This window comes from Juglans microcarpa x Juglans regia, chromosome 6D (genome assembly GCF_004785595.1).
Source record: "Juglans microcarpa x Juglans regia isolate MS1-56 chromosome 6D, Jm3101_v1.0, whole genome shotgun sequence".
Lineage (NCBI taxonomy): Eukaryota > Viridiplantae > Streptophyta > Magnoliopsida > Fagales > Juglandaceae > Juglans > Juglans microcarpa x Juglans regia.
Window position 1 is genome coordinate 21,933,378 of NC_054604.1, and position 109,867 is coordinate 22,043,244.

General features: G+C 36.2%; 2 protein-coding genes across 5 annotated transcripts; one reads left to right on the forward strand and one right to left on the reverse strand.

Moving 5' to 3' along the window:
- The first annotated feature begins 23,924 nt into the window (after nucleotides 1-23,924).
- On the forward strand, nucleotides 23,925-26,631 carry LOC121235790 (light-harvesting complex-like protein 3 isotype 2, chloroplastic). Its single transcript, XM_041132208.1, has 3 exons — nucleotides 23,925-24,390; nucleotides 25,905-26,042; nucleotides 26,146-26,631. The coding sequence occupies exons 1-3, from the start codon at nucleotides 23,976-23,978 to the stop codon at nucleotides 26,391-26,393; spliced, it is 801 nt and encodes a 266-aa protein (XP_040988142.1). The 5' UTR covers nucleotides 23,925-23,975; the 3' UTR covers nucleotides 26,394-26,631.
- Nucleotides 26,632-40,424: 13,793 nt separating this feature from the next.
- LOC121234635 lies at nucleotides 40,425-94,464 on the reverse strand. 4 transcript variants are annotated; one of them, XM_041130647.1, is made up of 35 exons: nucleotides 94,171-94,461; nucleotides 93,637-93,730; nucleotides 93,205-93,299; nucleotides 92,589-93,097; nucleotides 92,265-92,475; nucleotides 91,839-92,147; nucleotides 90,072-90,222; nucleotides 89,770-89,907; nucleotides 88,399-88,480; nucleotides 86,194-86,468; nucleotides 85,964-86,077; nucleotides 78,980-79,242; nucleotides 71,705-71,953; nucleotides 71,449-71,604; nucleotides 70,854-70,991; nucleotides 70,504-70,743; nucleotides 69,331-69,458; nucleotides 68,801-68,924; nucleotides 67,043-67,204; nucleotides 66,807-66,954; nucleotides 66,630-66,730; nucleotides 62,243-62,404; nucleotides 58,234-58,281; nucleotides 57,870-57,977; nucleotides 55,360-55,434; nucleotides 54,927-54,977; nucleotides 52,098-52,241; nucleotides 51,889-52,019; nucleotides 47,680-47,767; nucleotides 44,859-44,918; nucleotides 44,546-44,789; nucleotides 42,353-42,504; nucleotides 42,199-42,269; nucleotides 41,379-41,535; nucleotides 40,425-40,887 (listed from the first exon to the last, which is right to left on the reverse strand). In XM_041130647.1, exons 1-35 carry the CDS (start codon nucleotides 94,387-94,389, stop codon nucleotides 40,723-40,725), a joined length of 5,562 nt encoding a protein of 1,853 aa, XP_040986581.1. In that variant the 5' UTR covers nucleotides 94,390-94,461; the 3' UTR covers nucleotides 40,425-40,722. The 4 variants fall into 4 exon arrangements, 3 of the variants coding, with proteins under 3 accessions (XP_040986581.1, XP_040986582.1, XP_040986583.1); XM_041130648.1 differs by lacking the exon at nucleotides 93,637-93,730 and having other exon boundaries at nucleotides 94,171-94,307; XM_041130649.1 differs by lacking the exon at nucleotides 94,171-94,461 and having other exon boundaries at nucleotides 92,589-92,766; nucleotides 93,637-93,683.
- Nucleotides 94,465-109,867: the final 15,403 nt, after the last annotated feature.

The window sequence follows — 109,867 nt, forward strand, 5'->3', positions numbered from 1 at the left end:
GTATAAGATATTACAAAAGAAATAGGGAATTATATGTCCGAACCTTGGTTGGAAGATGAACCAGGAGCTGACGCCTTGGATGCTAACTGGTAGGTCATGTGCGGTGGCTTGTTGGCAATGGAAGTCACCGAGGTAAGTAGGGGCCCTTCTTGTGCGAACTGATCTGCGTAGAGGATGAGGTGCAGGGTCACAATGTGAAGGTGTAGGTATCTCTGCGCGGTCAGCATGAGTAGGATCAAGAGGTGAGGGAGTGGTGTCTATGAAGGGTGATTGAGTGTACTGAGAAGTTGGTGAGGGAAAAAGTGTTAGGGTCACAATGTGCAGGTGTAGGTATCTCTGTGTGGTCAGCATGAGTAGGATCAAGCGGTGAGGGAGTGGTGTCTATGAAGGGAGATTGAGTGTAGTGAGAAGGTGGTGAGGGAAAAGTGTTGGTGTCTATGAATGTTTGAGGTGATGGAGACGATGGTCTGGTGAGGTTTGTGGTTTGTTTGATTGGAAAATTTTATTCATGAAATGTAACATCTCGTGAGAGGAAGATTTGGATGGTGGTAAGGTCAAGCACTTTGTGTCCCTTGACACCATATGGGTATCCAAGGAACAAGCACTTACGTGCTCTGGGTTCAAATTTAGTGCGGGCATGGGAGAGGATAGAGGCAAAATATAAGCAGTCGAATACCCTTAAATGTGAATAGGAAGGCTTGATTTTGTATAGAAGTTCAAAAGGAGTTTTATGGTTGAGGATTGGGGTGGGTGTTCTTGTGATACCCCATAAGATATGGATAAGGATAGGTGGTATACAGGATCCCACATTGCTTGGAAAGGAGAAGTTCTTGCTCATTATAAGGTTCCAATGAGGCTCCAATTGCATCATTGACTAGTCCTTTTGGAGTATATGCCATGTGGTTTGGGTCTTCCATTAGGGCGTTACAAATGGTATCAGAGATAGGTTCTATGCAAGCATAATTAATCTCAACTCAACTAAAATAGAAAACTAAGGAGAGAGAAAAAAAAAAAAAGGAAGAAGAGTGGGGTCCTTGTGATCGCATTGTTATCGTCCTCAGCATCTTCAGCTGTCAATGCAAACACTCAAGCCGGTCTCATTCTACATTGATTGTTTCCTTGTGTCATCTGCTGGGGACCTAGAGGTGTGTTGGACTTATTCTTGTCGTCTGACAGTAATAGGCATTCTCTGATGAAATGGGCAGTCTTTCCACATCGAAAACATGCCCGTTTTCCTTTCTACACTCCCCAGTGTGTACATGGTTACAAAACTTGCAGGGGTTATACGATTGATATCCCTGCATCTGTCTCTGACCTGAGTTGCTACCTTCATTTCTCTTCTTCCATGGCCCTTGATCCATACTAGAGGATCCATAGGGAGTAGCTCTCTTTCTCTGTTCCTGCAACTCAATGCTTCTCTTAAGATTTTGCTCCACTAGCATCGCTTTATGTACCAAGTCTGAAAAGTTTTGAATTTGTAGAACCATAAACCGTTCATAAATCCTGTGATTTAAACCCTTTTCAAACCTCTGGGTTTTCTTCTCCTCAACGGGAATCAAATATGAGGCAAAGCATGATAACTCTGCAAATTTCGCAGCATACTGGTGTACCGTCATGGTCCCTTGCACCAAGTTAGTAAACTCTCGGGCTCTAGCTCTAGATTACCGGTCTGCTTTAGGAAAGAAGCGGTAGAAGAAGTTTGGCTTAAAGTGAGGCCAACTCACTTCTCCAGTTCAACCAGCTTCTCTGATGGCTTTCTCAGAGTTCCAGCATCTCTTTGCTTCTCCGATCAATTTAAAAGCTGCAAATCGAACTTTTTGTTGATCGGTGCACTCCAAAACATTGAATATCTCTTCGATGTCTTGATTCCAATCCTCAGCTGCATTAGAATCGCCTTTTCCAACAAAGGTGGGCGGATGAGTGCTATTAAATTGTTTGAACGTGTAGCCCCTCTCATTGTTGCTTTCGTTCAAATCTTCAAGATTCCGTACTCGACGACGAGCAGCATCCTGAGATCTTAAACTCGGTTAAACGTCCTGGACTTCTTAGTTTTTGAAAATTTCCTCAACAATGTCGAACAAATATTATACGCCACCAAAAGCTATGTGCAGTGGTGGCTTGGATGGAAGTCTACGGCGGCACAGCTGGAGGCGGTGGCAGATCACGATGGTGGGGCACGTGGGCTTGAGGTGTCGTGTAGCAGACCAAAGGGCTAGGCTGAGGTCGACAGTGGTGAGCTCGATGGTTGGGTAGTGATGTTACTTGAGGCAGAGGCAACCGGCGTGGAGGAGTTGCTGTATGTGGATTGCTCTGTTTTTAGTTGTGAAAAACAGCGGCTCACCGTGTGACTGCAGATGACTTGGTGGCTTCCTTACACAGTGGTTACAAGGTTGGGTATGGTGGCTAGCCAGAGGTTGTGGGTTGGTTGTGAAGGAGCTTTGGCAGTGGGGGTCGTTCACGGTGGTCTGGCTTACGGTTTCTCCAAGGGTGCACCTTCCACGAGTGGGAGTTACGTTGGTTTGGGCTTCCGTGATAGTGTTGGAAAGCAAATTGGGGTGCAAGATTGACTCTGTGTGTGGCTGTGCTAGCAGGTATTGGGAGGCAGCGGCACTGACTACATGGAGGTTGTGGAGGGCTTCAGCACAAGAGAGGGATGGGGAAGGAGATGACAGCGCTATTCCTTGCTTGGACTAGGTGTTACATCCTTCAACCCTAAAAAAAAAATTCCGTCCTCTAAATTTGCTGCACTTAAACAAAGTGTTTCCACGCCTAATTTAATCCTCAACAATTATGTCGAACCTACCATATAAAAAAAAATACTAACTTTCCCATGTTTTGTGCTTGGTGCCTTAAATGCCTCGTAATCCTCTTGCCATCCATATTCACACACCTAATGTCAAACGTCGTACACCTCAAGGTCTGGTTTGAGTCAAAAAAATATGAACTTCTACAATGAAATTAAAGCCTAATAATAATCCCACTTTTTTTTTTTTTAGCTAAACCTCACAAAATAAACTAAAAGAGAACTTCCAAAATAATATTTAAACCCCCAAATAATAGTACAATCAAAAGTTCCAAACTTAAGTCCTGAAAAACTTCAATTCACAAATTCCCAAAATCCTCACGACATCTACTTCCAACCATAAATTTTCCTAAACTTCTCACTTCCGAAACACATACTAACTCATCAAACACCTAAAGCTAGAGCCTTGTAGATATAAAATATTGTGTCTAAACCCTAATTTGAAAAACCTGTTCAACCAACTATAATGCCTCATTCCCACAGATTCGGAGAGTTAGCTCTTGTAGCCTAAATCCAACTTCCATAATATATTTAAAATACTCCAATATTCCCAAAAAGTACAAATCCATTTATTCAAACCAAAATATATGTTCCCCTACCAGGACACCAAAAAAATACCCCAATGAGATAATTTAAAAAAAAAAAAAACCTCATAAATATTTAGAAATATCTAGGACTCCAAATATCAAATAACATAAAATCATAAACTTATTAAACAAGACTATCCAATAAACTTGTACCCTCTTGTACTTATTTCTCTATGATCATCAAACCTTACTCTTGACTTTCAGCTTATGCATCAAAATTATCTAAAAAATATTGTGAAAATAAGGGGTGAGTTATCAACAACTCAGTAAGTAGAGAATATATACTAGTGTGTAAACATGAGCATTTACAAAGATTGAGATGTAGAAAAAAATATTTCCATTTTCTTCTCAAAATATCAGAGCGAAAATTCAAAAATAATTTCATTCATAAATATCATTTAGCATAGCATAAATGATCATCATCATCATCAGAATATCATATCAAAACAGAGGCCATATATAACCCCCGTGGTAGGGTTGTGCATCTGCAGATAGCTAAGCAGAACATAAATCACTTTGTCACCAATGTGTGCACTCAAAACAGAGACCACTACTATAACCCGTGGTAGGGCCGTATCCACTATTATAACCCGTGGTTGGGCCATATCCATTATTATTACCAGTGGTTGGGTCGTATACACTATTATAACCCGTGGTTGGGCTTTATCCACTAATATACCCGTGGTTGGGTCGTATGCCACTATTATCACCCGTGATAGGGCCGTAACTGAACAGAGCGGAAACAGAATCAAATTCAAAATCATATAGTCATGCCAAAGGTTTTCAGAAATCATATCTTATCCAAACAAAGTATTGAACAAAATCATATCATCTTCATAATCAAAGCAGATCCATAGCATATTTACATAATTATGCACAAGTTTTCAAATTCTCTCTTTTTGCATAGGTCAGAAATAGAATGTCAAAAATAAGTTCATGTCTACACCAGTCATGACAAAAATTCTCTCTTTCATCAGAGTTCAATGAGTAATGATGAACAAATAACTGAGATTATTTTCACATTTCTTTACAAAACACATAATGCACATTTTCATAAATCAACCTCAGTTTATTTTTATTTTATGCAAAGTCTAGTATAGGAACCCTCGCTTACCTGGACTTCTTAGCTTTCGAAAATTTCCTCAACAATACCGAACAAATATTATTCGCCACCTATAACATAATAACATGATTTTCATAAATTTCCAATCGAACACATATTTCAATATTTAAGCCTAAGATGCTAAAATAACCTATTTTAATTCCTCAAAAACCTAAATTCACGTATTCCTCAAATATCATCACATTTCTCAATTCATCACTGTCCAATTAATTAGTCCGACTAAAACACAAAATCTAACTTATTTACTAATGAAATCAAATTATAAAATTTAATACTAGCTAGTATTTTTATACCAAAATATTTTAAAATTAAACAACTACAACTTAGATTCATTTTGAAAATTAACTTAATCATATTTAAAACTCATATTTAGTAATTTAACTTCTATCCGTAAATATAAATTCTTATACTACAAATAAAATCCCATGCGTAGTAGATGATAAAAACATGATCAATATATACTCATTCAAGGGCATTTTGGGAAAGAAAAAATTCATAACCTGCATGGCTCTTTGAGAAAATAAACTAGGATCTAATATTACGTGACAGGGGTCATGCATACCGAAAGATATGCGTAGCGGTGGCTCTGGAATGGAAGTCTACGGCGGCACAGCTAGGGTCACTGGCAGATCACGGCGGTGGGGCACTGAGAGAGAGGTAGATGAGTGAGAGAAAAACCTCACATAGAAAAAGAAAGAGAGACGGAGAGAGAGCTCGGCACGAGAGAGAATGAAGCTCACCGTGAGTCTAAGGTGGCGCGAGGCAAACCAAAGGGCTAGGTGGAGGTCGACAGTGGTGAGCTCGATGGCTGGGAAGTGATGTTACTTGAGGTTGAGGCAACCGGCGTGGAGGAATTGTTGTATGTGGATTGCTCTGTTTTTAGTTGTGAAAAGCAGAGGCTCGCCGTGTGACTACAGGTGACTTGGTGGCTTCCCTATACGGTGGTTACAAGGCTGGGTACGGTGGTTGGCCAAAGGTTGTGGGTTGGTTGTGAAGGAGCTTTGGCAGTGGGGATGGTTCATGGTGGTCTGGCTTACGGTTTCCGCAAGGGTGCACCCTCCATGGCTGGGAGTTAAGTCGGTTTGGGCTTCCGTGATGGTGTTGGACAGCAAACTGGGGTGCAAGGTTGACTCCGTGTATGGCTGTGCTAGCAGGTATTGGGAGGCAACAACAGTGACTGCATGGACGTTATGGAGGGCTTCAGCGCATGAGAGGGATGGAGAAGGAGACAGCAACACTATTCATGGCTTTTCTTCAGGCACAAAGGATTACATATAGGGCAACAAAAAACAACAACAAACCCTAGAAGGATGAGAGGTGGATAAGGGTAGGTGGTGTATGGGATCCCACATTGCTTGGGAATGAGAAGTTCTTGCTCTTTATAAGGTTCCAATATGGCTCCAACTGCATCATTGACTAGTCCTTTTAGAGTATAGGCCATGTAGTTTGGGCCTTCCATTGGAACGTTACAGTTCTATTGATCAAGTAAACTGCCATAGTGACAAAATCAGTCCAATATTTTATGGGCAATCTGGATTGAAATTTTAAGGCCCTTGCCACATTGAGAATTTGTTGGTGCTAGCGCTCGGCAAGGGCATTTTGCTATGGTGTTACGACACAAGTTAATTCGTGTAAGACTCCTTTGGAGTCATAGAAAAAAAGGCATTTTAAATTCTGCACCATTGTCGAAGCGAATTATTTTAGTGTTGAATTGGTTTTCAACTATTGAAAAGAAATTTTGAAGTGAGGTTCTAGCTTTGGATTTGGCCTTTAGTAAATAAATCCAAGTACATCTTCTAAATTGATCCACAAGGGTAAGAAATCATTTAGCACCATTGTGTCCTTGAGTCGAATTGGGACCCCAATGTCGACGGAAATAATGTCGAATGGGTGATCAACTTTGTTTTATAACTGAGTGAAAGGGAGTTTGTGTTGTTTGGCAAAATGATAAATATCTTAAGAAATTTTGGAAGTAGCCGAGAGTTTGAAACTTGCATTGCATGCAATATATGTTGATTCATTGAACTATGGCCAAGTCTATAATGACATAACGTAAATGGATCAAACTTGGTGATTGTAATATTGTTAACAGAAATTGATGGAAACAAAAGTATGAAAGAAAGATTGTAAAGTATTTGGGTTGGGTCTTGCAAGCTAAAGATGATACAAGCCATCACGCACCCTCCCCACTCCAGTCGTCATCCGAAATGAAAGGTCCTGGATATAACATGAATGTGAAAGGAAAATTAGACAGCAATTGGAGTTATTTGTCAAAGATTTTGCGGAAATGAGATTGAAAGAAAATTCAAGGACACATAATACATTTTGAAGAATCAATAGGTCAGAGAGATGAACATCACCAATGTATATGGCTTCGATGGTGGTTCCATTAGGGAGTTTGATTATTCTGGAAACTGAAGTGACATTGTGTGTGAAAAAATTTGGGCTACAGATCATGTGATCGATAGCACCAGTGTCGATAATCCATGAGGTTTTAAGGCATGGCCGTGTGTGTGTGTGGAGTTAGAGGATTAAATACCAGATAAAGGGCAAGAGCTAGCATGCACATTATTGGCAGCAGAAGTGACGGCGTCATTGTGAGATGAATTGAGCAAGGCAAGGAGTTGATTGTACTGCTCTTGAGTGATAGGTGAACCATGATTGACTTCTTCCTGCACAAGAGATGACTGGTTAGCAGATGATTTAATTTTAGTATTCTGTTTGTGACCGGACTAAGATCCACTGAGTTTATATTATTTTTCTTTGGTGTGGCCAGGTATGCGACAGTGGGAGCACACGGGTGGGTGACGATTGGCTTTGAAGCAGCGCTCCAAAGAGTGACCAGGTATGTTGCAATGGGAGCAAAACAACCGATCTTTGCGAGCATTCATCTGGTGGCGATTATTGGGTCCCCCTGTGACCATCGCAAGAGGTGGAGACACAAAGTGGAGTTGCCGACGCCATTCCTTTTATTGAACCTAGGAGATAACTCTATTAAGAGCTAGAAGTGGATCATGTAGGAGAATTTGGGCACGAGCAGAGTTATACGAATAGTCGAGCCCCATAAGAAACTGCATTACTTTGCTGCGATGGGTGTATTCCAGCAATATTTTGACAAAGCCACAAGTACATACCGACATGGGCTCATAAAATTCGAGCTCATCGCAGAAGCATTTGAGTTTATTATAGAATTGGCTTACTGAATATGTGTCTTGAGTGAGGGAGGAAATGGATTTTGTAAGTTGAAAAATGTGAGGAGCATTTTGAATAGAAAATCTTTCGCGAAGGTCATACCAAACACTGGCAGCTATGTCAGCATGTGCGATGCTCGATCTATGTTTCGAGCTAATGGAGATTTAGATCCATGCTATGATCATGTCGTTGCAGCGCTCCCATGGAGCAAAAAGTGGATCAGAAGTGTTGGTTGGTTTGAGGATTTTACCATCAATAAATCCAAGCTTGTTTTTTATATTGAGGGCTCAACGCATTGTTCATGCCCAAGTTACATAATTCTCTATGGCTAATAGATCTGGAACTAGTGGAGAGGATGCCCCTTCACTAGGTTGAATGAAGAATGGTCTAACCGGATGATGGGGGTTGGTCGCAGTATTGGACTGCATATTTGATTCTGCATTTTGGGTCATTTCTCTGATACCATATTAAGAGTGGTATAGATGCAGAGCCAAATGGGATGAAGCAGCGGAGCAATGTGGGTGCAGGGTGGAAGACGATGTAACTGAATGTTGTTATTGGAAATAAATTATTATTGTCTAATTCTTACATGCTCACGTACGAGTACGTACTACTATTTATATATACCAAGGAATGAGTAAAAACAATAAAACAATTGTATTTACAACTCACTATAACGGATTTATATTCCCTTGTTTGTGCATGGCACGTTCATCTGGTGGATCCTTCATCCTACAACTGTTTTCTTCCTATAATCTCAACACAGTAAGCCCCGTCGCAACTCACTCTCTACTCTCCGCCCCTTCTCCTAGCTACTGCCACCACCTCTCTCTCAGTGCCCTTCTTTCGCACCCACTTCCATCGTAGCCTCGATCCAGTCACCACCACCCTAGATCCTGCATATCTCCTCTCAGTAAGTCAAACTAATTCTTTTCTCTTCATTTTCCCAAGTTGTCTCAACCTAACCATCTGACCTTGCTACCAGGAGCCTTGCCGCCGCTGATCTCAATCTACCTACCCAGATCCTCCATCATACGTCGTCCACCTCTATCACGGTGAGCTGAGACCTCTCTGCCACATAGCCTATGTTCTTAAATAAGTGTATCTGTTGTCGCCCAAAATTGCACTTGCTTTCCTTTCTAATATACACGAGCCTACAACCTGCATAATGTGCGGATTGTTGTGTTCGATGGAGAAAGATTTAGAGAGAGATCAGGTTTTATAGTGGAGAAATTCGAAAAGGTGTATTTGACGAAACAATATAAATGTTAAAATAGTGCATTTGGGTGGAGACTTAAATCTATTTATATCTTTATATGTAAGAAAAGAAATGAAACTTAAAAGTTACAACAATTCATAATGAAACATTGTTTTTAAGAGGATTATCATTCCATAAACATAATACTTCAAGTTTAATGGGTAGACTGTCTACTTTTATGGGTAGAATGCCACATCGGAGTCATATAACTCCGCTTAAAATATAAAACAATATAAATGTTGAATTAGTATTTTTGGGTGGAATCTTGAATCGGTTTATATCTTTATATGTAAGAAAAGAAATTAAACTTAAAAGTTACAATGATTCATAATGAAACATTGCTTTTAAAAGGTTTACCGATTTATAGACATAATATTTTAAATTTAATAGGTAGAATGCTTATTTTTATGGATAGAATATTACGTCAAAATTATATGACTCCGCTTTTACACACATATAGTAATAGATGTCATTCATTGTAACTACGAAAATGCCATTCGTATGGACTTTTGTTTTAGTGGCAATTTCAGCTAGAGTTTCGGTGGGTTTAAATTAATTATTACAAAAACTATTTTAAGTGGGTTATTTAATGTTAATCTAAAAATTTCTTTTTATAGAAATTTGTTTACACAGAAAATATTAGAGGTTTAATTATATTACTAAGTATTAATTTTTACAACTAATTTCAATCGTAAATAATAAGAGGTTAAATTTATTTTGAATACTTTAAATTGTTGCAGTCTATTTTATGAAATGATTTTCCCTTGTTTGTTTTTATAGATCTTAATATAAATTCTTACTAAATTATAATTTGAAAATGTAGATACGATATTAAAATTTAAGTAATGTTACTAATTATTAATTTGATACATAACAGAATAATTATTAAATTATTTTCAAAGTATTTATTTAATTAAATTAAATAATATGGCACGTTTCTTTAGAAAAGTAGTGACATATGGTATTTTGTATAGGTAACAAACTATGAGGCGAGATTTTGGAATTAACAATACGAGTTTAGTAGGTTGATCATGAATTAGGATTAACATATAGTAGTTGGTTAAGATAGATTATTATGATAGTAAGTTCTTTAATAGCTACTTTTTTATTTACCACTCATGTCATGATTTATACAAGCTTGTCATTCATCATAATACACGATCGTGTTAATTCTGCATCATGTTTAATTTAGCATGTTATAATTATGTACGTATTATGCATGTCATGCATCTCATGTTGCATAAGACACGTAAGCTTTTAAGATCCAGTATAAGATAAGATCATATCAGTTTAATAAAATGTTCATTTAGATGCATGGTACCAATGCGATTTATAGTAAATGTGCAAGCCATGAACCTAACCTAAGCGTGTTGTAACGCCCCGGTCCTAGATGAATCGGAGAGTTACTCCTTGTCACTCAAAATCATTTTTCAACTATATAGTTATAGACTCTAAAGTTTTCAATGACACGTACAACTCACTGTTTCAGATCAACTACTCCAATAAGATTAATCTAACCATCACTCAAATTTAACATCAACCTTCCAAGATACCAAATCAACAGAGCAAAACAGAACTATGGAATAAAATCTCCAATAACCAAAATACCATCTTTGTACTTAATCCACTATGCTCATGCAAGCTCATACATGATTTCTAGTCTTGATCCCCAGATGTATCATCAAAAATATCTAAAAAATATTATAGAGATAAGGAGTGAGTTTTCAACAACTCAGTAAGCAGAAAACATATACTAGTATGTAAACATGAGCATTTTTAGAAATTTCAGTATGCAGAAAGAAAACATTTCATTTTCATACGCAAATCTCATAAACGTATTATCAGAAAATCAGAGTGACTTTTCAATCTTTTCATACCAAAAAAAAACAATTGTTCATATTCAAAGATTTTTTTCATATTCAAAGACTCTTTTCATATTCAAAAACGTTTTGGCATAACATAACTAAACATTTTCATCTTATCATATCATACCGTATTATATCATATACCATATTTAACCCTCGTGGTAGGATTGTCTCATCCCTGGTAGCCAAACCAAGCAATATCATATTGTGAAACTTTTCTTTATTCATTCTCGGAGTCTCGAGTGTGCACATAGGAAAGAACACCAGAAAAATCACTTTGTTTCCAAAGTAGGTGCAGTCATATTATATAAGAAGTATTGGTACCAACCATATAACAAAATCAGAAGTATCATATCAAAACCGGAATCAAAATTAGAACATAATCATTAAGTAATGCCAAAGGGTTTTCAGATGCATATAATACTAAACAGTGTTGAACATATTCATCTCATTTTCATATGATCAAAAACAGATCTAAAATATTTACGTATAGTATATACCAAAATTTTCAGATTTCATATTCGCTCTTTTGCACATTTCAAAAACATGTCAAATATTGCTCATGTCTACACTAGTCATGTCAAAAAGTACTTTCTCTTCAATACCAATTTCATGAGTAATATTGAACAAATAACTGAGGTTGTTTTCACTTTTTCTTTTTAAAACATAACAAGCACATTTTACAAACTAACTTCAGTTTATTTTCTTTTTTAGGCAAATCTAGCATAGAAATCCCACTTTCCTGAACTTTTTAACTTTTCTTAATCTTTTTACAATCATGCCGAATGAATACCAATTGTCACCTGTACGAAAAACTAAATGTTACTAAACTTCTAAAAGGACTACTAAAACTTTCCATCTACTTGATCTATACTACGAAAATAGTTTTATAAATATTCAGTTTAATAGGAAAATCACGAATGCTAATATTTTAAATTATTTAAAGTACTAGTAACATATTTTTATTTTTAAAATATAATTTGGTAGAATACTTAGGCTATATTCATTTTGTTAAAACAAGTCACGAAAACTAAAATTCTTAAAATATGCTTATTTTCTTATAAATAACATTATCATTCAATCTTACAAAAATCTAATAAATACTAATATCATTAAAAGTATATTATTAACTTATTATAGTATAATTTTTATCAAAATGTGGCGAAACAACTTAAATTCATGTTGAAAATTAACTTAACCATATTTAAAACTCATATATTTATAAACTATTATTGAAATTATAATTTAATACTCCTAACATATAACATAGTTGGAAATTGTAAATTTCTTAAAAAATAGTAGTTCATAAAATATATTTAATAAGAATTTAACGTTAAAATAAAATCCCTGTAAACTTATAATATATAGTCTAGTCAAAATTTAACACTTAGTTAAAAAATTAAGACCGAAATTTCTTTTTCTGTAAACCATCACTTATGGGCTATTATAATTGCCCATGTAAAAATATGGATAGATTAAAATATTAAACACAACCTAACTTTAAATAATATAATAGTATTTTAATTAAATTATAAAGAAGCCCAATATAGAAAATTGGTATCTCTTGATCATAACCCACTTTAAATAATACATTAATTTATTAATGCAAAAAAAAAAAAAAAAGGAGAAGAAGAAGATAAAGCCCATTTAAAATTGTTAATACAATATCTATAAAATACAACAAACTTGATTTAAACATCAAACAATTCAACTCATTTAAAACTAAACATCCTAATGTTAGAAGAAATTAAAATAAACCCATTCGAAAGCCCATACTACTAAAATTATAAAGCACTTTAGTAATGTCATGAGACGACATGGGCTTGTGGCCCACAACCCATAGATCTCAGGTGTAGTAGCACTATGTATCTGAGTTGCATGAAAGAGGAACCTACCGCACAGGAGAAGATTGTAATGTGGGTGGCTGAGTTATGCTCGACAGTGGCAAGAGCTACAGTCTGGGTGCGGCAGAAGACCACAAAGAGAGAGACAGAGAGAGACAGAGATCACAGCATAACAGAAATAGAACACTCACCAAGGGAGAGCAGGGAACACGTGAAGGAGCAGGGGCTGAGCTGGCGAGATACAATCACGGTGGCCTCCTCCGTGGTAGGCAGTAGAGTTCAGAGAGAGGGAGAGAGCATGAAGACCATGCTGACAAGGAGTAACCAAGGGGGGTGAAGGTGTTGTGATGGTGGCTCACGACGGCTCCAGGTTGGGTATGGTGGTTCGGGGTGGTGCAAGGTGCGTGTCACGGTGATGCTGCTCGGTGATGCATGGTGGTATGTGAGGAGATGTGCAACAGCTTGCTCTCAAGTTTGGGGTGACGTTACTCAGTTTCAGTGTAGAAAAACAGAGGAGGAGGAGGCTTGTATGCGGCGGTGCGTGCACTGGAAGACTGTTTGTGGGAGGCGTGAGGCGGTGGTCCTCCGCTTGGATGCTGCTGGCAAAGATACAGCTTGGCAGAGGCGTGCGGTTGCGAAAATGGGTTGTTGGTTGTCGTCGTGTGCATGGTTTTCTGTGGATCTTGTTGCTGGCTATGGAAGAGCACACAACAGTTCTTATGTACGGTGGTGCATCTGTTATGGATGTTTGCAACAAGCAGTATATCATGGTGTTACAGGGTGGCTACAATGAGATTCAAAGAGAAGAAAAGAGAGGGAGAGGAAGAACATTGGGTGCGAAGTGGGTGCACGTTTGAAACAGAATGTGAGTAGTGGATAAAGAAAAATAAACTGATGGAGAAGATCAGAGAGAGAGAGAGAGCATTTACAAGATAAGGTTTACGTGAGAACCCGAAATGGCATCGAAGGCACATGGGAAAGGGAAAATAAAAGGATAAGGGAGGGCAGTTGTTGAGAGAAATTAGGACGTGGGTAACAATGAAGGAAAATTGTCAAGGAAATCGTCTAGTAGGGGAGAGAAGAGAGAGAGAAAAATTAAATAAGAAAAATAATAATGAAGAAGATAAAATAATAATAATAAATAAATAAAATAGGAGTGCACACACTACTTATAAATGGAGCGATTTTCCTTAGCAACAGAGCTTCTCTATGGGCTTGGGCTAAGATTGGGCCCGGGTATTACACGTGTTCCACCATAGTATACTAGAATACTATTAGCGGTTCCCCTTATGGCCACAAGATGTGGGGCTAGTGCACAACATTGCACACATAGTTAAGTGTAGAGGTGTAATCGGTCCAGTTTTGGACATTTTGTAGAACCGAACCGGTGTCCATTGGTTTTGAAAATTTAAGAACTGATACTGGACCGATTAACCACCAAAATTGAAACTTTCGATTTTTATGATTTCGGTCCATTCTAGTTTTTCTGATTATACGGATAAACAAAATCATATTCCAACAAAATTATAGCAAGTGATCGACCCGACCCATATGCCCCATTTTATAATTTTTGACTAAAATGTTAAAAAATTAAATTTTATATATTAATATCAAAATTCAAATCTTTTATTAAAAATAAAGATTAATTTATATGTTAATATCAAAATTGTTTTCTGGTGGAGCCACTTTCTCTGACCACCATAGTCCATATGAAATCGACCTTGGGACTCTCCCTTGAAACAGCTAGACACCTTCTACACTTGGGAGGCAGATTAATTGGAGAGACATCTGTCATAAAATTAACTAATCTAAGAAGTCTGGAACTAAATCAAACTACTCCATTTAAGTTGGCATGTCTGCTCGTATTCATCATCTTCACCAAGGTAGTTGAAAAAAATAAAATAAAACTAAATAAGAAACCTATCACACTTAAACATAATAGATATAAGGCTTTAATGAAACAATTCATGCTAGAGAAATTTTAAATCATGACATTTCACACTTATACTTATGACTTGCATAACTTATCTTACTGGCCAACACACTTAACCATGTGTGGAAGGTTGTGCACCACCCCACATCCTGTGGCCAAGGGAACCACTAATAGTATTTTAGCATACTATGATGGACCACGTTTAGGTCCATGGCTTGCACATCCACCCATAAACCACATTTACATTATGCATCTAAACGGTCATCTTATTAAACTGACGTGATCTTATCTAACGCTTGATCTTGAAAGTTTTCATGTCCTATGCAACGTGAGTATCATAACAAACATAATTATAACATGTTTAATTAAACATGATGTGGAATTAACATGATCATGTACTATGATCAATGACATGCTTGCATAAATAATGATATGTATGGTACATAAAAAGTGGCTATCAAAGAACTAACTAGCTTTCATATTAATCTATCTAAACTAACTACTATATGCTAATCCTAATTTATGATCAAGCTACTTACCTCGTATCATTAATTTCAAATTTGTCTAGCAGTTCGTTACCGATACGAAATACCATATGTCACTAATTCTCTTGAAAAAGGTGCCATATTATTATATTTAATTAACTAAATAAATACTAAGAAAATAATTTACTAATTATTTTGTTATATACCAAATTAATAATTAGTAACATCATTTAAATTTTAATAACGCATCTACATTTTCAACTTATAACTTAGTAAGAATTTATATTAAAATCAATCGAAGCAAATAGCGGAAATAATTTCATAAAATAGAATTAAACAATTTAAAGTGATCAAATAAATTTAACCTCTTATTAATTACTATTGAAATTAGTTGTAAAAATTCTAATTAAACCTCTAATTATTTTCTATGTAAATAAGTTTCTGTAAAAAGAAATTTCTGGGCTAACATAAAAAAACTAAGCCCCCACTTAAAATAGTTTATGCAATAAGTGGTCTAAGGAATTAGCAGTAGATACTGCAAAATGCAGCCAGTCCAGCATGTGGGCGAGCAAGCACCTTGCATACACTCGGCTGACACGTCCCAAAGTGAGATGGAGATAAGTGTGCTGTCTTACAAAAGGTGAGCACAAAAATGCGACTTACCGTGAAGGCAAGAACAAGGAGCCGCAGAGGCCAATAACTTTGACAAGACAAAGAGTTACCTGCCAAGGTGAGCAGCAATCTAGGAGAGAATAGGTAAGTGAGGGAACTTTCCAGAATTACATAGAAGCCCTCACATCATCTGAAGTGTCACATCCAAAGTGGTTCTGCATTGAAAGGTGAAGGCTTGACAGGTCATGTCATCTATATGCAGTAGTACAACTCAAGCCACGATCGAGCTCTTTCGAAGAAGGCCAGAGGACCGAGCATGAGGACCATGCTTGACAGTTTGTTTCTATCATCCTGCAGTATGGTAGATAAAGATTAAAGAAAATCATAATCGTAGATCCAAAGTCAGAAATGAAATCAGATAATCACATCCTATTTAAAGGACCTGGATGTGGGACGAGATCTCACTTTTGAGATTTTATTCACCAAAGAGCTAGTGAAGTCAACTGCTTTGCAAAGCAAGGAGCAGAGCGGCGACGAGAGGATTTCTGACGTAGATAAGTAGATTAGCTTCTAAGACAGTGTTGGAAAATGTAGGATGAATGTTGTTAGTAAGATGCATTGCATTATTTCTGTAACTTCTCTCATCCTTTCAAAAAGCATGGATAAATATTTCGATCATTATGTATATGCCTATATTTACAAACTAATTTCCAATGGTTTGAATGTTTGAATGTGTTAATTATTTCAATACATGACTCTGAATCCCTGTGTGGGAACCCAATATCTCTATGACAATGTATATATATGTGTGAGAAGTCGGTAGAGTGAATCTATAATTATAGGATGGCATGGAGAATTTTCGAACCATTTCTATGAAATGTTGCCACGTGCTTCACACGAAAAGGAGAATGCTTCGCAGGGATTGGGATGGAGCAATGTAGTGATTGGCCTCACCCAATAGTCGGGATGTAAGATCCTCCAACATATCACGTGTTGGTGTCCTCGAGTTTGTTGGCTAGGTAGAAGCATCCCTCGTTCAACAAGTATCTCTGTGTGAAATGTCTGTGTGACAAATATCTATGTGATAAGCACTTGTGTGGTGGAAGAATGTTATTTGGGCTAAAATAGGCCAAATACTGGTTTTTATGAGGTTTTATACTTATATTAGAGATGGATTATTCCTTGTCATATTAATGCTAATGTGTTTTTCTATTTTGCACAAAAGAAAGGGCAGCGTTCGTAGAGGGTAATTTCTTTCCATGCTTATATATGTACATGTGTTATCTGAGAGGGTGATTCGCCATGTTTGAGGATGCAAGTAGCTATAAGAGTGTGGGTGATTCATCACCACACATATACGTGTTCGTCCAATCTTTTCATGAAAGTGTTTAAAGCATCTTCGGTAGCAGTATCTCTCATTAACAGTCTTGTCATAGCTACCTAACCTACCTATTTTCATTTTTGGAACCATAGATTTTGAAGCATATCCAGATCTCAATGCGACTCCAGAGGAAGAAGAGTCAAACCCGCCCAAGCCTTGAGTACAGAGTTACCTTGTACCTTCCATTAGAACATACAATGTTAAGTCTGGCGACTACTTATATTCGATCTGCCACTTTAAGGGGACAAACTTTATGTACATTTGGATTATGTAATATATCTCAATTTAATGAAGGCTGAGAATCCCCCTTTTGTTGTGAAGATTAGTATTCTAGTAATTAACAACTAGCGTTGCCACCACAACGTATTCTGCTTAAATTTCCATTGCGATTACATAGATAAATATCTTTCACATGTACTTTACTTCCATCTAGAGAATTATACACCTAATTCAATTCCCTCTTGGGTGTTGACCTTTGGCCAGCACCCTTGGCACCACAAATCCTTGCCTAGACCTTCATGAGGAATGGGGCGCTACACTTGTCGAGAGGAGATACGGCAAATCTAGGGTGGTGGTGACTGGACTGAGGCTACGACAGCAGTGGGTATGACAAAAGGGCACTAAGAGAGAGGTGGTGGCCTTAGCTGGGAGAAGGGGCAGAGACGAGAGAATGAGTTATGACGAGGCTTACTGAGAGGAGGCAAAGGACGACGGAGCAAATCTGAGGCTTGGCTGAGACCAATGGCAGCACGGCTAGAGGTTGCTTCTAAGTATGATGGTGTGGACGTTAGTGGTGAGAGAAGGCCTTTGATGCTAGCAATTTAGAGGCACGATGGAAAAGGAAACAACAGAGAGGTATAGTGTGATGGGTTGGCTGGAAAATAATGGGTTTGTGTGTGTAGTTCTTTGGTGATGTATTTCCTCTATTTGTTGCTTGAGCGTTTGATGATGGAATTTGTGGTTTGGTACGGTGGTTTGCTGCCAAGGATGTGAGGAAGGCTCATGCTGTCGGAGTAGGTTTGCTACGTGAGAGAATAATGCTACTCATCATTCATTTTCTCATCATTATCTCATCATCTCATGATGCAGCATTATATGATTGAAGACTATTTATTATATTTTACTTGTGAACCTATCATTTAATACCACGTCATAAGATGATAAGAGGATGATAAGAAAATAGATGAGTAGAATTTTTCTTCTATCTAAATTCTATCACCGGTTTAGGAGAAGGAATCGGTTCGCCAACCGAGAAGAGAGGAATAATGAGGAAGGGGTCGTGAGTGCTTTTTTAGGGGAACACGTTTGAAAACATAAAGAACTAAAAATCAATAATAATAATAATAATATGAATTAAAATAGAAATAAAACAACAACGACAATAATAATAATAATAATAAATAAAATTTATTTATTGTCCAAATTTTGAATTTGTATGTTAGAGAATCATTTTAGTTATTATTTAATATGAAACTACCATTCTAGTAGAATAACTAGAACTTACAAACGCTCATCGTAATTAATTTTTAATATTGAGATAGTCGTGAACTCGCATCATGTCAAGTTTGCTTGCCTTATTACATTAAGGAGAGATCTTTCTAGATAAGAAAATCCTTGGTGTGTTGTGTGATCACATGTTTTATCAAGATGCAATTCGTGAGCTTCTTGATTTGATTTATAAGAAGAATAAACACCGCTTTAAACTTAATTTAATTAATGGAATTAGATATTCAAGGTCTCTAGCCAGAGCTATTTTGTAAATTGTTTATTAAATCATCATTTGGGTTAAATTAAAGATTGAGAATAATGAAGAGATGAATTTAAAGTAGGGGTAATTTAATTTATGTTCTTAAATTCATCACGCATATTCCTTGAAGTGATTATTTACGTACATATGAGAAGTGAAGAAAATATTTTACAGGCCATGTAAAATGTACAATACTAAACACTCAAATGCAGTGACAATTTATTAGCAGAATAACTTTGGCTAAAACTCAGAGGAAAAATAAAGTTTTCTTTGAAGAATAACAATAATTACACTCTTTTATTTGCTTTTTTTTATGATTTTTACGGTACCATATATTGACGTGATTTCATGTGATATATTAGATCTGTTTTGTAATAATTACTATTACTCCACTAAGCATATGATCTTACCACCACCAACTAAGATAAATTCCAACGGTGTAAAGAGTTTAGCCCAACTCTACACGATCTGTGACATTAGGCTTATCCCCCAAGACAGCTTGACGCTTGTAAAGTAAACCTAAACCATGGGAGAATTTGTTCAGATAGGGAAAAAATATCAAGCCATGCTTGGATCTGTCTGTACACAGCGATGATTCATTATCATTGGAGCATTAGTAGTGAATTGACTAAATTCATATAGATTTTACTATCCAATTAAATGGTTTAGTTCACTAAAGAAAAAAAACAGACGAAAAATCAAAGCTAAAAATCGAAGCCTTGGTTTTCTAGTTTTGAGTCTTTAGTGAAAGGGGCCATGCTTATTGACTATAGTTTTTAAGTACTTGCAGAATGATAGACAAAAAATAAATACATGGCCAGTCCAAAAAAAATAAAGAAAAAAAAAAGGAAAAAGGGAGAACAAAGAAAAAGAACAACGCTAAAATATTTGTAATAAAAAATAAATAGCTAGCTGGATTTGGCCAGTCCAAATAACCAACAATAGCTAGTTGGTTTGATACTTGATGTATTTTGTACTTAGTGGCCAAATTTTAGCTATATTTTAACTTTGGCTAGTTCACTACAAGTACTCTTAATTCATTAAAACCCCTTCCATCTCCTAACAAACTTGGATTACCAAAATTACACCTATCTACACTAAGGCTTTGCTTGCTTTTGTGTAAAGTGAATTTGGTGAATTTTCGGACATGTTTGGAAAAATGGGTTAACGAAAAAAAATAATGTCAGATACAGTCTTAGGTTATGCAAATTTCACGCGTTATATATATTTTTTTTTAAAGTAGAGTCTATTATTTAAAAATTGGTTTCTTCCAATTAAAGACCTGTTAAAATGATTTCAATTGAGAAATTTTATAAACTAATTTCCAATCTTATTCGATTACTCTCGAATCTCAAACAACATTTTTTTGTTGTTTTGTCTCTGGCGTTCCCTTGGTCTTTCTTGCCTTTCCTGTCCTTTTCTTTTTCATTTAATATTTTTCATTTTATATATCTTAATTTATAATATTCATTTGAGATTTTTTAATTTTTTTACTATCTTTTTTTTAAGCTCTTTTATAGGAAAATCTTCACATAGATAATTCATGAAGGTAATCAAGTTTGGGTGAAGTTGTCTTGCGAGTAATATTAATGGTGAGGCAATGGATGGAGTTTTTTGTAGGGAGTGTTATATTAATGGGTACATGACATTAAATATAGTCATCCCCTCATCATGGCTTTAAATTGTTAAATTTTGGTCGTTTAATATGTTAATACTTAATACCAATTATGATAACTTGGAATGCATAATCTAATTTATTTATTTTTTAATTCTTTTCAATTAAATTCAACATTGGGTTCCCAATTGCTATTATTTTTTAGAATAATTTTATTTAGTCATACGAAACTTTTTGTTCAGATGAGCTTCTTGACGTGATATTATCATGTGATGTAACACTCGGGCTCTAAGCCCAGTTTCCATTGAAGCTCAGCTCGATTTCACGAAGCCTGGCCCACGACTGGTGATCACTTGAAGGGAGGCTTGAACGGCGTCGTTTGGTGAGTTCTTTTTCCTCTTTCTGCTGCACTGTTTCTCTTCTCTGTGGGATTTCTCCTTTGCACTGCAGTTCCGCAAATCTCTCCATCCCGTGCACATGCTCCCCACGTCTCCACGGTTCTTTTCGATTCCACGCATGAAGTTCTTCTCCTCACCACTTTTTTGAGCTACTCTAAAATTTTCCTTTCCCTCTTGCACAAAACCTAGATCACCCATTCGAGCACTACGACCCCTTCCTTCCGTGTATTTTCCCGGAGTCTTCTCGCTGTGGGCTAAGCCACTCGAAGGTAAGCTATCGTTCTCTCTTTTGTTCCCTGCTTTCCCTTTGCCTCACAGACGTTTTCATGAGTTTTCCTTTGGGTTTTTGGCACAGTGCAACATATTCGTGGGTCTCGAAATCTTGTGCCGTGGTCGAGTTCCCTCTCTGAAGTTTTTCTTTTCAGTAATCATCCATCCCATTCACTGATCTCACTTCTAAATTTTTACTTCTATCCCCTGCTTTTGCACACACACAGACCCTCTTGTACGTTATTTTCTACGGCTTATTTTTTCTTCTTCGCTCACTCTCTTTGTTTCAGTTCATTGCGCACACACTCAGTTTATTTATTTATTTATTTTTTTCTCGTCTTCACAGAGCTTTTTCCCCATAGAGCAGTGTCCCTTTGTGTTTATCAGTTATTGTCATAGAGTCCAACGCTGGTGAGCTTTGTTACTCTCTCTCCTTTTTTTTTAAAGTTTAGTTATTTAATTATTTATGTTTAAGGTGTGGTGTTTTGGGTTGATGTGTGTAGCGTATAGAAGTGATTAAGGGTTGCCCGGGGTGGTTTATGGATGGTGTGTGCAATGGGTGTTTGAGCCGGTTCTGTTGGGTGTTTTTATGAGTGGCACAGTTACCCAAGTCTTGAATTGTTGAACAACTAAAATATATGATGCTTGCGCTGAAGTTTTATTTTGAAGGTTGGAGTTGACGTATTGTTTGTGTTATGTTTTAATCATTGGAGTTGCTGTTGTTGGTTTTGGAAATATTTATGGTTGGTTTGGTGTTGATAAAAGGTGGCTGTTTTGGGGTTTAAATGCAAATGGTTTATGGAGAGTGTTGTTCGGGTTTAATTTTAGGATAGTTATTGAGTTAAGAAGTGGCTGTTTTGGTTTATTACTCAATAAATAGTAGCTTACTGGATTGGTTTATTAAATGTTGGGTATATATTTTGTTTAGGTGGTGTCACTACTAGAGTTCCGACTCAAGGTGTTGATAATACACGGAAGTCAAATAAGCGGGGTTCATATACTAGTTTTACATAAAAAAATGAAATGAGATTGTCTTTGAAATAAGCATGTTTATTTTTTAAAGAAATCTGAAAACGACCTCAAATATTTATTCTGCATATGCATAAATTCTATATCAGATAAAGTATTTTCTGTCATGACTGGTGTAGACATGAGCTAATTTTGTACATTTTATTTTTGAACTATGCAAAAGTGCGAATATGAAAAATTTAAAAGTTTTTGTTATGAATAAATGAAAATATTTTAATTTTGTTTGTTTCGAACATGTGAAATGATATAAAGCTATTCAGTACTTTGTTTTGATATGATGTGTTATTTGAAAACCTTAGCATAAAGTTCTGATTCTGTATATGAATGTGATCTGATTCGGATGATATTCCGTTCTGTTTCTGTTAAGGCCTAGCCACGGGTATAATGGTGGTTTATAACCCTACCACGGGGGTTAAACATGGTATTAGTCCCGATGTGATGCTATGAGATGATATAAATATAATGTTTCAGCTTGGATATGCCAATGGATTTTCTTTTTGGGGAATAAGTTTGTCTTTCTAGAAATTTCACTATGATATTTTGCACCAAGTTTTGGTTTATGCATTTCGAAAGTAAAATAGGTTGTTTCTATATTCTGAAAGAAAATGTTTTGTTTAGCATATCAACGTTATAAATGCTCATGTTTACATGCTAGTATATGTTATCTACTTGCTGAGTTGTTGATAACTCATCCCTTACTCTTCATAATATTTTCAGATGACATTGATGGTTCAGCTGGGGATCAGTATTAGAGTCTGTGGGCAAGATTAGCTGTGAATAGTTTTGGGTATCTCGCGATATTAGTACTGTTGTTGGAAGTTATTTATTTATTGTTGATTTCAATGGATTTAGACAGTTTATGGGACTTATGTAAATTTTTATTTTATTCTAGTTTGTTATTTGAGACATGAAGAAAAGTTGATATTTTATTTGGGTTGTGATATTGAGAATTTGATATGTAGGTATGTATGGTTTATTAAATTGAAGTATTCACGTTATTTTGAAGATTTGGAAGGATATATTCTTGGTTTTGGAAATATATTAGTATTGTTGGAGTTGATATTCAGGTAATCTGAGTTAACTCTCCAGACCTTCGGAGTCGGGGTGTTACATGTGATGCCATGTAATTTATTAAAAAAAAAAAATTAAAAACACATTTAGAAAAAGATAAAGGAAACCTAAAATTTTAATTTTTCTCTTTTATATTTTCAAACATCTTTTTAATTGAATATATTTTTTAGTAATTTTAATAAATTGCGTATTAAAGAGGATCATCTAAGTTTCAAATGGTCAGTGGCATGAAAAATTCTAATTATTATTTATCTATACACTACATATCATATATAATTTTTTATTTTTTTCTTCTAAATAAATATATGGTGTATAAATAATGAGTAGAAGAATTTAATTAATTTAAAGAAAAAAAATCTAATAACGTGATGGGTGAGATAATGAGTAGAAACGTCGAAGGGCAGTCTATTTTTCATCAAGTTTCATATATAGATCACAAAAAAAAATGGGGATATGTTTGGCAAGTGAGATGAGATACAAAATTCTCATCTCATCTCATCACATCAATATAATTTTTTCAAATTCTCACATAAAATATAATAAACAATTTAATTTTTTTAAATTTCAAAATAATAATAATATTATAAAATATTATTTCAAACTTTCATTTTAAAAAAAAAAAATTATCATATCACTGTCCAAATATATCCTTATTTATTGTCAAAGTAATGGCAAGTACAAATTACAAACCTTCAGCCTTGGCCATTTCTGAGGATGAGGAAAGGATAGATACAGGACACTGCTCTCGTTTCCAGCAAAACCATGTCCATTTCCATGGCCTTGTTTTCTCCTCCAACCCACCCTCCATCTCTCTCTCCCTCTATACCCCTCAAACCCCACCTCACCCTTAAACCTCATCTTTCTCTCGGACCACTCAAGACTTCCGTCTTCCTCCTCTCCACCGCTAGGGCCTCAGCGGACAATGGAACTGGAACTTCGGCCTCGGCTGCCACTGCACTTGAACCAGATGCAGACCAGAAGATCTCTAAATCTCCAAAAGCGGTGGTTCAGGAGGATGAGAGCACTGCTGGAGCCAATGGTTCTTTGGGGGCGACGGAAACAGGGGAAGTTTTGGTGGTGAGTAAGTTTGAGGACACCAGATGGATTGGTGGGACTTGGGACTTGAAGAAGTTTGAGAAAGATGGAAAGCCCGACTGGGATGCAGTTATTGATGCTGGTGAGGTTTTGGGTTTGTGTCAATTTGGGTTCAAAGTAACTTTTTTTCCCCTTTATTTTATGTTATATTATTTCGTTTATTTTGAATCTGATTTCATCACTTTTGCTTTGCTTCCGCGTTAATTTGACTTGGACTGAGGTTTTATTTTTTCTACGTACTGTTGTTATCTGAAACAACATGCAGCTTAAAAGTTGAAAACTTCAGTTATCGAGTGTGAATTATGTTTCTTTTTAAGAAACCCCCATCTGCATTGATCGGTCTGCTTTATAATAAAGAGGAACATAATGGAAATTGACTAAAAAAATATCTACTACAATATGAAAGGAAGTGTAGCGAGAAGAGTAGTAAGAACTTCAAATATTGTTTACAGCACGTCCTAATCAGTATCATCTTTTATCAGTCTCCTCTTTTAAAATTACTTTCTGTATGTGTCTTTTGTGATAATCAATAATACTCTTTGTGTTGTTAGGTATACATTCCAGAAATTTTTATGATCTGTAAGGAAAGCGTTCACAATAAGTTGTAGGAAACTATTTATTATGCACATTTTTGGGGACAGATGCTACGAATGTAGTGACTGTGATTTTTGCACAATAAGAAGACTTTTGGCTTTTCTCAACAAGCCCTATAAACTATTAAATACCCACCACAATAATTCTGTCTATAGCTCCAAAAAATGCTAGTACCGTACTGGAAATGGGACAAAACACTGGGAAAAAAAACCCCGTAATGGATGAGAAAGTTGGAGAGCATGATTACAGTGGACTGGTCATAGGTTTCATTATCATTACGTTTCTTGCTGTGGGCATTGCTGAGCCTTGATGTTTCTGATTAGAGTTAATGGAAGTGATATTAGAGGGGACTTCAGAAGTGAGTGTATGATATTTGGAATTTTGAAGATAGAGCTCTGTTGGCCATCATTTTAACCTTTATCACCTCATAGACATGACTGGAGAATTGAAACATAGGGCAGTGTCTTCACTAATTACAGGTGCAGAAGGAGGCTTCCCTCATTTGCAGCAGAATCTAAGCTCAATACTTCTTCTTCCCATCCCCTTACAAGGAAGGTGATATATTAAAATGAACTTAAAAACATGGCCAACCATCCTACTTGAATCCCAAACTGAAATAAATGTCACTCTACAATCAGGGGTGCTTTACTGTATTGCATTATTGATCTTTCAAAGTGTGTTCAGATTGCTCAACTTCTCGTGGCGTATTAGTAGGAAATTTAGTGCTTTCTTTCCTTGTTTAGTTTCATTATTGTCAAATGCAATTCCTTTGTTGCTTAAGTTTCACCGAGCCAAGAGGTTCATATCTCTCTCATTGATGTTTCCCCTGTCCTTTTGAAAACTTGGATGCTTGCAATATTTTTCTTGTATTTTTATAGGGAGGAGAGGATAGGATGAGGTGAAAATGGAATCAGTTATGATTACTTTATATTTAGTCATTATTCATCCAGATTACTCTTGATTACTTAATTTCTAATGGACGTAATTGGATAATTTTTTTAGAAGCTAGGAGGAGAAAATGGCTTCAGGATAATCCAGAATCATCCAGTAATGATGACCCAATAATTTTTGACACATCCATCATACCTTGGTGGGCATGGATGAAAAGGTTCCATCTACCTGAAGCCGAACTACTTAATGGTTTGTTCAGTTCATAGTTCCCTCTATAATGAATCTTAGCTCACAAAAAAGTGGCTGCTGGCTCATGGTAATTCTTCTATGGTGTTTAATGAGTTTTATGCAGGCCGTGCTGCAATGATAGGCTTCTTCATGACTTATCTGGTTGATAGCTTGACTGGGGTAGGTTTGGTTGACCAAATGAACAACTTCTTCTGTAAAACTCTATTGTTTATATCTGTTGCTGGAATTCTTCTGATCCGGAAGAATGAGGATTTAGAAAACTTAAAGAAGCTGCTGGAAGAGACAACCTTCTATGACAAGCAATGGCAAGCAACCTGGCAGGACGAGACGCCTGGCAGTTCCAGGAATTGAGAAGTGAAATTGCTATTCATGAGTTTGCCTCCTAAAATTTCGTAGGCATCCTCTTTTGCGTTTCTTTTAAGGTAATTAGTCTGTTGTAGTGGAGAATGATGATTTCAACTCCCATCAGTCGTCGAACTTAAGTTTTCTTATTTTGTTAGCTATTGTGCATTTGCAGCTAGAAGTTTATTCGTTTGTGAACACGATCCCTTTTAAAAAGAATTAAGCGGAAAGATTGTTGTGGGACTAACTTCAGATTCCATGAGGACCATTCCTAGCTGCACCTGTCTGCAGGTACAGCTATAGGATGATAAATATTTGGACTCTCATCTATTCAATGTAACTTGGCCTAGCTTGTAAGCAATGGTCTACAAGTTGTTGTGAAAAACGATGACAATTAAGTAAAAGTAAACACGAAAAATAAGCAATCACACGCGACATAGTATTTACGTGGTTCGGCAAATTGCCTATGTCCACAGGAGCTGCAGAGGATTTTTATTTCTTGAGGAATTACAATACAATATGTGTGGGACGGCTACTGTTCACTCTGATGATCACAAGTCAAACCAGAAAACATATATATATATATATGTTGTGCGGCAGAAACCCTAAAGAATTCAGAAATAGTTATGTCCGCTCGAGCGGCGTGTCGAGCCCTCATCGAGCGAACCTGTTTCCCGCAATTGCTCGAGCCATGTGTTGAGCGGCTCTGCGAGCGAACTCTCTGACTTCCTTCCACTCGAGCGGTGTGTCGAGCGAACTCTCTGATTTGCGTTTGCTCGAGCGATCTGTCGAGCTGTCTTCTAACAATGATCGTATAAAGTGATACCTGATCTGAATGTGTTTAGTCTTGGAATGAAGTGTTGAGTTCTTGGCAAGGAATATGACACTCTAACTGTCACTGTAAAGAGTGCCCTTCTGATTCTTTTTACCCAATTCCTCCAAGAAGCCCTGTAACCAAACCATCTCCTTTGCAGTTTCTGAAATTGTGATATACTCAGATTCTGTAGTAGACAAAGAAACTGTCTTCTGTAAATTGGAACCCCATGAAACCGCAGTACCACCCAGAGTGTAAACAAACCATGTAGTACTTTTTCTGCTATCAGTATCTCCAGCTAAATCAGCATCAACATAGCTCTGCACCTCTAAGCCATCTCTTGAGAAATACAAGCACATTTCTGAGGAGCTTTTAAGGTATCTCAAAATCCACTTTACTGCTTCCCAATGTTGTTTTCCAGGGTTACTCATGTATCTACTCACAACTCCCACTGCATGGGCAATATCTGGTCTAGTGCAAACCATAGCATACATAAGTGAACCAATAGCTGAAGCATAAGGAACCTTACTCATATACTCTTGTTCCTCTTCTAACTTTGGTGTCTGATCTTTGCTGAGTCTAAAGTGACTACCCAAGGGTGTGTCAACTGACTTGGCCTTGTCCATATTGCCTTGTCCGTATTGAACCTGTCGAGTACCTTTTTCACATATTCAGCCTGTGAGAGTCTCAATGTGCCTCTGACTCTGTCTCTGACAATTCTCATGCCAAGGATTTGCTTTGCAGCTCCCAAATCCTTCATTGCAAAGTGCTCTGACATCTGCTTCTTCAGATTATTAATCTCATCAATACTAGTCCCTGCAATAAGCATGTCATCCACATATAGCAACAAAATAATGTAAGAATTGTCAAACTGCCTGACATAGCAGCAGTAATCTGCTGATGTACCCTGCACTGCACATGAAGCTGTCAAATTTCTTGTACCACTGTCTAGGAGCTTGCTTCAGGCCATACAAGCTCTTCTTCAGTCTGCAAACTGAACCTTCCTTTTCCTGTACCACAAACCCCTTAGGTTGGTGTATATAGATGTATTCTTCAATATCTCCATGAAGAAAAGCTATCTTCACATCTAACTACTCAAGAAATATATCTTCAGTAGCAACCATAGCTAACACTAACCTGATAGTTATGATCTTTACCATAGGTGAGAAGATCTCAGAATAATCACTGCTCTGTTTCTGCTAAAAGCCTTTTACAACAAGTCTGACCTTGTACCTCTCACTGCCATCGTGCTTAGTTTTCACCTGGTACACCCACTTGTTGTGTAATGTCTTCTTCCCTTATGAAAGTTCTGTCAACTCCCATATCTGATTCCCTAACAAGGAATCCATCTCATCCTTCATGGCCAACTCCTACTTGCTAGAATTTTCATCTTGCAAGATTTTTTGGTAACTCTGTAGTTCTCCACCATCTGTCAACAGAATATAATTCAAAGTAGGTGAGAAACATTGTGGAGGATGAATAGTCCTACTGACCTGCGAACTGCAGCTATAGGAGTAGACGGCTCTAGATCTGACTGCGGAATAATAGGAGTGGGTGTGCTAGACCCACTCTCCCCGTCACTCATTCCTCTACACTACACTATGGCCTCTTGTAGGTCATCCAAACTCACAAATTCAGACTCCTGAGGAGCTGCTTCAGTAATTGTACTAGACTTGTCCTTGTACACAATCTTCTCATTGAAAATCACATTCCTACTTCTTATAATCTTCCGACCCTGATCATCCCAAAAACGATAACCAAATGCCTCGTCTCCATAGCCAATGAAATAACATTTCCTTGACTTAGTCTCAAGTTTACGACGAGCATCAGAATCAATAAGAACATAAGAAAGACAACCAAAAGTTCTAAGATGAGAAAATTTGACCTCTTTCTCGCTCTAAGCCTCCTCAGGCAATCTACAATCCAATGGAATTGATGGCCCTCTATCAAATATACTGCAGTGCTAACTGCATCTGCCCAGAAAGTAGGTGGTAGCCCAGCATGTAGCCTCATGCTTCTAGCACGCTCATTTATGATTCTGTTCATGCTTTCAGCAACTCCATTTTGATGTGGTGTCCCAGGAATGGTCTTCTCTATTCTGATATCCTGAGTTGCACAATACTCCTTGAACCCACCATCAATATACTCACCACCAATATCAAACTTCAAGCATTTCAGCTTCAAGTCTATCTCTATCTCAACTATGACCTTCCAAATTGTGAACACATTAAATACATCAGATTTATGTTTCAAAAAATAGACCCATACCTTCCTGTTATGGTCATCAATAAATGTGACATAATAACAACGAAGAGATGCCACTGGAGAAGGTCCCCACACATCAGTGTGCACAAGATCTAGTCTCCCTGACTTCAGTGTTCTGTCACTCTTCAAGAAATTGACATTCTTCTGTTTCTCCATAATGTAACTCTCACACATACTGAGATCAACTAACTTCAGTTCTGGTAGCTTGCCTCTAGATAGAAGTTCTTTCATGCCCTTCTGACTCATATAGCCAAGCCTGCAATGCCACAAATCTGTTGTGCTCTCTACAATGGTAGTAGCAATAGTGTTATTTAAACCAATAGTCATATAGAGTGTACTGGTTTTCTTATCCCGAGCCAATACCAATGCCCCTTCGGTGACCTTCCAGGTGCGATCTGAGAACACCACTGAATGACCACAATCATCAAGCTGCCTAACAGAAATAAGATTCTTTTTCAACTCAGGAATGTGTCTGACTCTGCAAGGTCTATTTGTTCTTGTTAGGAAGTGCAATGTTAATGTCTGTCATCCCTACTACATTCAAAACCTCTCCATCAGCCAAATACACCTTCCCAAAATCACCTGCAACATAGTTCTACATTATCTCCCGATGGGAAGATGTATGGAAAGAAGCCCCTGAATCAAGTATCCAATCATCAACTGGACTATGAACTACAAGCAATAGTGCATCCTGTACTACTTCAGTTACCACATTAGCACTATCATTCTCAGTCTTTTTTGGATTTCTACAATTCTTCTTTATGTGGCTAACTTTGCCACAATTCCAGCAAGTTGCCTGCTGGCCAGGCCTTGTCTTGCTCTTGCCCATGTTCTTTGATTTTGATCTATCTCTGTTTGAATTCTTGTCTTGTGCTCTCCCCCGAGAGTCAACATTCAGTGCTGAACTCGAACCTAAGGTCTCGCCCGAATCTCTCATGCGCACCTTCTCAGCCAAAATCAAATTATGAATATCATCATATTTCAACTTTGACTTACCGACAGAATTATTGATAGTCGTTCTCATGGTTTCCCAACTATTTGGTAGTGATGTCAATAGTATTAGTGCACGTATCTCATCATCAAATTCAATTTCAACAGACGACAATTGATTTGTGATAGTATTAAAATCATTCAGATGTTGTGTAACAGACGTACCATCTGCCATCTTCAAATTAAATAACTTTTTCATCAGATGTACCTTATTATTCGCAGACAGCTTTTCATACATACCTGACAAAGCCACTATGAGATCCGTAGTCGTCTTCTCCTTTATGACGTTGTGGGCAACGGATCTCGATAGGGTTAACCGAATAACCCCCAGAACCTGTCGATCTAACAGGGTCCAATCAGCAATTGACATGCTGTACGGCTTCTTCCCCAATAATGGAAGATGAAGTCTCTTCCCATAGAGGTAGTCCTCTATCTGCATCCTTCAGTATCCATAATCCGTGCCATCAAACTTCTCGATCCCCGATACCTTCACTTCCTCTCCAGCCATCATTTTTCCTCAGACCCGAACATTAGCTCTTGATACTAATTGTTGTGAAAAACGATGACAATTAAGTAAAAGTAAACACGAAAGATAAGCAATCACACACGACACAGTATTTACGTGGTTCGGCAAATTGCCTACGTCCACGGGAGCTGCAGAGGATTTTTATTTCTTGAGGAATCACAATACAATATGTGTGGGACGGCTACTGTTCACTCTGATGATCACAAGTCAAACCAAAAAACATATATATATGTTATGTGGCGGAAATCCTAAAGAATTTAGAAATAGTCATGTTCGCTCGAGCGGGGTGTCGAACCCACATCGAGCAAACCAGTTTCCCGCAATCGCTTGAGCCATGTGTCGAGCGGCTCTTCAAGCAAAGTCTCTGACTTCCCTCCGCTCAAGTGGTGTCGAGCGAACTCTCTGACTTGCGTTTGCTCGAACGGTCTTGAGCGAACTCTCTAACTTGTCTTCGCTCAAGCGGCTAGAGACTCCGCTCGAGCTAGAGACTCCGCTCGAGCGGTGTGGATCAGACTCCACAATACTCAACACAAGTTTCTAACGAATAACTTGAAATTCTGAGGAGTGGTACTCAGCTTTGTTGGACCATGAATTGTCAAATCTACTTTAAATAAATCAGTATTAAGGAAAGACTATGTTGGGAAATATTATGAAACGCTTTGTAAACTAGAGTATATGTAAAATAATAAGAACAAATTAGAAAGAAAAAATCCGGTATTGAAGCACGTTGTGATGGACACTTTCCTTAGAGTGGATTCCGACACCTCCAAATTTAAACATGCACTAGGCTTTTTGACAGTCTATTCTTAAGATACAACAATCTAGGTTCCCGTTAATCTTCTTGTCAGTGCACACAAAAGGAAATCTTCGAGCCCGATATAAAATAGTCAAAATCCAAAGAAAGAAAGACAAAAAGAAGAAGAAAGTGTTTCTCTAATTTTTGTAGAGAATTTGGAGTCAATGAATTTGTGAGTGGAGTTCCCTATTTATAGAGAATGAAATCACACTTGTGATAAGTCATATCATATAAATGAAATAGTAACATCATATAAATGAAATGATACTTGTGAAAAGTTACAACTTATATAAATGAAATGGTATTTATGAAAAGTCAGAACTTCTCAAATATTAGATAATACATTGAAAATTTTTCTAATTCACCAAAGGACACAACCCATTTGTTTGGTTGGCAAGTGGTTAAGACTCATATCCTCAAGAGGCATACATTGGTTCAAGTTACCATGACACATTTTCATTTAAATCTAGACAACCAAACCGATATATTAAACAATGGTAATAGTTCACATTTTTTTTTTTTTACTTTATATCAAATATTTTAATCATTTCTAAGTTTAAAAAACCAACACACTTTACTCGAGTCTTTTGTGGCATTTGGCATACATCTCTTTCAGAGCAGTCATAGTTTACTCGAATCAATGATTTCTAATTGTGATATCGCTTATCAAATTGTGAACTATCAATCCACCTAAAACTGACTATAGTTAGGAAAGATAAACTTTAAGGCCTGGTTTGGTTTCACAAATCTTTCAAATCATCTCATCACATTTTATCCCACCTCAACATTCAAATACCATTCAAATACAAACATTTTTTAATTTGAATTTTTCAACTTTTTCATCTAATCATTACTTAATAATAACAACTTTCTCAAACTTCCAAATAAAACACAAAAAACGATTTAACTTTTTCAAATTTTAAAACAAAAATTATATTAAAAAATTATGTTCTAACTCTCTTTTAAATTTATAATTTTTTTATTCAATTTATTCTCTCTCTCCTTTCTCAAAACTTCATAAATATCTTAACTCAAATCATTTTATTACTATTCACAAATTATCTTATTACTATTCACAGATTTCTTATCTCATTTGACCTGTGCAACCAAACAAGGCATTAGTCGAAGATAGTGAGCATGAACAAGAATTAGAAGATCACACCAACTCAAATCTATACAAACAATTATGGCAGCTTATCATAGTAGAGAAAGTACTATAGAATACCTTTTCAGCATTTTTCCTTCCACCGGCCAACTCCAATGTAATGAAAGTCCAAATAAATACTTAATTATCAAAAAAAAAAAAAATCCAAAGAAATAGTGATGGCTTAACAAAGAAACAGAAAAACTAGTCGTTGCCCTGGAAGATGTTTGAATGGAGAAGACAAAATACAATCCCTTTGTTTCCTTTCCAGTCCATTCAATGCATTAAACGGCCGATTAGCTGATCATAAAATTTCAATTAGTTTGAAACATCATGAAAGGATTTAATTAGATGTGAAAGAAATGTGGTGAGTCTCCACAAATGTGCGCCCATTAAAGCTAATACAATGCTTGAAAAATATAAAACATACAAAAGAGATTTTGGCCTAATAAATTGATCTTCACACATCCCGGCTATATTGACCAAACCGAGTAGCTACCCATCGTGCTTGATTGTTTTGATAGTCTTGTTGGCAGATTGAGATGCCATTGCTGGAAATCGTGGAGAGATCATGAGATCAGGTACTGCAGTTCATTACTCTTTCTCCTAATTCTCAACATGTGGCAAGTACACAATGGGCTTCTCAAAGGAAGAAGAAAATTGTCTGAAAAAATAGGTGTTGCATGCAAAAGCAAACAATATGTTGAATAGGGAAAAATTACTACAAATGCAAATTTGATTGGAGTATGCAACATGGCTCTGTTTGACAACACAACATATTTCAAGTATTCTCAGATTTTTCATTCTCAAACATTACTCAAACATAAAATACTTTTCAATTTCAAATTTTTAACTTTTTCATCTAATCATTAACTAATAGTTACAACTTTCCTAAATACCTAAACAATACTACTTTTAAGATTTTAAAATAAAAATTATATACAAACATTTTTGTTTAATTTTATAATATTTTTATTCAACTTTTTTTTCTCATTTCTCAAAATCCAATAAAACATCTTAACTCAAATCATTTTATTATTATTATTCACAGATATATTAAGATATTCTAAATATCCAAACAGGCCCTAAGTGTGTTAAAAATGATTGGAAACTAGAGGAAAATTATGACAAGCATGTATATATTTCATTGCTCAGTATACAAATGTATCAAAATTGAAATTATAAATGCCATGTATATGGAGACTCATGGCGGGAATGAAATACATACAACATTATTTTGAAAAAGAAAAATATCTTGAAACAACATTATAATTATTTGTTCCATTTTTTGAAACTAAGCTGATATCTAATTCTCTACTAAAGTTGACTTGTTCTGCCCTAATAAATCTTAGGGATGAACAGAAACAGACGCAACCGGCCACCACCAACGGGAACCGACCGGCCGCATCAGGAATTGGCTGGAAGAGGTGGAGAATCGGCTGGCGTGCAGTGAACATTTGAAGGAACCAACATTCAGCGGTTTGGTCTCGATTTAAAACTGGACCAGACCGTTGAACCGGTCGATAAAACAAAACTATTTTTTTTTAATATACCCTAATCAAGACAATGCTGATCCAGTTAAGTTTAAGTGGAACGACGTCATTTTACATCTATAAGTATACAAAAATGTCAAAACATAATGGAAACAATGCCGTTTGGTATGAAACCAAACGGCATCGTTTTATTCAAAACGTATGAAAAAAAAATATGTATGAAACGACGTCGTTCCACTTAAACTCAAGTGGAACGGCGTCGTTTCGAGATGGGGTCGTCTTCTTCTGCAAGTCTTCTTCCCAATTGAATTTTACTCCTCTGCGACTCTCTCTCTCCTCTGCAACTCCCTCTCTCTCTATTCTCTCAGAAGAAGCTCGCTATAAGGGAACCGAACACCGACCTAGAACTGCCAGAGAACCGCAGGCTAGTTTTCCTCCTCCCAATTAACCGGTTACGGTCGGTTGCTCCTCCCCTTTTTCAGAAGTCGGTCGGTATCGGTTTTGTCCAAAACCCGCGCCGAATGCATTTATCTTCACCTCTAATAAATATTATAAAAGAAACGTATTAAAATAAAGAAAATTTCTATTTATACTTACAGATGTATGACAGCCAACTTTAGTAGACATTTTAGGGATTATGAAATTTGCACTAAAGTGGATTTTCAAAATTTAAAATTTGAATTCAAAAAAATTGATAAAATAGATTTTTACTCAGCACGTATAATGTTGTGCATAAAATCGTAAGTATATGTAATACTACTCCAAAATAAATTGAAATTCACATGTTGTCCATGGTATGTGAGAGAAAGAAGAGGACTTGGCCATTAGAATACACGCAAACCCAATTAAAAAATAATATTTTATATTACAATTTTTAAATATGCATAAAATATTTTAGATTTATTTTGTACCATTCACTATAAAAAATCATATTAATGAAAAAAAGTTGAAAATTCCATCTTTGTGAACCAATTTATTTCTGCAATATCATCAGATAATGAATTTAGTCAGTCATGTTTCTACATTCTTTGTCAAGTACTTCGTTTTTCTCTTTTAACCACATTTTGAAAACTAATCTTAAATTAAACCTTGTAATTCGATTAAATATACTATTTTCCATTTATTAATTTTAGTTCTATAAGATCAAAGTTGTCGGTTTAATTAGATGCATGTATTATTATTTATTTATGTGTTTGACTTAATTCATGCATATATTATTTATTTATTATTTAGTAATAATACAATTGGGGTGATGATGTGGCTTTATAAGAATAATTATCGTTTAATAATAAGAAAATGAGATAGTGGATTATGTGGCTTTATCAGAGCAAGGCAGTCTCGTTTATTTTTACAGATGAGATAGTTGAAATTAAAGTTAAAAGTTGAATAAAATATTGTTAGAATATTTTTTTAATATTATTTTTATTTTAAAATTTAAAAAAGTTGAATTGTTTATGTTATTTTGTATGGAAATTTTAGAAAATTGTAATGATAAAATGAGATGAGATGAGTTGAGAGGAGTTATGAAAACATACGAAGAAAGTTATATTAGCATATAGATTTGTGAAAACAAAAGATGAGATAAGTTTAGAGGAAATTAATTAGTTGAATTGTTTATTTTATTTAGTGCTTAATTTGAAAATTGTATTAGCATATAATAGATTTGCGACATTTGTCCATGCAATCATGTAGTACTAGACATTAACGTATGTGCACTAATAACAATATAATTGGAACTATCTAAGGATGTGGTCAAGGGTTTGGTTTCGATCCAACCAATGACTTCGTGTCAACCATCTCTTGTTGGCTTTGGCGCCATTTCCATTAGCATCTAATATTTCTTGTGCCTGCATGATCCAATGCATTCAGGTACACGTATGCACGTACATACACATAAATATGATATATATAACCTACATAATATATATATATATATATATATATATATATATATATATATGTCTCAACTCTTTAATCCTCCTCACTCCCTCAACATGCCAACTAAAACGGTAAATCAACTCTCTCTCTCTCTCTCTCTCTCTCTCTCTGATCTCTCTCTCTCTCTAATTGTGTATGTTGGCATGGCATTCTAGGGAACATACTCCAAAGAGAAGTCAGTGTTACTGACAGTGTATGTAGAGCATCCGAGGAAGAAGAGGGTCTCACAGAGTCAGCGTCATCACCACCATCACCATCACCATCATCTTCATCAAACAATCAGACGAGAGGTAATCTTATACAACGTTAATGGTGCTTCTAGTAAAGGGTATGATAGGAGAGCTCAGCTTCTACAGTACTCCAGACAGCTTCGACTGTCTGCTCGATCAGCATCAAAGTCACCGTCCGAATCAAGTTCTTCTTCCGGCAACCACAAACCGACAAGCCAAGTACCACCTTGTTACACCTATATATATATAGTGTAGTAAACTTCATTTTGATTTTGTGATATTTTCCTTTCTTTCTAATTTTTTATGAATCGGCTATTGGAATTGATTAGTTAATCCTTTGATCTCAGCTTATTCCCTCAATCCTTTGGTATTATGCTAAGACATCTTTTGGCATCATATGATTTCTACGAACTTATGTGCTTGGATTCATGTATATATATACCTTGATCATATCATTATATTCATTTCCCCTTATTTAGAATCATTTTTCTGATTTATCGATAACACCAAAGGCCAGCTTAATTAGCCATCATTTAGAGGAGAGTTAGTTGATCATTAACCAGCAGATCATTGTTTTGTGATCTCCTACATATTCTCCGATCTGGTTCTATTCCTTTTCGTTCAGGGAAGATTATTCTTTACTAAACTGGATTTTTTAAGAATTTCTTACTTCCAGTTACATGAAATTAAAATATCTGTACCTTTTGGTATTCTTGTTGGTTGCTTATAAGTGAAGAGTTCATATCTTTTTGGTTAATTAATGTTCATTCACGAGAGAGTTACGTACTTGGGATTATCACTCATCGCTCGTTTGGGAATAGAAAAATTCTTCTCATCAACCACTATTCACCATCCCACACCCAACACCCTATGAAAAACATTCACACCCCCTATTAAAAACACCTTCACACCCTATGAAAAAGCTATTGATGTGGAGTGCGGGAGTGAATAGTAGCCGATGCATAACATTTCTAGAATAAAATATATTTTTATACAATGGATGTAAAAGTAAAACCAATAAAAAACCAACCAGAAGTTCGTTTGTTGTCTGTGTTAATATAACTGCCACATGTTCTAACAACTATTCGTGAGAGTGATCTTTATCTTCTCCAGTTACCTTCTTTTGAAAATTGAATGGTTTTTAGCCCTCTTGACACTGTATTTTATCTGATACAGTTGTAATTTCTTGATGTTTTGATTTGTTAGAGTACTGTCGCACTCCCAAGAAAGTCAAAACATCCTGAGACACCAGGTTGCTTTGGCAACTGGAAAATCTTGCTTCCAAGCTTTTTCAGATCTTTGACAGGATCCAAAGGTAAGAAAGAGAGAAAAAAGAAAAAACAGAGTGGATGGAGAAGCAGCAAGATAAAAGCTATCACGAAAAGTTTGCAGGTAATCACCCTATTATATACCTAATTTCATGATCGTAATTTTGCACTTAATCCTAGTTTCACGTTTTATTAATGGAATTAAATTGATCTTCCAGATGCAGAAAAAGAAGCGGGGGTTCATTTCAGGCTGTATTAATTCAACAGTAGGAAAGAGTAGTAGATCATGAAGAGCTTCATTTAGGTGATTTCTACATCCAGATGAATGATTCATGCATTGCAGGAGAATAAAAATAAAAATAAAATAAAAAAGGGAAGAGAAAGATCCATTTTTTCTGATTAGAATTTAGCGTACATTCACATGTACTTCATATGCATGATCTTTAATAAACAAAAACAAATTATGTTCCTCTTCATATTGAAATTCTTTTCAAGTTTGTTTGTTTTTACAGATGAGATCAGTTGAGATTAAAGTTAAAAGTTAAATAAAATATTGTTAGAATATATTTTTTTAATATTATTTTTGTTTTAAGATTTGAAAACGTTAAATTGTGTAAAAATTTGAAAAAGTTGTAATGATTAGATGAAATGAAATGAGATGAATTGAGAGCAGTTGTGAAAACAAACGAGTAGAACAATTAGTTATTTTTCCATCCAGGAGGGCACAAACATCATGAATAAACACCATCATGAATCGTTAGATGCACAGTAGAAAATCAGAAAATAAATCGAGAAATAGTATCAAATAATTGATTTTAGTTCATGCGCACTGAATCTAAACCGTATCGAAAGTAGTAGTTCAAGATCTCAACCTCGGCTAAAATCACTTCGCAATTAATAAAAGAAAGCAACAACCAACTACGTACCAAAAAATTTAGGAGAGTTGGACACCAAAGGAGTGCCTATGAATCGATCAGCTTCTAAGCATCTATACAAAAGAAACAATAAACAGTAAACGAAAATGCAATAATATAAATAAAAAGCCATTGATCAGATGCCTAAGTAGTGGTGAGAGTGCTAGGGTGATGTTGGAGGAGGCGACAATTTGCAGTCATGGCAGTGGCACATGAGCGGGGATGGATGAGGCTTGACGCTGACGTGCATGGAGTGATTACGGCCAGCGAGTGGTAAGTGAGTGAAAACTTGTAAACGATGGGGAAAAAACCTGAAGAAAGTGAGAACATGCTGATTCTATGGGTTGGTGAGTGGGGAGAAAGGGAGGAGCTAAAGCTCTTCCCTCCGCCCAAGAGAAGGCCATGTGACAGGCCGAGCAGCGGTATGGTTTTTGTTATTTTTTTCTTTTTCTTGAGAGAGAGAGAGAGAGAGAGAGAGGGAGGATTCCGGGATCTTTCAGTGATTTTCTTATGAGTGTTCACTTGGCAGCATGAATTTGAGAAGCTTTGATTCCATATATTTCTTACAACATGCTTCCTACTTCCTTCCAATCCTTTACTCAAATGTGTTGCCTTCTTTGCTTCTAACAGAACGTAAGATCCCTTGAAATAAGCAATAATCTCCAAAACTTTTGGCCGGACAGTAACTGTGCCGTGCAAGGGCTCCCTCACAAGCACTGCTAAGCCTCGATTCTCCTTGCATGCAATTGTTACCTGCCGGAACACTTGCTTTGCTCCCCCTATATATGAAACCGTCACACTTGCTGCGTTTAAACCAGAGTACCAAGCATTCCCCTAGCCTACTCAAATTACTTGCGACACTTCCACCATCAACCATGGTACACCAAAAACAAATTCTACATATTGGTTAATATGGGCATTGTTCGAGTCCAGCGGCAATGGCTTGAGAAAGGTTGATGAACCCTATACCAGAATCAGATGGGTTGCAGGAACGTGTTCTTAATTGTGCCAATTTGTTACAATGAAATGCTCAGGACCGCGTAGAGAGTACGGCCTTTGCATAACTAACATAATCTTGTCATTTCCTGAAAAAAAAAAAAGGATGTCCATGCACATCACATCAAAGAATCAACATGGAGCTTAAATTTACCTGGCCCTTTTGGACAGCTATATTTCAGGAGTATGTAGTTTAGAGCTGTGGCAACTCCAGCCTGATTTGGAAATCCCAAATCTATAACAGCAAACCAGTGAAACCATTGAACTTTTAGAAATCAACGGAGAGAACAGATCTACGGACCCCTGCAGCAACACCTTTGTGCTCACACACACACTATTAAGACAGTGACAGAAACAAGAGGAAAAGTATTCCTAGATATCGGCACAAATATGAAGGTATCCATATTCTATAAATAAAAATTCTACTCAGCAGCCCAACACCACACCTACTGAGGGAAAAAAATAAAAACCCACAAGTAAGTGTGTGGTGTAGGACTGCTGAGTAGAAGAACTCTTCTTGAAATTACCAATTTTCCAACTTGGACCTTATTCTTGAGAGTGTCATGACGTAACATGATCCCACAACAAACCCCAAACCAAATAAAACACTTATATTGGCTCAGGCATCTACTTATTAGATGAGTGAACAATAAAAACACAAAATAATGGAATTTAATGACATTTCCCTTCATTCTACCATGTTTAACCCACATCTTATTACTCAACAAAGAGTGTTTAACCCACATCTTATTCCTCAACAAAAAATGTTTAACCCACACCTTATTCATCAACAAAAGAAATGGCTAGATTGTGACAACAGTCTAATTATAGATACTCGCATGTCAAATAATATGACTGCAATACACTGACGACAACATACGCAGCCTGTAAATCATATGCAGCTGAGTTATTTGATGAAGAACATCTCAGGGTATGGTGGACAAAAATGTGTTTAAATGAAGATCTATTGGGATCTTTGCTGCCGAGTATACTCCCAGAGAGCAATGGCACCACTGACATGAACATTGAGAGATCTAACAACCCCCAGTTGTGGAATCTCAATGCAAGCATCCAAAACGTGTATTACATCAACAGGTATACCCTCCTTTTCACGGCCGAGGACGAGGACCTGGAAAAATGATGAAATAGGCAAACAAATAGGTGTACAGGAAACTTTCACAAAGAAAAAAGAATATATAGAAAAATTTAGAAAACTATTCCCAATTTCAAGTAAATGAATTGGACCAGTCCCAGTAATAGACAATCTGAAGCAAAGGACCAAAGCAGGTGGCGGAAAATATTAAAACAAGGAAAAGGGAAGTAATTTTTCCTCTCTTCCTCCTGCAGCAGATCCAGAGCATCTCCCCCCCCCCCCCCCCCCCCCCCCTTCTTTTCTTTTTTCTCTATCTCTCTCTATTCTTTTAATAAGTATAGCTCTCGTTATTTTTTCTGAACCAAGTATTAAAGTAAGAATGTAAGACACTAGGGGAAAAAACAAGAAAAGAAAAGGAAAGGGAATGGAAGAAAACTGTATACATAATATATTCCATGAAGTTCCAACAACTGTACTTCTTTCAATGCTAAATGAACTTGAACGCCTGAAATCAAAGAATAACTTACTGTCTTTGCGGGAAAGGTATACTGGTCAAGAGGTATACTATTTGCTGTTTGCTCTAATCCCAGTATAGAGAAGCCTTCTTGTTTCTTTTTCTCCAAGAAGACCTTCACACTATTCACAGGAACTTCTATGATAGGAACCCACTTCTCTGCTGTCACACTTAAAAACAAAATACCAGTTTCAAATTACGGCTAAAGTATGGTCTTTAATATTTACTTCAGAACTTGTAATTTTCAAGTATATAGAAAAGTTTATGTGACGAGAAAACACCATAATGTGTCGATTATGCAATTGTCTTTGAACACTACATCAGACTAGAATCAAAGTCTTAAACACTACGCATGCGTGTGCAACTCAAACTACCAAGAGAAGCAATCAACTTCTGATTTGTAATGTAAAAAAACAGCCTAAATCACATGAATTTTTAACATTAGGTGCTACCCTGCTTCTGAAACTGCCACCATGCTTCAGATACAACCTATTAGGCTTCATGTGCTTTTGGCAGAGAATATAACTTAAATTATGATTAACCCCATACCAATTGATGTGGATTCATGTTATAAAGACACTCAAACCTCTAATTTCATAATAAATATTAGATAACATGTATAAAAGATTCTCCATGACAGCTTGATCTTTTATCAAGCAGAGGATCTTTTTCCTTGTTTTTGGCAAGTAACACTTACAGTAACCATCAAACTGTTCTATGCACACTAGATAGCAAGCAAGTAGCAGTCCAGTGATTATATTCTGGATCTAAGATTCAGTGAAGCAATGAATGGAAAGAGATTGCAACATAAGGTGGTAAACCAATATCAAAACCTGATAAGCTGGAACTGTTTATCACGTAATATGGATGCATCTGCAATGGCCAATCCTGATGCCTTAAATACCTGATAGGAACAATGATTGGATAAACTGTAAAAATGGAAAGGAAAAATACCAACAACGATCATTATGAGGACCTATAACATACCTCACATGTCCGTGCCAACCCAGCTAGGTTAGGTATACGATCAAGCAGTGATGCTACTAAGATAAAAGGTTGCCGACTAGCTCTTATTCTTTCCATAGCTAGACTTCTAGACTGCAACAACTGATCTAGAAGCAGGTCATCCTTTTCCATTTCTGCTTCGTATAGCGCATACACACAATTTATTAGAAGAGATGGGAAACAACTTTTATTTACAGTTCACTAATGACAATGCTCAAGTTTTTGATGTGAAGCAATTGCTAGTGCATCTTCATCTGCATCATGATTGAAAAAGAAGAAGGGATTGGAGAGAAACCAGTTGCTGATATGTTGGATGCCATCAAGGTGAAAGACATAATCAAATTTAACAAAGGAATGGGGAAAAGGAGGCAACTATCGGATCTAAAATATATTAGAGTGGTTAACAGATTTTATTTTACACCGATGAGGTGGAGCTCATTAACAGCTTCACAGCCTACCACCCTAATTTCACAAATAAGTAAAATATGATTCCTCTTCTTCCCTTGAGTTTCAAATGTTTCCCCCAACTTTATTTTTTGATCACGAGGCACTCCGGAGACTCTGCAAACACAGCATATCTTTTATTTGGTTAAACCCATGACCCATGTAACACGCCCACATTACACTGATAAGGTAAATCATTGACTTATCAGTGATGGGATGTGGCCCCGAGAAATTATTTTCACCCAAGGATTCAAACCTTGGACCTGGAGGGAGCACACCCTCAAGACTAAGGGCCTGTTTGGAGTTGCATTATAGGTCGTACAAAGTGCTTGAATAGCCTCGAAAACTCTTTAATAATAACATTAGGTTGCTTGGCCGTTACATATTAAAATACTTTTTAATCTCAAAAAGGCTAAAAAGTACGTTTCAAGAAAAAGAATCATTTTGATGTTTTTTTCTCAAACGTGCTTTTCCGGATGATTCGGAACGTAGTTCCAATTTTAAAAAAGACTGTCAAAGGGCAAAATACTCATGCAACTTTTAGATAATTACAGCTTTGTCCTGTGATCTTATCACATGCACGACACTACCTCAAATGACCTTTTATGTCATTTCTACCTCAAAAAACACATTTTTTTATATTGTTTCCAAACAAATGTAACATGTTTGAAAATACTTTAGGCATAAGGTTACCAAACAGTAAATAGTTTTTTAATACTAGAGCTTATTACTTAAGCTCTACAACTTAAAATCATAAACCTAAAAACTATATTACCCACCGCAATTCTAAACATACACTTAAGGCCTGTACCACTTTAGCCAACCCCAAGGAGACCAAGGCCCTTACCACTGCCCCAAACCTTATGAGCTTCATTATGTTGCGCCTCGCATGATCCATAGGCAAAGACATCTTGCAAACAAGAAAAGAAGTTCCTTTTGTTTCCTCTGAACTTTTTGGTTAGAAGAATCAGCAGTTGGTTTTGGGAGTTTGTTTCAAGGGCTGGACAGAAGCTGAAAAAACCATAGTCAAAGGGTTGCAGGAAAATTAGAAAAGCTCTCAATGTTAGCTAGTTCCAGTTGTTAGATCACAGGATGCCAGACAAGGAAGTACTCATTGTACATTCAACAGCCAGGCTTCACACTGTAATTGACATGGAATGGGTAACAGTTTCTTGTGCTGATGTATATCTAGGTATGCAAACTCATGTCATGTTCCGCAAGAATGCTCCACAGGGCCAAGTAAAGGGTTTGCATACCAGAAGATGATGATGTAGATTGAGCCACAGCAAGGCCCACTTTTGATGATCTTACATCTTTATCAAAATGGCTAGCCTTGTTACCTTTTCTGTGTTTCATGTGCTTGAGCATTGGCATTTACAGTTAATTACTCAGATTCATACAAGTCTTCTTATTTTCCATTGGATAAATTCATTGAAAGACAGAGAAGTGCCAGTGCCCAAGTACAAAATATTCATAAAACAGGTCCCTTTTAACAAGAAAAATAAGATAAAAAGCAACATTAAAGCAAGCCGAAATTCACTAATCAAGTGCTAAGATATTACTCTCAGAATATGGAAGCCAAAATACAATATACAAAATAAGCACATCGAACCAGTTAAAGTTTAGGACAACTATAATTAAATTAATACCCTCCAACTAAGGGTACTTTGCAACATATATCACACAGTAAATTGATGCCACATGATTCTGCTTAAATGAATGAATACATACCAAAAATTTGTCCGTTTGTTTCCTTGTTGCCAAAGAAGGAAGTGACATTGTCGTCTTTCTTCTCACGTTTCAAGAGAGTAACCTTCTTTTGAAAATCTAAACAAGGCTGCAGGCTAAGCAGCTTTTGTTCTTGGACATTAGATGATATTTCCATGCGGTCAAGTTCTTCTTCAACTCTCAAGCTCTCATTCTTGATGATTACCACATCCCTGGCCATTGAACATCTAAGGTCTTCTCTGACATCCTGCACCACACCACACATGAGACACAAACCTCAAGAATAGGTGGCAGTAAAAGGTCATCAGGTTCTTACATTTAAAAAGGTAAGCACTTGCTCCATAAGGGATACTGGTACGCATTCAAACTCGAGTTCCTTCAACATGCCAACAAAAAGTTGATTTAGAGTCAAAAGTATGAAAAAGGTTAACCATCAAAAACCAATCAATCCCAAGATTTCCTCCACAAAACAAACTGCCATTCCATACAATCACATAAGACCTTGCTGCCACCCCCCGTCATCCCAAAAATCTGCAAAATTTAATCCAGGGAAAAAACAGCAACCATCCTTTAAACCCTAGCTTCTACTCCCTAGAAGCTCTCAAACACCAGAATTTTACAATGAAATCAGACTGCCTGTCCATTTTGATAACTGAAGATCCTACTGCCACACCCTTTAAGCCTTAAGAATTTCAATATTCTCATCAAGATGAACCTCCTATTCCTCCTTAGGCACTAAAAGAATCTGCCACCCCTAGAACTACTTAAATTTAGCCTTTCAAGCCAATACAACTTGCTTTCCTTCATTTTTTATTATAACAAACCCTCAGTGCCAGCCAATGTTATTGAAGATTAGGCCTGCTTTCTCCAATGTGTACTTAAGTTTTCTTACTAAGATACAAGCTTAGATCTCAGATAAAATTCTAATAATTTTTTATTATGTTCCTTTGATGATTTTATCACCAAAATCCGTACAAGATTCAATCCTTCTTACCCAATTCATCAACACTCATATTCAGATACAGTAAACGATCTTCCTTAGGGTTTTAATCAAGCAACCTATTAGTGAGGGTCATGTTTGCTCTATTGCATTTGTTTCATAGAGTTAAGTTTGGCCCAGTTATTAAGATTGCAAATAGATTAAATACAAAATTTATTAATGATGTCTGGTATTCCAATATGATTTTGTAACAATAATACAGGTTAATTTCTCCTCAAGAAAGCATGATTATGTGTTTAGAAGAGTTTTACTCATTCTTATCAATCAAAAGCATATCTACCAAATCTCTACAGACCAAGGCTCTACAAGCTATCCACATATTGCTCCCTTTAAAAAAAATAGAGATTTCCATTATTAACATTTTAGAACATGGGATGGCATTATTTCGGGGGTAATTGAATAATTGACTATTAACTCATGCTTAAGCATTCCTTGAAATTCCATGCATCTTACATGATGAATGAATGCATGAACATAGGTTGCATTATTTCACGCCTTATGAAATGAATTATGACAATGGCATCAGAGCTAAAACACAGAGGCAACCATCTTGTATGTTCCGTAGAGATTCAACCATTTGAGAGCATCATCGTTTATCACGTGATGTCCAAATCTTAGACACAAGTTCAAATTGCACGGCCACATGATTGCAGTCGGGATCTGATTGTCAACCCTTACACAGAGGGCGTAAATCTTTAAAGGACGCTAGATGGATAAAACAGAAAGTGATGCTTACAATGTGTGCAATGCTTTTATCCTGATTTTTTTATTAAGTTTCCTAAAACCATAAAATTTTATAATGTTATTTACTGTGATGTATGTAATGACCCAAGGGCAGTCGAAGTCTAATCTGGACTTATACTCATAAAGACTAGTCAATGTTACAATTGGATCTTCATCAAAATCATTATAAATGTCAAAAACCTCTCCCTCCCAAGCAACGCAACATCCCATTTACCACCTTCTTATACCAAATTGGGATATTACAATGTAGCTATTTACTAAATATTCAACTCATTTCTATTTTAACTATACAGATGCTGTTTAGGACAACCCTAAAGCCCAAGAAACTAGAGTCAGAATCGTTACCTACAGGATGGTTTATAATAACTACTATTAGCACATTAGAGACTTTTTTTTATAGGTAATCAAGAAATTTTATTCATAGAAGTAGGCAAAGCCCAAGTACACGGAGTTTCTTTTCGGGGTGCAACACGAGGCACATTAGAGACTTTATTTTAGTTATTTTGTGTTATAAACCAGAACTTAATGTTCAAATATCTTTTTATGAGTTAACTGCATGGTCCATTGTTTAAGTCCATTAATAAAGTTTGCTTAGACACGTGGTTTACAAATTTTTCAATTTCTTCATAATAGTATGAACGTTATCCAACACTCTTAATGAGGAGGTGGTGTTACACCGTTTGAATGAACTTTGAACCAGATATCCATAGACCCTTTGCTCTTTCAGGAAAAAACGTCCTCAGCAGTATTTCACAGAAAAACAACTACAAAATAAGAAGATTTTTGTGCAGCATTTGGATTAAATGTTCCTCAAAGTCATAGTACTTTTGTAGCATTTAGATATCATATCCACACAAAACAAATCATAGGAGTGGTAAAAAATATATATGATAAAAGCTAAAAACCAAGAATTGTTGGGTTTTCTAACTAATTTTAGGTACACAAATATTTCTTAAGGGTAATTCAGCTATTTTACCTGATATAGTTTTAAGTGCCAGAACAATGACTATCAATTAAAATTAGGAAAGAAGTAATGCAACTATGCATCATAATTCAAGCAAAGTGCCTAAACATATGCACTAAACGACCAAGAAACTACTTATCACAAAAAAAAAAAAGGACCAAGAAACTGGTAAAAGATCCCCAGCGACTTTCAATTCAATTAGCGGTTAGAACTTTGAGAATGTCACTGGATATAACTCTCAATTGAAGTTCTCAGATTACTACATGCAGTTGTGATGTTCACTACTTCATTTTCAGAACATAATTGCATGTTTCCTGAAGTGTTCATGATACCATAACAGTATTGAATTTTGCTTTTTTACAGTCAAGGTTCTACTAAAAAATGGCTAAAATTGTAAAGTTGATCAACTTCAACAAAGAAGTCTCTGACCTCAACCCGATTGATAAAAATTCCTCCTGGAGTGACAGAGCTTTTGGGATTATAGGCATCAAGATATCCTTCCATCGATGCTCGCAAGCTGAAATAGAACAAAGAAAACTAACAATAGTATTAAGAGCTTTCTACAAACCATAACTAAAGGCATGAAATCAAAGGAGTCTCTCAGTATTCGTATAAAAAATAAAATATAAAATCCCAAAAAATATTTATTGGGACTCATATTCTGATTTATCACGATCCAGCAGTGCAAAACATGTTCAAACTACAAACTTTTGCAACATATACTTGCATGTAGGTTTTACAGCAAATTTATAGAAGAACTGGTTCACTTCTGATTTGTTTCTTGTGAAGAAGGTAATCAGTTAAGCCACACATATCGCACGTAGTCTCAAAAGAAGTCCAGTGCATTTGATCAATGACAAGCTTATGTAATTCAGCAATTCTTGTGGGACAACAAATTCATAAATCTCTCTTTAAGGCAGCAAATTGTTAGAAATCTGATACAAACCTGTCAAACTCAATGACTACATTCCCAGAATTGAAAGAGATGATGCAAATGACTCGTACAATTTCATTACTACAACTATCTTCATCCTCAATCGTGAGATAAAAGTAATCTTGAACTACCAAATTTGTCTCTTAACCCCTGCTTTGAAAAAATAAGTTGCAATTTCCCACTTGTTAAGATTTTACCATTAAGATGGTTGAAAAATAGATGACAAGGTAGGATTCCAGTGGTAGGATTTTAAAGGAGGGCCAAACTGCAACTTATAACTTAAATTGAGGAAAAAGTGACATAGTTTGATGGTCATATGGCAAAGATATTATTCGACTGCACACAGGTAAGGATATCATTGCCCAAAATTCTTTAATTATAGGTGCCACCATTGTGTACTAAGATTTGTGATTAATATAGGCTCCTTCATATTTTATGAATTGACATTGCATCCCCTAAAAAATACACTGACCAAAGTAATAGTTTGAAAATACAAAGAACACATTATTCCAAACAAGAAAAAATGATGCCTTCGAACCTGAGTTGCTATCATACCACAAATAAGAGTGGATATGCAGTTCTGGTGGATAAAGTAGTTCAAACAGGATGCAATGTCAAACAGGATCCTGATGCTTGACTACATCAGGATTCTGATGTCTGACCAAAGTACTAAGATTCTGATGCTTGACTACATCAGGATGCTTGACCAAAGTACTAAGATTCTGATGCTTGACTACATCAGAATGCAGATAAAGTAGTTCAAACAAGATCCCCATCAAGTCAAACTTCTCAAAGGACCATTATATCCCATAACACATTATTTTGACTTGAGGATTGTTTCTTATTATGCAACACTATCATTTGGAAAATCAAATACAAACTTAGATCTACCACCATGAACACAACCAGATGCAGCAATAAAGTTCCTATTCTTGCTCAACAACCAAATGGAACCCACGTTTTCCAAGATAAACATAGAATCCTAACCTTAGCAAAAAACATGGGTTCCATTTGGTGTTGGGAAAAGATCATCCCTCCCTCTCAAAATGCATTCACCAAAGGAAGTAAAATTTTAATTTCAGTTCTTATTGCTCATAAATGCTTGGATGTTTCAATTGGATTGAATGTCCCTCATTGTGAGGGTGGTATTCAGATGAGGTTAGTAAGCCATTAAGGGAGGGTACCAAGACCACCAAAGAAAGTCACCGAAATTATCGACCACCAACAATCCCTCAACTCACCCCCCAGTTCTGTCAATCTCCACAGAGATTCCAACAGCCAAGAAAATTCACTCCAAATAGCCTAAAATATCAAAACCACAAGACCCAATCCCATGAGAAGACAGTGAAAATAAATTATAGCTCTGATACCATGTCAATTGGATTGAGGGTTCTTCTCAATATATAGAACAATATCGCTAATTACAAGGCTGAAAATCAGCCATTACATCAATCAAATCTAACTAAATAAGGAAGCTATAAAATTCCTACTAATTACACGATATCTACAGCAATATATACAAAATCATGCCATAAATAGATAGACACGATATCTACAGCAATATATACAAAATCCTGCCATAAATAGATAGACAGCCAGCACATATCCAACTGACAGGATGGAAAAATAAGATCAGGGTATTTAGGAGTCCTTTGCAAGCCAGATTTAGAAGAGCCATAAAATCACATGAATAGGGAGTTTATTGTACATGCTGTGGAGGTGTGGATTTGGGGAGAAGGGGTGCAGCTGGATCGCTCAATGCATCCCCACAGTGCGCTTTGTCAGTATTGGTGGTTGGCACTCCCATGATGATCTCAGCCTTGGTGGATGGGAGTCTTCTAAAAGGTTTCTTAGCAGGGAACCGGAGTGAGAGAGCTTCTTATCTCAAAATTGTTTACACGTGGTATGCAGATTTTTAGTGAGGCACACCATGAACACCTGCACTCTTTGCACTGTATGTTGCTCTGTTTTGTAGTATCAAGATTGAAAATCAATTTGGCTAAATCCCTAATATTACCAGTTGGCAATGCAGATGATGTAGGAAGCCTAGCTGGTTAGCATTCTAGGATGTAATAAAGAGTCTTAAATTTCTACAGCATACCTAGGCCTTCCTTTGGGAGTTCACTATAAAGAGAAATCAATTTGGAGGAGAAGCTAGTGTCAACTGGCTAGATGGAAGAAATATCGAAGCAAGGGTAACCTTAATGGCTTATCAAGAGCACTCATGAAAATTAGCCAACTAACTTTATGTCTCTATTCCTACTCCTTGTGCATGTAGCAAACCACTTTGGAAAACAAAAACAAAGAATTTGTCATAGGGCGGTAAGGGAGACTAGCTTTAGTAAGTTTCCAAAGGTGTATTTCCTCTTTCAAATAGAGATCTAGGTATCAGAAGATTATTACTTTTAATAGAGCTCTTTCGGGGAAGTGGCTTTGGCAGACGATAATGAGACATAGAATCTGGAGAATGGTGATAGTATGAAGTATGGAAGTATGTGGGGTGGATGATGTTCTAATGAAAGTGAATACGAGCTATGGGGTTAGGTTATGGAAGAACATGCAATAGGTATAGGGGAGTATTCTCAATACAATAGATTTGAGTGGGAGATGCTTCTAGGATAATGTTCTAGTATGATGTACTGTACAGAGATCAGCCCCTCAAAGAAGCTTTCCCTGACCTATTCAACCTTGCTAGGGTTGAGTAAGCATCAGTGTCAAACAATTTACAGCTCTTAATGGCTCTTCGAACAAGAAGTGGAGTTTACAAGCGAGCACAGGATTGGGAGGTCAGAGGTGGAGTGCTTTACCACTTTTTATGCTCAATTGTATGATTTCAAAAAGAGACATGGTGGTACTGATAAGCTACGTCGAAGCATATCCAACGGACGGGTGTTTTTGAAGTGAAGCCACTGAATAATGCGTTAGTTCCCTAGATAACATCTTTCAATTGAAGACCATTTGGAGTAGTAAGGATCTCCCAAGAGCAGCTTTGTTTGTCTGAACAGCTACATTGGGAAGATCCTTACCTTGGACAAGTTTGAGGAAGAGATATGTTATGGTGGTTGAATGGTGCTGTATGTGCAAGTGGGATGGGGAATCAGAGGATCAATTCTGACTTCATGGCAAGCTAACTAGCTCTTTGTGGCAAGCAGTGCTTAACCTAATTGGGCTAAATATTGGCGATGCCTAGACAGGCGTTGGATCTGTTGGTGTGAGCGGTTTAAGAGTCCTGAAAAGGAAACCTTACAGATAATGATCACAAATTTTTTGATGTGGTGCTTATGGAGAGAGAAATTATCTAAGTTTTGAAGATAACTCAAATAACTCAAGAACAATTGTCAATCAAGGCTTTATTTACAACTTTAAATTAGCACAGGATGGCAGCCACCATTGTCTTCCCAACTTTAGTTTACAAGAGTTTTTCTTTTATCTCTATTCCCTCTCTCATTAGGCGTATTATCCCTGTGTACCTTGGTAATGCCTATGTTTTTATTGATCATTAACCAAAATATTTCTTACTTATGAAAATAATAATAGACACGCGTGAATTGATTTAACAGCTATCATACAACTGTAGCATTAATTGAGAAACTTGTAGATTTTTCTTGTGTCATGAGTTGCTTCAAAAAGGAATGCTCACACATAGTTCACAGCATTGGCAACCATAATTTCAGAAACAGGAGATAAAAACTACAGAAAAATACCGCACGCAATCAGAATTCTTTGCAAGGTATGATTTCAAATCTTCAAAGCATCTTTTCTCTAAAGCTATGATCTGAGAGTCTCCAGAATCCAATGTAGGAAACAGTTTGCAAAGAACTTGGTATACAAGTAGCTGCCAAGAATAAGACTCATCATAAACAAGAATTTTTATTTTAGAAAATATGGATTCTTCAGCTAAACAAAAACTGACCTGGGTAAAACCACGTAAGCTGTGGTGATGTGACGTCAACAATGGAACTATAGGTGGAAGTAGGTTATCCAAATGCATGAATTTAAATGCTTCAGACGCATGGAGGATGACATTAGCTGCTATAAATACATACGATGAGAGTGCCTGCATTTGTGACAAAAAATTACTAGGTGTTCTGACAGTCCAAAAAGTTTCAACTTAAGAAGTTATGCAATAATGCTGAGGAGCACAATTGTTTTTACATGTAATAAAAATTAATAAACACACAAACTCATTCAAATGCATAGGATGTATACAAGAAGGTGACCTATCTAGAAGAAGATAACAATACAAAAATATGAAAAAAGTTAGCCCATTAAAGTCAATAGAAGCTGTCCCAAGGAATAGGATATCAAAAAAAGATGTTTTAAGCTCTTCTAATGTTAGTTCATAATACTCAAAATTCATGTCATGCCTTTCCCTCCAAACACTATACCAACCAACAAGGAACAATCTTCCACATTGTTGCAGTTTTAGGGCTTCCTCCTAACCCTCTGCAAGAATAAAAAGGCCCACTACTTTTCTAAACATGACCCAAGCCAATCCAAATAGTCTTAAAAAGTAACTCCCCAAGTCACTAGCCATCTCGCAATGAAGTAAAAGATGACCAATAGACTCTCCGCTCCTTTTGCACATGCAACACGAATCAATAACTACAATGTCTTTTCTTTAGATTATCCATCGTGAGAATTAGGACTGAGCAAAAATCCGGAAATCCGACTCCACTCCAACTCTGGTCTGGCTTCGCTCCAACTCCGACAAAACAGAGTCGGAGTCGGATTTCTTTTTATTTTTTTAGTCGGAGAAGGAGTCGGACCGACTCCGACTCCGATCCGATCCAACTCCAACTTTATACTCCGACTTTGATTCCGACTCCGACTCCAACTCTGACTTTGAATCTGACTCCGATATTGTACTATGTTATAAAAATATGTATTTATCTATATGTTTATCATATATACTAGTATAGTTGTATAACGAGAACTTATACAGTTAAATTCAATAATATACTAGTATGAGCTAATTATTATAAAATAATATACTTATACTATAATATAAATAGATTAATGATAGTTTAGTATATGTAAACATCATAGTATTACTACCATATATAATTAAGTATAGAAATAAGTTAGACACTAGTATTTAAATAAGTATGGTATAATAACATATGATTAGACACTAGAAAGTCTAGTATATAATTAAGTTAGAAATAAGTTAGACATTAGTATAATAACGTGTAATACTAACGTATAATAATATGTAATTAGACATTATAGTACAAGTCTTATATAGAAATAAATTAGACACTAGTATAGAAATAACTAATAAGTCTAGTACAATAAGTTAATAACAAATAATACAATTTTACTAAAAGTATTATAACTTTTTTTTTTTTTTTATCGGTAGTATTATAACATGTAATTAGACACTAGAAATAAGTCTACTATAGAAATAACTTATAAATAAGTTAGACACCAGTATAAACACTTATCAAAAATAAAAGTTAGACACTAGTATAATATAAAAACATGTAATTCTTTAGTATAATAACATGTAATTAGACACTAAAAATGATATGTAATACTATAGTATGATAACATGCAATTAGACAATATAGTATAAATCTAGTATAAAAATAAATTAGATTTTAGTATAGAAGTAAATTAGCAGTGAATGATTTAGTTTTAGTTTTTATTTTTTTCAAAAAATTGATATTTGAAAGCCCACAAAAAATTCTTTTTTAAATGGCCTAAATATGAAGCTAAAAAAAAAAGAAGCCCAAAGATGAAATCCCAAATCCGACTCCGCTCCAACAAGTCGGAATCGGATCGGAGCCTACACAAGTCGGAGTTCATATTTGAACTTCATCAAAGTCAAAGTCGGAGTCGGATTTAGGGGAATCTGACTCCAACTAAGTCGGTGCTCACCTCTAGTGAGAATCTCTCCTAGAGAGGCTATCCATGCAAAAAACACCACTCCTGAAGAAACCTTAGTGCACCCAAATGCTCTTCCATTAGAAGGCATTGTTATCATGCGGGACGAGGGCATTATGGAAGGGGCCCAAAGAAGTTCATCTTCACCTCTTCTTCCCAATCCAGTGGAATACAACCCAGTAAAGAATGTAGTGAAGGCATCTATCCTTCTAACATTTTCCATTGTATCAAAGGAAGACAAAACAAAATTGGAAAAATAAAGGAAACTAATCATGTGTCCATAGGGCAAACAATCAACTGGAACTGATTACCTGATTTAAGACATCATAATTGTAGACTTCTTGAAGGAAGAACTTCTACAATTCTTTTAACACTCAAATACGAGCCTTAAGAGGAAGCAGTACCTGATTTTGGTCTTCTAAATTATAGTAATTTGACATTTTTATTTCTAGAGTCAAATTTATATAAACAAAGTTTATCCAGAAAACCTCAAGCTTGCAACCAAGATAAATTAGTATACAGGAGAGAATCATGTCGGGAAAAAAAAATGGCGGGCTAGGGAGCAGTCTAGTGGTCAAAGGCAGACTCTGGAAGAGCTTTAGACTCAAACACAAGAATTTATAAAATCCAAACCTAATAAGGCTTGCCATGGTGAGGTTCCACGTCATCTAAAAAGAAAGAGATAAAACTACACTTTTGTGGGATCTTTTTGTGGCTAAAGCATTTCTCTTAAGGATTTATAAAATCCAAAACTAATGAGGCACAGGAGAGGTAGATTAGGTCATTCAAACAAATGAACTGCAAAGGGAATTTTGCTTTATGATCAAGAACAGAATATTCTAAGATTATATACCTGAGGCCTCATGTCATAATCTCGTAATATAGGAACTAATTGCTCCACAACCTGTGATTTTAAACAATAATTTCAGCATTAACAAGAGAGGGCTTGATCTCATGAAAGCAGTTGCTATTATTTCCGTCATGGCAAGATAATTACATGCTTTCTTTATTTCCATTTTTTTAATGCCATAACTGATGCAAATGTAAATTTCTTTAACAGTGATTAATAAATAACCTAAGTGCAGCCAATCAAATTTTAAAACTTCCAATTGCAAAAGTAAATTTCCAAAAATTCTACTTTTCAATTACATGCTTATTGATTAATAAGTGAGACAAGCATCAAGAGGCCTTAATAAATAAGTTAAACAGCTATACTATCTGTCATCACAATAACCACGAAAAGGGATGGCCATATCTGCCCCTGAAATTCACTACAAATTTCATACCAGTGAAGGAAACTTCAAGTAAATATTGATTGCAAATGTCTCTAGGTATTGGCGGACAGCAGGCAAGTTGTTTCTCTGCAGTAAGAAAAACAAATTGAGGCGAATTGTTAGTGTAAAAAAGTGCCGAAATGTTTTTTTTTAAGTAAAAGCACCAAATTGTTAGTGTAGAAAGTCAACAGATTGAATTGTGCAGGGCATTCTAACTCCCATAACAAACGAGAGCTAGCAATGAATATTCTAAATCCCATGAAAAACAAATGCCAGCAATGTAAATAATCTTTTTCGGTGATTTCTGATTTTAGCTGATCGTTAGCAATCATGGGCTTAGATGTAGAGCTTTCTACATGATCTAATTGATCTTTGTTAATTCCTTTTTTTCCTTTAGTCGTTAGTGAACAAGCATGTGCTTTATAGTCAAGGAGGTGAAGAGATTGCTTGACTTCAAATTCCACTTTGGAAACAAGTACAGGTTCCACCTGGTCAAGTGTCTAAGATTTGCACCCCGATTGCATCAAGCGGTTTAGTAAATGGTTTAGGGGCTGAAAACTCTCTCGTTTAACAAAGCTCTCTTAGGTAAATGGTTATGGCAATATACTATGGAGAGAGAGGCATTTATGGCGACTCATGCTATAAGCGAAATATGGTAGCACATGGGTAAGGGTGGTATTCAGATGAGGTTAGTAAGCCATTAAGGGTTGCGGTGCGGAAAAACATTCCAAGTGATTATATATGGGCTGGGTGATGGCTATAAGATCACATTTTGGTACAATGTGTCGTATGAATATCTGCCTTTACTTTCTCCTTTTTGGTAGCAGAACGTTTGCACATCCCTCATAACAGAGCAATATGTAATGTCACATTTACTAAACCACGCATGATAGGGAGGTGGAGTTCTCTCTCATTCTTAATTCGTTTCTATTTTTTTCAGTGGAGAAGAGGTGGTGTTGAAAACAACTATTGGATTCTGTCCAAAAGGTGGACCATCGAGGTAAAATCTTTCTCCAATGCACTCATCCTTCCAGTTGACTTCTCAGTTCCTTGAAAGATTATTTTGAGAAATAAGGTACGTTCGAATGAAACTTTTTCTGTTTGCATAATTGGACAAAAGATGTTAAACCGCCAATTTTTCCAAAAACTTAACGGGTGGAAACAGGTAACTTCAATCATTAATCTATGAACCAGCTCTCCCCTTACATGTGGGTTAGACTCCTTAATACATGGGCTTAACACGCCAAACATTTAATAGAAAAATGGGGGTGAATTGGGGAGGCGGGGATGAAACTAAGGACCTCTGCTATAATCACCAATTGAAAAATGGGTTAGACTCCTCAATCATCAATTGTGCCAAAAACTACTTTTTTTAATCGTTAAACCAAATTTTTATTGATCAAAAAAGTAGGCAAAAACCCAATTGTGCCAAAAACTTAAGCTAGTAGGAAAAGGTAAAGTTGATTAATTGATATTTAATCTAACAAAAGACAATTGTAGTAATGGATTGGTATTGTATATGTAAGCAAAACAGGGAAAGTATTGATCATCTTTATCTTCACTGTGAGGTGGCTAGGGATTTAGGGGCATGGATTTTCGGTACTTTTGTGATAGACTGGGTCATCGTCAGCAGGTGGTTAGTTGTCGGCTTGTTGGCAAAATCCTTTTTGGACGTAATAAAATTTATAAGTTTGGAGAATGGTCTATTTATGCATTTAGCATTTGGCATGATGGCTTCTCACAACAGCTCCCATTTCTCTAATTTTCTAGATTTTATGAACTTGCATTCTTTTCTTCTTCTCACTAGTTGGGCGTTTCCTTTTGTATACTTTTTGTGTACTTGGGTTGCATCCCTATGCACCTTGAATAAGATTAATTTAATTATTAAAAAAATCATTTGGGTTCCTTCAAATACATGAAAATGACAAGTATTTTCACATTAGCTACCTCAGCTAGAAACTTATTGGATATTCAAAAGATTGAAAGGAAAAGATGCAGGAAGAAGACAATGTATCTTATTTTTCACACTTCTTTTAGAGGCTGTCACCTTTACTAGGAAATTTTATCAATCAAGTCTTCAGGGAGGAAAAACAATACACAGAAATCAGCAAGCATATCCTACACTAAAAATGCAAAATTGAAGGAAATGAGCTTCAACGCTTTAATTGAAAACTAGCAGAAAACTAGCATAATTGGAGGGGATGCCAAATAATTATGCTTCTTTAAAAAAGGTTTAACATAGCATGATCAAACTATACATATAACCGATGTGCTTCGACTGAAAAAAACAATATTTCCCTCATATAAATGGGATGGAGGGTGACATTTTGGGTTCAAGACCTACTAGGGACGTGCATAACATATCAATAAAAAAATAAGTAAATTATGAAAATAGACATATTGACATATGCATGCAGCCAGACTTAACTCAAATCCATGGAAAGAATACTGTAATATTGAATATTATACTGGTTAGTTAATCGAGAACTAGAAATGGTGTGGAGTGAAAAAATAATACTTACACAGAGGGATGTGTGCAAGCTTTGTATAACTTGGCCCACTATATCTTCACAAGCGAATCGTGATAAGACACATATCATCTGCCAAGCACGTATTTTGCGCCTGTGGATCTGTCAAAGTAGAGCATGGATGATTGTATCAAATTATATCAAAGACCAACATAAGAAAATATAAAGATAGGGAGAACTTGCAAGAAACATATGGCAACCTGATTCGATCAAAATCAACCAACTACTCAAATCTACTAAATACAAATTTTAATCATAAATAGTTCATTAATTCCATCAGAATTTCAAGTTTTACAATTCAAAGTCTGAATAATTCTCAACTACCTGCTAAAAAGAATTAAAATAAAAGGATTCTCACCGCACTGTACTTTTTATACAACTCCTTTGCAAGGTCCTTGTCATTTACCTACATCAAACAATGAATCCACACTATAATACCATAACAATAGAAACATGTTTTTCTGTACAGAAACAGACATGCACCAGAAGGTCAAATGAAAATGAACTAAGCAACAATAAGAAACCATAGAAAGTTTATAAATCTATGCACACATTGCCATTGAACGCTCATTAAACCAATGACCAATAAGGACAGATTCGTATCTGTGCTTTTTTATCTTTTATTATTGATGAATAAAAACCATGCAAAGAGGGGCACAACCCCATTACATGGGTAGCATACAAAAGAGGAACAACCAAAAAATCATGCAAAGCCCCTCAAGCTTAAAATTCAAGGAAACCCTAACAAATTGGATAACGAAAAGTAAAAAGAAGTAGCCATACAAACACAAGAAGTTGGCAAGAAAATATTGTCCATCTTGAAAAAAAAATACTCGACAAGCTGCTCGAGGTTGGCTCGGTAAAACTCGAACTTGGCTAGATTCTTTTATTAAATGAGCCGTCCGTTAACACAAACCTATGATCGATTATTAAACGATACAACTTGTATAAAGCTCGGCTCGGCTCGAATAACTTCGTATCTGTTATTTTTTTATAGGATTATCTCTATATTTATAATGAAATTATTTTAAATATTTATAGAGATTAGAGAAAATCATGTTCATAATACTCAACATATTACTTAAAATGTTATAAATAAAATAATTAACATATGTATATATAAACTTCACAAAAATATTAGCAAAAAGTCAACTTTTTGTCAAAATTTGTAAAGAAAATTATAAAATATAATATAAATATTTTATTTTATTTAAATGAAGCAGCTCGTTAACAAGCTCTTAACTCACTCAAATATTAAGGCTGCTTGTGAACATAAAATAAAACTCGATGAAAAGCTTGAGCTCGACTCGTGTTCAAATAAAAACTAAACGAACAAAGCTTGACCACCTACTACTTGCTCTAACTCGACTCGTTTAAACCCCTAAGTTCAAGCAATCATACATTTTTATAACATAGAACGATAGCACATATCTGGTCAATAAGCAATATTTACTAAGAATGATTGATGACGCCTTTGAATAGAGAGGTTAACATAACAAAAAAGGGAAAAAGAAATGAACAAGTTTATCACTTGATTATGAGTTGTTTAAATTTGACCTTTGATTACTAATTTAATAAATTAGATATTGGAAAAAAAAATAAAAGGAAGAAGAAGAAGTGTTTAGATTCTAAACTGTCAATTATTTATTGGCATGACCTTTCATTTTATTTTAAATTAGATTCTAAATTGTCAATTATTTATTGGCATGACCTTTCATTTTATTTTAAATTTAAACAACCAAGTTTATCTTCGTTTAAAGCAAGAATGGATGATGCAGCTCAACCGAAACAAAACCTTTGCTTCAAAAATTATATATGTTATAGATAGGTTGGTCTTATTAAAATTATAAACTTTATGTTTCCCAAGTTGGGTGTTTCTTATTGTGTACTTAATGTGTATTTTGGTCGTATCCTCTGCACTTTGAATAAGATTGCATTACTATTCAACTCAGGGCCTACCATTATGGCCTGCACACCATGTGGAAATAACAAAAATGCCCTTTATGATTCTTATCCAACCACATATTCTACTACTTTCCCTCCCAGCTGCCAAACCTGTGATAGAAACCTCTGCAACTGTTGTTGCCAGTGGGAAGGTTGGTGAGCTGGGAGAATAAGCAGTACACTATCAATCAAGACACCAATGAAATGTTAGTATAAGGCTATGGCTGACTTATTAGAGAAGAGGGAGAGTGGGGTGTTGTGGGCCTAAGCAGTTAATGGACCATGGGCCTGGTATGGTTCATTACCTGCTAGGCCATCTCCGGTCATGCCCAGTCCAGCTGGGAAGTCAAAACGAGACTGTTAAAAAGCACAGAGGTGAGCCAAAAAAAGCTCGTGAGCCTAATGACTAACAAACTCAACTCAGCAAACAATAAAGGGAAGGGTCCACTAATTCCACAAGCTCCAACTGGGCCCAGTTCAAAAAATCCTCAGAATAGTAGGTAAAAAAAAAAAATGAGACAGCTGAGAAGTCAAAACAAGATTATTAGAAAGCATGGAGGTGAGTGATAAAAAAGTTTGTGAGCTTAATGACCACCAAACTCAACTCAGCAGACATTAAAGGAAAGGATCCACTAATTCCACAAACTCCAACCCAGCCTAGTTCAAAAAACCCTCTCAATAGTAGGTCAAGAAAAGAGACAGGTACTGAAGAAGGGGTGCAGGAGAGCACAAAATCACAGCTCAATGATGCATAGAAAGGAACACCATTGGGTTGTGAAGCTTTGGCCAACGTTTCAGCCATTATTACGTCAGAGACTCAAGCCACCCATTATGTAGAAGTAGAGATACCTAGCGAAGGGAGTTTCAATTTGTCATGTAGGTGCAATATCTGCTGTGTAAGGGCATTTAAAGTGACCAAGAAACCGCTCATGCACTTAGAATCAGAGCCTTCCAAGGCCTAGAGCACCACAAGCCAATTATCAGTTCCCAACTCCCTTTCAACACTCCCCTTTTCCTCTCAAATTTACAAACCGGGGGGGGGACAAGAGGCCATGGAGGAAACTAGTGGGTCTTGTGAGACTGATAAGTGCAGTAGCTTTGGCAGTGGCGATTTGGTTTTAGCGGAAGTACCAAAAGGGGGGAGAAGAGATGGGCAATTGGTCTTTGTCATTAAAGGGGGAAGAAGGCAATACTAAGGTTTCATCCTCTCCAACCATAAGTGGGGGCACAGGAATAACTCTAGAAAGGGGACTGAATTATCGCTGCTGGTTGGGATTGATCCGAGTATCAATGCAGAGCCTAATCCTAATGCAGGGGGCATCCTCGGGAGGAACCAATAAGGTGTGAGCCGTTAGAAGTCGACTTTCCAGGTTAAAGAGATCCCTTTGAAAGGATTGGGTAGGAGACTTCAGATAGGGTACTGCAGAAGGTGGAGAACGTCATGAAGGGGATATCATGTGAGGGCTTTGAATTGAATGGCCTTCTTTTAAAACCGTTGAAGCTAGATATTCCCCAGGAAAGATGGTATGTAGCCCCAAATCAGATAGTACAGGCAATAAATATGCTCAGAGAATGGAAGGTTGAAACACACAAATCCATCATTTCTACCACTCTTAATGTTGTGCATATGGAGAGAGAAATCTCTTACAATATACAAAAGCTGAAGCATCCTCTTTGTAAAATATTGCGCCATTTCCGCTTATTTCTCTTATATCTTGGTTTCGTTGCCATCTCCTTCTTGAAAACCCATCTGACTTGGTGGTCGTGAAAGGTTCCAAAATTGGTTTCCCTCTTAGAGATGAAACTCTTTGTGGCAATGTTGGGTGGCCATCTCTTTTGTGCAAAACGTTGCAACAGTTGAGACTCCAGCACCAAGCCCTACATCTGAAGTTGTCATCTTTATGCCCACTTTATTTGCATCTCTTGCAATTTTGACTTTCGGTTTGCTCTCCCCTCACCCCCCCCCCCCCCCCACCTTCTCTCTGTGTATAAATTGACAAGTACATCGAATTTCTCACGACTATGAGAGAGGTATGGAAATATAATAGAGCGAAACTCAATAATTTCCTGACATCACGCAGATAAATTGCTAGTACTATTTAGTTTTCAAAGCATCAAGTCTTACTCATATGAAGCCTTGCTCATATGGAGCTACATCATCAACTATCCCACTATATTATTATTTCTGACACCTAAACCCTAGAACACTAGATTGGGATGCATCCATCTTTTTTAAAAAACAAATGAGTTCGTGGCAACTTTTCATTGAGTGGTGTGAAGTCAGGTTGTACACCCCATCCATGTAGAAGGTAAACTCAGTTTTGAAATCTTTAAGTGGTAGTTAAAATAGTTTGGAATACGGACAAGAATTTCAATCTTAGATGCCAATAGAAAAGAATAACACAGAAGAATCAAGAAGCTACCACAGAATCAAGCAGCTCTAACAGAAATAACTTTCCAGACTCCAAAGCAGCAAGACAATCTTCAGTTTCATTTGTTGATCCCACCATATCAGCCAAGTCAGCTAGCTTGTAAAACAGAGCAGCAACAGAAACACGTCCATACAATTCTGTGTTGATAAATACCTGACAAGAGAAGATATCACGTTATAAAGAAAAATTCCAGCGGTTTATAAACCAATCCAACTTGCATCTCTATTTGCAGTATACCAGCACCAGCAAACTATGAACAGTAACCCAGTCAGCATGCAGCGTTCATATTTACCAGAAAAACCTCGCTTCAACAATTATTAACAGGAAACCAAGTCTTTCTTCCAAATCTAATCAACCAGAAGAAGCAAACTAATTATAAAGTTTCCTTGAATGACTATTTCTTGATTAATGCCACTTGGATAAAAGTAGCACCCCTAATTGTAGATTGATAGAACTTGTATTTATTGCTAACATTCTCTGGCTCTCTCATAAATGTAACAAAACTGTAGATTGATAGAGCCACCACAGAGAGAAGGAAAATTTTCAATACCAAATGAATCACCACTAAATACATTTAAATGATGTCAAGGCTAACTGCTTTCAATTCAAATGTCTCATATCGCTGCAGAAGAAAGAGGATTATGTTTCACATTCTCACTAATGAAGAATGTGTTCTACACCAGCAACCAAATTTAGACAAGTCCCAAAATATTTCTAAAATAAATTCAATCATTTTAACATGTCTAAGATGCACAATTTAAAACAACAGAAAATCTTGTGGCCTTAAAAAGAGTTATTAGGAGCAGCTTATTACATCCCTCCCCCAACCCATATAGATTTATGACTGGTCAACAAGCTCCATTAGTTAAGACAAATAGAAGCCTTTTGACTGATTGTTACCAAATATAATTTGCATAGGTCTACCAAAAGCCAAGTATACGGGACATATACACGAGCATCGCCTATGCGTGCTAGTTTAGTGATACAAGAAATTCATGAAAGTCCATTCCATTATATCAATTACAACTCACCAATGGAATAAATTATTAAAAAATAAATTTCTAAGCTCATCCATTGATTGCTCTCAATCTTCGAAGTTCCTCTCCCTCCAAATACACCACCCTAGGCATATAGGGACCATCTTCCATATTGGTACAATCTGAGAATTACCCAAAAGACCTCTCAAAGAAGCTAGGAGATCAATCACCCTCTCAGCATCATTCAAGCTAGTCCCACCCGAGCGAATAATTCATTCCACACAGTCATGGCAATCTCACAATGAACTAATAGATTTTGGACTCCCCATTTTTTTATGCATACAACACCAATCCATAACAATGATTTGGCGTTTCCTTAAAATTGTTAAGTGTGAGGATCTTTCCCAAGTAAGTCTTCAATGCAAAGAAGATTGCCTTTAGGGTTGCCTTTGTCTTCAAAGTACTTTCATGGGAATGGACTTGTGTTCATGGCTTGGTAGGAGCGGACCATGAACTTCACCTTCTTGGAGTGACGCTAGAAAATCTTGTCTTTAATGTCCGCCGCATACAATTAGAGTATACTAGGTCATAAAACTAAGAAAATGCGTCAACTTCCCAATCTTGTGCATTTCTAAAAAATATGACATTCCATTGGGGGAGTACCAATGGATATAACCAAGAGGTCCGCAATCAAGGCTTCTTTCATTCTTGCTATACCATAGAATTCTGGATAAGCATTTGCCGTGTCACACCATATGTCATGCCAAAATTTGATTTTGGATCCGTCACCCACCTCAAAGCGGATATTTCTAAAATATGTATCCCAATCTCTTCTTTTGTGCTTCCAAAGCCCCCACCCCATTTGGCCCACTCACCTCATTCGAGCACCATCCTCTCCATGCTTCACCGCACTTCAATTGTATGACGCTTCTCCACAAGGTCCGCGCTCTTGATGGTATCTATAAAGCTATTTGCCCAATAAAGCCCTGTAAAAAATAAACCTACCAATTCTTGATACCAATTCTTCCTCCTAAAACAGGGGTGCATACCGTGGCCCATTTCCCAGCTGAAATTTAAACCCATCCTTCATTCCCCCATAAGAAATCTTGCTGGAGTTTTTCCATGCATTGAGCCACCTTGGTGGGGAGCGGGAATAATGATAGGAAGTAGGTCGGCAAGTTGGAGAGGATACTTCTAATTAAAGTGACCCAACCAGCTTTGGATAAGTACATCCTCTTCCAACAAGACAATTTCCACTCCATTTTCTTTAACACATCATCTCAAGTGATTTCGACTTGAATGAAGCACCTAAAGGAAGGCCAAGATAATGCGTCGGCAAATAAGATATCTTGCATCCAACAATGGAAGCCATGTTCTCCACGTTAGAAACATCCCACTGGAACTACTTCTAATTTGACCAAGTTCACCTTCAATCCTGAAATAGCTTTGAACCATAGGAGCCCTCAAGGCTTGAATATGATTATGTCTAGCCCCACAAAAGATTAGAGTGTTGTCGGCAAATAATAGGTGAGATATGGTGAGTGAGACGATATTTACCTCCCCACTAAGAATCCATACAGGAATTCACCCTCCACAACTCCTAAGATCATTTTCCTAAAGGCTTCCATTACAAAGACAAATGGTAGCGGGGATAGAAGATCACCTTGTCTCAAACCTCGTGAGCATTTAAAGAATCATTTGTGTGCCATTCACCAAGATAGATAAGCAAGCCATTGAGATACAACGGTTGATCCATGAACACCATTTCTTACCAAAGCCACATCTCTCGAGTATGTAAAGCAAGAATCTCCAATTGAAACGGTCATAAACCTTTTACATGTCAAGTTTGCACAAAAATCCTGGCTCTCCCGACTTGAGTCTGCTATCCAAGCATTCAATGGCGATGAGCACTAAGTCAAGAATTTGCCTAACTCTAACAAATGCATTTTGAGGCTTTGATATTAGCTTGTCTACCACCAAGCTCAATCTATTCACCAAGACCTTCGAGAGGATCTTGTACATCCCGCTCACCAACCTATTGGGTCAATAATCTTTTACCTCAACCACAACGGGTTTTTTGGAATGAGAGCAATAAAAGTTGCGTTGAGATTTTTTTCAAACATTCCATTTTCATTAAATTCATGGAAGACAATGTCATCTTTGATCACTTCCCAACAAGTTTGAAAACAAAAGTCATAGAGAAACCATCCAGATCTGGAGCTTTGTATCCCATCATACTTTTGAACGCTTCCCAGATCTCCATCTCTTCAAAAGGTCTCTCAAGCCATGCCACTTCTTGTGAATTGAGAGCATCAAAAGTAAGTCCATTAAAGTTCAGTCTCCAAGAGAATTGCTCCGAAAGCAAATTCCCATAGTAGTTAACAATGTGATATGTGATCTCGGGTTGGTTTGAGGTAGCCACCCCATCCACCATCAATGTCTCTACAACATTGTTTCTCCTATGCGAAATAGCCACCCAGTGGAAGAATTTGGTGCATTTATCCCCCCTCCTTCAACCATAAGGCTCTCGAATTTTGTCTCCAAGATATTTCCTCCAATAGAGAAACCCTTTCAAGTTCAAAAGACACTTGGATTTTACGAGCTCTCTCCACTTTAGATAATTCCCTCACCTCCTCCACACCCTCCAATCCCTTGAGTTCTTCAAACATAGTATTCTTTTGGCCTTCCACATTGCCAAACACCTGCTCATTCCAAGCCTTCAAATCTTTCTTCAAAGACTTCAATTTACATGTCATGATATAGCTTGGATTTCCATGAAACTGGTAAGAAGACCACCATTGTGGGACTCTATCAATGCACAAAGGAGCAAACACTTTTCTGAATAAGTGAGAAGATTGAAAACATCATTCAAGGACAGCCAATCTCCCTCTAGAAGTCCCAAACATGCCTATATATAGGCTAGATCAGAAGGAGTAATGGTTGAAAATGACGAAAATGCCCTTCAAACAAGCAAAACACGAAAAAGAGTGTAAAACCACAATTCTGTCTGCTCTGATGTAAAAGGCTCTGTCAACCAAGCTATACCACAATCCACAAAGCACAAAGGTAGACCAAGTATCCCATGAGCATCCTGCAACACGAGTCAGACCCTTAGTCAAAGCATGAGTCTATCTCAAAATGCAATCACTAGTGACCCCATACTTTTGAATTTATAGCCTCATTCAAGTCTTCCCAAATTCTTGTAAACCAACAGCAGACTTCGAAAAGTCACCTCTTAGGTTATTGTCTCCTAACCAGAATTAACTTAGCTGAAAACCCAATTTATTTAGAATATTTCCAAGTTTCCCAAAAGCAACTACAGACTAATTTACAAGAAAAAAATATTCACTTTATATACATTATTCTTAAAATGTCCAACTTTCTATATTTAGATAGATTACTTCAGTCAGCTCAGGATCGGCACTTTTTGCCAATAATGACACTTCAGTCTTCGCATCAAAGTTGTCTTGCAATTCAGCTTCAAAATCCTCATCAAAAGCAACTGTAAAAGAAATATCTCAGCTTATTAGACTAAAAGAATATGGACATAACACGGAAAAATTGAGCATACAACATACCAGAACCATAAAGAGAGAGTAGTTTGAGCTCTTTAATGTAGTACTTAATAGTCCTGGGAATTGAGAGCCAAAGCCCAGTCAAGTGTAAAGCTGCAAGACGAATTGTACGAGGACTTTTTTTGCCTTCCTCTATAATATTTTCAATTAACTGCAACAAATATAAGATAACAATCACTAAAATTCTGTAGGTAATTTGCATGCACACAAACAAACAGTCAGAGAGAGAGACCACACACCCACTTCAGAGGCCCGGGCGCTTTGTTAGTTACATGCATGTTCTCATCACCAAACATGGATGAATGCAAAACAGAGGAGAGAAGAGCGGCAATAGGTGCAACCCTCCGCTTGTTGCAGCTGACATGCAATATCCAAGAGGAACGAACCAAACGCCACATCATCTGAAACATATAATTGAGAATCCTGAAATGATTTGTGAACAATTTAAGTAATTTTATTTAAAGAAATATAATTTTAACAATCATTATAATTATAAAACAATCATTATAATTATAAAACAATCATTATAATTATAAAACTTACTGAAAGGAGTAGGGTGGTGAAAGACATTATCGTTGGAAGTTCTACAGTTGTTGGGTTGGTGAAAGCAGTGGAGGCTTGTGTTATGGCGGGGGACAACAAGTACTTTTATAGAACAATTACAGATGTAAAAACAGTATAACTTGCACAAGGGCAAAGCCAGTATTTCGGAAGGGGGAGCAGTTACCGTTGGAGGCAAGACAGAGTTAAATTTGAGAGGGTATCAAGACTTGCCTAAATTCAAACTAGGTGTTAATCCTGGTGGGGTTGAGGTGCTCGATGGCAGCTTGCAGAAGGAAGTGCGTACAGTAATCTATGGAATGAAAGCTCAGATGTTGGTGTCAAAGGAGATTGAATGGATTGATCAGACAAGTGGATGAGGGATTGGGCTCGGGTATGGACTTGGATCGAGTTAACGAGGTGGGCTTGAACAATCAGCAAAAACTGAAGGGATTTTAGAATCCCAATTCAGAACCACATTTCTTTTCATGGAAACGCATATGGAGAAAATGTGCAACCTGAGAAAGCGTGGGATTATTGTTATGGATTGGTGCTCTATGTGCAAAAAATGTGATGAATCTGTGGATCATTTATTACTCCACTGTGAGGTGGCCAAGGCTTTATAGGGTGAGATTTTTAGCAGGACCGGATTAGTGTGGGTGATTCCTAGAGGGTGGTAGATTTTCTACCTAGTCGTAGAGGACTTCAGAATAACCATCAAATGGCTACAATGTGGAATTTGATTCCTTTATGTCTCATGTGATGTATTTGGCTGGAAAAGAATGGTCCGAACTTTGAGAATAGGGAATGCTCATTGGATGACCTTAGATGCATCTTTTTCCACACTTTATTCTTGTGGATTGCTGTAATTGTCTTTAATGATGCTAGCTTTCATGATTTTCTTGTATCCTTATGTAGCCTCTAACTTGTAACTTGCAAATTTCTTTTAGGTGTCAATTTTGCGAAAGTTGAAAATTGAGGCCTCGAATTGAAAAAAGGTGAAAATCCAAGTACTGATTTTGCAATTAACTCAAAAAAATAACATCTATAAAGAGTCAACAACATGCTCCTGAAAGTCAGAGCATTCCCCTTCAGAGTTAAGTGGTGAGTTTCTCCTTTTATTTGGAGAAAAAGCATGGGATTGACTTCAACCAAAAAAAAGGTTCATCAGGTAACTCTATTAACAGGCAGCCAGAAACAATGAAAGATGATCCATTGCAGCAAATCCAACCCTCTCCAAACATGATAACAATAATCAAATTTTTAGCAGTACAGGCACGTCAATAGTTGTGTGACCTGAAAGTTATCCAGCCACATCAGGGAAATCACAAACATATGCAACCTTGCATCAGAGATGCACAAAGCATTCACACAACCATATCCATCCACAGTGACTAATAAACTACGGATGCGTATGCTCATGAACACAAATTCAGTATCAAAGTTGTGGGGTGAACCTGGACATCCACACCATTGCACGAGGAAATAACTGAATGCAAAGTTCCTTTAGCAAAAAGCCCCAAAGCCAATCTGACTGATCTCAGCATGGATAAAACAGAGTCTTCCCCGGCATTCTCAAGGCTGCAAATTTATTTGGGGCCAAAGAGTGAAAAACAAAGAAAAAAAATATGCATTTTGCAGTATAGCCATAATTGTAACAAGTTTCATCTGGAAGCCAACTTGGGACATTATCTAACAACAACAGATGCAGACCATTTCAACACTATGAGAGAAGTTGGGTAAAGAGGTCTCATGCGAAAGCATGGTTGGTTGCAGTTTCTAAAATGTTAAAAAGAAAAGCAATAAACAGCATTTCAATCTTCGCTTGCACACACAAGAGGGAGATAGAAGAGAAAGCATACTGAAATTGAATGTGATTATTGCCCGGAACTGCTCACCCCCACCCAAGATGCCAAGAGAACAAGAAGCACAAATACTTGATGGATGATAAAATATAAATAGTTCTATAACTCAACATATTTCTTACCTCTCGACTAGGTCAGTGAAGATCAATCTGAGAGCAGCTTCTGAGTAAACACAGTTACCTTCCTCTAAATGAAGCCCACTCACATCAGCATGGCTTGGAATTGACAAAAGAGATTCCAGACACAGCCACTGAATAAGTCACAATCAACAAAAAGTTAGGATCTTTTCGTCAATCTAGCATCATCATTTACACAGATGGAGAGATCTAGTAGTTGTTTGCAAACCTTTTTTTTTTTTTATAAGTAGTTGTTTGCAAACTAATTAACCTTAAACAAATTAATAGCACCAATAGTTCATGATACATGCATGGCATTGCAAATAGAAAAGAATATGTATTACCTATATACTTTATAAAGCATCTTCATTGTAGTCTATTGAGCCACCTCATCATTTTGTTTTATTTTATTTCTCATTTTATTTTATTGACCTATATAACCCTTCATATACTAAAAAGACCTATCATTGTATTGTCTTTATTACCACAACTAACCCGCTCGATTTGTTGACATTAAGATTTAGGGAGGAGAGAGAGAGAGAGAGAGAGAGAGAGAGAGAGAGAGAGATTTGAAGACATGAAGATTTAAGCTTACTAATTTAATAGAGGAAAAAAAAAACTTTTTCTTATAGTGATTATTGATTTCCCATTACTTGTCTCTTTAGTTTTCCCACCACTTAACTCTTTTACCATTTTGATAGTATTTTTCCAATAAAAAAAAAAAAAGACTTCATCTTATTATAGTTTTTGACACTTGCCCATTTGGCTTCTTCACCTTTTAACTCTTCTACTTTGAATTCTTTGTATTCTCACCAGTGAGTTTTGATATTTGTTGAGATATAATAATTCATTACTCAAGATTATAAAAATATTCTTGTATTTTAGACTCTGTGACAGAAATTTTAGACAGTTAATGCATGATAGTTAAATAGTTATTCCCGTGCATCGCGCAGGTCGATGACTAGTTAAACATGAAATGGCATGCACTTAGCACTAGCTGATCACATAATTACAGCAAAAAACGTATAATACTAATAATGATGGTGAGCAAATACTAGAATAATAATTCCATTTTATGCCCATTCATACCGAAAATCCAATTTCAGGTGTTATTGAAAACAGCATGATTGCCAAAAGAAATAATCACCAAAATAAGTTCAAAGAAGACAAATCCATAACCTTCCAATTCAGTAGAACTGCTCGGCGTGTCCTTGCCAAAACCCCAACTGCAAGAAGATTATTGATGTTTTGAAGAAAAGAAAGGGCCAAGGAATCTAATAGAGGTGTGCCTTCTAGTTTAAGTAGAAGGAATTTATTTTCCCTAATAGTATCCAAAATTTGAGGAGAAAACACAGACGCTAGCGCTCTGAGAGCAGGAGCTAATGCTTCATATCCTGCAACAGAGATTTCTGCTCCAGTCTACATTGGAGCTTACAGATTATTATTTAAAGTAGCTCATAACAATCTAACAAAATCTTTAAAACAAAAACCAGCATGATTTTAGATTGGCTATAGAACTTGCAACATGCCTCTGAATCACAAGATGGAAATGAAACAGTCTTCAAGAAGAACTTCCACAAAAAGCTAGAAGCAAAATTTAGCAGAACATCACTTTTAAATTTTGCACACCATGATGAGATAGCTGCAACAGACTTCACGGCTGTTACCTGTTTACGCATACAGAAGGAAGAAAAAGAAAATAAAAAATGAATTACCAATAAGGACTACTCTATAAAAGCAACATATAAATGCACAAAGCAATGGCTCAGAAATGAGTTAAAACAAACACCAGAAAAAGACATTGGCATGTCCAAACTGAGAACAAAACAATTCTTACAGAACTTCATAACTTGGTATTCATAAAGCAAAATAGTATGTAAAATATTTAGAATTTCAATTAATAAAAGAATGCTCACTGTGGTAAGCAGTTATAAGTTAATTTTTGCAAAATATACATAAAAAGAAGAAAAAATAAAAGGTGCAATTAGCATGAATGTGGTAGAAGCATATGTAACTGTATGCATGTGTCTTTGCCAATGTATATATAGACCGAAAAATCATTTCAATTTTCCATACTAGATCGATTTAATAAAGCAAACAAAAGAAAAGCCCAGAAAGATTTACAGCTTGCAGCACAGCAGCGGTGGTGGAAGATGACAACCGGCGTTGACTAGGGCCTCCAAGTTTTCCTCTCACAGAACTAGGCAGATCCATATCATCTATCACTGTGCTGGACGAATATATGGAACAAGACAGGTTTGCAAATGAGACTAGTTCCTCCTGCAAGCCAGTCAGAATATTCAGATTACAGTACCATCAATTCTAAGCACGTATAAGAGGTAGAGACTTTGAAAAGTAAGGGGCAATCAGTTTCCAGTACCAATATAAGAAGAAAAATCTCAGTGAAATTCTCAATTACAATGGCTACTTCTCCATAATTCAATAGAAACAGTGTCTCAGATGAGCTAAATTCTGATCTTCTTTGAACTTCAATACCATATTCAGCAGCTCTTTCATGCATTATTTGAAGCTCATGAACCAAACTCAGGGTAAGGATGAGAAACTTCACAGGTATCCACTCCATATCATTGTTTTGATAGCAAATACTCGCACCATGATTTTGAATAAACTGCACAGACAGGTAAAACATGTGTCAAAACAACTATTGGATGACAAAACCCTTGATGAATAAAAAATAATATTTTTATAATATAACAAGCAAACAGAATGAATAACAACAGTTAATCATGCATGAAGGACAGCATCTGACAGATAGATGATTTTTTTTTCTTTTGATAAGTAGTATATGCTAATTATACCAAACAAAAGGTAAAATTATAATGCATTCTAGTGGCCAACAAAAGATATCACATGAAGTTATTTTGTGCAGTAAGCTTGCTGTAGCATAATGACTTAGAAAAAATCTAGAAACACAATAACATATTTTGAAGGAAAAACTCAACTATGGCAAATTTAGGATGAAAATACACTTGAACTAGATGCAACCAAGCAGCATTTAAGATCCTTTTACCAAAGTGTATATGCATGCTAGATGTATTTGTTGGCATCCATGCATGTTTGTACATACACATAAATGCATGTAAGCATGCATGCATTACGTTAGGAAAAAAACTCCAAGACATATTATGCAGAAAACAATTCTAAAAAGAATTGCATAGATGGCAAGGGAGAAAAACGTTTTGATTTTCGTTCTGATGGCATAAATTTTCCATACCAGTGCAGTAACCAGTATAGTTAATCCCCATGTTCCGTTTCACTCTAAATTACAGAGTGTCTTAGGTTGTCCCAACTATTCCAAATAGTTCCGGCCATTTGTCAACCTCCAATAGCATATATAATTTTATATTTTATCATTGAAATATAAGAACTTATTTATGCATTTAAAATGGGGTTCTTTATGCATTTTTTATTTATAAGTAAAAGAAAAACTTTATTGATAGTAAAAGGCATAGCCCAAATACAAAGGAAGTATACACAAAATACACCTAATAACCACTAAGCACTAGTGATGGATACAAGCGAATTATGAAAATTGTCCCCATTACAAATAATGACCAGGCCCAAGAAAATAGTGTTTTAAGAAAGATTCTCTTCAACTCAACCAAGGAACACTCCCGGTCTTGAAAGCACCTATCATTTCTCTCCATCCACAAATACCACAAAATACAATGAGGGATCATTTTCCACACAGCGGCGATGTGAACATTACACCTAAGATCGGTCCAACACTTATATCCACTACTCTTCCTGGCACAACCCATATCGTGCCAATCTGGTTAAAGATCTCATCCCACAAATACCTAGACACCTCACAATATTACAATAGATTTTTTTTTTTTTTTATAAGTTCAATGTAACAATAGATAATCCACAAATTCTCCCTTTTTCTTACACGAAGAAACACCAATCCATAATGATGAGGCCCGATTGCCTTAAGTTGTCAATGGTGAGGATTCTTCCAAGGGACGCGGTCCAAGCAAAGAAAGCAATCCTGGGAGGTACCTTTACTGGTGGCAACGGGCCTCCGCATCCCACCCGCCCACCCTCTGTTCGGCCCACCCACCTGTGGCGGGCTGCCCCCCGCATGCATTTGGGTGCCAAGGGATTGGACCCATGATGGGCCCAAGCCCGCCCAAGGTTTCCCCTATCTGCCTGGCCCTATATATATATATATATATATATATATATATTAAAAAAAACAATTTTTTTTTAATAAAATGTTGTTTTGGTGTAGGATTTTGTTTTAAAACCCTCCCCCCTCACATCTCTCTCTCTTTCCTCTCTCTCTCTACCCTCTGTGAAAGGAACTTCTCTTCCTTCCATTATATATAGGCTGTAAGTTTATCATTGATTAATAAGAGAATTATTTTCTTCTCTAAAATCAACATGGTATCAGAGCCACCTCTGAACCGTAGATAGATGACAAAATACAGGATGACAATGGCTCGACAAAGTCAATCCCTCTTTGAAGTCACCTCCCATCCTAAAACCTCAGCCGCAAGCAACAATGGAGGATCAGATGGCAATATTCTACCCATTACAGGGCACAAACTCAATGGACAGAATTATCAGTCACAATCAGTAATGATGTTCATTTGCAAAAAGGGAAGAGATGAATACCTCACCGAAGTAGCAGCCCCACCAAGCAAAGAAGATCCAAAGTACAAAACATGGAAGTTAGAGAACAACATGGTGATGTCTTGGCTTATCAACTCGATGACAAACGACATAGGAGAAAATTTCCTATTGTATGTGACTGCAAAGAAAATCTGGGATGCAACCAAAGAAACGTATTCTAGCTTTGATAACTCATCCAAGCTATTTGCTGTTGAAAGTATTCTTCGCGATCTATGCCAAGGAGATCTCACGGTCACTCAATACTTCAACACTCTCATACGGAATTGGCAGCAATTGGACATGAGCGAGAAGCTTTTTGAGGATCATGAGCACTCCTTGGAAGAGTTTAGGATTTTTTTCTAGAAGACTTTGTTTTTGTGGGCCATTGCTTTAGATTTGAATGGTCTCAGCTTCTATGATTTCCTTGTAACTGTTTCTAGTTCTTAAATAGGTGTATTCACATGTATACTTCCAGTGTACCTAGGCTATGCCTATCTTCATATCAATGAAATAATTTATTACTTATCAAAAAAAGAAAAATAGACATGTTTGAAGAGTACGATTGGAACTGCCCAGAAGATGGAATCAAATACCGGAATATCATTGAAAAGAAAAGACTATACATTTCTGTTGGGCCTCAACAAGGACCTTGATGAAGTTCGAGGAAGAATCATGGGGCTGAAACCACTACCTAGCATTCAAGAGGCGTTTTCAGAAGTGCATATGGAAGAGAGTCAAAAGAAAGTGACGATGGGACCACCAACTACAGCTCACAGCCCTAAAGGATCTGCACTCTCGGTTCAAGGCCTCAACATCAAGCTGGAGACAACAGACCGAGAAAAGGATGACCTTGATGCGATCACGGCCGGAAGACTAGTCACACCAAGGAGACCTGCTGGAAGATCCATGGAAAACCCGCCGATTGGAAGCCCCCACGTCCATTCAACAACAGAGAAAGTCGTGGACATCTGGCCTCCTGTGACGAGAACCACACACAGCCAGAGCAGAGTATTCAGCAAAGAACAAATGGAGCTTTTGCAAAAATTGATCAACCAGCAACAATCCTCCAATACCTCGGTCATTGGAACCGTATCCTTGGCTCACAAAGGTAATTTTTTAAATGCTCTTAGGGCAACAAGAGAGAAAATCAGCCCGTGGATTATGGATTCAAGAGCCTCCGATCACATGACTGGAGATGCAAGGATTTTTATTACTTATAGTCCATGTCATGAAAAATTCTGTCAGAATTGCAGATGGGTCTCTCTCAAGAGTAACAGGAACAGGTTTTGTGGTTATATCAAAGAACCTCACCCTAAACTTAGATTGCAATTTACTTTCTATTAGCAAACTCACTCAAGAGCTTAACTGAGTTACTAAATTCTTCCCAAACTCGTGTGAATTTCAGGATTTGAATTTGGTGAAGACGATTGGCCATGCTAAGATGTGCTCAAGGCTCTATATCCTCAAGGTTGGTGATCTTCCGAAACAACAAACTCACAAGGCAGATTCGGACAAGGCAAACAATCAGTCTACAAAAATATATTTTTCTGTTTTTCATTTCAATAATGATAGTGCAGTTATGTTATGGTACTATAGACTTGGTCATCCAAATTTCATGTACCTTCAAAAACTTGTTCCTTCATTATTCAGCAATAAAAGTCCAAAAGATTTTCAGTATGAAGTTTGTCAATTCACTAAACATGCCCGTAACCCTTATTCAATTCAACCATATAAAAAATCCCATCCATTCTCAATGATACATAGTGATGTCTGGGGACCTTCACGTATCAAAAATATTACCGGGACTCGCTGGTTTATTTTATTTGTAGATGATCACACTAGGATCACTTGGGTGTTTCTCATGAAAGAAAAATCAGATGTTGGGCAAATCTTCAAAATCTTCAACACTATGATTCAAACCCAATTCCATACCAAAATACAAATCTTTAGGACTGATCATGCAAAGGAATACTTTTTTGATAAGTAATAATATTACACAAATCAGAGGTTTGTTTCTCATGATGTCTGTAAGCTAAGGCGTTCTCTGTATGGGCTCAAGCAAGCTCCCCGGGCTTGGTTTGAGAAGTTTCGGCGTTTCGCAGTACACTTCTTACCTTCAGTTTTACACAGTCAATATGATTCTTCTCTCTTCTTCCACAAGTCTGCATCGGATATAGTCTTTCTCTTGGTTTATGTGGATAATATTATCATTACTAGCACTGACAGTGGTTTGATTATTAAGCTTCAGCAGCTGTTGCATGCGACTTTCCATATGAAAGATCTTGGCCAGCTCATATACTTCTTAGGACTGGAAGTACATCATCGGGCCAATGGTATTTTCTTAAACCAGCATAAGTATATTCAAGATCTTATTACCTTGACTGGTTTTGAGAACACTTCTTCTGTTGATACTATTATGGAGGTAAATGTCAAATACAAAAAAGATGAAGGGGACCTTCCGGATTATCCTACTCTCTATTGGCGCTTGGTTGGGAGTCTTATCTACTTGACCACTACTCGCCCCAATATCTCCTATGCCGTTCATCAGGTCAGTCAGTTTATGTCTTCTCCTAGGCAACTCCATCTTGCTACAGTTCAACGCATCATCCGCTATCTTCAAGGTTCGCCTACTCGTGGGTTATTCTTTCCTACAGGCTCATCTCTTCAACATGTTGTCTGTAGTGATGTTGATTGGGCTGGATATCCGGATACACGTCGATCTACTACGGGTTGGTGTATGTTTTTAGGTGATGCCTTAATTTCTTGGAGATGTAAGAAACAAGATCGTGTTTCTAAATCCTCTACTGAGGCCGAGTATCATGCCATGTCTACTGCTTGTTTTGAAATTGTATGGCTATGCGGTCTTCTTGAGGAGCTTGGGTTTCCTCAAACAACTTCTAGCCCTCTTCATGCCGATAACACTAGTGCTATTCAAATCCCGTTTTCCATGAACGCACCAAGCACATTGAGGTTGATTGTCATTCTATCCGAGATACCTTGGAGAGTCGGGTGATATCTCTTCCTTACATTTCTTCGTATCTCCAAGTGGCCAATGTCTTCACCAAAGCGACTCGACAGCAGCATCAATTTCTGGTTGGCAAATTGTTCCTGGTTGACTTACCAGCATCAATTTGAGGGGGGATGTTAACGTATACAATTTAGGAATTTATACAATTTAGGACTTCTCTATTAATATTAGCTGTACAGATATATTACCATGTATATAGGCTGAATATTAGGAATCAGTTAGATTTTCCCGTGTATAGCATTTGATCTACTTTCCTTGTATAGATGCTTTTTACGTTGATAATGAGGGGCTGAACTCATAGATTCAGTTTTTTAAAAGTTTTCTTGGTTTTGACTGATATATCATCCAAGATTTACCGATCAAAAACTATATATATATATATATATATCTTCCAAGATAAATGATGTATTGTAATTACCACTTCTTGTGATATTCAAAAAATGGCACTTTCAATAATGAAAGGACATTTGAAGTGAATAACAAATCCATGAAAAATAGGAAAATGGACTTTCTACAAGTTCTTCAAGTGGGTCTTGAAATCATCTTTCATTCACCAAATCAGTCTCATTTTTGGCAAAGCCTGCCATTGTAAACTCTTGATTACATTGTTCACATAAATGTACCAAGTTCTATTTTTTTTTCTCTCTCTCTCTCTTTTCCTCAAATCCTTACCCCACAAGATGCTGTTGATAAGCAGATTCATCCACTGGTACTAATAGTTAGCCTCACATTTCAATCGCATGCCTAAACTGATGCTTTAGTCCTCCCATTACCCAAAATCACCACCATCACTATCCTCCAACATGACCACCCCATCCCTAACTATAACTAACTACATTAATCAACACCGTATCTTGCACTTTGATCACAAACAGCATTTGGCGCCGTCCTTCATGATGCTGTGGAGGGCTCAGTCATCACTCCAAGCAAGGTTCGAGATGCGAAATGAATGGATACATTTGTGGTTTTGAGTATGGATAATAGGGATGGATGTTGATGGTGCTAGAGCAATTGATTCACAATAAAAGATTTTCTGATTTTTCAGACAAAACTTGATTTTCTTTTTATTTATCTTCTTGTTTTACTCCTATAAAACAGAAAATATATATATATATGGCTTGCGTGGGATATGCTGTCAGATTCCATCCCGATAAGTCTGTATCTATAATAAAGTAAGCAATAACTAAGCCAAATTGGTATTTTTGTAATAGATGTTCTACCTTAATTGGTAGAGGACAACAATGAAATAATCCAGAAAGTTGAAGGGTAACATTGTTGCAAATAGAAGAACAAGGTCAAAATGGAAACATTGAAAAGTAACAAACAAAATGAATACCTTACCCAAAATTAGTTCAATTATTCCCAATTATTTTTTGAGGAACCCCGGAGCCTATATAAACATTCTTTTCCACTCGTTAAACCCTGGACCTGTCTAATGCGCCCACATAGATCATGTACATCACTGGTTTTTCACCAATGGGACATGGCCCCAAGAAATCCATTTGCACACAAGGGTTTGAACGTTAGACCTAAGAGGAGAATATCCTCAAGACCAAAGCCCTTACAACTTGAGCCAATACCTAGGGGTTATTCCCAATTAGTTTCCCCAGGATTCTTCACAAAGCTGCAGATTAAAGCAGCTCCATGTCTTTGGGTACCATCACATTCACCATAAAAGTGTGTGTTAGTTCTTTCTTGTCCTGAGCAAATCTAGGAATAGAAGCATTTAGATTTTCTCTATCTGTTACAGTTCTAAACCCATGCATCAGACAGGTTTTATTCTATTATTACCTTAACCAATAAGTTTCATGAAAAACATTATCAAAATAGCTACTAATACCTTCCACATCCACAGACAACAAAGTAAAAAATAAAACTGATAAAAAAAAAAAATCCAATACTAATTGTAGCAATTATAATAAACTAGAGACCAAGTTATTTTAAACTTGGGTAAAAAGTAAGCCAAGTTATAAGATTGCTAAGGCCAACCTTTAATATAGGTATTAAATGATGTTCCTCCTTGATTGCAAGGAAAAGCACTCTTGCCCATCGTTTTATTTCAAATTCCCATGCATCCAAGTCTTCATCATCATATATAAGAAAATCATCAACCAGACAATGACAACTTGTGAACTTTTTGGGGAACTCATGAAGACTCTTCAAAAGCTTCACATCAGTATTGTAGCATCTTGAACTACAATGCTTCTTACCACACCCTGAAAGCCATTCTTGTACCTTTACTCTTAAGGAACCTAGAATAAACATAGGAAGAAAGAGTCAACACATATTTAAATTAATGAGTGAGAAAACCACACACCAAAAAGTACAACTACATATCAATATATATAGACAAATCATACAATATGAGGGTGTCAAACTTTCAACTAGGCCCCCAACTTATAAAAAACTACACCTACAACATGAGCAAATCAAACTTCCAATTTCTAACAAGCAATACATTTCTCAGTTTTGCTCTGCTTTTAAGTACCCTTCTAAGTCTGCCACTAATCTATAAGTAAAATAAAATTTTATTGAATCAAGTAGGCGTTGCCCAAGTACACAGGGAGTATATAAAAGAGAACACCTAGTTACAAGGTAGGAGCTAGAAACTGATACACGAAAGTCATGAAAGCTAGATCCATTTAGTACAATAACAGAAGTACAAAGAAATAAGGTGTGAAAAAAGAAACTTCTAAGCTCATCTAACGAGTGCTCCCAATCTTCAAAGCTCCGGTCATTCCTTTCAAGCCAAATGCACTGCCACCTTCCTATGCATCATCCATCGAAGTCCGGTCCTGCTAAAGATTTTATTCCATAACACTCTTCCCACCTCACAATGAAATAATAAATGAACCACAGATTCACCACTTTTCTTATGCATAAAGCACCAATCCATAACAATAAGTTCACGCTTTCTCAAGTTGTCCATAGTCAATATTTTCCAAAGATAGGAAGTCCAACCGAAAAATGCAACTTTGGAAGGCACCTTACTACTCCAAATGCACTTCCAAAGAAAAGGAATTTGGCTCGTACATGGCAATGCCTTGAACAATGATCAAAGAGCAAACTTCTTATTCCTGGTGTGTGCATCCAAAGCATCCTATCCACCTCAACACTACCAATGCTCGAAGCATATAACAAGCTGAAAAGGTCGAAAATAGCTCAATTTTCCCAATCCAGGGCAGCTCTAAGAAAATGAACATTCCATTGTGAAGAGCCATTAGAGCTGTCCAAAAGATCCAACATCTAAGCCACCTAATCAAGAGCAATCTGGAAAGGGGATGGAAACACGGTCTTGAGGGCAAAGTTTCAGCATCAAATATCATGCCAAAATCTTACCTCAGATCCCTCACCAACCACAAATCTAATATGACAAGTAAAAACCTCCAAGCCATTACCATTTTTTTTTCCACAAACCCACACCATGCGCACCCCTCACTTCATTAGAACATCAACCCCCAATAACTCCCATGCTTGAAATCAATTACAGCTCTCCACAATGGCTCCCCTTCTTGGCGATACCACCATAACCATTTCCCAAGAAGGGCCTTATTAAAAATCTTCAAATTATGAACCCCAAATCCACCACTAGAAATCAGGAAGCAAACCTTGCCCCAACTAACTAGGTGGAACTTAGCCTCCTCCCCAATTGCTCCCATAAGAAAGCTCGAAAAATTCTCTCTATCTGATTAGAAAGAGTGCTCTTAATTAGTTTGATTGTCCCCCCTTTTGACAAGTACATCCTTTTCAAACCTGCCAACCTTTTCTCAATCTTCTCAACTACCTCATCCAAGATAGCCTTTTCCTAAAAGTAGCCCCCACGGGAAGACCCAGGTATTTCATAGGCAATGTAGCTACCTTACAACAGAAAATACTTGCCAAACCTCTAATATTGTGCACTAAACCCACCAGGACCATCTCAGACTCCCCAAGGTTCACCTTAAAGCCGAAGACAACTTCAAAACAAAGCAAGAGGACCCTCAATGATTGAACATAACCATGGTCCGTCTCACAAACAAGCAATTTGTCATATGCAAAAAGAAGATGGGAGACATTGACAAAACTATTGTTAGTACATCCCAATGAAAAGACTCGAGAAAACCCCCGCCAACAACAACCTCCAACATCCAACTAATCGCATCCATAACAATAACAAAGAGGAAAGGAGTCAACGGGTTCCCTTGTCTCAATCCACGCAAGCTATCGAAGAACCAACTGGGGTGCCATTCAACAAAACTGAGAAACAGGTTATGGTTGCACAATGCTTAATTCACTACCTCTCTAGGCAAGATTCTCACTATTAATAACCTAATGTAAACTAATGAAGAGACACATCTTAGTGGTTGATTGTTGCTACATGTGTAAGAGGAGCAGGGAGTTTGTAGATCATCTTTATTCCATTGCGAGATTGTGAGTGCATTGTGCAGTGACTTCTACAAACAGGTTGGCTTGGCTTGGGTTATGCCCAAAAGATTGGTAGGCCTATTTTATTCTTGGAAAATGGTCCCTACTTATCATATTGGGAGGAAATAGATGACAGAAGCTTTGAGGATCACGAACGAATGTTGGAGGAGCTCAAAACTTTCTTCTTCAATAATCTCTTTGGACAGCTTCAATAGAGTTTAACAAGCTTAACTTTCAAGATTTTCTATCTTTTCTCCTTCTAGAAACGTGTGTTTTCATATACTTTCTATCTAGTTGGATTCGCATTTTGTGTCTTTGAGTAAGGTCTTATTACTTATTAAAAAAATTGTAGAGATACATATAGAGGGGGTGGGCTAATTTTTAAAGATTTGTTGGATTTGCAGTGGGTAATAGCAGATCTAAGGTTTGCTTTTGCCATGATATATGGTATGGGGAACAACCTTTATAGATAGCTTATCTGGATTTGAATGGTAGCACAAAGTGTCAAATGCGTGGTTGGTCGATCATAGGCAGCTCCATAGGGATATCTAATAATATGGAGATCCAAAATGATAGTATTAATTGGGACATACTTTATATTAGATCTATACAAGATTGAATAGTGGATTTGGTATCTTTTTTTCTAAGACGCTGTATTTTGTTAGAGTAAGCAAGGAGGCATGAATAGTATATACTTGACCCCTTTCAGAAGACAAGTGTTTGAAGTGAAATCATATCATCAAGTTCTAGCTTTACCTACACTTGTTCAATATCCTTGAAGGAGTACTTTGAGAGTGAAGACTCCTTTGAAAGTGCCTTTTTGTAACATACGGATCTAAATTTAGGGTTTAAAACTAGTATTTTACTTATTCATTTATTGGTATTTTAATTTCTTTATATTTATTTATTTATTTTAGATTTTTGTGATAACAGATAGATCGATTTAGTGATTCCTTTCCTTTTAAAAACTTCGAATATTCTATCCACTTAGTCCCCATGCTAGTTTCGGTTTCCAGAGTTTGAGCAACTCCAAGTCAAACCTTTCAAACTCTCTCAGAAACGGTATCCACGTGAGAATAGGTGCCTAAAGTTTAGGCAATTTCAAAATTCAACCAATCTCTCCACGTCGCTTCCTCCCATCGCCTATAAAAAGACCCTCAAGCCTCTGTGATTCACACAGTGTTATATCAAGAGAAACAACATTCCCGCTTAAACCTTACCTCTGCCCAACCATCGTCGTCCACCCCGGGACGTCGGAGCCCTACCCACGGCGCCAGAAAACGCCGGCCAACTCAACCCCGTTGAACCCACCCCCTCAGGTAAGCCCCTGCCGCCGCACGCCACCTCCCTCCCTTTCGGTTGTTTGAGTTTCAAACCCATATCTCTCTAAACTCTCACTGTTTCTCTCTCTCTCCCTCTCTCAGTGTCGCACCACCATAGGGACCCCCCAGTCTCGTCGCCGGTCGCTTCTAGCCACCTAGAGCCGCCGACGCACTCTGCTCTCCCTCGGTGAGCATCGCGCAGCTCTCTCTCTCCCGTAACGCGCTACAAGTTGGAAATCAGGAAGCAGCGCTAAGAGGTAAATAGTATGATCATATTAATAAATGCGTATTGTGAATATTATTATTATGTATAAAAAAAAAAAATGTGATGTGCTTATGATTGTTAACTACGCTACACTAAGAGGCAAGTCAAGGTTAGTTTACTTTTCAATCTTGATGAAATATGAGATTATACTTGAGTGAATGAATTTATTGTTGATTGATTTAATGTTACTAAATTCACATGAAAGACATGAAATGTTGAAGTAGTAGTTCAAAGTCAAGTATGCCATGTAATAGTCAGATTATGCAAGCCATGTCCATGAAATGCTTAGATTATATATATGCCATGTTTGTGTAATACCTAAACCATGTATGCCATGTTCAAGTAATACCTGGATCATGTATGCCTTGGATCGTCTTAAAACATTCATAGCATGTTATGTAATATCACGTTATACTATGCCATGCTAAATCATACAAGAATATGTCATGTACAAGAATATGCCATGCCATGCCATGTCATGTTACGCTATACCATGTACAAGATTATGCCACGTTAGAGATGTTCATGAAGCAAATCCCATGCATTAAGAAAGATAAGAAATGTAACGGTACCACGGACTCAAGCGTGGTTAACCACAAGTTTAGTGAAACACGGACTCAAGCGTGTTTCACTCCATGATATGCAAGTTTAGGGAAACACGGACTCAAGCGTGTTTCACTCCATGTTATGCAAGTTAAGTGAAACACGGACTCAAGCGTGTTTCACTCCATGTTATGCAAGTAAGTGAAACACGGACTCAAGCGTGTTTCACTCCATGTTATGCAAGTTAAGTGAAACACGGACTCAAGCGTGTTTCACTCCATGTGGTGCAAGTTAAGTGAGACACGGACTCAAGCGTGTTTCACTCCATGTTAATACAAGATAACTACGACGTTATGCATTCACAATGACATGTTTTGATTATATATGCTTCCGCTTATGTTAATAATGAAAATGTGTGCCATGTAATTCTGTGATGATATATGTATGTAAAGTCTTCCAGAAGATCATGTTACGTATTTGATTGAAATCCATGAAGTTGTATGCACGTTCGTAAGGGTATCCTAGAGATGAATTGTATGTTAGGCAAGGACTATATTTTACGATACGATGTACTACTTACTGAGTATTCAACTCATTATTTTTGTGTGTTTCTTGTTTCTTCCATGTTTGATTCTCGCAGATGATGTCTATGATGATGAAGAGCGGAATGGCCAGGAGTAGATCTAGTACCAAGACTTAGGAATGAATAAGTGATTTCATCACCAGAATTAGATTTCTTTTATGTCATGCATAGGATTAGTTATGTTTCTTTATATTTCGTTCAGTTTCCAAAACAATCATGTTCAGTTCAGTTTTAACGTTTTGATGAATTTCAATAAATGAGGTAATTCAGGATATGAATCTCTTTACCGGGCATTATGTTTTAAATGTTGGTAATATCTCTATCCTACGGGAATGGGGTGTTACACTTTTCTTGTGGACGGCAGCATTGGGGAAGATACTAGTGTCAGCTCCATAGTGGAAGTATTTAACAGGATATAATTTTTATTAGACCCATATCAGATTGGGAAGTGGATTTGGTATCATCTATTTTGAGCAGTACTTTGTTAAGAGTTCTATTATGAGCAGTACTTTGTTAAGAGTATATATTGGACCCCTTCCAAAAGACCCAAGATTTGGGGTGAAATCCTATTATCAGGTTCTAGCTTTGCCTATAGGTCCTCAATTTCCATGGAGGAGTATTTGGACGGTGAAGAACCCTTCAAAAGTGGCATTTTTTGTGTGGGTGGCGGCATTGGGGAGGATAGTGGCGTTGAAGAACTTGAGTAACTGGAATGTCATTATTTTGGATTGGTGTTGTATGCATAAAAAAAGTTGGGAGTCTATTGATTAGCTTTTTCTTCATTCTAAACTGACAAGAGATCTAAGGAGTTTGCTTCTTAAGTCATTTGAGGTTGATTGAGTTATGCCTAGAAAGGTGAGAGAGTTCATAAACTGGGGAGGACAGAAAGTGCATCGTAAAGTTTTAGAAGTTTGGAGGTTGGCCACTTTTTGTTTAATGAGGGGTATTTGGAGAGAGTAGAATGCATGACCTTTGAAGATAGAGAAACAGTTGTTGTAGAACTAGAAAGATTATATCAACTCCTTTTGAACATGGATAGCAGCTCGTAATGGTTTGCACTTTTCAAATTTTTCTACTTTTTTTTTTTTTTTTTTTTTTTTTTCCTAAATAGTTTCTCTTTTATGGTTCTTACAATACTGAGTTGCATTCCTCTGCAGTTTTATAATGAGATTCAACAAAGCAGTTAACCAAACAGAACCAAACAGAAAAGTGGATACTACAGTATGCCACAAAAATGGATGCCTGAATTCCTAGGTTTTTTTTTCCCAATGAAGCATTCATCTGCAGGGAAAGCTAGATAAAGTTGTTGTGTTCTATTCACCAAGGCATAATTTGTCTATGGTCATAATTAAGAAAGATTTCCATGTGTTCAAATCAAAACAGTAAAACCAATGATAATAAATTGCAAACATATCAACCACCAACATATACATTCATATAGTGATTAAATGCAAAGTAACTGGTCATGACTTTCTGCAATAATCAGCAAAATATAACTTAAGAAAATGGAGGTGACTGGGTAAGAAACAAGGAGTCAATGCCATTAAAATGCCTAAGGGATATGAGGTAGTAGAACCCTGCTAGGCAGGCCCCACCAAAACTCCACTCGAGTAATGATAGAGATATAACTCTTTTAACGGCTTTTTTACAACTCTGTTTAAATGAAGGGTATTTTTGTAAAAGCATGACTCTTGCAACTCTGTTGAACAAAAGTATCTTCCATTTAAAGCAGAGTTGTAAAAAAGTTGTAGAAAAGAGTTGTCTTTATCGTTTTCCAATTCCACTCTGATGTCTAATGTAAATAGGCAAGGTGAATCCCAGAAGTAGATGTAATACGCCAGAGCAATCCTACTTACCACCATAGTCAGTTAATTCTCGTGGCAATGTTGAAATGAAGTGCAAAAGTATCTCCAGGGGCACTTCAAACACACATACTACTGAAGCAGCAGCCTCAAGGACTTTGTCACAAACTGGTAGCCATGGAAAGGTACCAGATTAATTATGATCTCACCTCATAATGATTACAGAAAGCATATTATATTGTAGTAGAGAAAATATCATAACCTAACATATCATTATTAGAGACCTCGAAAGCGATAATTAGGATTGAAATGTTGTCTGCTGCTCTCTATAATAAATCTCAAAATATCGAGTAAAGTTGCTTTATCATGTTGTAGAAAATTTTCTGAAGAAATTTCCACATTGGCCATGTCAAGAAAAGCATCTTCACACCAATCTGCTTCACTGTCATTTCTACAAGCAGCTAAGGCAATACATTCTGCAAGACCCATCAATCCAGCTCTACTGAAAGATTGCTGCTTAGCAGCTGATGCTAGCTTGCTCAAAAATGCAATTCGGTTCCTGTGACCATAAGGAATTCTTATAAGTAAAGGTACCACATTTTATACATAAGATTGCTTCTAAGCAGCTTATGCCAATTGCTCAAAGATGCAATTCAATTCCTGTGACCACAAGGAATTTTTTTTTATAATTAAAGGTACCACATTTTTTTTATGAGTAAAAGTACATATTTAATTCAACCCAAGCATACTGGGAGCCTGTAACCATATGGAATGAATAGTTCCAACTAGTTCCTTTTTTCCTTTTTTGTTTTTTATGACGAAGGGGTTGGCAGAATCCATTTTGTGGCCCTCCAATACAAATTACAATGTCAGTAGCTTTTGTACAAAGCAAAGTCACTTGCATAGTTGATACAGCCAGCTGGTCTCAACTCCAAGAGAAACCTTCCATCAAATTCTAAGCAATGTTACCAGAAAAATTGTACATTAGGGTACATGCTACAGATACAGGAAACTGCTATGCTCCTAATGCCTGGTTCATGGTGTAATGAGGGTACGCTTTGATGATTTGATACATGATGGTTCATGGTAAATAGTACTCTTGCAGTTTAATGTTTGTGAACCTATAAACATAAGCGCATGCATGTGAGTTAGCCATTAAGGCCCCGTTTGGATTCGAAAAGTGTTTCATCTCATCTCATCTTATCATTACAACTTTTTCAAATTCCCACACAAAATATAATAGACAATTCAACTTTTTCAAATCTCAACTCAACTTTTTCAAATCTCAAAATAATAATAATATTAAAAAATAATATTCTAACAAAATTTTTTTCAACTTTCATCTTTCATCTAAAACCATCTTATCTCATCTCTGAATCTAAACCAGCCCTAGCACAGCAAATAAAAACTTCTTGAAAGAGAAACCTTTTATGGCTACCCAACCACCTCATTCAGATACATATTTTAGTTTTTGAAATTTTAAAGAAAAAAGTGAAATAGACCTTTTCATTTTCCCAAAGTTATAGACCATAATAAATAGTCAATTATATATTCTAAAAAGACTGTTATTTCAGAAAGGAAAAATAAAAATCGGATCATTTTTGCATAAGATGGAACAAAAGAGAAGTGTTACAACCACAAAGAGATCCCACCAATAGTAAAGACACAAATTCACATGACTTCATATGATACGTTAGATCTACTTTACAATAAAAGTAGATTTACAATCTAACGTACCACATCAAGCCACGTTAGTTTATGGATTTACTTTCGTGAGATCTCTTTGTGGCTAAAACATTTCTCTTTCATAAAAGTTCAATATTGGAAACTGGGATTTCTAAAACTGGAAATCTGGATGGCAACACCACACAACTGTTCTTCGATCTGGATCACAGCTCCAGATACAGGAAAGTGCACGTCTGGCGAAACTTGTTCTATTTCAAAGGATGTTACTGTCAGTTTAGTTTTGCTGGAGTTTCTGGGACAAAGTGACAATCTTGTCAATTTTTGGGAATTAAAATCTAATTAATATGGTCAACTAGTTTTGGCAGAGTACTGAAATAATATTTATCTGAGAAATGCTACTTATCATCCCCACACCACACACTGTGATTTGTCATTTTTGTCCTTCTATTGAAATATATATATTTACACATCAATATGTGTGTGTGTTTAAGTAGAAGAGTAAAAATGACAAATCACATGTTGGTGTATGGTGCAGCGGATGATAAGTAGAATTTTTCTATCTAGAAACTAATCAAACCAGACAAAATCTATCTCAAATTTCTCGCTGCACTTAATTGTGAATGAAAATATCAGAATGCACTAATCTCTTGACAACAAGAATTATTCCAATAACTGGGATCATCCCTTATCAGTCTTTTAAGGCTTTATTTACTGATTTGCAGCATGAACTCGTTCTTGCAGCATTTTTCACCACAATTACTTCTTTATGCACATGGTATCTTATCTATCAAGTGAAAGCATACCTCTCGTTGAGGCAACTTGTGTATTGGTGAAAAAACTGGGCTGCACCCTCAATTATCCTGGATGAATAGACTCCTTTTACACCTGTAAGAGAAAAGATGGGAAAAAAAAAAACCATCGTATCAGAATATGATAAATTAAATAAATCCTTTTCCTTGCAACATTAGTGAAGAGTGAAGGAAAAGCACTAGACAGTCTTACTAAAAGAAAACCTAAGGTTTGGATTTAGATATATATATATATATATATATATATATATAGAGAGAGAGAGAGAGAGAGAGAGAGAGAGAGAGAGAGATTATCAATGATCCCCAACTATTGAAACAGAAACTTGCAATTAAAATCATGAAACTTTCAATCTCCAAAATCTACCGATAAAAAAAAAAACTACAATATAAACAATATGGAAAGGTATGTTCATCCTGTGACTACCTAGAGAGCAATCATGTACGAGAGAGCTTTCAATTCCAATAATCTTACATCAAGCACTGACACTAAAACCTCATATTTCCACTGGGCACTGATAAACAAAATTGCAAACATTTTACGCAAGCAAATAAAAAGGATGCTTCAAACGATTTATTATTAATATAAATTGAAGACACAGTCAGATCCGAGACCGAATTACTGAGTTGATTTATTAATACTACAAAGAATTCATAAGAATGGGAATCTAAATGAATGCAAAAAAAGAAATCTCTGGGAAATTATTAAAAGGAGAGCATATTCTGAGTCATTGCCAAAAGAAATCCAAGGATAACTAATGTTCTCATCTAGGTTTCATCAAGGGAGAGTGAAGCAAAGTTTGGGCAACAATGTAACAACTCAAGGAAAGTCAAAACCACATTTGAGCCTATACTCCAAAATGATTAGTCAAGGTTACAATTGGAGCCCCTTAGAAACATTATAAAAGGCCAAAACTTCTCTCTCATAAGCAATGTGAGATTCCATCCACATATAGACCAATACTCTCAAAAAAAGATAACTAATGTTCTCATCTAGGTTTCATCAAGGGAGAGTGAAGCAAAGTTTGGGCAACAATGTAACAACTCAAGGAAAGTCAAAACCACATTTGAGCCTATACTCCAAAATGATTAGTCAAGGTTACAATTGGAGCCCCTTAGAAACATTATAAAAGGCCAAAACTTCTCTCTCATAAGCAATGTGAGATTCCATCCACATATAGACCAATACTCTCAAAAAAAGCTAGATGATAGATAGTTAATTATGGTAGGATTAAGAAAGCATACCATTCTTTTTACTTGTGATTCCCTAAATATATCACAAGTAATTGCCTATAATATACTACAATAGAACCACATATGCTTAAAGAGTGATGTTAGTGCAGAGGACCAATCAAGTAGAGAACAAACCAAACTCTTTGTGGTGCACAGGGTCATTCAACGCTTGGATGAATGGACCAAGAACAAAAGTTTCAGGCACGGATTTTGCAGAGTTTCCATAATTCTTCCACTCAATTCCCAGAAATGACTGCATAATCAAGCACCTAACTGCATCACAATTCATACAAAAACCGAACTACGTTACACTTAGCCAAAAGGAAATATATCTATGATTGCCTTGTTTACAGTATACTGAATATACCTATGAACAAACTAAATAACACATGCTTGTTAAGTCATCGGTACCTTGAGGATTTTTTAATAAGCAGTACCTTGAGGATTATCATGACAGAAGCCTCGTTCCCAAAGAATCGATAACCAATTAAAGATTTCACCCATGATTTCACACTGGTTTCGATGGATTCCATCCACAAGGCTTGCAAAATTAACATGTGACATAGAGAATTGAAGCAACAATGATACCTGCAACAAATGAAAAGTTTCTAGCAGATAGCCTGAAAAAATAATAGCAATGCATTAAAGTCTGCAAAGCCAAAATGAAGCCTTCAAGGAGACACTTAGGCCTCATTTGTTTTCATAACTCCTTTCAACTCATCTCATCTCATCCAATCATTACAGTTTTCCCAAATTCTCATACAAAATAAAATAAACAATTTAACTTTTTCAAATCTCAAAACAAAAATAATATTAAAAAAATATATTTTAACAATATTTTATTCAACTTTTAACTTTAATCTCAACTCATCTTATCTCATCTGCGAAAACAAACGAGGCCTTACTATACTGAGATGCATTACGAACTAGCCTATGCAAGAATTATTCATTTCATCAGCCAATGAGCATATCTGGTTGCATGGAAGGAAATTTTTATATTTCTAATAAAGTAAATTCTTGAACCAGGACAATTGTTTTTCATCAGCAAGGTGTCACAGCCTCGATGCTCTTACATCTTGTTTTTTGAAGTATGACCTTTCTTTACATTCCTATCTTCCCCAACACTTTTTTCCATTCTAAGTCGGTGAATACCCTCATAAATTGGACCTGGAACCTCTTTTTTGGAAAGAAATTGGATCTGGAACATCAGTAACATCAAGCACTCAATGTATTATTTTGTAAGCAAGCATCTGATACCTTGGTTAGTATGATAGCTTTCAGCATCCAGGATCAAGTTTAGGTAAGACCTTAGCCTTTGCTCCATCCAACAAACAATAAAACTGAATTTGCTAGACCTTCCTATATCCCAACATAATTTTTCAATTTCTGAAATAAACCAAATGATTGTGAAGAGAAAAATTTATTCTCCTCAATGACTACTTCTCACTTATTTCCACAATGCAAGATATCAATCACTTCAACATGATGCCTCCTTGTAAATTCATTTTCAAAATCCTTTGCTCCATAGCACAATTCCCTTCCCTATCCAAGAAGCCTGCCAAGGTGAAATCCATCTAGAGATATTCAAGATGAATCATTAGAGGTATGCTCCAGAGAGAGATGACCTAGAAAGGCTTCTCTCATATTCTTTCAACTGAAGAAGAAAATGGAACCACCTCCATCTTCATTTTTTCTTGGTATCACTTAATTTGACTTCAAGAATTCTATCATAGATATTTTAAAATTGTTCCTTCCTTGACTACTTATCAAAAAAAAAACTTTTCCTTTCCTTTAGTTACCGCCTTTATTTTAAATTTTAGTCAAACAAATGGAATTATAGTTGTATTTATAGAGTCCTGTTCAATTTACCTATTTATGTACTTTTCATAGTTCTTTTATTGATTCAACCATCTTCAGTATAGGACTGTCCTCTCTGTAGAAGATCCAATTGGAATCAGGATAGCTATTACTTTTGATGCATGGGAACAAAAATGTTTGGAATAAGAAGTGATTTTGAGATACTACAAATTCAGAAGTCAAATAACAGGATTGTAAACTCATATATGAAAATATTGTTATTAAAAACCCCAAGTTGGCTTCAGAAGCAAAGGGCTCCTCACACAACCATTTCATACATACATGAGAAAATAATGACATCTAAATATCAAATTCAGGAGATTCATTAGCAACATGAAGAACAGAACCTGATGATTCCATGCTGCTTCAACCAAGTGAGTACCATACTCTTCAAGCATCTCATATAATAGTATGAATGCCTCCCACTGCTGGTGGCTGTTCAAATTTTGATCGGCTGATTTGTTGATTTTTCCAATACCCATAGACTTGGCTTCCTTGTCAGCCCACAGCTCCCTCTTTGTCATACCACGAGGGATTGACCTTTCACACAATTTCGTGTCTGACACACCAGAAGAGGGTTGGCTTCCTCCATTAATAGGAAGTACATTCTTCAACATTTGTAACGACTGCTTCCTCACCAGTCCCTCCTTATCAACCTGATCACCCCGCCAAGGAGGGGGAAAGGGAAAAATAAAACAATCAGCAAGTGCTATGTTTACAAACAAATCAGAATGGTTTGACAAAAAATTATTTAAAAAATAACACTTTGCTACCAATCCTCTTTTAATTTCTTCCCAAAATTCTTTTTCAGATCTTATGTCGAATTCTTCCTTGCTCAAACTTGTGTCAGCAACATCACATTGTTCTGTACAAGGAAGAGAAGAGAAATACATGGAGAGTACATTATAGGCATCTCTTCTCTCTAAAGGTCCAAGAGAAAACAGTGTTCTGCAGCACTTCCAAATTTTCTCAAGGAAACTCTTCCTGTGAGACAATGGCATACAGTTGGTAGAGAAAGACAAAGTCAAAGCGATAGTTCATATCAAATCTGGTAAACAAGATGCAAATTCACATAGTAGAAAAAAGTAGTGGGTTACCTCAAAAGTATTTGTTTCTGCCCATGAACTGAGATTTCAAAAGACCGATATGAAACAAATGCTTTGAAAATAATTGGGAGAAAAAAGTGAATCGTGCAGGAGCGGTGTTCCAAACTTTGTAGAAGCAGTCGTTCAGTCAAATTACAAAGATCCCAAATTAAATTAGCAGCAAACTTCTCTGCATAATAATCATTTGCCACAATCAATTCTGAGATTGAAGCAGATTGCAAGCTTTGAAGGGAAGCATCCAGCATTAAGGTTAGAATATGACACGATATTGGTAGTGGGAAGGGTCCAGATGGAGAAAGCATGTGTTCTTTTACCACACCCACAACATTTCTCAGGTCATTTAAACCTTTGAAAACTGCACATTCGAAGGCATCTGACTCTTTGTGTTGAAGCATACCCGTAGAAAGACCAACAAATCTAACAAAAAATGGCACCAAGTTTTCTTCCACAACAACCCAGGAATTAGTCTCAATCACAACATTGATGAACAATTCGCCAATCTAGATTTAATGCAAAGCCAAGAACAGTAGCACCAAATAACAGTTAGAAGCAGGTGAAACATCAAAGACTCCACTAAAGATGATAGCACCCTCTTTAGACAATCTACCTGGTTAAGCAGTTCACGGTCAGATGCATGTACCAGCTTCAACAAAGGAATAAAACTTCTCGACATAAATGATTGCAAAGCATTATCATTGGCCCCTGCGATAGAATTTTAGTCAAGTTTAAAAGGTCTAGTATTTTCTACAGGTAAATATAACTCAGATCACATAACAAGACACATAAACCTGATCAAAGAGAAGATACTGAAGGAAAGTAGACAAAATGGAAGTTTCTGAAAATTAACACATTCTTTCTCTGAGTCTTTGTCCAACCAAACAGACATAGCCACTTCCATGTAAAAGGTATTTACTTTCTTAACAATAAAGCGACCTAACAGGGTCTGCAGAGATTCTAGGGAAGTACATGGTATTAATCTTACAATCTCAACTGACAGAGAAAACCTATTTCCCAGATTGGGCGTTCCATGATAACTCACCAAGTTTTTTTAGAAGGTGACAAAGTGCACCCACCAACGATGTAAGATATTTACACCGATCACGACCCAACTTCTCATCCTCCTCGATAATATCCTACAAAAATTAACCAAACCCTAATAAACATCGACTAAAATTTAACTACCCTATATATAATCTTTAATAATAGAAAAATGATAAAATTACAACTCTTACAACTATTTTACAAGTCACAAAAACAAAATGAGCAATGCTCTACAGAAAAATAAACTGCAAGATGCCTGCAAAAACCTAAGTGATAACGCATCCACTTCGTAATTCAAGGCAAACCCATGACCACATTAAGCTAAGCCTTTCTTTTTTTGGGGGTAAGATAAATATAGTCTCAAAATCCTTTCTCGTATTCACTTGGCACAACATTTCACTATTACTTTGTTCTTAACCCACTTGCATTTAAAATGAGAATGCTTAAGTTTGCTTTTCCTGCATTTTATCAGCCACCAAGCACACAAGTACAGGTTATACAAGCGGGGTGTTTGATGGAATTGCTGATATACCTTAATGAGATTAGGGAAAGCGTCGAGAAGGGAAGCGAAGAGAGACGATGGAGGTACGCCAGTGGAAGCCAATATGCAATCCAACATCGCTGGAACAGCCACTGGAGGCACTTTCCCGAAACTCGTTGAGAGTGAAGCCATAAGAGAGTCCATGGAGCCGCTCTTACTCGTAGACATATCCAGAACAACTCCCTCTAGCTTTTGTGGGGGGCTTCTCATAGCTGAGAAGAAACAGAATATTCAAACAGAGGTTATGATAAACCCTATGCCAGGGTTTTTCCTTTCTTTTTTTTTTTAAAGTTTTTTTTTTTTTTTTCAATTGGGTTTTGCCTCCATCTGCTGGTATTCTGTTCCCAGTCTTGGGATGTTTTCGTATCTTCTTTAACTTCTTACATTGTTTTCGAAAAGAATAGTTTTTTTCTTTTTTTTTTTTCTTTTTTATAATTTAACAGAAAATAAATTTAATTAATTAACATAATTATATAATTTAATTAAAAATAAATTCAGTTTTATAAAAATTAACTCAAAGAATAAAAGATTATCAATTTTTATAAAATTAAATTTACCTTTAATTAAAGATAAATTCAGTTTTATAAAAAATTGACACAAAGAATAAAAGACTATCAATTTTTAAAAAATTAAATTTATCTTTAATTAAATTACATGATTATATTGATTAATTAAATTTATTTTTGTTAAATTAATTAAGAAAAACATGTTCTAAAATATTTAATTCAAATTTAAATAGTAAAATAAAAAAATAATTAAATAATAAATCAATAGTAAATGAGCAAGTGGGACTACTGTACTACCGGTTAACATCTTTTCATACGGCTCAATTTTCTCTGCAAAATCATCCTGGCTATATAAGTTCGACCAATTAAGCTGGCAGCACGTGACTAGTTAATAAAAAAAAAGGAAAAAACTTGTCTGTAGGGTTATAATCAAGTCAAATCGAGTCGACTTTAGTTTGTCAAATTTGATTCGGTTCAAAATTTTCGACTTCAAAATTTTTATTTATTTTTTTTTAAGATTGACTCGATAAAATAAATTTTCAACTCGAACTTAAGCTCGAGCTCGTCTAAAAAAAGTTTGAGCTCGCTCGGCTCTAATATTGTTTTTTTTAATAAAAATTAATAATTAATAAATTAGATTAATAAAAAATCTTATATTTGAATTTGTACGACTAACAAGTAGAACCTCTATTGAATTATAAAATTTTAAAAATTTATAAATAATTAATATCTAATTAGTTGATATTTATCCATAATAACAATATATTATATATATATACATAAATTATTAATACATACACATAATATGATAGCATATATCTATTTCATATATGATTCTCACATACTAGTATGTGAAATTATTAAATCTTATCAACTAATTATTATACAAATTATAAAATATAACTATGAAGTATATTCAATATATAGACATATTTAATTGGGTTATATATTATGTATTTCATTATAAAAGTGTTATGCTTATATTATTAGCTAATATATATATATATATATGTTTATCAATATATGAATGTGTTTTAATCGAGTCAAGCTAACGAGTCGACTCGAGCATAAATGAACTGGCCTTAATGAGCTTTGGCCGAGTTGAGTCAAGTTTTGTTGGGTATGTGTCATTTACTAATCAAGCAGGTATCTACTTTTACAAGCAAGCTATTTTTTTTTACGAGTCGAATTCGATTTGAGTTTAACCGGGTGAGTACCAAGCAGGCTATCAAACAGACTAGTTCATTTACTACCCTACTTGTCTGAATGCTCATTCTGTCCCTTAATACTCATTCCTTCCCTCTCTCCCATAACCCTAAACCTCTCCCTCATCCCTCCCTCCATCTTGGATGGAATCAATGAGTCTGTCTGGAGCCATCCTTCCATCCACGTGGCAAAGATTCATTTTCGGTGAAAATCTCCGTTCCCAACCAACTCCCCTCCCACCTCTCTCGCTCCCATGAATTCAAGCTTTTCCTTCATTTTTTATTTACATTCTCAACTAGTCATTTCTAGCTACTGCTGTTATTTGTCTTTGACGTTAAAACAATAAAAGATTTTAGTGGCTACTTTTTAGAATGTTGAGGTTATCGCAATTTGCTTATTGTAGTCCACCTATTTGTGATAATGAACCTAAGGGTTGATTGAAAAAAAAAATCAAATTATCCAATAGCTTTGTGCCCAAGAATTATTGGAAAATTCGAATGGGTGCCTACAGGTAATGGTGCAATTGAGTTGATTTCGTTCACAAATTTTGAAGGTTTACATTGGAAGATCAAATAGGAACTTGGGTTTTTGTTTTCTTTTTTTGAGAGCTTACTTTCATTTTCCAAAAGGTAAGTGGAGCTATGAGATTGCTTCGATTTTGTGGTTTCATCCAAGAGGAAGGGGGAGGGAGGCATGCGACTTCGGGAGGGAACAGAGAAGCATTAGGTTTTACCAAAGGGGACGAGAGGAGTTGGGTTCTGTGTAGTTTTTTTTTTCTTTAAATATAGTGTATGGGCCATACAGAAAGTGACATATGGCATCAATATAAAGTATTAGTCAAATCTCTCAGTTCCAATACTATTTTCCATAAAGGTTAATATAAACTTTATTCTAGGATTCAAGTCTGGATGTAGAGCTAGGCTTGTTATCTACTCTATGAGGGCGGGTGCCCCATCCCCCCGCTTCTAAATGGGTGAGGGGGGTTCCTTTTAACCTTGCCTCCCGGCACCATCTCAAATTCTCACATATGCTGGTGGTCCTCAACGAGTGAACTACCTTTCAAGCTGTCTAGCTACCTATTGTCCTTGATGGTGTATAGGTACATTGAGCCCAAAATGCCTTTTAAAGTCTAGAATGGTGGTCAAATTTCAGCCCATCTCTACTACAATTTGTACATGATTTTCCAATCTAAACTACATATAAATAAAGTTTATAGTTAAAATATTACAAATTAATTTAAACTACTTCAAAACTATACATAAAGTTTATAACTAAATTTCTAACACGTTAAAAATAAAGCTAAAATTATTACAAATAATTTGAGAAATATCTCTTAGTTCGCATGTTAAGTTAATGTTGTAGTGAGACTAATTGTGAAAAAAAATTAGAGCACATTTGAGTTTGTTTATTCATTCTAAGAAGAGGAATAGATTAGAGCATAAAGGTTTGAATGATTTAGGTTTTATTCGTTATAACTTGAAGCTGTGAGAAAAATAAAATTTGTCAATAGTAATGTTTATTACTTTTGCAAAATATGTAACATTTTTACTTATGTGTCACTTTTATTTTGGCATAAACATAAAAAATCGAAAGAGATGTTTTGGATCCTATCAACCTTGAAAACATCGGTTTGATAGAGGAATAGGTGGGTGAAGAATCAAAGTTTATTGATGGAGAAAACTTGGATTGAGGAAGTATTGAGGAGTTATTAGCCTCGATAAATTTGGGAGACAATGATAATGTTGGTCTTGATGTTGATGATGATAGTGATGATTGTGATTGAAAATATTTTGATTAACGTTTTGAACTTTGATCCTTGTTGTTTTTTAGATGAAGATAGGTGATTATTTTTTTAACAGTTGGATTAAGAATTTAGAAGTATTGTTGAGTTTTTCAGATATGTATGTTTTAAGACTTATATTGAAAAATATTATTGAGTTTTTTAAGTATGTATATTTTTTAGACTTGTATTCATGTTATTTTGGAATATAGTTCTTCTATATATAATTGTTTATATACACGTGTGTGTGTAATTTATCTATATAACAACTATCCCGAAACAGTACACTGAAATATATCGGTATTGAAATATTTTGTTCTGATACCTTAACCGGAACGGACACAAGAACATAATTCAAAACTTTGGTATTGATGGAGCATAAATGTTCTTTGATGACATTTTTGTAAAGAAGGCTTGAAAATTTCATGCATTAAACTATTAAATATTGATGGAGCATTACTTAGTCTAAATGACATAACTAAAAACTCATAGTGACCTTTATGGGTTCTGAACGCAATTTGGGAATGTCCTCAGGTTGTACTAAAATTTGGTAATACCCCAAACGCAAGTTCAACCTTTGATTTCTATATCACAAATGGTTTTGTGCTTGCCCTGCAGCACGTGTCATTCCTTCGCACGTTCGTCACATTGCCTAACATTGTTGCATTCAGATTTTATTTGGGAAACAAATATTAACTCCACTCAAGCACCGCATCCCCCTTGGACAGATGCACCCGTTGCATTTATTTGACATGAGCTTTGCAATCTAAGGTGGATTCAAATTCCTTGTTCTTCTGGTCTTTCAATGAGCTAGAGTGATTACGTTTTGGGTCTAGCAAGCAGAGCTCCAAAAAAGCAGTTTGTAGATAAATAGATAAGAGAATAAGACTGCAAATATATATAAATAGTGAATAATATTATACACTACACTCTCTTCCTACTTTGATCATACTAAGTAGTATGTGGTACATTCATTACTATTAGATGATAAAGAAGCATGTAATAAATGATCATTTAATGGTAGTAAATGTGTTACATCATACTTAGTGAGATGAAAATAAGATGGTAGTATGGTGTATAGAATTTTTCATAAATAGTGGGCTAAGTTTCTCGATTATGGTGTTGAGGATGAGTAAGAGCAAATGGCTACGGGTCTTGATGTTGTGTTCCATGTGCTTCCTCTCATTCATTTTTTTCCTCTCCTTTAGGGGTGAGAGGTCTCGTTTGATTGATAGATTCAACTGAGATCAACTCAGTTTAGTATAATTTTAAGTTGAATCTAACATCAAAACATCTAACATTCAAATTAATAAACTCACCTCAACTCAAAACCTCTTTACACGTAGAACCTACAATATTTTTCAATTCAACACTTCTTTATATGCGGGATCCAAAATCTTTTTCAAATTTTTATAAATATATATAAACTCATATTAACATCTAATCACATTTAAACTCATCTTAAGTGGACTCCACAAAACTCACTCCACCATATCAACTCATTACTATTCATAAAAAACTCAACTCAATTCAACATCTAAACGTAGCGTAATCATAATGGATGGATCCTATTGGTTGAAGGCAGCAAAGGAAATGGCATTGGCAGTGGAAGCAACTTCGACTTATGGGCTTCATTGCTAGAAGTGGAAAGTGTTTCTTACAACAACAAAAAAAAAAAAAAAAAAAAAAAAAATTGATGAAGCGTTGCGACTGTGGAAGCAATATTTATTTGGTTAGTGTGCTCTCTCATTCGCTTGATATGCTGTACCTCTTCCACTGGCATGCTCATGGCCTCCTCCCACCTTTTCTGATGGATGCATGGCTTGTTGCTCTTGGGTCAGAGTTACTGGGGGCTAAACAGAGTTACTGGGGGCTAAACGATAAACCTTCCAGCACATTTCAATGGTTGCATTGCTCTTCACAACTTTTTCCAACGGATTATTGAATGGATCTTCATACTTGAGAGGCCTTGAACTGAGTGGAATTAACAAAAAAAAAGCAACCCATTATTGGCGCAAAGAGGACGTCATAACTAGAAACTTGGGAGCATATATACAAACAAGGAGAAGAAGAGCATGCTACATGAAACTTTTTGGTTCGGCATTTTCTTCTGGGAGAAAAAGAGTTCCACTGGGACAGCTAGAGTGCTTTAACCTCAAGTGAAAGAACAAGCTTGAAGATTTCCATCCCAGAGAACAGCAGACCATACTGCATGTACACCGCAAGGTAGATTCAGATTTCCAAACGATAACCGAAAAGTAGATTCAGATTTCCAAACGATAAAAAATAGCGACAAAGAGAGAGATTATCGAGCTTTGCTACTCATTATCCTACACACCACATTTATTTTTATTTATTTTTAATTTTTTCATTTTATTTCTCCTAAACTAATTAAATTGTTCTACTCATCATCCATACACCACACATTTTATAAAAAAAAAATAAAAATCATGTAAGGCATGTGGTGTAGAGATAAAGAATAGAATTTTTGAAAATTACTTGGCTGGAGAAGAGAAGTTGGGACTCCATTCTTTTTTTTTTTTAGATAGGTAGCGACGTGCGGTCACTTTGAGCAGTAATAAGAGGGGGAGGGGACAGATTTCTCATCCTGTAATTTCAAAACATTAATAGCGTTTTCATAAATCTCATAATCTTGAGCTTTTTATAATTTTAAAACTAAAGGGTTAATGAAAACTAATTTCTTATTGTTGGTATTATGGTGTTGGATTTATAAGGCATACCAATAAGTTACATCAATCGAGGTACATTCTTCTAATTAAAATGGAGTTAGGGATGGTAGATAGATCCAATTGCATGATAATGAGTTAATTTCCAGTTTCATAATATTTTATACTAATTTTCTTTGAATTAACTGATATTTTTATTTTCAGTTTCCATATTCCTGCTAATTTTTGAAGTAACAAAAAATGTATTATTTTGGCGATGCTCTCTATTAATTGTGTCAAGAAATATGAGATGAAATATCTAAGTCAACTGGTGATACTCATACACGTTTTCATATGGAGTTATTAATGTGCAAAATATAGATTTTTTTTTTACTGTATTTATGTCAAGAAATATGAGATGACTCATCTTATCTCATTTCAATCTCAAAATTTCTCAAAATTTCCTTCTCAAACATTATTGAAATACAAAATATTTTTCAGTTTCAATTTTTCAATTTTTTTATCTAATTATTATCTAACCATTACAAATTTTCTAGACTTCCAAACACAACACAAAAAAATATAAAATTTTCAATTTTCAAAACAAAAATTATATTAAAAATTATATACAAATAAATTTTTAATTTTTAATATTTTTATTCAATTTATTTTCTCAAATTTTTTAAATTTTAATAAAATATCTTAATTCAAACTATTTTATTATTATTAAAAAACTATTTAAAGTATTTTTTATATATGTTAGCAGTTATGGATTACGTATTTATGTCATGGAATGCAAGTGCATATACGAGTATTCCCATCCGGTTTCCTAAAAGGGACTTTTCCCTAAATTATGAGGTTTGTATTTGGAAAAAATCTCAAATACAGCCTCCATGACGTTCCCAATTTTAGGGATAACTATCGGGGATGCAAGTGGTGGGGAACCACTATTGCCTCCCCAATCATAAACTATTTGGTTTCAACCCACGCCAACGCCCCTGCGTCGATTATCCGTCACCTCGACCATCATTCGCCTTCCCATCCGACATCCCCTAAGTCGTCGCTCTGGTAAGACTCACGCACACACATGGTGAAATCCTCTCTCTCTCTCTCTCTCTCTCTCTCTCTCTCTCTCTCATATATTCATTGCCGATACTATTCGCAATTCCATATTTATCATCTTGCACGCTTCAGATTATCCCTGGATGTCGTGGTTTATCTGTTGTTGGGCTAGGGTTTTACTCATTTGCAATGCTTGAGATTTGGGTCTCATTTTACCCATTTGCATGATTCATTGTTTATCCTTCCATGTCGTGGGTTATCTGTGATTTCCCCCTTTGATGATCGTGTGATTTATTGTAGATGTCCATTACCATTGATGGTGTTGGGTCTGCTTTTATTAATTTGAATTGGAAGTTTTTTGGGTTTGATTTTATCCATTTGCATGCTTCATTGTTTATCCCTCCATGTTGTGGTTTATCTGTGATTTCCCCCTTTGATTACTCTATGATTTGGGTTTGATTTTATCCATTCGAAATGCTTATGATTTGGGTTTGATTTTATCCATTTGCATGCTTCATTGAGTTTAAATTTGCTATCATTTTCTATGTGATGTGCATTCGTTGGGATAATATTGTTGCCATTTCTCCGTGATGTGCATTCTTTGGGTCTAAACTTATTGCCATTTCTCTGTGATGTGCATTCTTTGGATCTAAACTTGCAACCATTTTCACTGTGATGTGCATTCTTTGTATAACTGTTGTGTGTCTACAATTTTTAGAGATGGATTCACAAAATCATGGAAATATATTTTTCACTAGCCTCCTCACTCAATCAAGAGCCTCAAATTGACCACATTTACGGTGGTCAAATTGACCATATGAAGATAGGTATTATCATTAGAGAAACTGAAAAAAGATATTATCGTTATATGAAAATGACAAAAATGTTACCATTAGACAAATCCAATAAAAAATATTACCGTTATATATGCGGATAAAATTATATTAAAAAATATCATCGCGTTAGAAAATGCAAATATTAAAAAAAATTATTATTTTTAATATTGATGTTGGTTTGAAAAATTATATTGTATTTGGGAGAAAAAATCGTATAAGTATTTATAAAATTAGTAGAATGTGGTTGTACGAGAGATTTCCTCCCCTACCCGAGGCCTAGGAGGCCCAGTCAAGACTTGCCCAAGACAAAAGGGTGAAGACCCGGCCTGCTAAAAAGAACTCCATGTACATGACCTGGGGAAGGGGGCGGTGCAACAAGAGATGGGACTCGTCGAGACTGGATGGTCTGAGTTCCCTTGGATAATGTCCAGACATCAAGTGGCCGCCCACTTAGCAGGCGCAACATGCGGAGGATCATTGATCTACTGACAAGGAAAGTATGGACAAACAAGGGAAGAGCAAACCAAGGGAAGAAGGTTAGAGAACCACGCCTCATTTAATGGCTTTGCCGCCTGCGCAGCACATCACATTAATTGAACCGTCACAGGATAACGCCACATTTAAAGAATCAAATAATTAGCTAGGTTTTTTAGAATATAATTTTGAGTTAATTCAATAAGTTGCAACTTCAAAATCTATTTCATGTTTTTGTTTAAACTCATTCTACACATTGGACTATTGTATTTTATTTTCTCTCTCTCGGTGGCTGGCTTCTATTTCCTCGCATATCTAAGGTTAAGTTTAGATAGTGAATTGAAATGAGATGAAAGTTAAAAATTAAATAAAATATTGTTAGAATATTATTTTTTAATATTATTATTATTTTGAGATTTGAAAAAGTTAATTGTTTATTGTATTTTTTATATAAATTTGTGAAAGTTGTAATGATGAGATGAGATGGGTTGAGATTAACTCTCAATCCTATTGGGTTTTTTGCTCTCTTTGGCATTAATCCCACATCGGTGAGGAGTGAAAGATGAGCATGACTCAAGGCCTATAAAAGGAGGGTTAACTTCATTGATAAAGTGCACTAGTCAAATTCCTTTGTTGACCTTTTTGTAAAAGGTGAAGAGGTGAGAGGTAAAGTTTTGCTAGTGGGGAAGTTTTGTGGGTGTCTTTGGGATGGGGAGAAAAATTGTGTGACTATAAAAATTTTTCACATGGGGGATTTTCTCCTCTGGGTCTAGTGGTTTTTCTCATATTTTTGAGAGTTTTTCGCTTAAATTCTTGTGTTGTTATTATTTCTCATTTTTCTTGATATTCTTGCAAAGAGTAGATCTTATGGGTTGAATTTGGGAGGTCAAAATTCTCAACAAGTGGTATCAAAGCTACTAGGTTCTTTTGGTGGGTGTAGCTTTAGTGTAGTAGTGTGGATACGTATTGTCTAAGGAGGTTCTGTCTAGGAGATTAGAATTTAAGCGGACCATTGTGACCCTCCAATCTTTCCTGGGAACTTACTTAGTTAATACTGTTCATTTATATGGTAAAATTCATCAAGGCAATGTCAGGAAGTAGGGCTTCAAATCCTATTAGATTTGATGTGGAGAAATTTGATGGGAGAGTCAATTTTGGCTTGTGACAAGTGCAAGTCAATGATATTTTGATTCAATCAAGGATTACACAAGGCGTTGAAGGGCAAACCAACCCCTGAAGTCAGCAGTGGTACTAGCGTGACTGGTGAAACAAAGAGCAAATCTGTAATGAGCGATAAAGATTGGAGAATCTAGATTTGAGAGCAGCAAGTGCGATACGTTTGTGTCTGGCCAAAAATGTTCTTGCAAATGTACATAGAATATCTACGGCAAATGAACTATGGGAAAAACTCGAAAAGTTGTATCAGACGAAGGGCGTCTCGAATTGAGTGTACTTGAAGGAGCAGTTTTATACACTGCGGATGAGTGAAGGTGCAACTATTTCAAATCATTTAAGTGTTCTCCATGGCATTGTCTCTGAGCTAGAATCTATTGGAATTAAAATTGATGATGATGATCAAGTGTTGAGGCTCATTTGATCTTTTTCACCTTCCTGTGAGTATATGAAGCCTATTATAATACATGAGAATGAGAAAATAATTTTTTCAGAGGTTACCAGTAAACTCTTTTTTTATGATAGAAGACTAGTTGATGGAAGTAAAGGTCCAGCTGAGAACTTAGCATTGGTAGTTGTTGGTAATGGGAAGAAAAAGAACTCTATGAAGATGAAAGCAGTCTACTGGGGGTGTGGACAATCTGAGCACGTCAAGAAAAATTGTCCAAGAGCTGGAGTAGGTTCGGCAAGTGGCTCCAAGTTAGTAAATGGAGATACTAGTAATGAAGCTAACTTTGTGTCTCTCTTCATGGAAGACGATATCCTTTGAAAAAAGACATATACATTCTCATGGCATGCCACTAATTCCCAAAGTTGTCATGATAGAGCATGTGTTAATGTTAACAAGTCCACAAGTTTGCACACATGCATTGATTTGGCATTGATGTAGGGTGTGTGATGGAAATTCATATCGATGGCTGATGAACTTCTAGGAAAGCCAAACGTGGAAGTTATACTATAATTTTCAGTAAGGTTGTTTTCGACATGGGTCGAAGTGAAATGATTGGAATTGGTTTATTCCAAGTGGGTATGCTTTTATGGTGGAACATGATAGCAGAAACTATGAAGATCTTTATCGAGGTGGAGCGTGGCTGTGGGATCAGCCAAAGTCGCAAAGTGGAAATTGTTGGGTTTTTTGCTCTCTTTGGCATTAATCCCACGTCGGTGGGGAGTGAAAGATAAAGTGCACCAGTCAAAAACTTAAATAGTAATTTTTGACTTTAGTAAAATTCTTTTGTTGGCCTTTTTTGTAAAAGATGAAGAGGTGAGAGTTAAAGTTTTACTAGTGGGGAAGCTTTATGGGTGTATTTGAGGTAGAAGAAAAATTATGTGATTGTAACAATTTTTCACATAATGGATTTTCTTCTTTGAGTCTAGTGATTTTTCTCATATTTTTTAGAGTTTTCCACTTAAATTCTTATGTTATTATTATTTCTCATTTTTCTTGATATTCATGCAAAGAGTAGATCCTAGGGGTTGAATTTGGAAGGTCCAAATTTCCAATAAATCCAAACCGAGCCTAACTATTCCCCCTTCTCTATTTCTCAGTCCTATCTTTCTTTGTCGATCGAAGCTCCATTGTTTTACCATTTGTGGCATCTTGTTCTTCGGTAAAAGACTTGGAGAGGATTTGTGGTGCCAAGAGTGTCAACCATACAACAACACCTATGGTTTAAATCGGGATAGGCATGCAATGTTTACTAAGATGTACACGCGTAAGGAAAATTTAAGCGGTTCGCAACATAAAAAATAATAATAGTTTAGTCTGAAAAGTAAATGATATAGTACCATAAATCTGAAAGAAACCATTACTTCACTCTCACGATATCCCGACATCCACAATGTCACATTGTTCCTTAAATATTTACACAACTAATTTTTCAATTATATCTCCAAAATAAGGTTGACTTAACGCATAAGGTCGTCTACTTAGCAATTACAAATACAATTTTCACAACCGACCAATCCTACAATAGGAAACGGGCTACTTGCTACTGCTTTGGCTGGGTTGACCCTCCCTCCTTGGATATTATTCCTGGATCCATATCTGCATCAAAGTCTATAGTTCTATTATCGAAACCATAACTAGATAAGACAGACCGCTAATGAGAAACAATGTTTGTGAATGCAATGAATAGTTTTACATAATTAAAACAATGGTGAATGCATGTATTACAACAAAAATGACTATTTGTTAGCTAAAAATGACCGCTAGCAAAAAATGACTATTAGTTAAAAATGATAGTTTGACAAACATAACTGTTAAATATGTAATTGTTAAGTAAAACAATAAATATAACGATTTTAGGAATATGATTATTGGATAAATATACTAAAAAAGTAACAAATAAATAATAAACAAATTATTTTAGTAGTTTAACCGAATTTATAATTAATTTAATATAATATGCATAATTTTAACTAAAATCTTACTAAAAATAAAGACAGACCAATGCCAATGTTCATAATGTAGGGGGAACCCAAAATGTTCGAATGGACAGATAATAATCAAATGCACTTTTCTGTTCTTTTCTTTTCTTAGTTTTAGCTAGGATTGCTCATTTGGCCTAATTCGAAATTTGCATATCTGGATTCAGGATACCTATGTTATTCTGGCCAGATATGGTCACTTGATAGCTGGTTATATTGTGACACCCTAACTCCCCCCGCTTGGGATTTAATCGTCGGGACAAAAAACACTCAGTTACATACCTCATACATGATAGATAATATGCAACGCTCATAATATGCTTCTAACAGTATGAAATAATAGCAGCGGACTAAATAATTCAGATAAACAATTGTACCAAAAGAACTAATATACCAAGCTTAATAATAACCTTAAAACATAGCAAACTTGTTCAAACATCCAACAAATACAACATACAAACCAAAAAACATAACATATTGTATTGGATCCTTAGTTACAACCTTAAACCATCACATTGCCTCCATAATACAGACTTAGCATAATTAAACTGAATATAACACAAAACATCATCAACAACAGAAAACTCCCAACATAGCCAAAACTCCCTTTAGTCAGCTTCATCTAGTCTAGTGGTCTCTTCTTGATTAGGACCCGTCTCCTCGTATCTTGCCATATCTTCTATCGTTCCAGATAGGAATGATAGTGGGAATACCACAGTGAAATTTTCACAAATCTTAATAAGTTAAACTAAAAACATACAAATAGTTTATAATAACATGGCTAATAATAAACATAGTATGTATGCATAATCATAGACTTGAACTTTATGAAACTGTATTTTTCTCCCATCTAGATTCCTTTAATAAAAATTAGAGTATCATCATTACATCATCATCATTAGAGCATCATAACATTTTCTTTTAATCTTGCTTAAGGTACCCCATGGCTCCCCTTCTGCTCTTGCACACCTCTGGTTATCTTCATCACTTGACATGTAATGTTGACTTCGTCTCAAGAGTACTTGACCTTCACAACGTCCTTTACATTAAATACTCTCTAGTCCTCACCAGTGGGAAGGCACATACATACCCTCACTCCGGGACAATTACTATCTCATTCGAGGTTGTTGATTGTTCCTCATCAACCCAAGAGAGATTCCACTCTATTTTTACTCACACTAGAGTGGACAAAGGAGATCCACTATGATAATCACCCATCCTAGTTTGGATTAGGGTTGGGCAAAATTCTGAAGTTTTCGACTCCGCCCGACATCTGCTCCGATTTAGACTCTGATAGAGTCGGAGTGGTCGGATTTTGGAGGCAGAGCTCGGAGTAGCTCCGAACTGGTTTCAGAGTCGGAGTCGGAGTCGGAGTTTGGAGCTCCATGGAGCTCCGACTCTGAATTTTTTTTAAAAAACCCATCGTTTTACATCTGGGTTTTTTTTTTTAAAAAAAAAATAAACGACGCCATTCCACTTAATGTGGGACGCGTCATTTTATTACGTGGAGGGAGCCAAAACGCAGGAGCCCCCCCCCCCCCCCCCCCCCCAAAATTCCCTTCTTCCTTCTCCCTTCTTTATTCTCTCTCGTCTACTGCGTCTCACGTCTCTCTCTCACGTCTGTTGCTGCCGTTCCTCGTTGCTCCTCTGTGCGACTTCAAGCCAAGCTTCAGCCTCCGTTCAGCTTCAGCCTACGGTGAGAGTGTGGGGTTCCGAACTTCCGAGCCCTAGAATTAAATCAAGTAGTTTAATTAATTAATTTTATGTAAACGTCTCTCACTCTCTTGTGAATTAGTATTTTGTTGTGATTCTTGTGAATTGATTTTCTAAATTTGTAGTAAGAAAATGTGTTTAATGAAATGTATGATGTGTTTGTATGTTGTGTTGTATGCATGCATAGTGTTTGATAAAATGTGTAAGAGATGTTGCTCCGACTAATGAACACTTGCAAGTATAATTCTCAACACTTTTCTTTAAATTCACATATGTTCTTTACAATATAATCTTAATTTAGTAGTTTTCAAACATGAAATTTGGTCAAAGTGTAACTTCATGATTTTTGTGCTGTTCTCACTTCTCACACGTCCCTCGCCTTTTAATACCCAAGCATTGAACCCTGGCCTCTCTGCCTCCAACTTTCAGGTTCTGGGTATTGTCAATTTTAGTGCTTAGCATGTAAACCTTGTTTTACACACACGCATAGATAGATAGATAGGCAAACATTGTTTTTCATCTCATAAACCTACACATCAACGCTGAGATTTATTTATTTATTTATTTAAACTCTTATTATTTCATATTCACTCAAAATCTTAAACCAAATATGAACTTATTACTTAAAATATTAGTACCCTCGGCAAGGCACCAATGTGTTATGATCAATATTTTGCTTTATCAAATGGGGTCTTTTGGCATGCCTCATTATTGATGCATGAGACCCACGTACCATGATCCATCATTGACATGAATAGTATTTACATGTGCCCTCTTGCAATGAATAATTTTATTTTAAATAGAATTATTAAAATATCTTATATTTTATATTAAATGAATACCATGTTATGAATAAAACAAATAATCCATTCCCTAGTAGGCTACAACTAAAATTCATTTAGAAAGAGGTACTCATGGTTCATCCCAAATTCAATACAAAATAATAAAGATAAAATAAATTATATTTGTAATCGTTAAATGCACAAGCGCTGTATAATCTTTTTGAAAAAAAAAATAAATACGAGACTCAAGTTAAAAAAAATGTTTCCAGTGGAGTCCATATTGAAAGACCACATATATCTTTGCGTTAATTTAAATGTTTAATATAGCCTAGTTATTTTTTAAACTAATTTTTTGCTTCTAATTTATTTTTTCAGATTCTTTGATTGTGATATAGATCGTCCACAAGGGGATGTGGCTGATGCCAATGCTACAACTCCTACACTGATGGGTACTTCCACCTCTAGAGCCACATCTAGGGTAGCTACATCTAGAGCAGCTACATCTTGTGCGAATAGTTAACTCCCACACCCAGTTGATATAGATGATGAGGATATGTTAAAAGAAGAGGAGGAGATGTCCATTGAGCAAGATCAACCACCACGACCTTCTAAAAAGAGGTCGCAGACATATGAGTATTTCACCAAAATTCCTGGTGATATTGCGAACCCGGTAGCAAGATGTCATTACTGTGGATCACTTTGTGGATGCCATTTGAAGAAGCAAGGTACCAGTGTGTTAATAGCACATCTAAATGATTGCCAAATATATAAAATAGCGAAGGGATTGCAAGCCACTGATCAGACCAACCTCAGTTACCAAACTTCCACAGCCACTGATGGTACACAGACTAAGAGATGATAATTACTAATGAGATGCTCTTTACCACAGTCGAGAAAAGAGGCTTTCGAAAGTTTCTAAATTTTGTTGCGCCACGATTTCCCATTCCATCATGGTATACGGTGATGCGAGATTGTATGAAGAGGCATGCGAAAGACAAGGCGGAGATGAGGAAGATGTTTATTACCACTGGCCAGAGAGTGTCGTTCACGACTGACACAT

What these genes read in the sequence shown, in the direction of transcription:
- LOC121234635 (XM_041130647.1), bottom strand. Translation starts at nt 94,389, where the DNA reads ATGAGAAGCCCCCCACAAAAGCTAGAGGGAGTTGTTCTGGATATGTCT. An exon ending in TAGAGCTGCTTGATTCTGTG is followed by an intron (nt 58,282 to 62,242) that starts GTAGCTTCTTGA and finishes TGTTTGATGTAG; the next exon opens with GTAAATGACAAGGACCTTGC. An exon ending in ACTTGAAGTTTCCTTCACTG is followed by an intron (nt 54,978 to 55,359) that starts GTATGAAATTTG and finishes TTAAAATCACAG; the next exon opens with GTTGTGGAGCAATTAGTTCC.
- LOC121235790 (XM_041132208.1), top strand. Translation starts at nt 23,976, where the DNA reads ATGTCCATTTCCATGGCCTTGTTTTCTCCTCCAACCCACCCTCCATCT. An exon ending in GGATGCAGTTATTGATGCTG is followed by an intron (nt 24,391 to 25,904) that starts GTGAGGTTTTGG and finishes TAATTTTTTTAG; the next exon opens with AAGCTAGGAGGAGAAAATGG. An exon ending in TGAAGCCGAACTACTTAATG is followed by an intron (nt 26,043 to 26,145) that starts GTTTGTTCAGTT and finishes AGTTTTATGCAG; the next exon opens with GCCGTGCTGCAATGATAGGC.